This window comes from Diadema antillarum, unplaced genomic scaffold, assembly GCF_040938485.1.
Source record: "Diadema antillarum isolate AM-2024a unplaced genomic scaffold, OU_Dant_1.0 seq00000484_RagTag, whole genome shotgun sequence".
In the NCBI taxonomy this organism is placed as follows: domain Eukaryota; kingdom Metazoa; phylum Echinodermata; class Echinoidea; order Diadematoida; family Diadematidae; genus Diadema; species Diadema antillarum.
In genome coordinates this window covers 1,011,741-1,142,262 of record NW_027271447.1, presented here as the reverse complement: position 1 = coordinate 1,142,262, position 130,522 = coordinate 1,011,741, and the positions used below count along the sequence as shown (strand labels likewise).

At 39.2% G+C, this 130,522-nt stretch overlaps 2 protein-coding genes and 1 long non-coding RNA gene across 3 annotated transcripts; 2 read left to right on the top strand and 1 right to left on the bottom strand.

Moving 5' to 3' along the window:
- Nucleotides 1-15,172: 15,172 nt before the first annotated feature.
- Nucleotides 15,173-17,353, top strand: LOC139733593 (uncharacterized). Its single transcript, XR_011711109.1, has 3 exons — nt 15,173-15,274; nt 16,646-16,693; nt 17,243-17,353. It is a non-coding gene; the product is annotated as an uncharacterized lncRNA (long non-coding RNA).
- Nucleotides 17,354-25,993: 8,640 nt separating this feature from the next.
- LOC139733592 (DNA excision repair protein ERCC-6-like) lies at nt 25,994-50,320 on the bottom strand. The gene is made up of 21 exons (XM_071644405.1): nt 50,245-50,320; nt 48,098-48,220; nt 46,546-46,856; nt 45,752-45,881; nt 45,342-45,441; nt 44,196-44,876; nt 43,306-43,478; nt 42,260-42,456; nt 39,571-39,723; nt 38,349-38,487; nt 37,812-37,982; nt 37,026-37,202; nt 35,668-35,880; nt 34,917-35,141; nt 33,978-34,085; nt 32,865-33,079; nt 31,853-32,499; nt 30,524-30,658; nt 28,920-29,112; nt 28,042-28,129; nt 25,994-26,644 (listed from the first exon to the last, which is right to left on the bottom strand). The coding sequence occupies exons 2-21, from the start codon at nt 48,182-48,184 to the stop codon at nt 26,210-26,212; spliced, it is 4,578 nt and encodes a 1,525-aa protein (XP_071500506.1). The 5' UTR covers nt 48,185-48,220; nt 50,245-50,320; the 3' UTR covers nt 25,994-26,209.
- A 6,018-nt stretch (nt 50,321-56,338) lies between these two features.
- On the top strand, nt 56,339-117,400 carry LOC139733621 (sorting nexin-29-like). The gene is made up of 18 exons (XM_071644432.1): nt 56,339-56,550; nt 57,016-57,225; nt 63,014-63,072; nt 78,582-78,756; nt 81,038-81,170; nt 88,336-88,450; nt 89,006-90,010; nt 104,829-104,928; nt 105,620-105,690; nt 107,650-107,713; nt 110,040-110,168; nt 110,626-110,714; nt 111,794-111,866; nt 112,311-112,514; nt 113,069-113,165; nt 113,846-113,986; nt 114,762-114,901; nt 116,309-117,400. The coding sequence occupies exons 2-18, from the start codon at nt 57,023-57,025 to the stop codon at nt 116,406-116,408; spliced, it is 2,898 nt and encodes a 965-aa protein (XP_071500533.1). The 5' UTR covers nt 56,339-56,550; nt 57,016-57,022; the 3' UTR covers nt 116,409-117,400.
- The last annotated feature ends 13,122 nt before the right edge of the window (nt 117,401-130,522 follow it).

Genomic DNA, 130,522 nt, shown 5'->3' with positions numbered 1-130,522 from the left:
TTTATATGTAGCGACCAAAATAATCTAAAATGTCCTTATTATTCTCTGTACTTTCTGACCAGAGACCGCTAATTCTACATTTGCAAATAATGGACTTATCGGTTTTTGCGAACAAACTCTTCATTTATAAAACCAGTGCTTACCAGTGGGTAGAATAGTGTAGATAAGATGTGCCATTCAAAAAGAAACACTTGTAAAATTTATTAGAACAGTAATAATGTTGTACGTTTTCAAACCATTTATTGACGATTTTTTTTATTATAATAATAATATTAACAGAGTGAATGTAGGTCTCACTATTGGAAGTAGCAGGGAGGTGAAATGTGCTAAACACACAATTAGTTTATAGTATTTTTAAAATGAATTCGCAATGCAAACATTTTTACTAAATATTGTAAATACAACAAATATTCTTTTCATTCATTGTTATTCATTATTGTAGATATGGTTCATTTTTATATACACATTTACAGTAGGTTTCATTATTGTTATGATTTTGTTGAGACTTACCACCGAACTGTTTCTAGTTCAGTGAGACTTACTCCCTATCGGGGGGTTGATAGAGTTTAATCCGGGAGTTTAATAAAATCTAACAATCTTACCGCTCTGCATTTAGCTATCAAATCCTGCGCTTTTTCCGATGGTTTGGCCTTTGTTTGCATTAGCACACGTGTTGTATAGTTGTGCCGTTGTGCTGTGCTGCCTTCAATAGACAATGATTGTAAATGCATTAAAATGATGTAAAATTGTAGAAATGGTGTTTTTTTTTTAACATCTGAATAGATGGTCGATCAAGAGACTATTTCAAATCGATTATCATCAACAGCACGGTCATGATAATCGATTACGACGTAAACAACTTGACCGGCCTGACCCGGCATTGACATGCTACTAAAATTCTGTGAAACCCAGCCATACTATGTCAAATTTTGACTGATAGCTAAGTGTGATTCCCTTTAGAACTGCTGAATCAAGTAAAGGTGTCCATTTCTGCGTGATAACCCGTCACTCCTCTTCAGTCAGCCAAGGAGATCGGAGCTAGAGATCAGCCACATGGGTATTCGAGTGCGGCTGCTATTCGACGATTGCTCCCCGAGTCGCCCGGGCTTCTCTGGGAGGAGAAAATGTTGGTTTCTGTTGAATCCAGATGTGTGCGCAGAATAACAGACGTGGAACATTGCATCCGAGAACTTTCAGTCTGGGAAAATCGACACACATAGAGCTTTATGTCGATGATTTTGTTATGCCGCCCTTTGAGAAATCAGAAATTATCGGGAGAATGGACCTATAAGGTAGGACCAAGTCAAAAAGTGCAATAGGTCTAGAGGTCTAGATAACGACAGATTAGACAGATACTGAGATAGACTCGACTAGTCTAGTCGACTGTCCATCATTCTATCCCACGTACTCCATAGATCCAATTCCAATCCCAGTTGTAATTTTGTTGTGCAGCGAGCGAACTCCGTTCACATACTATCCAGTTGTTGCTGTTTTTTCCAGTGTTACATCTAGATGCTATGTGCAGAGTCTAGTACAGTCCGGGAAACCCGCTCATGAGACCCGCTCCCGCGTTACGAGGGACCGCCCCCACGCCTCATGAGGCCCGGGGGGGGGGGGGGGGGGGGGGGGGGGGGGGGAACGCCTCATGAAGCCCCCTATTCACTTCTATTCATCTCACATCTGACGTCTAAATTGTCGCAACTTTGCATGGTGATTTTTTGTTACACACACATGTCCACTATCATGATGAAATTGAAGAAAAAAAAATCCTAGACCTATCTGGGTTTTTTTTTCAAAAATCGAGCTCTTAATCAACCGATGCAGAGCGCCCATCAAAACACCCGTGTTTTGATGGGCTCCTTGCATCGGTTGATTAAAACTTGATTTTTGAAAAAAAAAAATCAGGATTTTTTTCTTCTTTTCATCATGGATAGTGGACATGTGTGTGTAACAAAAAATCACCGTGCAAAGTTGCGACAATTTATACGTCAGATGTGAGATGAATAGAAGTGAATAGGGGGGCCTCATGAGGCGTTGGGGGCGGGTCCTCATGAGGCGTGGGGGGCGGTCCTCATGAGGTGGGGCAGTCCTCGTACGCGGGGAGCGGTCCTCATGAGCGGGTTTCCCGGACTGAGTATGATTCCATTAATGAATTAAGAGTAAGAGTTTTATTTGAATATTGGTTTTATCTTGAATTCTAAAAGTTTGCCATATTCCATAAATTTACTCATGCCGTGTGAGGGACCATTTAACGTTAGATCTGTTGTATCATTTTCAAAATTTGTCCGCACACACCTAATCCCGGCCCTGGGGTGCTCCTTCACACAGTTGGGTGTCAGTTTATTCATAGCTTGACTGTCTGTAGTGAATGCTGTAGATACTAATTAGTTAGATTTTTTTTCTGACCTCTGTTTGAGATCTAGGGTAGGGGCAGATACTCAAAATGGCAAGTGGGGCTTTCATGCTCATAGTCGTAGGAGAAGAAGATTTACAGTACAATGCTTTGTGTTTTCATTTTGTAATACCTAACAATCAACTAGATGAAATAAGAATGTATGTCAAGGATTAAGTTCATGTGTTGTTGTTTGTTTGTTTGTTTTTTCCTTTATCCCCGTATTTTTTTTCTTCTCATTACAGGGTGAAACTTGTCAGTGAAGTTCCTTATCATGAAAGAACTGTGGAACACAATTTAAATGAGCAAAGATGTGATGCTCTCAGTAACAGGGGTAAGAAGAAGAAAAAAGCTAAAAGGCAAACTGAGGAATTGTGTCATGCAGGAACGGAGTTGAACAACTCAGATATTGGGCATGAAGTTTCCAGAGCAAAGAGCAAGGATCTGATAAAAGCAAACTCCAAGAAAACCAAAAGGAAAACGGAAAGTACATCGGAAGAGACTGAAAAGGCAGGAACATCACCTCTGTGTAAAGGAATGCTTCGCAACACTGCTGAGACTTCACATTCTCCCACAAAGCCTGTTACTGATCATCCCTTGTTGGAACAAAAATCAGAGACATTTTCTGCTGAAAAAAGGAAGAATAAAAAGAAAGAACAGAATGAATCTACGTTCAGCGAGGGAAAAATTGGAAAGCCTGGAAGAGCATCTCAAACTGAAACCAACAGTAAAAAACTATCAAAGCAGGGCTCTTCGAAGAGAAATAAGCTGCCACAGCCTGTCGGCTGTGATTCTACAAGAGAAGGACCAGCCGCCAAACAGACGGAAGTTAACGGTAAGAGCAGCACTAGCAGATCAGACTTCAGTGATTCCGACTCCAGTTCGGAATCGAGCTCATCCGAGGAGGAAGAAGTTGCTAAAAAGAGACAACTCAAGAGGAAACGGGCTACTCCTGGGTCTGACCTGAGAACATCTTCTAAACCTCTGAGAGGACCCCACAATCCTCGAGGAAAGAATGCTACAGTCTCGTCCAGCTTGAAAGACAAATCTCCATCATCGTGTTCACCAGTAAGTACTTCAAAGGAGGGAGATAGAGAACCCTCAAAGAATAAGAGCCGAAATGTCCGCAAGCCAAAAAGTGTCCCAAACTCAGAAACATTGTGTAGTGAGTCTGAACTTGGTGGTCCAAAAGTCATTCCATCCCCTATGATAGCTGCAGCAAAGGTTAAAACATCTGCCAGCAAGTCGTCCAAGGGGCACCTGCGCTTTTCTTCAGACTCAGAAGCAGAGAGTGATCCTGAGGCCCAAGTTTCCTCAGCCATGGCTCGGGATGAGCAAACACCTATGGCTGGTGAAATTCCAGTCAATGGTGAAATTCAGAACGGATCAGCATCTAGTGTGAATGAATCGCACAGGAGTGACGTGACACAGGCAAGGCCACAGAACTGTACTTTCGAGGAGGCTACTACCACTCTACCCACTACAGAAACACAACTGACTCAGGTGGGCATAATCACTTTTCAATGTCAACATGTAGTGATTTAGATATTTTGGGAATGATACAATTGTATAGTTGTACCTTTCATGAAAGTTCGAATGGTGTTGTTGTTAGTGAATATTGTGTAAAACAAGCAGTGAAGTGAACATGTTGTAGACATGGAATGTAGAGTTACATCAGATAATCTTAATATGTACTGATCGTAGCAATCATACATGATATAAACACAGAAACTACCCATTGCCCAGAGTGGAGATGTACCTAGATGCATGTTTTGTTTCTTCTGGGAAAGCCAAATGCATGTTCTCAGTGATCTGTGTGCTTTCATGAATATACACACTTGGTGTATATACACATTGTATTGGAATATATCCCAGGACGTTTTGTGGACCTGCATGCTACTAGGCTCCACTGGCGTAGCCAGGGGGGGGCGATGGGGGCGGTCGCCCCCCCTAAGATTTGGACCGGGGATTTGGGAGGCGGAAAAAAAAAATGCGTGTATAGTGTATGCATGCACATGAAGCGGGTCTCCTTTGCAACCTTTCATCAAATAAGATATATTTTTTTAATATTTCACTCAAAGTGAGCACCAGATCGTTGAATTTCAATTCAAAATATGCAAAATCTCTCGTGCTTGGGAGGGGGTATCCCCCTCCCAAACCCTCCCCCTCTGTGCCTCTTTCCCTAGCTAAGTACACTTTTTAGATTTACAAAAATATTCTGAATAATTCTGAGTGCACAAGACTTATATTCCGAAAACTGAAGGTTCCCTCATGTATAAGGGGAATTTTCCCCTTTTAATCGACCCTTTCCTCCCTCAGCCCCCCCCCCCCCACCCTCATCAGTTTTTTTTTTTTTTTTTTTGTAATTTCCCAAATGTTGCTTCCATCAAATATGCGTATACGAGATATCTCAATTTCAACCTTAAAAAGATAAAAGCTCCATCGGAAGGGAAGGGTGGAGATAACACTCGCCCACGCCTTCTCCCTGCTCGCCCCCCCCCCCCCCCCCCCCCCCCCCCCGCCATGCAAAGAAGTAGACTGTGGCTATACCCAGATCGCTTTATTTCAATTCTAAAAACGCAAAAGCTCCGCGAGCGGGAGGGGGAATCCCCCTTCCCCTAAGCTCTTACCTCACTAGACTTTATACATACATATGGTGCACATTCGGAATAAGAACTAAATTCTGTGATTTTAACACTTTGATGAAAAAGTATTGCACCAAAAAGTTGCACCAGATCGCTGAATTTCAGGTCTGAAAACGCAAAATCACCTTCGTGTGGGAGGGGATATGCCCCTATCTACACCCTTGTGTGCATGCTTTTTCTGTTTGATTGCTGAACAGACAGCGTTCATGATATTCAGTGTCAGAATTAATACAAGAAGACCAGTGTATTTGAATTATACCATTTTATAGGCAAATTGTTCAATAATAACAATAATTCTACACTAAAATATACTGCAACCTTAAACAAGTGGGACTGTTTCACGTCGATAAAACGCGCAAAAACATGCTTCAAATTGCACCATTTGCAAAATCAAAATGCAAAAAGTTCTTACCGTGGGAGGGGGGACACCCCCCTCCCACACCCTCCCCTCCCCCCTCGCTCGCTCCGCTCGCTCGGGTTCAGTCGCGTTCATGATATTCAGTGAAAAGAATTAATACAAGAAGTGTATTTAAATTATACCATTTTATAGGCAAATTGTTCAATAATAATCTACACTAAAATATACTGCTACCTTAAACAAATGGGACTGTTTCACGTCGATAAAACGAGCAAAACATGCATCAAATTGCACCATTTGCAAAATCAAAATGCAAAAAGTTCTTACCGTGGGAGGGGGTACACCCCCTCCCACACCCTCCCCTCCCCCCTCGCTCGCTCCGCTCGCTCGGGTTCAGTCGCGTTCATGATATTCAGTGAAAAGAATTAATACAAGAAGTGTACTTAAATTATACCATTTTATAGGCAAATTGTTCAATAATAATCTACACTAAAATATACTGCTACCTTAAACAAGTGGGACTGTTTCACGTCGATAAAACGCGCAAAAACATGCATCAAATTGCACCATTTGCAACATCAAAATGCAAAAAGTTCTTACTGTGGGAGGGGGAACACCCCCCTCCCACACCCTCCCCTACCCCCTCGCTCGCTCCGCCTGCTCAGGTTCAGTCGCGTTCATAATATTCAGTGAAAAGAATTAATACAAGAAGTGTATTTAAATTATACCATTTTATAGGCAAATTGTTCAATAATAATCTACACTAAAATATACTGCTACCTTAAACAAATGGGACTGTTTCACGTCGATAAAACGAGCAAAACATGCATCAAATTGCACCATTTGCAACATCAAAATGCAAAAAGTTCTTACTGTGGGAGGGGGACACCCCCTCGCTCGCTCCGCTCGCTCGGGTTCAGTCGCGTTCATGATATTCAGTGAAAAGAATTAATACAAGAAGTGTACTAAATTATACCATTTTATAGGCAAATTGTTCAATAATAATCTACACTAAAATATACTGCTACCTTAAACAAGTGGGACTGTTTCACGTTGATAAAACGCGCAAAAACATGCATCAAATTGCACCATTTGCAACATCAAAATGCAAAAAGTTCTTACTGTGGGAGGGGGACACCCCCTCCCACGCCCTCCCCTACCCCCACGCTCGCTCCGCTCGCTCGGGTTCAGTCGCGTTCATAATATTCAGTGAAAAGAATTAATACAAGAAGTGTATCTAAATTATACCATTTTATAGGCAAATTATTAAATAATAATCTACATCAAAATAAACTGCTACCATAAACAAGTGGGACTATTTCACGTCGATAAAACGCGCAAAAACATGCATCAAATTGCACCATTTGCAACATCAAAATGCAAAAAGTTCTTACTGTGGGAGGGGGACACCCCCTCCCACACCCTCCCCTACCCCCTCGCTCGCTCTGCTCGCTCGGGTTCAGTCGCGTTCATGATATTCAGTGAAAAGAATTACTACAAGAAGTGTATTTAAATTATACCATTTTATAGGCAAATTGTTCAATAATAATCTACACTAAAATATACTGCTACCTTAAACAAGTGGGACTGTTTCACGTCGATAAAACACGCAAAAACATGCATCAAATTGCACCATTTGCAACATCAAAATGCAAAAAGTTCTTACCGTGGGAGGGGGGACACCCCCCTCCCACACCCTCCCCTCCCCCCTCGCTCGCTCCGCTCGCTCGGGTTCAGTCGCGTTCATGATATTCAGTGAAAAGAATTAATACAAGAAGTGTATTTAAATTATACCATTTTATAGGCAAATTGTTCAATAATAATCTACACTAAAATATACTGCTACCTTAAACAAATGGGACTGTTTCACGTCGATAAAACGAGCAAAAACATGCATCAAATTGCACCATTTGCAAAATCAAAATGCAAAAAGTTCTTACCGTGGGAGGGGGACACCCCCTCCCACACCCTCCCCTACCCCCTCGCTCGCTCCGCTCGCTCGGGTTCAGTCGCGTTCATGATATTCAGTGAACAGAATTAATACAAGAAGTGTACTTAAATTATACCATTTTATAGGCAAATTGTTCAATAATAATCTACACTAAAATATACTGCTACCTTAAACAAGTGGGACTGTTTCACGTCGATAAAACGCGCAAAAACATGCATCAAATTGCACCATTTGCAACATCAAAATGCAAAAAGTTCTTACTGTGGGAGGGGGACACCCCCTCCCACACCCTCCCCTACCCCCTCGCTCGCTCGGGTTCAGTCGCATTCATGATATTCAGTGAAAAGAATTAATACAAGAAGTGTATTTAAATTATACCATTTTATAGGCAAATTGTTCAATAATAATCTACACTAAAATATACTGCTACCTTAAACAAGTGGGACTGTTTCACGTCGATAAAACACGCAAAAACATGCATCAAATTGCACCATTTGCAACATCAAAATGCAAAAAGTTCTTACTGTGGGAGGGGGGACACCCCCTCCCACGCCCTCCCCTACCCCCACGCTCGCTCCGCTCGCTCAGGTTCAGTCGTGTTCATAATATTCAGTAAAAAGAATTAATTCAAGAAGTGTATCTAAATTATACCATTTTATAGGCAAATTGTTAAATAATAATCTACATCAAAATAAACTGCTACCATAAACAAGTGGGACTGTTTCACGTCGATAAAACGCGCAAAAACATGTATCATATTGCACCCTTTTGCAACATCAAAATGACACCCCCCTCCCACACCCCCTCGCTCGCTCCTCTCGCTTGGGTTCAGTCGTGTTCAGGATATTCAGTGACAAGAATTGATACAAGAAGTGTATCTAAATTATGCCATTTTATAGTCAAATTGTTCAATGATAATGTACATCAAAATAAACTGCTACCATAAACAAGTGGGACTGTTTCACGTCGATAAAACGCGCAAAAACATGCATCAAATTGCACCATTTACAACATCCAAATGCAAAAAGTTCTTACCGTGGGAGGGGGGACACCACCTTCCCACACCCTCCCCCCCTCGCTCGCTCCGCTCGCTCGGGCTCGGTCGCTTCGCTCCCTCGCAGACTAACCGCCCCCCCTAAGATGAAATCCTGGCTACGCCGTTGCTAGGCTCTAAATAGAGCAACATGAATAAGGAAAATTGTAGAAATCAATTTGTAGTGGAAATCTTTACATTTACTTGCCCCTCTGAAAGTTGGTCCCATGTGGTACCACATACAACCATGCAGACATGCACGCGTGTGTCACAAAATATGATAGGACATGCCAATATTTTAATACTTCTATCTTGGTATTAGACATTACATGTGCTTCTTCTAGTGCAGTCGGAAAGGGGGGTTCCCATGCACCCCAAACATATATTTTTTTAATCTACTTCATCTAGACCAATTTTGTGCATAGATTTCAAAAATGCAATGTTAACAGGTCAAAGCGTGTCCCATAGTGGTCAAAAATCCGTTTCCATGGTAACGCATGGTGAAAATGTCAGTATCTCATAAAAATACATGTAACCTTTGATAAAATTGTTCAATTATCATGGCTTTGGTATCAAATTAAAGAAAATTAAATTATCTATATGATGATACCAATTATGTAGGGGGTTATACCAATCTTCATATTAATTTTGAGGCTAGAATTCAATTTTTTCTTATTTTTTAGCAAAAATGCATTTTTACCATAATACTAATCTATCTCTAAATCATACCAAAACAAACTCAATTTGTTTGAATATTCTTCAAAATTATACCAAATATGCATGTAATAAAATGTGAAAAATTCGTAGATATTGCTCAAATGACAAGAAAGTTACGGCCATCCAAAGTTGACATTGACACCTGTCAAGAATTGGTCAAGAATTTCCAGATGGATGATGATGCGCGCCCTCTATTGTGGAGAAATAAGCAAGCTTGCTTGTGATAGGACGAAAGTTTTGGTGAGAATCTTTATTGTACGGATCAGACCGGGATCAGTCAAAGAAATCTGCCATAAATCAATTGGGGCACATCCAACAGGATTGGCATTTACTGTCCCTAAACAGATATTTTGAAGCAATGCTTCTCCTATCATTTCCACGACATCTATTGATATAAAAGTGTGTAGCTGTATTGCTGGAACTACTTCTAAAATCATGCACGAAAGAACGTCGGTATTTGCGTTCATAGTATCCGTGTGATGTAATTACGGGGCTTGAGCGGCGGTGTTTATTTTGGACACTTTCCGGGGGATTGCTTTTGAATGTTGACCCTTTTAACAACATAGTTAATGAAGAGCATTTTTACTCTTTGTAATTATATTGCATTTCATACAAACAAAAGGGCAATCGCTGTACAACCGTAACGACAATATGAAGGCATGGTAAAATGAAACATATTTGTGCTATATGCTGGTGCATGTTTCCTATATTGCCCTGGGGTTTGGATGGTTTTGAACAAATCCCACTCTGTTGCCTTTGAATGTGCACCTCTTTGACTATGGTGATTGTAAAGCAGTGTCTCTATACCATTTAAAAATCATGAAAAGTAAAGTGTCTTTATTTACCACTCGGCAACGACTTTACATGCATGTACAAGTGAGTTTACTGTGGCATATACTGTATGTTTTGTTAATCTGTTTTGGGACCACGACGGTCAGGGCAGGGGTGATCTGGGCACTTCCCAAGGGCTTGACAAAATAGATATTGTAAAGCAACGTCTCCTATATCACATTAATTGCATTTTACGAAAGCAATTATGTGCTACACAGGCGGAAGAGCTTTTCAGAGGCATGTAACCATGGAACATTTTTCGCGGTTGTACAGTGTATACTGCATGTTTTTCATTGCCTTTAGGATTAGTTTGAGCACCTCCCACAAGGTGGTCTCTGCAAGTGAACCCTTTAGACTGCATAGATATTATGGATCAATGCTGTTATTTTATCTCTACCCCGGCAGTTTTTATAGAAAAAAAGTGTCCTGATATGGCAGGAATCCAATTCAATAGGATTCAATTCAATTTCTATTTCATTTTTCGACAAGAACAAATAGACATCACTTTCTTGGTAACAGAAAATGAGGTGCGTAAAATTATGTCGAATGAGAAGAATGTACAATGATTATAGCACCATACGATGATTATACATAATCACAAAACTCAAGTGATAGTCCTAAAACTCAAGGAACTACCTTTTTTTTTTAGACATGCACTTTTGGAACGACTGTAGGCCTATATACTATAATTGCATTGATATTTGCGTTACAAAGGTCATGTATAGAGGCAATTAATGTGTGCACTTCCCATATAGTAGGCTCCCTTCGAATGATAACCACTTTAACTATGTCAGAGTAAGTAAAAATTACAGAGCAATACATCGTCTGTTGACTCCATTGAATTTCATTAAATAAAAGTTTCTGGGCTAGAGGACCAGCAGGACTGTTTAAAGGCATGTATCCATAGAACATATTCATGTATTTGCGCTGGTACATGATTATTGCATGTCTTCGACTGTCTTTGGGTGGGGTAATTTTGGGCACCCTCCACGTGGTTGTCTTCGTATGTGAACCATTTTCACCTTATACCAAGATATTGTAGAACAACAATTCTTCGAGAACTTCCACTGAATTTTAATGGAAATGAAATGAATAGGACGTTATGCACAGAGGTTCTTTTTTTTCGCTTCAAACAGCTGTGTTCACGTGTGTATATGTTTTGTCCCGGGCGGTGAGGGTATAGGGATATATTCGGGTACCTCCCTGCATGCGAGCCACTTTGACTGTGCACCACTTTTTAAAGATGTACACACTGTAGAAAAATGTCTCCGCTGTCAATGCCAATTGTATTTCATGGAAATAACAAAGTCTTTGCTAGACGGCGAAACGACTTTAGAATAAAATCTTGTACGCTTAGAACAACGGAAATCGTGTTGGTTGATGCATGTGTTGTAAATTAATGGTCATGGGATAATTATGCTCGACTAGGGTAACTTTGGGCACTACCCACAGGGTTTCCTTTGTTCAATATCTCAAAACCCTCAAGGATGCAAGAGCTTAATCATCAAGATTCAAACAAACCACCCTCCAAATAGAGTTCATTCATTAAAAAATTACCGTAGACAAATTATAGATGTTGACACTTGTTTAATTTCGTACTTTGATTCCACGTAACATTAATGGATAAGCTATCATTATCTGTCTGATAACAAACTCTAATCTTATAATAATAATTCATGCTAGTTTACTAATGCTGTAAAGTTTGTTTTTGGTGAAGAGAAAATGAAATATCATATTTGAACACTCTTGATATGCTCATGTCGGGCACTTTGATGCATCAGAATATTCCGTTGGCTCGGAACCCTTTGCATATTATGCAAATGAGGCCCAGACTACAAATTGTATGTACATGGTGAAATGTTTGCATCGCACTAGTGACATTGTAAACATAAGTTTCAACACTTTTGGTGTTCCAATCTGAAAACTAGAAACCTATTTTTCATGGAAACACTGTATTTTTATCATAATAGGAGCTAATCTGCATATTATGGAAATTTAGCCACTTAGCCCTAGTTTGCAGGCACAAACCCTTGTTGGTCGTATTAGGAGTCTGCATGTGCCAAGACTAATACACGCAAAACTGCACTGCAGCCTCTCCCAACAACTTGTTGGGAGAAGCTACAACACAGGGCCTATGGGACAGTGCCGAGGTGGTGCATATAGTAGTCTTGGCGCAGACTCCTCTACGACCAACAAGGGTTTGTGCCTGCAAACTAACTTAGCCCCACTGGATTTCTTGGGACTTTTAGTATGGTGTTTAGGAGCCCATAATAACAAGTATAGCACTGCAGTGGAATTCCTACTGTTGCAATTAGTCTTGGGTTAAACCCTATTTTGACTGGACTAATGTGATCTATGACAAAATGTGCATCAGGTGTCTGTTAACAGTGCTTCATTTCTTTCAGAAGTACAGTATTTGTTGTAGTAGTCCATCGAGTATAATGAGCTTGCTCTGGTATCGTACAGAAGTTCATGCAGGACCCGTTTCACCAACATTGATTTCAGTGAGATCAGTGCAACTTAGTGTTTCCAGTTTCACTTACCAAGTCCTCGTGACTGAAACATACCAATCAGAAAAGTGAGATAGCGAGACTGAAACCAGTGAAGTGAAACTGAAACCAATGAAAAGTTTGTTGAAACACCCTACAGGACTGCAAGAAAGGAAAAGGCATGAACTATAACCATTTTTATTGGGATTGGGGGCGAAGGTAGAGGATTGTCTCATTTTATGAGAAATTGACTTAATCTATGTTCTGTGCATAATTGACTTGAACAAAATGTCAGCTTGTGCCAAATGCAAAACAAAACAAAAACAAAAAATCCATCTACTGGGATGGAATATATAATATAATACACCACTAACAATGAAAATTGTGATTTCTGGACAGCTGTGTTATAATGGCTACAGGCAAGTTTGAGTGTAACAATGGTAGCTATGGTCTCTAACAGGTTAGGTCTCAAGTCCAGTCTATTAAATAGCTATGAATTTGCATACTTATGTAAATTTAAAATGGTGTTTAACGTTGAGAAGGTGTTGCATTGTTTTTTGTTTGAGAAAAACATTTTTAGCATAAAGTTTCCATAGAAATGACCTAATTTGGGCACAGATTTCATTTTCAAAATGAAAATCCAGCTACTGAGATGGAATATATAATATAATACACCACTGATAATGAAAATTGTGATTTCTGGACAGCTGTGTTGTAATGGCAATGACCTAATTTGGGCTCAAATTTTTTGAAAAAGGGGTCACAATAATGTGCCCAATTTTGTTTGAAGAAAGGCAGGAAATAAGAAATACATACACTAGAAACTTATCTCATGATTAAAGGGACTGTACAGTACAGGTTGAGGTAGGGATTCATGTTTTGAACATTCCTAAGTGAGGTAATGAAAAGCCTCTTATGAAATATAAAAGAGCATGGAATTTTAAGGATTCAACGTTTATTTGATGAAAATTGGTTTTCAAATGGCTGAGATATCAAAAAAAGTGCTAATAATAAAATGTGACATGCCACAACTTTATTAGGATCTCTTTGTTTCACTTTGTCTTTGGATATCTCAGCCATTTCAAAACCGATTTTCATCTAATAAACTTTTGATACCCCTTAGAACTGCATGCTCTTTGACATCTTATAGAATGTTTTCTGAATATCTCGCAAAACGTTAAAAGCTAGATCTTCACCTCGACCAGAACTGTACACACCCTTTAATGTCAGTTGTATAATGAACACTTGAGGTATCCTAAAATTCCCATTCATTTATCTGGTTTGTGGGGTGGCCATGTTGATGATGTCATTTCGGCATGTTCCGAAGCAGAACTTCTGGGTAAATTTTACTGGTAAGTTTGTTAAGACATACATGTATACTTTCAAATACAAAATTTGTTTGTTATACGATAGTTGCCAGTTGACCCCAAAATTCAGCCTCAATTCCCTGCTCTATAGACTTACAGTTGAAATCAACTACTAGTATATAATCAATTTTAAACAGGGCCCCAGTATTACGAAATCATATTCTTCGATTCAAGCTATTCGCATGCCCTCGATCGAAAACGTGCACCGTATACCCGAATAGTATACTAGTACTGTACTGTACTCCTATGTGAACCAATGATTTTTTTCTCGGCCCCCCCCCCCCCCCCCCCCCCCCAGCAGCGCGCTGCAAAAACTACTACCCTGACCTCAAAATTGATATGAAGATTAGTATAAATTTCGTGTGATGATTGGTATATCATTCAAAGAATTTAATACTCTTCATTTAAATTTGACATTTAAATCATGATAAGTGAACAATTGTATCAAATATTACATTTTAAGGAGATTCTGACATTTCCACCATGCGTTGCCTTGGTAACATATTTTTTTTTTTTTGCCACCATGGGACACTCTTTGACCTGTTAATGCATTTTTTTTTTAAATTCTACCCACAAAACTGGTCTAGATGACCCACTTTATCATATCCAACTTCATTCTCATGCTTTTGGAACCAAACTATGATGACTGAAATGGTTAAATGAGATTATTCAACAATAGAGGGCGTACATCACACTCCCACCTGCACATTCTTGACATGCTTGAATGTCAACTTTGGATGGCCGTAACTTTCTTATTATTTGAGCAATATCTATGAAATTTTCACATTGTATTTCATACATATTCAGTATAATTTTGAAGAATATTAAAAAAAATGAATATGTTTTAGTATGATATAGAGATAGATAAGTTTTATAGTAAAATTGCATTTTTGCTAAAAAATGTGAAAAAATTGTATTCTGGCCTCAAAATTAAGATGAAGGTTGGTATAACCCCCTACACAATTGGTATCATCATATAGATAATTTAATTTTCTTTAATTTGATACCAAAGCCATGATAATTGAACAATTCTATCAAAGGTTACATGTATTTTTATGAGATACTGACATTTTCACCATGCGTTACCATGGAAACGGATTTTTGACCACTATGGGACACGCTTTGACCTGTTAACATTGCATTTTTGAAATCTATGCACAAAACTGGTCTAGATGAAGTAGATTAAAAAAATATATGTTTGGGGTGCATGGGAACCCCTTTCTCCTACTAGACTATTCTGCATTCAGTTTACCAAGAATGTTTGTCAATGTTACTAGCTCAAATACACTGAAAAGGACTGAAGCATTATTCACAAAGTCTTAACATCTAAAAACCCTAAAAGCTTTCTCTACCACTTACTTACGAATTGAACATCTGATATTTTACTTCCAGACATCAGCCAGAGCTGAAGGTGCTCCTGAAGCCAGAGATTATTCGAGCTTTCCTCCACTCCTTGGTGCTCCTCGACCAGGCGACACTATTGCATACAAGGTGACTATGTGATACTGTATACGCTATATATTTCGCAGGGGTTTTATTTTCACGAATTTCGCGAGTTGGTAGTTATTCGCGAAATTAACAACACACGAAAATATTACCTTCCAAAATGAATCCCTTGCCTTGATGATACGAACATTTCAGTACTAGTACCATGTCACGGCTTACCGAACAGACCATACTGGCTAAGCTTGTTTACGCACGTCCACGTCTACTTACGAATACTGTAGAGAGCCAATCCATTATTGCAAGGGGACCACTCGTCAGAAATCTAGGGGACCACTCGTCAGAAATCTAGCGCGATGGACTTAACCACTTCAAAAATGTTGAATTCTAACTTACTAGTTCGCAGAGTTTGGCAAGTCTTTTTCATACAGTGTATAACTAGTATCATTCTTATTTGCTAGTAAGTTGAAAATTAACACTTTCTTTGCCTCTTCATATTTTCTCTGGTCCCCCAATCGCGAATTTAACCACTCGTGAAAATGTGTGACAGCGGCATTTCGCGAAAATTTATGTACGCGAAAATCATAACGTACACAGTACTGTGCAGTGTACCTGAGTAGTAGATCTAGAGTTTCTTAGCTGTATACTACCCAATTAAGTCCCACAAAGCACATTTCTGTTTTGTCAGTCTTCATTTGTTGTCTGCTGTAGACGTAGTGATCCATTGAGTTTGAATGATTAGTCTGCTGCATTTTTCACTGCATCTTAACATCAGTGCTGATGTTTTAATCAAAACTGATCAAATCTAATGACTGCTAATAGCTAGCTATCTTCACCACCATTACCATGAAATCCTCTTTATGATGCACGACAGATGATGCATCATTAAAAGGCTTTTTGGACTTGAGAAGTTAATGCTAAACTATTGATGCTTGGCAACGTAGACAGACTTTCATAGTGATGGGTCGCACTCTATTTTCACTTTATGCAGCAAAGTAGTTGCCTGTTATGAATACATGTTTATGGAGTTGATTACGTTAAACAGATGTCAGATGTCATGAGTTTCTTCAGATCTTTCTTTTTTTGAATACCCACATGACCAACAAACTATTTATGAGCTGTTTTGATATCATGACATTCAGTGGACGTTTTCAAGTCACTGGGGAAAAAGCATGGGATCTACACATTATAGGCATGTTACTGCAGTTGCCGGTTTCTCATCATTTTAAATAGACTTATAAATGCATATTTTTTTATTCAGCATATCTATTTTTGTGTATCAATTCAAAATGCAAGTGTGCTGTAAAGTGGGGGAATCTTGGGATGAATATAAAGACCATGTGTTCAAGCAAGTGTGTGTGTGTGTGTGTATTTGTGTAATAACAGTTTTTTTATTCTATAACTTCTCCCTTTCATTAGATCCTGGAATTATCCTCTATCTACACACCTGAGGTATCTGCATTCAAAGTAAGTTGAACAAGCAAATGTCACTTAACTGCAGTATGTATGATAACAATTCATCTAGCAATTTTTGTTTCTTCTTTCCTGAAAAGGTGATCTGGTGTAACTTTTCATCTAAGGAGAAATCCAAACATGGAGGAAGTGTTATTCTACCCAACATTATACTTGTATGTCATGCTTTAGATTACAACAGCAATTCCACTATGGATATCAGTCAACCAGAATACTAAGACATTCATGCCGCCATCATTACATGACATATCCATGTCATTTAGTTTTGTTTTGTTTTTTCCTGCAGACTTTGTTACCTTTTTAAAAGTTACAACATTTAGTATTTACCATACCATTCTGGTGCAGAATATTTTAAGTGAATGATGTCAAAAGATTCGCTTTGCTAATACCGGGTAAGTCTGATCTCAGGCCACGAGTAGGTTTTTTCTCCTGTAGGACTGCTCTGTTTTTGTGCACTGCATTCCAAAGGCCCACTCCTATACTTCCAAAGTGCTACCATGCATCCCAATGTGCTGGTCACTTATTGGTCTTTTCTTTTGGCAGGAGGGAGAAGTGATTACCTTCGACCATGCCACCTCCACAATACAGCTGAGGCTGTGCCCACAGTCCGCCGTACTGGAGCCACGAAGGGACGGGGGGAAGTTTGAGATGGAGCTGGTGAACGGCACCGATGAGGCGCCCTCTGTTGTTGCACCATGTCGAGAAGTAAGGGCAGTATGTGCTAGAGATTTCATATGCATTCAGGTGCTGTGCAGGTGTTGTGTCATTAAAAGTCTTATTGTTGTTCAATGACATTTATTTCCAGCAGTGTACATAAAAGTACAGATAACATTGTATTATTACATGACTTATGTCTTGATTTTGTGGATATATTTGTGCAGTCAAGTTGTCAAACCAGACTAGCCATAGTCTCCTGGGTATGAGGGTTTGCTATATTTTCACCAGCTCTTCTAAATGTCCTCTCCAAGGCACAGCTGTACATCATATGTAAATGCAGCTGAGTACGGCCACTGGACGTTATTTATCATCATTTTCTCATATTTCTTATACTCACTTATCTACATTGGGGAAAAAATAGTTTAAAAAAACAAGCACAAATAGTTCTGATAGATTGTTAAGGGGGAAAAAAAAGATGATTGCTACCTCTGCACGTTGTGATCCTAGTGAGACTATGCTAGCTGATATATAACAGCGTAAAATCAAAATGTAAGAGACAAGTGATCACTCTACCGCCATCTAGCTGGCCGTTTTGCTGTTTGATCTACAGTTATGGTTGAGACCTAATTTCAGGTTTTTAACATTTTTTGGTGATATAATGAGAAACTTCTTATAAAATGTGAAAGAGCATGTAATTCTATGAGGAATTCAATGTTTATTTGATGAAAATTGGTTTTGAAATGGCTGAGATATAAAAAAAGAACGATTCTAATAAAGTGTGGGACCCACACTTTATTACGATCGCTTTGTTTTACTTTGTTTTTTTGATATTTCAGTCATTCCAAACCCGATTTTCATCAAATAAACTTTGAATTCCTCTTAAAATGGTATGTTCTGTACTATATCATAAGTGTTTTCTTGGTATCTCGCAAAAAGTTAAAAACCCAATTCTCATCTCCACCAAAACTGTACTATCCCTTTAATGCCCACATCTGGAAACATGTTTTGTGCATGTACAGTTTGAAATTTAATTGATGGGAAATTGAAAATTGTTTAATATTTCAAGGTACGGACCAGTTTTGGGATCAGCCCAGGTGTGACATCTGGGATATATGCAATTTTGTGTTTAATTGATCACAACTTTCAAAATCATAACTGTCTTCAGTTTTACTTTCACTCTCCTGTTTCAGTAAATGTACGTTTTCTTCTTCTATTCACACAAACTGATCTTCAAGGTAGACATCCTCTTCAATACATATTTTTTTTTTGTTTCTTCTCCAGGTTTCTGTGACGCTCTCCTCGCTCATCGACCCAAAGCTGATCACATGACAGTGACACAGTCATCATCATACCCAGCTATGAAGGAAAATAGTTTGTTTGCATCTTGGCATAACATGGAGCCATATCACTATGTCACCTATAAATAGTCAGAGACCCAGACACAGAGGTGGAAGAAGATACAGCATTTCTGCATATATCACATATCATCGCTAGGGCGACAAGACCTTGTATCTCAAATTTTGGTGAAAATTATTAATTTTTTTTTTTATTAATGGTCAGAAAATCAGTTAGGTGATGTCCTGTCCAAATCCTAGCTGTTACGGTATGTCAAAGGAAAAACTATCCCATTTGATATAGTGCTTGGGCTGCCATGTTTTTGTTTTGTTTTGTTTTGTTTTTTCTTTTTCTTTTTTTAATGTTTCCAGGTTAGCATGCCTGTACAGTGACGGGTCGATCGTTAACGGGCCTGGAAACTAACCTGGAAACATTAAACTGCACATTACTTGAATATGAGACCATTCTGAAGCAAATAATTTTCACACAACAATAGATATATAATGTACTCTTTAATGAATCCCACAAGGATTGCAACAATCATTCCCCAGCATTCCCACTGATTCCCACTGAGCAGTTACTAGCCATCCCCTTCAAGGTCTATTAAAACGGGGCTTAGTTTATATGTTTACAGTTGTATATACAGTACATGCAGAAATGTCAAATGTGAATTTGATGTATGGGGGTACCTTGTTGTGAGGACCTAAAAACCATGACACTTTCATTGTTATAGAGTACAGAAACAATGAAGAACAAAGATTTGGGACCTGCAAGTCACCTTGCATTGTTAAAAAAGGGTTTTGTTATATTTGACTACTTTTATAATAAGGTTCAGTTTTACCGATCATCAAACAGAGACAATGTATTACACTACAGTCATGTGTGTGTGTGTTATTTATGTATACTCTAGGAATATGCTGGTCTCATGGATGAGAATAGCAGTTGTCTTTCCTAAAAGCAGTGTAATCTAGATTTTGGATGAACATGTCCACCAGTGTCCAACACTGATTTCTAGGTAAGGGTCTAGCTGTAATTTCGATTTGTCATTTCCATTGTACAATGTACACAGTCTCTCTCCAGAGAAAGCTGGCATGTACCACAATGGCACATGCATGAACTAGATATATCGCTACGGCGACTGATATGCCTCCGCCATAATGCATGCTTCTCCTAATAGGTCTATAGTACAATGTCTTGACAATGTGTGATGACAGTTTCACACAATTGGCAAAATATTAAAATGACAGGTTTGCCACAATTATGTGCTGAATGTTCACTTTCCTAGAACTAGGTTCAATTGGATGAATGATTAAAATGTCAGAGTGCAGGTATTTGGGGAACTGATGATTTTTACTTGACTTTTGACCGTTTTATAAGTTTATGCATTGAGTAATTTTCAAGGTATTGAGAAAAAGTATTATTTCAGTATCAAATGGGGAAATAGCATTATCTAAACCTGGCCTTTGACCTTTGACCTCACAGTTCCAAAGAGAATCACTGTTAGGTTGAACATGCATATGTAAGTTTCATGATGATACCTTGAGTTACTTTTGAGATATGGAGGAAAAAGTGCAATTCAGCACTTTCACTTGACCTTTGACCTTTTGGCAAGAAACTTCCTACAGAATATATATTGGGTAATACATGCATACATCAAGTTAAAACAAAAACAAAAACCTTCAGGCATATTGCATTTTAAGGAAAGTAGTGATATTTTGAGGAGTTGACCTTGACCTTTGACCCCCCCCCTTGACCTTTGACCCATGACCCCAACTTCCCTAGATAATCACTGCCCATCGGTACAAGCATATATACTAAGTTCCATGAAGATACCTTGAACCATTTGCGAGATATGGAGAAAAACTTGAAATTTCAATTTTTTTTTTTCACAAAATAACCTGTGACCTTTGACCTTTGACCCTGTGACCCTAAAATCCACACAAAGTATTATCCCCCAAGGATATACCCTCATACCAAGTTTGATGTAAAACCACCACACGGTTCTTGAGATATCGACAAAAACAAAACGGGACGGACGGACGTACGGACGGACGTATGGACGGACGTACGGACGGACGGACGGACGACCCGAAAACATAATGCCTCCGGCCACTTCGTTGCGGAGGCATAAAAACATTAAACACACAATGTCTTTATAGCAATGGAATCACTGCTCGTCTGTGTTTTGAGCAGTAGCATCTGTGGGAAGTTGTGAGAATACTGCCAGGAAGGTTATTATACTTGTTACTGTAACGAAAGATATTTTCACGGCATGAATTTTTTGCAAATTGCTACAGTCCACTCCCGTTACAACGAAGTCCTCGGCACTGGCAGTTTTCTTCCATTGTACAACTGTATCGAAATTTCACTATAACTGAACAGATAAACAATAAAAAAATACAGAGCGGATAATGTTGGGGCCTGAAGTTTTACTTAGTTTTAACCAGAATTTTGTTATGGGTGTGTTCGTTATAATGGGAGTGCACTGTGCTGGCATTCAATGCACAGTGTGTACGTACAAGAACTTTCACATGCTTTTTAATTTTGTGAATCTTTGCTCTCATAAAAATTTGTGAAAATAAAATGCATGCAAACATTCTTGGTTTTTCAGTGCAACATATTTTTCTTTGTAATACCATTCCAATTCAAACACAAGATTAGGGCCACATTCCATAAAACTATGGTAACTTTACAAGTACTGGTAACTCTACAATCAATGGTAGCTTCCATCATAAAACTATTCCATAGCCAATCATCAAGGTAGAGAAATCACTGATGTTACCATTAATTGCAGAGTTACGACTGTAAAGTTACCATAGTTGTATGCAACGGTGCCAAGTACTCACAACACCATGACACTGTGAATGACACACAACCACTGTCTACATTTACCGTCTTGACGGGTCTGTTTTATTGCATCCAATGCTTAGGAAACACTGTCATATGGTGGTAATTAAAGTTACTGTGAAATCACGTCCGGTAATTGCACTTTTCTACACATGGACAAGATCTGATCATAATATGGCATCATGATTCTTCCTTGACAAAGAAAGTTGAAGAGGTTTATATCAAGATTGCTTCAGTTTCTTTCAATACCCTCAAAGGACATCACTCATAAGAATTTTAAAATTAGAATATCAAAGCCCAACGTGCTAATAACTCTCTCTTTAAAAAAAAAAGAAATAACAACAACAACTACCAGTATGGAATTTTGGTCAACACGCATAATGAAAAGTACCAGTATATGTTGCAGTACCTACGTTGCGCACTACGCAGAAAGCTGCATATGATTGTCAGTTTTGCTTCTGTTATTTTCACATCAGGTCTATCAGGGTTCCTATGACTAGACATGCATTCCTTGGCAAAAACTTGTGACAACTGCTGGGAAAGGATACAAAGAATAAAAGATGTTTCATTTTATACAAAGTTTGACAATATTGAGTACAGTTACAAGTCCCTGATCAATTCACTTTGTACTGGGACTAATAGAAAGCTTTTTAAAATGGCACCTCAAAGCCTATGGTTAGAACATTCTGGACATCCCCTCTAGACCCTACATGTATAAAATTCATCATCTGGGCCCTGTTGCATAAAACCCTTACCGCTGGACTTACCGCTCCTTTCTAGCGGTAAGTCTTCAAATTAGCGGTAAATTTTATAATCCTTGATGCTGATTGGCTGGGACGCCTAATTTTGACGGTAGTTACCATTGAAATTCAATGGTACACTTGTAAGTTTTATGCAACGGGCCCCAGGTAGTGGTACATGGATTGTACTGGTTTGCCAAAGTACCCTTAGAACATGTGACTTCAATCTGTCAGGAAAACTCTGCTGATCCTAAAAGTCTCATCTCTTCAGGCACTCCAAAGACTCCAATAATGTATATTACACACCATCTCATCACTTGGGCTTTCGTACTATATATTTTTGGGAATCAAATGAATACTCACATTTACACACTGTACTTCATCATCAATGCCATTTAAGAATAACATTATTCTATTGTTTGACATCATTAGCCATTTGCTGACAAAAAGCAAATGCTCCCCAAAGGGAGAATATAGAATGTTTGACAAAGCCTGGACATGTTTTCTGAGTTGCTTATTGGCATTGACAAACCTATGTAATATGACATTTTGTCACACAACATTAATGCGTACAGGCGAACACCACTATAATGAGATACTTGAGACCGCAAAAAAAATGCCCATTATGACTTACAGTAATCTCGTTCAAGCAGATATCCATAGGTTGCTACATGCATACACACACAAAGGACTACAGAATGTCATTACACATTAGGCACCACTTGTGGGTGAGAAAGTTGTCTTGTTGGTATACGTTTTTGTCAAATGCAGAGCATGTGAATTGTTAAGTTAGCAAAACATATTTTCACACTTGCATGAAAACCACCTATTTAGTAGGGGCATACATACATTGTACGCATATATTAATATTATTCTTAAGCCTGTGAGTGTACCGTAAACATCGGGTACAGAAAGGGCAGGGGAGAATGTTCCACTCATTTTGACAAACTTTGCATGGATTCCTACCATCCATACAGGAGTGTCTGCTTATCATAGCCAAAGAATCTGTCACACCCCTTCATATTGGCAAGAGTACACTGTGTTATGTGTACTACAATGTACATAACGTGCTACATATGCGACACTTCAGTACACTGCACAGGTGGTGTTACTTTACTGCTCCATGTGCGACAATGTGTTGTCTGTTTGTGTGCATAATTTGTACTGAATGTGTACCTGATTGTACATCTTTCAAGCATGTACATGTACATAATGGAAAGGCCATCCCCCCCCCCCCCCACCCCAAATTCATTTAATCTTGTAACGAGAAAAAGCAAGTAAGGGAAGTAATGACTTAATCTCTGCTGTTCAATTTAATGGGGTTCACCTCTACTTGTCTACTGTTAAGTACTGATAATAGTACTAGGTAACACATTGGCATCAAGGTCATTGTAGGAATGATGGGAACTAGGCTAAGTATGCACTGCATCTGTTGTGTTGTACATTTATGTACGAGGTAATGTTTGATGATACTACACAAGAGTGTAGACTGTAACGCACGAATGATTTTTAAGGCGGTGCTTATATATCATGGAATTCCATCCACGCAAATGACTGAATCAAATTGTTTTTATTGTTCAGAAATGAATGGCTTAGTGTTTACATGGTTTGCTTGATGACCACTTGGTATGACATGTCCAAATATTCCACACATGCTGGTGCATGTACAATGCAAACAGTGGGTAGATACATTGTATGTATGCACAGATATCCATCACTGGGCATGAATGTATTCTCATTACTGTAAAGTTACATTTAGGTGGGGGTTTTTTTCTTTAATTTTTGGGATATGCCACTCTTTAATCAAGTTACCAACAGCTGGTGTTCTGGTTTCAGCTCCTAACTGAAACTTACTCTAGAATTTGTTTTATAATTTCTATGTTTTCATTCCCATTAAAAAAAAAAAGAGCAGCATTAAAACCTGATCCACTTCCATGAATGCATACGTATAAGATGTGACTTCACAAGACTTCCATAGCCATGAAAAGGTCAAGTGGGGAAAAAAGATACCTAGAAACTGATAGAAAAAGAAGCAAAAAGGGCACATTTCAAGAGACATGCACATGTACAGTACAAGGTACTAAATGGTTATAAAATGACTTTTACCACAGCATAAGGTGTGTTTGGCAGTGCCTTCCACAGAAAGCATTTCTTCTGGGAACCAGGCCAGCTGCATGTTTTCTTCAAGGGAAACAGTATCTCACAGAAAATTGATTTTGGGAGGGATGGTGCAGACAGGTGCACCACTTGTGCACACAAAACCAAAGTGTGACAAATGCTTTTCTCCTGATTGGTCCAATGGGATCATACAATATTTTTGCAGAAAATTTTGATATCCTCTACAGCTAGTAAAAGAAATTATTGAACAGAGTGTTACTGTAATGCAGAGTTCCAAGTACATGTTGTATGAAATCTCACTAAAATAAAATGTTGGGCTATAGATTGCTACATAAAAAAAAAAACTACTCAGACATACTAAGTCCCACTTTCAGGTTAGAGAGTCTCATGTTTGTGTCAAATTTGGAGTATTTTTGAAAGCTACAATCTTTTAAAAAAAAAAGTTCAAATTTGCACCATTACATGTGACACAACTGTGCACCTTTAGGGGGTAATTTTGCACCTTTCAGACCAGTGAGCACCAGTTAAGGTGCAATTTTGTATATGTACCTCTAAAGGTGCTCACTGAATCTGGAGGAATCAAAATCCATCGAATGATCATGAACCATGCATTGTTACCATAAAATTTTACACACCACATACCAAAATTTTTTGAGGCAACAATTTCAGAAATCTGTGTACAGGTTTTGTGTGCTTGACACAGATGTGGAAGATACAAATAGAAAGAAAAAACATAATAGCATGGCTAGCAGAGGAGAATCACTTTAAGTGACTATGAATACATAAACATATGACCAGTAATTCTACTTGCAACGAGCTGACAAAACAAACTTTAAATTGATGAAAAAGCTGAAAAAATATTTTGTATGAGCAAAATATAGTATAATGCTAAATGGCCACACTTCATAGAAATACTTTGCATTAAATCTTGTCTTTTACTTCATCCCATCCAACAAGCACAAAAAAGTTGCTTGTGACTTGCATATGCCCCTGTCCACATGTCTTCGCTAATGCATGTCTGCCGGTGTATGTGAAGTGTTGGAGGCATTTCCACACTCAAACTTTTCATGGTCCATGGACTAGATATCAAATGCCTTAGCGAATTTTATAAGCCACTGAATGTGACAGTAGAAATAAAGGAATTAATTACCAGCACAATCAAATGCTGGATAGAACAAGCATGAGTTTCAAATTATGCATGCTTTGGTGGTTTTTCCCGGCCTTGCTCACACAAGCTCATCCATACAAAATCCAGATGCCCATGAACTCGATTTCAGGTGCCTTAGCAAATTTTATAAGCCACTGAATGTGTCGGCAGAAATAAAAGGATTTATTACCAGCAAAATCAAGTGCTGGATATAACATGCAAAAGTTTCATATATTATGCATGCTCTGGTGATGTTTCGCGCCCCTGCTTACACAAGCTCATCGACACAAAACCCAGAGCTACAAAAGGCAGTCAGTAGCAACCTGGCATAGAGTTCATCAACAACTTAGAGACTTGTAGACCATGTGATTGCAATGCTACGGATTCACTGATTGATGAGCATTCTGTCCATGATCATGACAGTAAGCTGTAATGCCCTTATTCCTAACAAACTGTACTTAGGCCCTTTTGCATCTCAGTATTATCTCCACATATTCAATGCAGCATGCATAGGGGCAAATTCACACGAAACCACCATCCTTACGAAAAAGGGAAACACAAGGACTGACCATCACTTCTTTTCTGTTTTTTTTACCAGTTGGTAAATACTCAAAGGTTTGAAGTACCGTAGGTCTTTGGAGTAGAGGTAAGGTAAATTCAAGGTGTCTACAGGAAGTCTGCTTTGAGTCTCCACACACCCTCCTTGGATGCACTCCGGTGGAATGTGCAAACCTGTCGCAGCATGGAGCGGAAGAGCGCCGAGTTGGACTTCTCGATTTTACCGACAAAGGCCTCCAGCAGCTCGTCGGTGGACGCCTGGCCCGGAATGCGCGACTGATTGCTGACAAAATCTACCATCTGCATCATGAGATCGTCGTGTTCGGTCCCCACGGGCATGCCCCTACTTCTGACTCTAAAGTCGTCATCATCATTGTCGCTGTCGTTGTCGCCATCATCCCGATTGTCCTGGAGGTGATTGCGAGCTCGCATCCTGGCCAGGAGACTTGAGGAGGATGGCATGTCGGCAGGCTCATCGGTATCGGCGTTCAGGTCCGAGGCAGTTGCCATGTCCCCACCGAACATCTTCTTACTCCCAAACAGCTTCTGGAATGAATAAGTGACAAGCCTCAACATTTTCAGACACTGTCCTGCTATTTTCTATTTAACCCCTGATGAAAACTTGGCTATATTTCTTTTGAAACCAATGTTCTGCACACATTAAGTTTACTCTCGATGTTTATCATTTCAAAGCTCCTTTGTGGAGGATACCTATATACTTGAAGCCTGTTGTCATTTTTCCTCTACAAAGATAAAGTATTCAACTTTGGCCTGCAATATTCTTTATTTTACACCCCCATGCTTAACTGATGCTTGGTAGATCTGCAATGAAAGTTGCATGTACCACTAAATGACCTGCTTTACCTGGAAAACCAACCATGTGGCAAAGTATGTATCTGATAAATTTACAAACTGAGTCCAGTCAAGTCCAGAGACTTGAGGAACAAACATACATGTGTCTTGCCTTCTCCTCATGCTTACTGTGTAAGCCATTACCGTAAAACAAGGAATCTTCGTGTGCATTTTCATTTCGCAAATTTCGAGAGCGCTGACACTCGCGAAATTAAAATACATGCGAAAGTTCTTGTCCACACAATATGAATTGGATGCCAGTTGCAATTGATGAAAATTTCACGCTGCAAGAATTTAGAAAGGCCATTGGCTCCAATTTGCGAAATTTTCATACCACGAATATATCGTGTTAAAGGGATGGTACAGTATTGGTAGAGATGAGAATTGGGCTTTTAACTTTTTGCAAGATACCAAGAAAATACTTACGATATAGTACAGAACATACCATTTCAAAAGGAATTCAAAGTTTATTTGATGAAAATCCGGTTTAGAATGACTGAAACATCCAAAAACAAAGTAAAACAAAGCGATCGTAATAAAGTGTGGGTCCCACACTTTATTAGAATCGCTCTTTTTTGGATATCTCAGCCATTTCAAAAACAATTTTCATCAAATAAACATTGAATTCCTCAAAGAATTACATGCTCTTTCATATTTCATAAGAGGTTTCTCATTATCTCACCAAAAAATGTTAGAAACCTGAAATTAGGTCTCAACCAAAACTGTACGATCCCTTTAAACAACAAAATTTAACAACAGAAGAAAATGTCACAATGTGCTAAGTTAATAGTGCAATTACGTCTGTGACTGCATCTGTGTCAATTCCGTAAAACAACATTTTGCTAAATTTTCTGTAAGCTCCTCATTTGCGAAAATATCTGTATGTGAAAATCACAGCTTATACAGTAATTTTGTTATATATCTACTTTAGGGAGGACCCTACTGCTTCTGAAAGATGGAATGTCTTATGTTTTAAAAGCATTGAGATTATTTCAAGCTAAGCACTTTTTGAATGTTTGTTGTTTTTGCTACTGGCAGCTATGGAAAAGATTTAAACTACCACAATGAATGAAAAAGAGTTGACTTACCTTCTTTTTGGCAGGGGTTGCCTCGGTTGAGTTCTGCTTGACAGTATTGTCAACAAGCTTGCTGTTCTTCTTCACCCCAAATCGAGGCCTTTATGATCAAAACAAGATTGTTAATCCATGTAGAGTATCCATGAATATTGTCGAATACCTGGTTTACAAAAACCACCGATGTTCTTCAAAAACATGCCTTGATAAGCAAAAGTAATGGATATCGAGTTCAGATCAAAAAGGTTTCATAACATTCAATTACAAAATACATGTATGGAACAACTATTCACTCCCAGAAGAACATAACATGAATGGAAAGAGCAACACGGTATTCACTAAACTAAACTAACCTGACACTTTTAACTTTGGGTGTGTCAAGCACTCTCCTAAAGCATGCCATACTGTACAATACCTACAAGGGGAAGAGTTTGGTCATATTGACTTCCAAGGCCAGAACTCGTCAAGATAGATTGGAGGCATAATTTACCATTTGCAGATGAAACAAAAACAAAGCATCAGTGCTTTAAAATAGTTCTAAAATGTGAGTTAGGGATAGAAGCAACCACTGTAAAAATGTGAATCTGTATAATTGATGTTAAGTGTTGTTAAATACACAAAATGTGAACAGTAGTTCTAATGAAAATGTTTCCAGACTAAAACTGTCTACAGTTATGGTTTGTTGAGAAAAAAACACTGATATCTCCTTATATTTCAGGCTTTATTGCAAAAAAAAATCTATATGGTAGGATTTTTTTGTGATACAACAGACATACACATATGCATCAAATGTGATATCTTGAACGTTTTTGAAATCACTGCTCCCAAAGGTAAACTGGACCTTTAAACTTTGATAGTCCAAGATAAATGCAAATTTCTTCTCTTCTACTTACGTGGCCCCCTGTGATCCTCCAGCCGCTCCGGTCCATGTCGGGATCCCAGAGGTGGCCCGGTGGCAGTGCCTCCTGGAGAGGCGAACCGCATTGGCTGCCTCCTTGGCAACGCGATCCGCCTCGTTCTCCACCAGGACGAAGTCGGGGTTGGCCGACTGCATGATGTTGTCGTGTTGCAAGGCACTGTGCACCCCTATCGTACACAATACACAGAACACGAATTATAGCATGGAGAAACAGAAAAAGTGGCAATCAATTTACTTATCCTGTCTCAGTACTCACTCTAAATAAGTTGTTTTGCAAATCAACCCAAACTTTGCTTCTTCTCTCTCATTTTTTCAATTCAATTTTAATAAATTTGTGTGTTTAATAAAGGAACCAGCCCCCCAAAACAACTCAGAACTCACGAAAGAAAATGTTTTATACAAACTTCGATGTAGAAAATAAGCATTCATATTCACAGGAATGCATTGTCGTCCCATGGTTTGCTTATTTGCAAATCTGAAAACGGCGAGTTTCCACTACACTGCGGGTGTGTTGCATGCTATAAGTCGCAGCCACTTACTGAAAAAGTACAACACACAGAGTAGGTGTGGGCTCTGAAGCAATTTGACTCTATGATTTCAAGGAAGTGGAAGACAACAACAAGAACAAAACAAATGGCCACAAAGTCATGCTTCAATATGATAATTTTGATACTCTCAGAGGCGGAACAAGGAACATGTGGTATCTCTATGGCACACACACTGATTTTAAGCTCAAACAGCCACATAGAACACTTAAGATACAGAAAATGTCAACCAATGTGCTCAGCTGATTAGGCCCAAAAAAAGAATTGTTGCATTGGCGTAACCCGCCCGACCCTAAAAATTCCGCCGACCCCATGTTTTTTTATAATTTTTTTTTGCTATCGATATCAAATATCTTGTTGATTGCGATCGCGATCGCACAAACCCGGAAGTGGAAACGGCTCTGGGGATATCGGATGTACGAGGGAGAGATCTAGCGCCTCGCATAAGCCTTCCTTGATCAGTACGTCATTTGTTTCCAACACGGACACGTACTCTAACAAGATTTATTCAGTGTATACGTAGCATTCAGACTGCGATGTATTGTGCACAGTTTTGCCATCTAGGTTTCTTGTGTGGAGAACTTACACGAATCTGTATATGTGGGACTGTAATAGAGATCGCCGTGTGCGATGAAAAGATCGTACATATGGGTCAATTTGCATCTATCTTATCTAAGTCAAAATAGTAAAATATGAAGTGAAAACATTCAGGATAGGGATTTCAACATCTTTAAATTCTGAGAAGGGGTATAATTCCAGTAATAGCGGCCTCATAAATGATTTGTAGAATAGATGAACACAGCACATTCGGTGCAGCAGTTGTAACTGTTTACTGAGCTGAGCACGAGTTTTACACGTAAAATGCAGGTAGCAAAAAAAAAAAAAAAAAAAAAAAAAAAAAATCCGCCCGACCGACCCTATTTGAAAATCTCATGTTACGCCAATGCAACAATTTTTTTTTGGGGGGGCCTTATACAACTAATGTTAGAGATGTAAGTTTACTATGAGCCACTGCCACTGTTTGAGTTCGTACCACTCTTCTTGAAAAGTTTCTGCAAGACATAGTTGTCCTGGTCTGCATTTTTGGCTGTCTCCTCCTCCTCTTCCTCCTTCTTTGGGATGAACGTTCTGTGCTTGGCAAGATGGGGAATCCTATGGCCATCAATTTCTGCAGGGGAGTGGAAGTCGATTGCTTTGAGGCATGACATTGCTTTAATACAAATTGTACCGCTTGAATGAAATGAAAGAAAAACTTGAATGAACACAAGGATCCTGCAGAGTCCTGAACAGCAATGACTGCGTTGAAGAGTTTTTAATCCGTCGAAGATTGGTCCCGAGTATACTGGGCCTGGAGTCTATGGGAAATGTGTGTTTTTGCAAAATTGGCCCGTCCTAATCAGGTCAATGACAACCATACCTCAAATGACATGTAATGGCATATGGTTTATTTCCGTATTTATTCTATGCAGCTCACATCACAATGCAGACACCAACAAAAATGAAGAAACTGGAGCAATCCATAAAGCAGTTTAAGCTTTACCCATTACATCTGGGGCGATTAAACTTGACGATGGCAATTGCTACCAAAAGACATCTCTTTAAGATATCTGGAAAGCTAGTAAAAGAGGGTTATAAAAAGGAAGGAAATATGTTTTTCCTGTTTTTTGCGGTTACTCTCCCTGAATAAGATGACAGGCTCAATCTCTATCATTATGAACACCAATTGAAAACAAAAGGAATTAGCCTGCGATTTGAACCTGCATTACCTACTTTTTACCCAACAGCAGCACTGCAAAACTGCGGCCGATTCATGGCAGTGAAATAAACCTAATGCCTCACCTCTCTTTCATTCTCTCTTGGTCTCATTTATGATTCATTAGCCTTCACTAAGGCGATATATAAAAATGAAGGGAATTTGTTGTGAGTTGTTGTTGCTGTTGGGTTATTTTTTTCGGGGGGGGGGGGGGGGGGGGGGGGTGTCGTTGCTGTAGTTGTTCTTTTCTCTCTTTATGGGAGGGGAGTATTTTCACACATCATGTCACTGCCCTGAGCTGAAAAAAGAAAATGCCTGTAAAGCTGGCTTACTATCTCCAACACAAACTTACTTGAAGTCATCATTCTTTGTTCTTAAAAGGAATTGCACACTTTTTTTTTTTGGAAAAAAAAAGTGACAGTTACAACTATCAAGTGTGAGTGGGTCCTTATTTGGATTCCAGAAAAGAATTTCGGACAATAACAATGTAAAAATGATGTTCATGAATGCCCTAGAATGAAGTTGCTGATATCACACAGTTTTAATTCATACAGACATCTGCAATAAATATCACCACACCACTGCATGGTCGACTCAGAGCATACTCACTGGCATCTTTTTTTCTCCTTCGTTTCTCTGCGCTCGACTTCAACTTCTTCTTTTTCACCTCTGACAGTGAGTTTGAGGAATGAGGATCCTCTAGATGGGAATGTTCACGATCTGTAGAGTTTAGTCTCTGTCTCTTTGGGGGCGACATTGTGTCCCTCTCCTCAGAAGCTTGATTCAGTGAGTGTGTCTCTGAGACTGCGGTCCTGTCTCCCTGAATGGCAAGAAAGGATGTTGAGTTGCTATGGAAACTGTGAGACGCAGACACCGATGATGAGACTGCACCATTCGCATATCCACTTCCTCCGTCCGCTTCAACCTTGATACCTAGTCTCTCATTGCGCGCCTGCTTCCTCTGTAGCATCTCTCGCTGTATGACTTCCGCCCTCTTCCGTCGCCTCTCCGCCGCCTCCTCTGCCGCTCCTTTGCTCCGGCCCAGCTTCGTCAGGGGGCCGATGCTGGCCTTGGACCGGGGCGCGTCCGGTCGCACCTCGGAGCCAGTGCCCGCGAAGATGGCACTGGTCTCCGTACTCTTGCCCTTGTCGGCGGTGCCGAGGGTAAAGAGCTCAAAGAGATCATTGGACTTGAAGAAGCGACGCTGCCGTGGATCCTTCAGGACTCTATTAGTCAGGAACTGTTTGAAGATTTGCCTGAAAGACAAATGATGAGAACAGTGGTGCTGTCAGATCCTGTTTAGATTTCAAATGTTACACACCTAGCACATCTATAGATAAATGAAGCCATTTTTTTTTTTCAAATTCAAGAAAACTGCTTCCTTCAATTACCAGATTTCAGATGCATGAATAAATATATATAGGCCCTGTTATTAGTGTAGGGAGTGTCAACTAAAGTAAATGTGGAGTAAATAGGTCAGACTAGCAGCAGTCTGTGTGGTAATGCCATTCCACTGGAATCAAATGTATCTAAAGAACAGAATTCCTTCAAAACTCAAATCTCCTTTAGACAATGAAGGTGTTCTTGGCACATCCAAGACCCGATGCCCTCTGCTCCGTACCTGTGGTAGATTTTCTCTTCAATGGTGCCAGCCGTCAGGAGCCTGTAGATTGTGACCTGTCTCTTCTGGCCGATCCTCCATGACCGCTCCCGCGCCTGGGTGTCTGTGCTGGGATTCCAGTCTGGATCAAATATGACCACCCTGTTGGCTCCGGTCAGGTTGACTCCGAGTCCACCGACTCGAGTCGTCAGCAGGAACAGGAAGATGTTGGGGTCCTAGGAGACAGGGTGAAAGTCCTTTGATTCACTTATTGTCTTTAGTTTGTTGCCATAAACCACACTACACTTTTTATGGGGGACGTTGAATTCAAATTTTCACTCCATATACTGATTGGTAAAGCACATCTGATTTGGTTGCAGCGAGTCTACAGGACCCTTTTTAAAGCAATGATCCTTTTAAAAGTAGTTTCTAACACACCCAAAACTCACACTATTCTGAGGTACAGTATGTCCATATTAATGGCTACATTTACGAAGCCCTACAAGGAATTCATAAGGATATCTTACAATATCAGCACACAAGAGCACACAGTCCCCATTGAAATGCTGTCATTTTAGTGTTCGATCAAAATCTTCTTACCTTTCATGTGACTCTGCAATTTTGCACCAAAACTTCTGTTTTCATTCCAGTACGGCATAACATTTATTCAGTAAACAATAGAAACAGTTCACAAGTTTTCACAAGAAGTTAAAAAAAAAAAGCAACACAATTTACAAAGCCACCTAACAGAAGAAGAAAGCAGACAAAATGGGTTACAAGACTACATAATTTGTGTGCAATACTGTATAAGCTCTTATTCTCACACAGGTTTAATTTACACAAATTTGGCAGGAATCACAGTTGGATCACAAATTTAAGAACACGCGAAAATGTCACCATACACTAGGGTAATAGTGCATTTATAATAGCCTCGGTGTCTAATCACAAAAACAACATCTTGCGAAAATGTCCATAACCTCCGCATTGGCGAAAATATCTGTATGCAAAAATAACAGCTTATACAGTAAGTACAGCAAAAGTTGTGAATTGCATGCACCTTCATGAAAAATTATGCAATAATTACATTTGTTCTCTGGGATTAGCAGAAAAGTATTGGCAGGAAACCACACTTACTGAGTTGAACTTGTTGATCAACGGCTGTCTGGACCCTATTGATGTGGTTCCATCCATTCTCATGTATGTATAGTAGTCCTTGACATAGTCTTCCATAATGTCCAGCATCTATTGCAAAAGAAACAAAAATGCAAAACACATGACAATAGGGATTTTGTCAACTCATAGATCTGCGTGTAATCCTATACAACCACACACACACACATACACTTTGTCGTCATGGCACTCTCAGAGGTCAAACATGTGACAAGGTCATTCTTATAAACACAATTTCTGACACCGACAAATATGAAAACAGGTCTGCATAGAGTAAATGTGGACCAGATCCTTCAAAAGCAATTGACAAATAGATAACTGCAATATTTTTTTACAGACTAAGGACAAATCACATGGGCAAAAAATGGACCCAATGACAGCAACATACAGGGGATTGTAATTTTCCCTTTTGAACACGCACCTATAGATTTGAAATCTGCAATTTGAACAGTACATGGGAAGCTGGATGTAACAAGGATATGTACAGTGTACAGCCGTATATATAATATTCAAAGCTATACACCTCAACAATATGAGATATAATATTTATGTAACAATATGTATTAAATCCTTACTGTGCCTTATTCGATGTTGGCATACCCACTGGAGTTCTTCCATTGGCAAGGATGTCTGAGAATAGAGCTTACCTAATCCACTTTATCTGCATTGTTTCACCCTGTCCTTGTTGTTTGACTGATTAGCACATTGTTACACCCGAATGGGCTGGCTAACTGGCGCTTACAATGTATGTGAAGTTTGCCGATAAGCAAGCATAGCATGTTAACAGCCAATTGCTTAGACATTTACAAGGGAAAAAGAAAGCATCTATTGTGATATCTCTTGCACTGTCCATGCAGGATTTCAAGTGTATCTTGAGGTCTGAAATGAGACTAGCAAATGTACCTGCTTGCTCTGAGAGAAGAGGAGCACTCTATGGTTCTGTTTCTTCCAGAGTTTGAGGAGCGACTCCACCACAATCATCTTGCCTGATCGCTTCCAGTAACCAAACCGCTGGTCTTCCGTCAGATCATCGTCAGCAAGGTTCTGGTGGGAATAAATCTTGGGTCCACCCGAGACGAGGTCGGGGTGGTTGCAGATCTTACGCAAAGTGATGAGGCCAGCAAAGACCTGCAAGTACACAACAACAAAAGTACATAGTATCATTCATTCGCATCAAAAATTATCATCAGGAGGATACTCTGACACATGTATCTGAAACCTAGAGACACATACATTAAATCTATCCACAATAACAATCAGATTCCTACCAGGTAGGCTGTAAAAGTGGAAATTTTGGCAGTGTTAAAATTTTTGCGCATTTCACGCGACTAGAAACTGGTGCGAAAATAAAAACACACGAATACTTTTGCTTGCCATTTGTTCCAGAAGTTGATGTCTTGATTCCGCGGAATTAAAAACATGCAAAACTCTTCTTACCAGGCTAAGCGGGAAAAATTATTCACGCGAATATATCCACTTTTCAGTACCGATTTCGCTGGGTACAGAGAAACACTATGGACCAGATGTCTTGCTTGCTTGGAGGATAACATTGCTCTGTGTTGGGGCTTCAACCTTGTATATTGGTACTGAGAGCACAAAACACAATCCACTGGTTCCATCACCACCTCTTGGATCTCTCTCGAGGGATCCTCACCTGGTACTCGCCCCTCAGGATGAGGTTGCACTCCTTGGAGGCCAGGTAGTCCTCGTAGACCTGGGTCTGGTCCTCTGTCAGGTGGCAGAACAGCACCTGCTCGTTCTTGGAGGGCAGCTGAAGGGAATGGCGCACGTCAGCCTTCAGCCGGCGCAGCAGGTAGGGGCTGATGGTGTCACGCAGGATGCAGGCACACTTGTACGCTGTTTGTACCTGGACATTATGTCATGACAACACAGTACACACAATTAAGATAATAATTAATGATAATAATATAAATTAGAATTAATACAGCAAACTTGTTTCCATCACTGACCTTGGATTTGTGAGCTTCATCAAACTCACATAGCATCAGCTGATAATTAGACGGTAGAACTCCAAAACTATGTTTGGCATAATCATTTTTTTTTTTTCTTTAATGCCAGTATATTATACGAATTGCAATAACTGTTGTAAGACGACTGCGGACATAAGTGTTTGAATTTACAATCACGAAGCACTGGGAATAAGTGAAAATATGTATTATCCCTTTTCACGAGCAAAGTTAGTGAATTCCCAACAGGTCTTGAAAGCAATATATGACATATATGGGAAACAATACAGTCAAACCTGCCTTAGCAGCCATCTGTCTCTAGCAGCCACCTACCATCTACCGCTATTTAAAAAAAAAAAAAATCCTCAGAGAAAAGCCATATCAGAGACCCTGTCTACAGCGATCACCTATCTATAATGACCACTTTTTCATCTCCCTTGAGTTGCCGCTATTGACAGGCTTCACTGTGTCTTGTTTCTACAGATATCTAATATTCAGATACATCAGTCACCTCATGAAATTTGCAAAAATGAAAACATCCTGAAATATACCTATGCACTACAAAAATCTTAAAATGCCTCCCTGGTTCTAAGCTGAAGACAATTTCTGAGCATTAAAATAAAGTAAGGAAACACAACAAAATAATACAACCATATCAATCAAGATGTCACAGAATGGCACAATTCTGCACAAAGTCTGTGGCACTGACGCATAAATATATACTGTATACGCCGAATATTTCGCGAGGTTTTCATTTTCGCGAATTTCGCAAGTCAGGTGCTATTCGCGAAATTAAAGATGCGCGAAAATATTGACTCGGATCCTGATGTGAATGTGACGTACGCGTGTACACTTCTTTGTTCAGTACAGGACTCCATGATCGCAAATTTAACCACTAGCGAAATCGTCGGGAATTCCCGATTCGCGAAAATTTAGACTCACAAAATATATGGCGTATACAGTATGTCCCTCATCTTACAGTGATCTGCCATTAACTCTCAGCAGATGATGTTGTTACTATTGGTCCACGCATCGATTATCTCACCTGAACCTTGGAAGCATTGGCGTAGCCCCCCTGGATGATGGGAACTGAGAACTGCTGCATGAACACGGGCAACGTGCCCAACTTGCCCGGGAAGACAAAGTCGATCAGGGACCACAGCTCCCGCAGGTTGTTCTGCATTGGGGATCCAGTCAGGATGAGGCGGTGCGGGGTGCGGAACTGCATGAGCACAAAAGATTAACAAAGAGACTAAATCCATTAGTTTATACAGTTTTAAATACAAGAACAGATCGATTGTCATTATTGTTTTTGAATGAGCTAAAATGTTTGCAAGATCAGAGCTTCCAGCATTTTTCAAGTGATTCTGACCATGAAAAGACTCTGCATACCTAGGTATACATACTTCTGATAGATAAGACAAAATATAAAATGGTTTCAGTATCACTGGGCAAAGCAGAACTGTGTATTTCCTCTGAGAAGCCTTCAACACCCATCACACTCACTACAAATTTTCACTCTGTAAAGATTAGCCTTTCTGTGATTTCGAAGGCAGTCTGTGGCAAATGATTTGCAGGTGGTCCCACATGAACCTATTAGTGTGGGTATTGTGCTAGATAGAGGCACACTGAAGACAAATGATCACACAGGCAAAGTCTTATGCATATAACCCCATATGTGTGGATGCCAATGTTTCAGTCACTCCATTCAATGCATCTTCACTGCTGAGAATCATCTTGGACATCCAACAGTATCAGTCCAAATGAAAGTCATTTTCAAACGATCCACATAATTTTCAGAAGAGGTTTTTGTTTCTTACGAAAAACAGACCTGCTTGCAAGCCAGGGTGATCTCAGCATCAGGGTTACGGATCTTGTGGCCCTCATCCAGGATGACGTAGTGCCAGTTGAACTGGAGCAGGAGCTCCTGGCGGAGGCGCACGTTGGAGAAGGAGGTGATCAGGACACCGTGACCTTTGACCATGTCACGAACAAGGTATTCCTGAAAATAAGATAGAGGAAGCTGATGTTGAGAAATCCTCTGAACATTCTGGTGATTTTCTTCCCGCTCAATTTTCTTCAAGCACCATCTTATAAAAACAAGCCACACTAAATATAGTATTAGAGTGTCATCCAATAAAACAGAATCTGCATCCTTTTTAAGAAACACCACAACTCTTATTTTTATTAGCTAAAATATACCACAGACTATTGTATTTGAATAGCTATTCAGTCCTGTCCTACTGCATGACAATGATAAGGATTAAGATATTCCTTGTAAAGTGTACTTGAGAGGTTTGCACACTTATGGCTACATTAAAGTAGCCCAAATGTTGATGGGGCAGACCTGCCACTGGTTCAAACTCACCTTCTTCTTGCCGGAGAAGGACCCTGACTCATGTAGCACTGCCACCCTCATCTCAGGGTACCAAGTTTGAAACTCCTTCACCCACTGGTGGAGGACAGTAGCTGGACAGACTATTAGGACTGGACCAAGTCCTCGATAGCTGCAAGCACAGCAAATGGACACTAATTTAAACCCTGCCCTTTTCTCAGTCTCTGACAACGTCTGTCTATCTCTAGTAGTTGGACAGACTATCAGGACTGGACCAAGACCTCGATAGCTGCAAGCACAGCAAATGGACACTAATTTAAACCCTGCCCTTTTCTCAGTCTCTGACAATGTCTGTCTATCTCTCTATCTATATCTTTCTGTCTGTCTGCCTATCAATTATCTATACATTTATCTATCTAAAATTATCTCCCTACATGTCTCTCACTATTCGGTTGTCTTTCCCCTTGCATTAAAGACTACTCTTTGTCTTTCACAAATAAACACTTCATCAATGTTTCTCCCCTTACGGTATCTCCCTCATACAGCATCAATACACCATGCGTAAATATACATGTACATTTGTCGGCTGGTGGACATATCATTTGTGTAAAATCCTGCAGTCATACAGCTCACACAACTTTGTTCATTTAACATTTACATCACTGGGTCCATGCCACTAAAACAGGTATACACTGTACAAAGAATCACACAAAGTCATACACATCTCATCCAAGCCCAGGGGATACTCTGGCCTGGCTAATGGACTTCTAGCCCTCTGTTCGTAAACTGCAACACAGTTATAATATCACCAATGAAATCACAGTATGAAGGCATGGAACATTAATTGCCAGAGCATTTCTATACCCTATCAAGAAGATGAAGTAGGAATGATAAAATCAAGAGAGATACGAGAAATTAAGCTGCACCTTGCATGATTATTACTGCATAAGCTGTTATTTTTGTATGCAGATATTTTTGCGAATTAGGAGGCCACAGACATTTTTGCAAGATGTTGTTATTGCGATTTTGACACCAATGCTATCATAAGCGCACTAATGCTTGTCAGTTCAAGATATTTTCGTGTAATGATAAACTGGTGGTACAACAGTGATTCGCTAAATTTGCAAAAATTAAACCCTCTCGAAAATAAGTTTGTATAGTATATATTACATAACTCCTGGAGGACGGGAGCACTAAAGAAGAATATGACACAATTTAATGGACCATACACACTTAGGAGAAGGGGAGAGCCTACCTGAAGCCCTTGTTGAGAAGACGGCTCGTCCTCAGCCCTGCCAAGAAGGCGATGATCTGGATGGTCTTTCCCAGCCCCATCTCGTCTCCGATGATGCCTCCCGCCTTCTGGCGATGCAGCTCCCATAGCCACTTCACTCCAATCTTCTGGTACCTGTCATCACACAATAACATACGTCTACATTTGACCTACAACCTTGACCTTATAAATGCTTCACATAAAAAGTAGCACAGTCCCTTTTACAGTGGAAACCTTTTCTGTGTAACCATAATTAGAAAAATAATCTAATGAATAATAATAATAATAATAGAATAATGATACTACTACTACTACTACTACTACTACTAATAATAATAATGATAATAATAATGATAATAATAACAATAAATTAATAGTAATAATAATAATAGAGAGAATAAGAATAAAATTAATCTCGTTAAGTTTGTTTTTGAACTTTAGAACAAGAAACTACATCATGAATGACTCCCATAATACTTTGACGACATACAGCTTGATTATACCACATGCACTATGCATTCATATTTCAATGCAGCGTGGGCATGCAATATGTTGTTCCATAACACAATTACCATTTATTTGTCATTGCCTTGCCACTCAGACCTACTCAAGCTGTCAAGCAGCAACAGTTTACATAGGAAAGAAATACAGTCAACTTCGGATACCTCGACGTCGGATAAGCCGAATATCACTTACCTCGGGGGCAGAATGAAAGTCCCGATTGTTGCTATGGAGTTTACGTGTATTAAAATTCGCGTAGCTCGAAGAAAATAACTCGAAGTTCGGGTACCTCGAAGTGAAATCTACTGTCCCGATCTTATTTAACTTATTGTTTTTCCCAGCATGTAGCTCGAATCGAAATTGCAAACATCACTCAGCAGCATCTCCGATTAAGCGCGCATGGACAGCGAAGAAGACATGTCAAAAATCTTTTCACACTCGACTGTAAATATTCCCGACCAGAACAATCGCGCGCCCAAAGAAATACCCGGTACACAGCTGACAAGAAAAATCCCCAACACCTACAGGTCTACATACGTACACGGTATGCACATAGCACCCTTGCCAATGGAGTGCTTACGATAGCACTACGCTCTGCCCCATCATCTTCTTTTCTTTAACCACTGTGTTTTAATTCTTGATCATGATTGTCATACCGTGCGCGTAGATTACTTTACCGTCATGGTGCGCCTGCGTAGGTATTGACAGTTATATCTTTGGCATTAATCACGGTCCACTGTCCAAACATCAATCTCCTGCGTAGTGCCTTTTTTAACTTTTTTTTTTTGCCTTTCACGAGGTATGTTTCATGTATTCTTCCCAGAGAACGCAAGCACTGTTTTTTTTTTTTTTTTTCAGCAATGCGATTATGAAAATATTGTGGAATATGATGTGGAAGTATAGGCCGAGCATAATAAAGAATAGAATAGACAGGGCTCCACACTAACTTTTATCGGGCCACCAGTATCACTGATTTTTATTTTTTGGTGGTCGAATTTTCTCGAAATTAGAATCTGGTGACACACCAAAAAAAAAAAAAAAAAAAATGGAGAAAACATTAGAAAAACTAAATCGGTCCTACTAAACAAAGAAAAATGAATATTAAGCATTATTAAAGTGATACAGATGCCCATGTCTAAAACAAATGAATAGAAAATCCATCATCCTATTCTGAGTTTTAAGATTTAGCAAATAGGCGCATAAATTATTATAAAAGTTGATGCCTATATATTTAGGAGGTCAAAACTTACGTTTGAAATGAAAAAAGTGGGAGTTGAATGTTATTGTTACTCATTTCCGAACGTCAAAGCAAACATCAAACATTAATTTTACCATTGAACGCAGCTGAATGTTACTGTTATTCATTTCGAAATTTAAAAGCAAACATCATACAGTTATTTCAGCATCGTATGGAGCAGAATATTACTGCAACTTCCGAACACAAAAGCGATCATCTGACATTTATTTTAGCATCTTCCGGAGCCGAATGTTATTGCTATTTCCTTTCGAAAGTATAAGGAAACATCCGACACTTATCTACCCATCGTACGGAGTTGAATATTGTTTTTCATTTCCGAACGTCAAAGCAAATATTCGACATTTATTTCAGCGTCTTCCGGAGCCGAATGTTATCCTTATTCATTTCTGAACGCAAAATCAAATATCTGACATTAGTTTTAGCACCATACGGACCTGTCGAGTCTTATCGTTTTTCATTTCCAAAAGTATGAGCAAACATCCGACATTTATCTTAGTATCTTACGGAGCCGATTGTTACCGCTGTTCATCTTCAAAAGTAAAGGCAAACATCCGACTTTTCTTGGTGGCGCGATAGGGCCACAAAAATCTTCATTTCTGAAATTTTGATTTCAATTCCGATTTTCATTCAATTCATTCATATAAGAGTCGATTGAATTCCAATTGACAAGCATGCAAACAATCGGTAGGCACTATAACAGATACCATGTTGAACATCGATAAACGTCGGATAAGTCGAAGAAAATTTGACGCACGTAAGCGTACCTCGAATTTCGCGTACCTCGAATTTCACGTACCTCGAACCATTTTCTTCAGTCCCGACGAATTCGAGGTATCCGAAGTTGACTGTATTACAAACTAGCTGAATTTTGACTTGGGGAATGGGAAGAAATATGAGTGACAAATGTCAAACCTGTACAACCGCTTCCAGATTCTGGCAGGGATCTTGAAGCCTCCGTCAAGGTCAACATCCTCCTCCTCAGAATCTGATATGCTGCTAGAGTCTCCATCCCCTTCACCATCTCCCAGTCTCTCTCTCTTCGCCATCTTGGCTTCCTTCTCTCTCAGCTCTCTCCTCTTGTGTTCCTTCAGCCGTCTGGCATACTGCTCCTGTGTACAGAGGCAAACCAAAGGTTCATCGGAATCAAAATTCAGGTCCAAGCAACCATTGTGTGCTGCTCCGTGTGATGCAATGTGAAGTATGTGTCATTACTTTCCCCTGAAGTTAAACTGCAAGGGGCAATGGTTTTGGCATAATTTCAAAAAACAGGTATCCAGATGTCCATGGCATATTGATACATATATATAGATATACATCCACGAATTAATACTCACACACACACAGACATAATAGTACACGTCAAGCACACTCAGAGAAACGAACACTTACACCCGCATAAATGATAAGACGTTTCATATCATAGCAATTGGTGTCAAAATCATACATACAGCAACTGCAAGATGCCATCCTGTTTGTAACTGAGACATATTTATAAGCATGACTTTTAAGGGATAGCATAGTATTGGTAGAGACAAGGATTTGGCTTTTAACTTTTTGCGCAATACCAAGACACCACTTATGAACTAGTACAGAGCATGGCATCCTAGGAGGAACTCAAAGTTTATATGATGAAAATTGGTTTTGGAATGGCTGAGACAGCCGGAAACAAAGTAAAACAAAGCAATCGCAATAAAAGGTGGGTCCCACCTTTTATTCGGATCACCTTGTTTTGGATATCTCAGCCATTTCAAAACCAATTTTTCTCTCATAAACGGCAAATTCTTTTTGGAATCACATGCTCTTTCATGTTTCATACAAGCTTTCTGATTATCTCACCAGAAAATGCCAGAAAACTTAAGTTAGGTCTCAACAAACACTATACAATCCCTTTAATCTTTCCCGGAGAAGTCCACAACTTCACTTTTCACTCGCCATCACACCTTTACTGTGATTCTTACTTGAGAGGAATCATCTTGGACCTTGCCCTGTCTAGACTCCCAGGCTTTTTTGGACCGTATCCGAGCCCGCCGCTTCAGATCGCTGAGACTGGTGATGGTTCCATCCTGGACTGCTTCTACCAGCTTCCTCTTCTTGGGTCGGGCAAATCGTCTGCCCGGTACTTGCTCCTCCTCTGCATCACAGAGAATAAAGAAACTCAGACAACGGTTTTCCAGAGTCAAGATAAGTTTATACAGCCATCCCATGATAAAAGGAAGCAACTCTGTGGAATGAGTTTCTTAGTAAATGAAGAAAAACATAATTGTTTTATGATGAAATGTGTAGCATTGCTACCTTTTGACGTCTCTATTTCGGAAATTATGTGTCATATGACCTCAATTTCTTCACCATCATGTAGAGCATACAAAAATACCCTATATCAAGGGGGGGAAAATGGTTTTGATAAAAATTCAGAGTTACTTCCTTTTGCCTTGGGGTGGCAATATATAGTATGCCATTGACAATGTCAAAGCATGGCTCATGATTTGATATCATTATTGAGGTCATATAAACGCATCCTTTTCTTGCACCTTCATTCTCACAAAACTTTGCACACATCATACACTTACAGTGTAGTTACTGTGCAACTTTCCAGCAAACACTGTACCATCCTTTGATTCCCATCTCTCAAAACTTAACGACTTCATCTTAGCACAAATATCTGATGCCAGACTGCAATATCTATGGATGATTACTTTCAATTACCTCCAAGGTGAAACTTTGCAAACCAGAGCATTGCAGACTTTTAATTCCTGCTTTTTTTTTCAACACTTAATGAAACAACAACTTGATTTACTTTCACAGAAGAAAAATGTGGGAGAAAAAAGAAAGCAACACTGAAATGTCTTACCTGAGTTGGCATCGTCATCAAAGTAAGCCTCATCCTCAGAGTCTCTGTCAGGGATATACTCCTCATCTCCGTCGTCAAACATTTCCCCATCGCTGTCCCAGTTCTCCGTCAGGTCCCTGGCCATTGCTGCTTTCCTCTGTGAGGCCGACGCCCCTCTGTCCCACTTCTTCTTCACCTTCTTGTAATGCTTGGGTTCAAACTCCAACCGCTTCCTCTCGGTCTTCTTCCCATCCTTGGTCGCTCGGGCCCCGGGGCGATCCGCATCCCTCTTTTGGCTCTCACTCGAGCCTTGCGCCACTTCTCCACTTGGCGGTTCCACCTTGGGTGTCAGTAGACTGTGAAGCAGGCTCCCGTCGTTACTACCCGAGGATGAACCCTTCAACTTGGCCTTGGACGACCCTTTCCACTTGGACGCCATCTTGTGCTTCTTGTAAAGCTCCACATTCTTTTCACCAAGAAACTTCTCGAAGTCAGTGATTATTGTCGGCTTTATTGTCTTGGACTTTGGTTTCTCGGATGATTCACTGAGGGTGAGGGAGGTCCCAAATGGGGTCATTTCTCCAAGTCGGACGAGGCGTTCGTGCTCCGTCTCCTTGGCGCGGCTTGGGCCAGGAGTGGTATCACTTGACGCGCCTCCACTGAGAAGTTTCTCATACACTGAAGCTGAGCCTCCTTCAGCTCCTCCTAGAAAGAGCAGATTATATATGATTATGGTCATGATGATTACTCATAAAGGCTACATCTATACAAACATTTTTACAGCTGTCTCTCATAACAAAAAGACAAGCACACAAACACAATTGGACATGTACAATACACAAATTAATTGCAAATAATACATAATGCACACACATCGTCATAAAAACACATTTCAGAAGATAACTGAAAAAACACTGACCACAAATTTTCAAACAGTGACACATTGCAGTCATTGGGAATCAACATATTTTGTCCGTAACTACATTTGTATGTCAATACAACACACTGAATCGTTGCCATTAACACAATAAGCCTGCAGTTGTAAACTTGTATTGTGTGTCTTAGAGGTTCTACTCGGACAGATTTACATCTTGCAAGACAAGTAGGAAATAACTATGCAACTCATCAGAGAAAATTCCCCTTCCACAGACAGATGTAATCTATTACCTTCATCAGATAGGTCTCCAAAGTCAGCATCTTCAATGTCACCAAGCAGAGGTTTTGCCAGATATTTACGTTTGGCCTTCAAACGTTTTAACTGTTTGGTCTGCAAATTGGAGAGAAACAAAGATTACACACATTAAAGAGCGAAAACAATTGCACTTCAGTGAATAATAAAAAGCACCAAATTCAAACCATTCATCAATATCAAAGTACCGTCTTATTAAGTAGCAAACAACATGAAGGAACACTATGAAAGACACTACAACACATAAATATTGATAGACGAGTATTTCTGACATGGATACTCTTCAAATATACTATCTTGCATTCACTTATCTTAATGTCATCACATTGGAAACCCATTATGCAGCATGGCTCAAATGCACATCATGGAAAATCTATGCAACAGTTACCTTGTTTTCTGTCTGTTTCTTGATGGTCTGCAGCTTGCGTTGCACCTCCCGACTGCTGGCAGATGAACCTGCCGGGATGCGGATGTTGGCTTGAGCCTTCTGCAGGTGTTTCAATTCTTGCTGGCAAGTTCTGTCAAATGAAATCGTACTCACTTTTGAACATGATATGCATGACAACACGACACTGAAACATGGAAAATCACTATGATCAATCCATAAGCAGCCTCCAGACCCTTCCAACTTCCCCCACACTAAAAGGAAGAAAACATGAACAAGGAATGATTTACTGATTTAGCTACCTATATTTCCATTGATTAACAGATTCTATTGCAGGTAGAATATTTATCAAAAAAGGGCTGCGCCTCTCAACATGGAAGGTGACCTGTGCAGCTGTGGTACATGTAACTTTAGTATAAAACTACAGGCTTGGCACTAATCCTTATAAACTTGTTACACACTCACATTTCAAACAGTGATATAACAGAATATAACTCTAATTCACATGCATCGATCTGCTTTGCTTCTTGAAAAATTAAGAATCACTTACTGTAAAAGTGTTTTTCATGGTGTTGAAGTTTTCGCGCATTTCGCGAAACCAGAAACTAGCGCGAAAATAAAAGCACACGAATATTTTTTTTTTTTTTTTTGACCAAGCGCGAAAAATTAGTAGTGCGAAAATATCCACTTTTACAGTATCTCATTCCACAACAAGAACACAGCAGAATGCTATTTGCAGTAGTTGTTTTATAGATTCATCATCAAAGACCATGGTACAGGGCTGACTTTTCCTTTACCTGATGCTATCCTGTACTGTTTGGAGCTCCTTCTCATCCCTCCGCCTGGCGAGCTGTGCCTCCTCTGCGCAAATGGCCTGGTCCACTTGGGCCAGGACGCCCTGCTCAAACTCATCCTGGTTGAAGACGCTCACTCCCAAGTCCTGCAGCTCGCTGGCCTGCTCCGAGACCGGCACCGCGTGGATCCTACTGGTGTCAACGTGGAAGATACTGGCACCTTTTGCCTTTTTGTTGACGGTCTCTGTGGCACCTTGTGTCTCGGTGTCATTCGCACCGCCATTTGTGGAAGAGTCGGTAGCCATAGACTCATTCTGAAATTCAAGATCACAATGTAGAATGTAACAAGACAACTATGCATGCCACTAATATTGGCCCTTACTCAACTCTTTCTGCACCAGGGACTTTGAACACTGTGTACAAGGCTATGGGGTTTTCAGTGCCTATCAACACTCGAAGCAAATTAAGGGTTCGTAAGTTTCTTGGCTCAGATATCACAGTGTCATTTGCACCAGGATGATATTGCAGCATGTTATTTATAGACCAAACCAGAAATAACAATGAGTGTAGCACTTCTACACATATCACACGTGAAGTTAGCTTCCTATGAAACAAGAAATAAATTATTTCATGTTGTACACCAATTTCAGTTAATTCCCCTCGTCTGTATTTTATGGATGGACATATTTCTATTCAACCCTTCAGATTACCAGAAAATTTTGCCAGTTATTTTCTTGCTAGTTAAATGGACATGGACTGAACAAGATTCCCAACTAATGGTACAGCTTGTGTACTTTCTACAGGTGTGCTTACAGAATGGAATGATGCCTAGAAGTAGAAATAGGCCATTTTCAGTTCTGCCAACGCTGCACACTGGCACTGGTCCGATGGTACCTGCCCAATAAATATCACTATCGGACCAGTAACTTTTTCAGGAATGGACCAGTAGCAAATAGAAAAACTGGGTACCTACTGGTCCAACAGACAGGTCGGACCAGTAGAAAAAATGGGTTATTGTGCAGCCCTGGTTCTGCTATCAATTATTTCTTTTTTAAATCAAACTAAAAGCTCCTGATGTACGCCTACTTCCACGCTAGGCACTCATCAAATCCATGCAGGTTTGTCAGAATTCCAAATAATGGGCTGTAGCCTGTTTGGCTGAGGAAAATTTTTCATCAGTTTCTTGACACAACTTCATATACAGAGCATTTTTTCCCATTTCAAAGCCAATACATCTCAATGGATATGTAGATCAAAGCCAGAACAGAAATATTTCACATTGCTCCTTCATTAATAAAATTTAACAAAATAAATGGAGAGAGGTGCAGCAAAACATATCCACAGAATAAAAACAGAGAAGCATCATGACTGATTGTTTGGTCGGTGATAACCTGGAGAAACTGCTGAACTTCTGCTTGGTTTCTTTGTACATAAATACTCAGAATATTATATAAACCAAAGACCTAGTACAAGGTGTTTAATTAGTTAGAACAAAATAAAATTGTTTTTTTTTTCTCTCTCTCTTTTGATCAAATTTCTTATCGATCACTCTCACCTTTAGTATGCCGGAGGTACTTGGCACTAGTTCAGACTGCTTGATAGACACTCCTTGAGAGTCATCCCCGTCGTGATCTGTATCCATGGTGATACAAACTTGTAGATCTCCTACAATGCCAGTCTCCAGGGGGAAATTCAACAAGATTCCTGTAAGTGCATTTGGTTAACTCCAATACTAAAAAAATCTGAGATACATTGTAGGATGTGACAGTTGGACTGTACCCACTAGAATCATTTAGGCACTAATATGCCAAGAAGTGGGACTGCTAGTGTGGGAATTCCTCTGCGGTATCAGTTTTATTCTCAGAGGAAAATTTCACTGGAGATACAAACTTATTATGAAAGTTATAATGAAATGGACAGGTGACGAAAAACAAAATCCACAGTTCAGCAAACAGCCCAATCAGTTCATTTTGGACAAAATGACCATCTGATGGCCAGCAATGACCAGCAAATTGACAACCTGTAAAATATTCAATGCAGCTTTGTTGCACGGCTCAACAAACAAATCATTACATTACCTTTTACCATTTCCAATATGAACATTATTGGTTGATATACTGTATCATGTGGAACATGCTAATTCACTTTTTTTACATACAACCGGATGTATCCAGTGGGCAGTACATTTACCAGTCTGAAACTGGGAGAAAATTGTACAAAATATTCTCCACAGTATAAACAGCACTTCAGCACAAGATTGGATGAGTCAAAAGCTTTGGCAGTTTGAAATCTTGCCTTGTTGCTGAGCCGAGTACAGTAACAAATAGACAGAAAGATCCGTCTGTCCGGAGGACTCTTTTGTATTTTGCCATTAACGCCGTCCTCCGTAGACAGACGGAAGGTTGTAGTACCCATTGCTGTGTGGATGTTCTTAACCACTGTCTCTATGGAAAATTGGGTGAGGTACCTCACCCTTCTCGATTGCGTCTAATTCACGGCTCTAGGTCGGTAAATTTAAGCTTGAATAGTTAAATCAACTATTCAAGAATAGACTACACTCACCAGATTAATGAATAATCCAATATTTCGGTCGAATTTTCAACGCAAAACACACATCAACCAGCCCGTCGCGTCGTCACGTTCAAACTGCAGAAACATACAGTATGAATCTATTAGCCAATCACATGCGAGGTAGTTTCTACATGTTTTTTTTACTTAATAAAGTACCTCGCATGTGATTGGTTTACAGATTCAAAATGGCGACTTACAGCTAGCGAACGGCGATGTTGCGATATGGATAAAATTTCTGCATTATAACCGCGTTACTGTGAGTATTTCGATTGCAAAATGTGAGAAATTAACCCCAAATATTGCTGCATAATGTGTCATATCATGTCAAACTTGTTTGAATGTAAAAAAGCTGCCTGTAATTTGGTTTATCGTAACGTTTTATCTGTGCGCTACTGCCACACAGTAGCTGGCATCATTGACTTCGGTCTGTATACGGAGGGGATCCGTGAAGCCAGACGCAGTCTCCGCGGAACATTCCCCGACGGACAGATACAGACCGATCTTTCGGTCAAAGTAACAAAGTGCTGTGCATTACAAAAGATACTAACTTTTGGCCTACTTACCCAAATTTTATTTTAATTTTCAAGGGTCCTGCTTTTAACCTGCTATCAAAGCATATCAACATTAATTTTCAAGGGTCCTGCTTTTAACGTTACCAAAGTATTGGTAACGTTAGTCGTTACATGTAAAATCCTACGCAAATGCTCATTTACTGCTCACTCATCAATAAATTTCAGTGGTAAAAAAAGAGATTGTATTCTGTACAGGTCTATCATTTCCCCATTATAAGCCGATCTGCTGAATCTACACATGATAACATTTTCATTCATTGTGACCGGATATTCGGGGTAATCAAATGTTATGTAAATTTACTAAAGGCAAAGAACCCACCAACCACTACCACCACACAGTGCAGTACGTCCGCCGTGTGGCACGGGGCTAGCCTCGGGATACATAACTTAAGTGTAAGTCGAGCTAACCGTGCTAACCGTACGCTGCTGTTTACCTTTTTTCACTCCACTACCGATACCGCCATACCGTTCTGTTAAACTGGGTAATTTTATGCCGACTCTTACCCCAAACACTGACAAGTTTAAGTGATTTTGGAGACATACAGCAGTGATTTCTTACCTGATTACGACAAGCTTTCTCCTCCCGTGTTTCGTGTTATCGTGCGAATACACTGGTACGCTTTTCCAAGCTGCTAAGTATGCTGTCTGTGTGGTCACGGGCCGGCCTGCGCCGCCGGTACATCACTCATCCGGTGTACGTATTACTGTATTACGAAACGCCTTCGTAATGCGGAGTGTACTACATTTGTACTAGTATTATTATATCAATAGGCTCTTTTCAGGCAATGCAGATTTCATTTTAGCTTGTAAAAAAGGTCATTCATTTTGTTCTGCTGTCTGGATTGGAGTAGCCCATATACACAACATACATTGTACCAAATGTAGTTTGTTTTCTGTTAATTTGTATAGATAATGCATGTCTAAGTGCTAAATGACGAAAAACTTAATCCAGCAGCAGGAAAAATTGGCCGCCCCCGAAGCCTACGCTAAAGGTCGACCAAGTACAGTAAACTCCATGCACAATGTTCAAGTGGGCACTTTATCAGATCGAAGAACAAACCTCAGCACACTGTACTTCAACTGCTTTCTCCATTTTCAGCCTCTTCATCCTTCTTCTCCTTTCGCTCTTTCTCCTCAAATTCCTATGAAAAATCCACATTTTTCCTTCGTCCTCCTCCTCCTCTTCTGATTTTTGATTCAGAATAATTCTCTCATTTTTCCTCCTCATCCACGATGTTTTCACCCTCAATAGTTCTCTTTCTCCTCTCCCTCCATCTCGTCCGCCGCTGTCTCGGCCTCAGCTTACCCACGGCAAATAATTTGTGTTCTTTCATCATTATTATCTTGCATTCAGGGGCGGATCCAGTACTAGTAATTCCGTAAAGGGATAGGGGGCCTTTACAAAAGAAAGAGGCGCACGCCCCACCCCCTCCATTTTTTTTTTCTTTTTCTTTTGTTTTAACAAAAAATAGAGGAGGCGCGCGCCCGGTGCCCCCTCTGGATTCGCCACTGCTGCTTCCTCATCTCATTTTGTTCTCTCTCTCTCTCCCTCTCTCTCTCTCTCTCTCTCTCTCTCTCTCTCTTTTGCTTTTTTTTTTGGGGGGGGGGGGTGGTGGAAGTCGTTTATTTTGTGCCGACAAGAACAACGACTAATCAACTGCTTTCATCTTCTTCTTTTTTCGACTCTATTGTATATGCCATGTCAGGGGTGTCACCAGCTTTTTTCAAAGGGGGTGCGTGTATTTTTCTGGTTCCACTTCCGGGTTTCATCAGCTATAACAAGCAAAACGAAAAAAAAAGGAAAAAATGCTAGGACCTAGCGCGCATGAGCAAGCGGAGGAGGGTCTGGGAAGGGGTGCCCCACCTCCCTCCGAGACCATGGAGATTTAAATTGTGCGTGCATACTTGATCTAAAACTCTTTTTTAAGGGTCTGAAGGGGGTGCATTCGCACTAACGCACCCCATCCCACCCCCACCCCATCCCACCCCCACCCCCGTGACGCCATGCATTTACTGTTTTCGACGTGGTACAATAAAAACAAAATTCCAGTGCTGCATGAAATCATACAATCAAATTACACATCAACTCATATGGAAGAACATTATAGCAATAGTGCACACCACGACTTAGGACTTCATATACTGCTAGTTAAAGTGAGGAAAACTTTGTATGATTATCTACGGGGGGGGGGGAATCGTTGCTTTAAAGTGTTATGATGAAAATCATTTAGTTTCTGTATCAATTGATTCTCATGAGAACCCCCACTCTGTTTCGCATCGTAAAGTCCGAAAGCACAAGCAATCATCAATATTGATACACACAAGTTCACACATGCACACGCATGCATGCAAATGCATACCACACACATTTAGTCTTGTCGATAGGCTATCCTATAGAGCTCTGTGTGAAAACAAAACTTGATATGAATGTTCAGACTTTTAATACAAAAAGAGCTAGGCTCGACTCCATTCATGAAGCTGAGATACTTGCGATTGTAAAGCTGCTGAAAAAAACAAAGAGAATTAGATATTAAAGAAAATGCAGGATATTTCTATAACAACCAAAAGAATAGTCTATGTTGTATGATTGTTATAACTGAGTCTGGAAAGGTTTTTTTTTTTTCTTTCTTCGTTTCGCTTTACCTGAAAATGGCTTAATATAGGGCCTATACAATTGCGATAAAACTTTTCATGATTATATTACTTGAATCGTTTGCTCTTGAATAATTTCTCTTTTTTACTTATACCTTCTAAAACAGCAAAAAAAAATTTAAACGCGGCTGCACAAAATTGAAAGAAATGGGGAAAAATAAGTACCTCTATACCAGCAAAATTTAATGAACATTAGACTGAAACTCTACACCATAGGACCCTTGCTCATAATGGATTTATTGTGGATTATAAAGAGAGATTCAACTTTTATCATGGACAGCAGAATGGAATAGCTCCCATTTATTAAGAAGTTAAGGGAATCTTAGTATCCCTTTTCATGAAACAGTTACGTTAGTCCCATCACATACTCAATAATCATAATTATTATGAAGTCATCAACTCTGAGTCTCCCAATGACTAAAAATAAGACTCGAACTTGAACTTGAAATAGGACCTAGATACAATGTTCAATAAAAATGTTGTCTATCACACGGAGCCATGTGCGGGAATGAATTAATTAGTTAGTGTCAAATTAATATACAAGCAATTAGTGACTTTGCGAATTTATTGTATTTTGTATAGTTACTGCATTGACCCACGCACAATTTGATTAGATCTCAAACATTCCTTTAAAAAAGACATGCACACTGACAACAATGGATGAAGCGATTAAATCATTGCCTTTTCTATATCGAGTTGTGATAGATATATCCCTCTTCCGCCAAAAAAAAACAAACAAACAAACAAAAGCAAACACAAAAACAAAAACAAAATATGGGGCGCTCACCACTTCTACTTTGTGTGTGTGTGTGTGTGTTTGTGTGTGTGTGTGTGTGTGTGTGTGTGTGTGTGTAATATTATTACTGTGTCACGGTCATGGAAAGAAAAATGTATTATCAATGTAAAAGAAAAATGAACGTATACACAAAAAGTATAGGGGAATGGAGCTATTGAAAACAACGAGAGATAATCAAGGGAAAGAGAGAGTGACAAAAAAGATAGATGGACCTTGGAGACAAACTGTGATGGCGAAGAAAGAGAAGGCGAGTGACCTTAACGTGTGTATTTTAACTCACAAATGTAGTTATTTCTTCTCCAGCCAATTGTGTATCATTTCAATAACGCCAAATTTGTATACTGTCCTCTGAATATCTAATATCCTAATTCACATCTCTCTCTCTCTCTCTCTCTGTTTTTCTTCCCTCCCCACTTTCCTCTGGTTTCTCATCTAATCAAAGCCCTTCCTTCCTTCCTTCCTTCCTTCTAAAAAAATATGAACACTATACCTATACGTATAACATCCTGTATTTTTCTGGGACATTGTTGAACAAGCTTTCGTGTTGGTAAGGCCCACATAACATTATATATATTATATATATGTACCAAGGTATATACATTTTTTGTAAATCTGTTTCAATTTTGTGATTGATACACATTACGAGTAATCTACAATATTGCAAATAACACGTGAGTGTGTGAAATAATGCTGATTATGTGAATGTTATTAAATTGAACTGAATTGAATTGAATTGAATTGAATTGAATTGAATTGAATTGAATTGAATTGAATTGAATTGAATTGAATTGAATTGAATTGAATTGAACTGAACCGAATTGAATTGAATTAAATTGTTCTAATTGAACTGAACTGCAATGAACATGATGTGTGGAAAATCGACCGCAATGTCTGAACAGCTGTCTATCTAGTCGCCGTAGGTGGTGCTCGTTGCGGACAAATTGTTGAATGGGGGTGTATCAACTCTGTTGTGTATGTGATCGTTGAGCCATGCATAGCCATTGCATTTCGTGTGTGTACGTGTGTTGGATCGATGGATGGATCCGGAGAGCTGCACACGTTTATCACCAGAGTGCATATAGCGGAGAAAGGAGTAACAAAATTTTGCGAATTAAGTGAATCTGGTAAGTGTGGAGCTATTTCCGTTGATTTTGCATAAAATAGTTGGGCTTAGGAGGCACTAAGCCTCGAAATTTGAAACTCGTTCCATCTCATTGCAAGTGAATTTTAGAGTCTGTGTCGGACTGATTCAAATGAATAGACGCAGACAATACTTATTCGTGACTTGTAACGTGTAAACTTAATATAGACAGGATTGATCTTGTGCACACCGCCCCTCTCTGGCCTGGCATGGCTGGCCCGGCGTACGACAACATTACAACAGTCAGTTGCGGGCCGGGATGTTTACATCCGCATCTCACACGTTTTGTATTTGCTAGATCGGGTACCAAACCTGCTTGTGCTAACTGCAGACTACAGACAGGTAGGACACATCATCGATAAACCCATTGAGATTGAGGACAGACTGATTTTGCTACAACACGCATTTCCCATAGACACCTGCCCGAGTTAAAAGTAATAAAACTTTATTTAATTTATAACATTGCACGGTAGAGTCGAGTCTCATCCTCAACGGGTCAACACCCAGGCCAGGGGCCAGCATAACACTGCACGGTGTGATTTTGCATGATCCCAGGACATCCCAGCCGGGCATGCTTTAATACCAAACAAAACTAAACATTTGGATCTGCTCTACAGAGACTTTGAATATTTAATATTAGATTCTGAGTATTAATTTAGTATTAATAGTAATAAGCACTGCCACTACTAGCACTCGCAGCACTGTAGCATGAGTCTGGTTTGACGGAGAGATTGGTCTGTATCTTGTTCAAGTTGTTGGGGATATGTTCCGCGGAGACCTGTACGTCTGGCTTCACGGATTCCCCTTGGAGGAGAGCCATAAAAAAAAAAAATGTGAAAAAAATGATTAAAGACTCTTCCGCTCCTGACAGACAATTTTTTTGTAACGCTACACTTTGTGGTTAGCCTAGGCCTAGAGCCTGGTGTACAAATATGGTAATTTGGCATTACAGGAAAGCATAGTATTTGGTAATTCCAGACGCACACACCTCTGTCTAGATTAAATAGATCTATCCACACACATGGCCATGGCCCTGTAGCTGTAGCTGTCACTGTCTGTCGAAGTCGATGTCGATTTATCACAAGATTTTATCGCATAATTGTTCAAAATGTTCATGTTAGACCTTTACCGTGCACTAGTAAAAAATTTGTGCCTAATTTGCCGACTTTCTCTTTGTCTTCCGCTTGGTAGGAATGTGTATGATGAATCATGGGCATGAATTGTGATTCTGGTGCATGGACAGGATGTGAAAAGACGTTGATTATTTCATTATAAAAAAATAAAAAATTGTGTCTGGAATTATAATGCGATACACACCGTAGTAAAAGAAAAAATGTTCGTTGAGGGGTTAACTGGAAGTCTGTTTTCCGAAAATTGGAGTGAATAATTTCACATAATTGTGCAAAATTTGTTATTTTTCTAGAGTTCTTTTTACCTAAAATTTCATCCTGTGAGTACAGAATTCAAAGCCACAAAAATAAGCATCTGGTGATATGATCCACTCTCCTACTACTAGTACCAGGCCTAGTAATAGTGGAGGCCTAGCTGGGGCTAGGTGGTCTAACTTTTTAGTTACAGTGTATCTGTTCCACTAATTACCTTATTGGAAGGATTGCTTTTGCACAGTTGTGAGTTGTGACATCACAATTTTAAATACAGGTGGGTGTGCACTGTAGCAGCAAGGGACGTATCTATCAGAGCCGTGTCTACACATGATACAGATACAGACAACACTGACTTGTAATTGGGACTCTGTTCCTTTATTAGAAACTGTCTATAATTGTTTTAAATCCTAAATAGACTGTTTCTGTAATTGTTATGTAATACAATTTATGATGGATGTTTCTAGGCAGGAATTCACTACGTTGTTGCTAGGTAGGGCAAGCCTCCAGCAAGTGTTGTGGTTAATTTAAGAGTAACTTAGTGTTGTGAACAAAGCATGGATAGAATTTAAATTTATACATAATTACTGAAATGGTGTATGGTCCACATTGAAACAAACATTTGATCAGTGATATATAGCTACTGCCTGCTATCTTTTTGCTAGCATGAGACATACAAATTTGAACTATTGCAATTTTACATTTATCATCAGACATTACAGGGCTATGCTATGCTAATCATACAGATGTCTACGGGTCTACCTGGGTAGGCTATGTTAAGGGCCTATATCAATGGAGGAGACGTCGCAATGACTGCTGGGACTAATCTATCAGTCCCTGTGACTCTTGCGACTCAAAGGACACATGGCTTGCACTCTAGATCTCACCAAGAAGGTGACTATTTTAAAAGGGTGACTTTGGGGATGTTTCCAAACAAAATAACTTATTCATCCAAAAAGTCACGGAAATACCACTGCTACATCTCCGAGATGTCTTCAAGACGCTTACTATGTTGTGGAGGTGTCATGGTCTCTGAGTTGTCTACGAGATATCTCCTCAGTCATGAAGATGTCTCCACTATGTTTCTGGTAGGCCACCAGTGGGTCTCCGAAAATCTGCTAACCTGACTGGGCAAGTGGTAAAGAATTATTTAGCACCCTGCTGTGTGATGTGAAATTATAAAAATCATCTGGACTTCACCTTTAATCTCACATAATACACATGTAATTGCATACCATACCCTTCATAATTACATGCGAGTTGGCAAAATTGTTTGCGTAGTGAGTGGTCAGGCTTTTTTAACGTTGTTGTCATTGAAGTCATATATCTGATATCACTTCAAATTCATTTTGAAACTAGGAAAGAAATGGCTCAACCCGTGTCAGCAGAGCGGCAAAACTTGCTTGACCGCCTGTTGGATGCGGTCAAGCAATGCCAGGTGCGATTCGGAGGGAAGTCGGAGCTCGCCACCGATGCGGACAGCAGAGTGTCGTGCCTTTGCGCCCAGTTTGAGGCAGTGCTGCAGCACGGACTCAAGAAGCCTATGTCCAACCCACTCAGTGCTCTACAGTAAGTGCAAAATGTTGTGCCATTGAAAGCTTGAATTCATCTAAGTATATGCGCCGAATATTTCGTGAGGTTCTTATTTTCGCGAATTTCGCGAGGTTCTTATTTTCACGAATTTTGCGAGTCAGTTGCTATTCGCGAAATCAAAGACACACGAAAATATTGACTCAGATCCCAATGTGGATGTAACGTACGCAAGTAAATTTCTCTGTTCAGTACAGGACTCCATAATCGCGAATTTAACCACTCGCGAAATCATCGGGAATTCCCGATTCACAAAAATTTAGACTTGCAAAATATATGGCGTATAGAGTAACTAGTCATGATCTTTTCTGTAAAGTATGACCACTATGAATGCTCTTGTAAAGCATGTAATTCGAGATGTAAGGAAGAGAGGTTTTGTGGTAACACCATTAAGATATAACCCTCATGAAAACTCTCTTTTATTGTGGTATAGATTACATTTTAAAAGAACACCAACTAAAGCTGCAAGGAATACAGACAAGCAGGTGCTTGTAGATTTGAAATACCAGTAGAATGATTTACCAGGTACCGTACTGGAAACAATCATTCCCAAATATGTTGAATATCATGTGTTAAAAGGATTTTACGTCTTACATGTTAGAATTCTTATTGACAGTGGACATAAAAGTTATGAATGTTAGCAGTAACATCAGTTCCGAAACTCCCGAAGTGGACTTAGGGAAAAAAAATCATTTTCTCTTTTTTTATATACAAAAATTAATCAATTGACTCGAATGCACTTGAAGGATCTAGAGGCTTCCTAGTGGTAAAAATGTTTGTGTAAACTATGCAGAAATCCAAGGTTATTCTTTCTAGTTGTTTTTATGAAGGTTTTATTGATAAAATCATCACATTTTGGGAATGGTGAAAAGGTACAAACTTTTACCACTTATCACTGCCCAGTTAATGGATACACGTGTATATGTATCACGTTATAGAACTACAGCTGTAAAGCACTTTATCATAGGACTTTTCAGTATTATACATGTAAGTCTGTTAGAGATGTTGTACAATGTTACCCTCTATTGTTAAAGCTCATGAATTTCATGAGTTTTATGTGACAAGAGAGACAATGCCAATTTTAAAGTCAAAACTCACTCTCAATAAACAAAACTGAACGAGAGTCCTTTCATTTCCTAACTAGAGAAGCACTCTGAGAGCGCAGACCTCCGCCAAGCAGCTCATTTCCACCACTGATCTTGTTCTTCAATAGAGATCAGTGATTTCCACCCATACGTGCTGAAAATCACCTGATTTCCCAATATATAGTTCAAAGCCTTTTGTGTATGTCATCAATTCCAGTTGCACGGCGCACCTCGCCCTGGCAGAAACTAAAGCGCATATACTTTAGTGTGTGTATGCAAACCTAAAAAAAATGCGCAGCTTGAACTCCCAAGTTCATTGACCCTACCTGCCAAAATATAGAAAATCCTTCATAAAGTCCACAAAAATTCCTGGATCACTACCAAAATTTAATCATCTGTTACCTGTGTCGTTCTCAACCTTTCCCGTAAGTTTCATCTAAATCTGTTGACAACTTTTTGAGTTATTTTGCACACAGACAAACCAACAAACAAACCATCGCCGTTGAAAACCGTAATCTCCTCCCTTGGCGGAAGTAATAAACAAAACTGTATATATGAGAGTCCTTTCATTTCGTAATAATGGTTGTGGGGTTTCCCCCTGGCTTAGCACAGGATGGGGAATCTTGATCTGTGATGGCAATATCTCCTTTTGACTGTGAAATGCTTGTGATACAACAAAGCTATTAACATTATCTTGTGTTGTCAAGTTTTTAAATGCATTTCCACATGAGGAAATGTCGGTTGAATTTTGAAAAAAAATAAAAATTCTGTTGTGCCCATGACAACCTGTACCAGTCATATTGAAGTAATGTGTTTATAATTGTCAGCAAAATCAAACTTACATACTATTATTCACTTTCTATTGACCTAGAGTAATGTATACATGGAAGTCATGTTCATAAAAAGTACTAATAAAACCCAACTCAAAAGCAATAACACTATTAACAGGCAATAATAAAAAATTATATATCAAATGCATCATCTCGTAAGTGAGGGCTTTAGCCTTTATGATTTGAATGAATGACAATGCATAGAAATAATGTTACTGTACATGTACATATAAAGAGGGCACATTCAATAAAACTTTCTTTTTCTTATTTACTAATAACATACACACATGAATATGAAATGCCTTTACAGCATCAATGGAAAGACAGGTATGAACATGGTTCATTGAGAAGGGGTCATGCATTGCCAATCTGAGGAAATCTTGTGCTCATAAGACTCTCAGGTGCCCTTGGCAAGATTTCAAGTTTGTAAAAATCTAATCAGCTAGACTTCCTGAACCTTGTTTGACTCACATCACCAGATTAAATGATCATCACCATCTCATTGTTTCTTAGTGAAAATATCAAAATCTTTGAAGGTGAAGCATTATTTATTGAAAGTTTTTTTTTTTTAAATAACATACTTTGATTCTGCCACTACTGTACAGATAAGGTGTAAGAGTAGAGAGATATAGGAGGCATAAAGTTCTCCTGTACATCAAGGTCCTTTCTCATGATAAGGTTTGTCACAATGTTTAGTCACAATAACTGTAGTTACCATGGTAACAAAACCTGTTGTGCATACAAACATGTACAAATGTACTTGGAGGTTGTCATAGCTGAGTAGTTGCAGTGAAGTGCTTTCAAGGTAAATTATGTTATTATCTCTTGTGGTTTTGTTGTGAGTGTGCTTTGTGAAGGGGGGGGGGGGAGGCTGCTGTCCATCTTCAAATCTACTATAGGTTACAAAAATGTGAAGCACAATTCATGCAAAATATCCATGGAGATAGACAGAGCTTTGTCAACCATGACTTCAGTGTTCTATTCTAGACTGGAAATGAAATCATAAAAATGCATGAAATTGGTAAAACTCATGTATCATAATGTTACAATGTGTACTGGAAAAGAATGAGTTTTAGTGTACACTACAGACTACATGTACATGTGTAGATAACTGGAAACTACATACAAGGTACAGTTGTACATGAATATTCTAGACCTCGAGTATACACTGAAAGTACGATGGGATTTTCTGCCAGGTAAACCTATCTCAATGCCAAAACTCTGATACCCTGTTTGAGAGTTCCCCAAAACATTTCACGACCTCCTGAGGTGGTGCCGAGTTTACCTCAGATGATGGGTCACCTCTTTACATGGTCATGGCACAAAGCACAAGTCTGAGGTAAAGATCGTGCTAGATATCCTCGCCTGCACGGGTTGCACTTCTGGTGACCTGTGCTGTTTGTGAGGGAGCGCGCATACGTGTGCATGAGAAACTACCCGCCTCTCTCGAGGACAAACGCGTGACCACGGGTTTCCATAAAAATGTACGCCGATCTTGTGCTAGATGACCAGAGAATAGTAATGTAAATGGGGGTCTCTCTCCTCAAAGCAGCAGCATCATCCTTTCAAAAATGATTAGAGTTGAAAGTGAAGAGTGTGTATAAAGGATTTTTAAGGAATGAAAAGGGGCCTCTAAGACATGGTACCTAATCACACTATGGTATGCGACACAAAAGTGTTCTAGAAAAACTGCTCAAAACACAATTTCTCTTTTTTTTTATGATCCCAAACTGAAGAATAGTGTAGGAGAAGAATTTCTCTTTTAGAAAATATGAAAAACTCAAGATTGACTACGTGTAGGTTAACCCATTTCATCTGTTTTGAATTCTCCCTTAAAATCAGGGTAATACAACTTTTTGTTGGTTTTGAGATGCATGGTCACATACATTGTGTATTAAACCAATTATAGTGGCATGGGGTGATAGAGACAGATTGTTAAAAAAGAAAAAGAAAAAGACTGTGTGGATGGGATCATAATGTCATCATGTACGACTAATGTGACTCTGGGTCTTCCATGACAAGCTGAAAGAGAATTCTCGTGATCTGTGGTTGCAATTAAGCCATATGCTCATCAAGTTCCAGTCCCTCGGATCTTGTTCCCAGGATACTGTTATGGAAAAGACAGCAGTCTCTTGAGTCGCTGGCAAGAAGCATCAAAGCCTTCTGCAACTTACTGTGAATTTTTCTCATCACAAACACATTAATGACATGTTATCTCATTGAATGCTTCTTTAGCTTAAATGTAAATGCTACCATATTCCCATATTGAGAACATGTTCAGTTATTGTGTAAAATGAGAAAAATGGATTACCTAGTTTGTTTTTTTATACAAGCAATACACTTGCAAAACACTTGCAATACAAGAACAGACTATTTTTAAGATTACACATCGTGTACATGTACGTATATGCGCGCACCCACACACACACATGTATGCTCACTGTTAAAGAGAAAAGGTGGAATCTCTTACTGCAAATTTTTGCAAATTTACGTATGTGTGTAAGCGTCCATGTTCTATAACATGACAATGATAATGTACATGTAGCATTTCTGTGGCTTTGATGTTCCATGCTCCAAGCCACTCTTCCACAGAGTTTTGATATGGATACCAAGGAAGAGGTTCTTGTCTTTAACAATTTTAAGCTGTACAAATATTTCAGAAAAAATGGCCAAATTCCATATCATAGAAGTTGGTAGTAATGTGATATGGAACAAATCCTTCCAGTTTTTCTTCAAATCTTCTTGTTAATACCTCAGGACTGGAAAAAAGGGAATGTTAGAGTCTCATAAAAAGTTTATGCTTTTAACTATCTTGCACACATTTGGGCATTATTTTGTTCACCAGGTTTGAACTTGATTGTTAAATGTCCCCAAATCCCTGATAATCAGAACTTTCAATATGCCCAAGCCCAAACTTTCGAGATTTTCCCACAGGCACACTTTCCGTATGCATTTTAAATGTAAAATCGTCAAAGGAAGACACCCCCCTCCCCACCACCACCACCATCGCTTTGATCGATCAGATTTGGTCACTCACTCCCTCAGTGTCTCACTCTTACTCAAGGTTTGCAGCCTTGAGTATTATAAGCCATGTTCAGACATATTTCTAGTCGGAGTAAAAATTTATGGCACGGCAATAAAAATTCAAATTAATGCATATCTTACCACGACCCTTGTGTCCACACGATGGTCGTGGGAAGAAACTCCAACCAATTTATGTGCGAGAGGGTCGGTGTAACTTCCGGAAGTGGTAGCGCCGCGCTCGTCGACCATGCGATTGCTTTTTACCAGTGGCATTTGTCTTCTCCATTCTTGTTGATGGAAATTTCTGCATGAGCGCTAGCTTCTTCGTCGCGATCGACTAGGTTAGAATTGCTCTACACGCCCACGTGTAGTCGCAAAATGTCAACATTGCGACTTGACCCAGGAAGTTTTACCTAGGTCGTAAGGCACGTAAGTTCATAGATACTCCGAGGGCTTGTCCGCACGGGCAATTTACTCCGACCGGCTAGTCGTGGTAGCGAGATACTCCTGAGTTTTCGTTCGGAGGAAGAGGTCGTGGTAAGTTCCTCTGATCGGAGGAAGTTACCACGACCTTGTTCAGATGGGGACTACTCCGACCTATCCTCCGAAGTTACTCCGACCAAGCTTCCTCCAACCCTTCCTCCGAAGTTACTCCGACCAAAACTGCCTCTGTCTGAACACAGCTAAAGTCATATTTTCATTTACCAGACCTGCACATGGGCTGTACAATAAGATAATTATATTCATGTTTGATTTGAAACATGTGTTGCACCTGTGCCCTTCTTCAGCTGATACATTGTATGCCCTTATCCTTGTCTTTTATTGCAGACAGATGACTGGACTTAACTTACCTAGTCTACCTCTCATGAAGTCAGACCCAGAACCAGGTAAATTTAGCCATATTTTCTCATTTTGTAATTCCACATTGTAATTTGTTCTTAAGTTGGCCAAATCGTGATATCAGTCCCCTCTCGTTCTGCCTGTGCGTCTCCACTATATGTGCAAAGTCTATGGAGGTTGAAAGAAGTCCCCGCCAATGACGAAATGAATGGCGGTTAATGGAGTGGTGGACTATTTCGCGGTAATGCCCTTTCATAAGTTGTGTAATTTAGTTGTATAGCATTTGGCATGCATAATGATACAAGACAACAATGATACACTGTATATCATCATAGAAAGGAGGCACAGTGTAGCTCAGTGTGCACTTTTATACCAACTGTTGCCAATATGCAAAGGTTTATTAAACTGTAGTAGTCAGATACACTGTATAGAGATTGTAGGTCTCTTCTCAGGGCCTGATCACAAGCTATTGCATACACCTGGGCCTGTATACTCAATACAGTCCAGTGCATGAAATTCAGGTTTCATGCATCATTTGTTGCAGTGTCAAGAAAACATATTGGCAAAATTTCTGGTTGTTCAGAACAACCTTTGGGCCTACATGAAATTGAATAAGTTTTGCACTTTAGTCTCTTTCCATGATTTGCATATATACATTGTATCTATGGTTGTATAGGCCTGTTAAGTTTTACAAAACTGTAACTTATGTTGGCCATAACTTGGGGGCTTCCAAAAAGAAAATTGTAAGACAAATCAATGGTTTAGGCCCTATGCAATGATTCTGGTACACTAGTTGCTATGTCAGTGCATGACTACTGTAGATTGTTAGACATCAACAGACCATCCCCCAAAAAATGTGCAAACATAATGTGTAGAATACTGTAAAGTAAGATATTTTGGCGGCATGAAATTTTTGCAAATTGCCACTGGCATGTCATAGTGTAGACAAGAACTTTTACGTTCATTTTAATTTTGCAAATCTTCCCTCTTGCAAAATTCGCGAGATTAAAATGCACACAAACATTTTGTGTTTTAAAGTAAACTAGACAGCTTGTGGAAGGCTTGCCTGACATAGGAACAACTTATTCATGGAAATTGGATTCCAAGTATGGAAGTGCAACAATTAGAAACAGGAGTATGTATTCAATAGCTTGTTATTACAACATCTGCCCTCAAGGGAGGGGAGGTATTCTTAAATTTAGATACTGCAGCAAGCTATCCTACTTAAGGCCAAAAAAAAAAAAATTGTTGCATTGGCGTAACATGAGATTTTCAAATAGGGTCGGTCGGGCGGATTTTTTTTTTTTTTTTTGCTACCTGCATTTTACGTGTAAAACTCGTGCTCAGCTCAGTAAACAGTTACAACTGCTGCACCGAATGTGCTGTGTTCATCTATTCTACAAATCATTTATGAGGCCGATATTACTGGAATTATACCCCTTCACAGAATTTAAAGATGTTGAAATCCCTATCCTGAATGTTTTCACTTCATATTTTACTATTTTGACTTAGATAAGATAGATGCAAATTGACCCATATGTACGATCTTTTCATCGCACACGGCGATCTCTATTACAGTCCCACATATACAGATTCGTGTAAGTTCTCCACACAAGAAACCTGTGGCAAAACTGTGCACAATACATCGCAGTCTGAATGCTACGTATACACTGAATAAATCTTGTTAGAGTACGTGTCCGTGTTGGAAACAGATGACGTACTGATCAAGGAAGGCTTATGCGAGGCGCTAGATCTCTCCCTCGTACATCCGATATCCCCAGAGCCGTTTCCACTTCCGGGTTTGTGCGATCGCGATCGCAATCAACAAGATATTTGATATCGATAGCAAAAAAATAATAATAAAAAAACATGGGGTCGGCGGAATTTTTAGGGTCGGGCGGGTTACGCCAATGCAACAATTTTTTTTTTTTTGGCCTAAGCTAGAAATACAAACAGTGGAGATACGTACACACCGGCTAGGGAACATGATTTGTTACTGACTGCGGCTAGAACCTGTATAGTGTAGAATCTAGGATGATTGATTTTGCCCGCAAACTGGTAGACTAGAGCACCTTTGTTGTACTTGGTTCCAACCATTTGTGAGGTTAGTGCAGCCATCAGATCAAATTTCTTTAACCCAGTATGTGTTTTGAGTGCCAGTTGACATAGGAAACCCCATAGCATTGTACACACTGTCAAATGTCCATGGCATTGAAAGGGTTAATGTCGTATAGGTGAACAGAGGATGGAGGAGACATCACAATGCAGAGAATGATGTCTTGAAGATAAAAAGAAAAAAAAAACACAGAGAAATCATATTTTTTCCCCATTCAGCTTTCATTTTAACGGTTAATCACAGATCATTTTTAGTCATGTTATATTCATACTTTTTCTGTATTCTGGCTGCGTAAACAATGAACAATCAGTGCTCATGTATGTCGATGAAGGGCATGTCAATCTGTTGCTGTATAAACAACTCGATACAAGTATTCAGTAATTTGAATAGATATGCAGTTCCCGCTGCTGTAAGGATAAGAACCACACAAGCTGTCAGCCAAAAGCATGGTAGTCTAATGGATACAACTCCTGTGTAGCACTCAGGAGATTGTTGGTTCAAATCCAACCTGCGGACTGTGGTATGTACACTACTGTATGCCCATGCTAATCATTTTTATGTCGATGAAGAGCAATAGATCAGTTCAGTGATGTACTCAAATTTTAGGCGTGCTATGTTCACAAAAGTTGCCCTTAACAACCGTAAAGCTTGTGGGAGGCTTGCCCGACCTGGCAACAACTACAGTGTAAGTGAATTCCTGCCTATTGTGGAACTGAATGGGAGGGAGCATGAGAATTAAATATGTCATTACTATGCTGTAGGAAAAAAAATTTATCCATAAAGTTGGAATACATTACAGAAACTGTCCGTGTGAATGTCAGTCTGTTGCAATATTCAAATTGGATGCTCACCTAAACAAAGATTTTTCCTATTTATATGAAATGACAAAGGAGCTTGCTCTGTGGTATGTGTGGAGCTCTTCTGGTATCTATCATACTGTAAATTTCATACAAAGTGCATTCAAAATATTAAAATGTCTCATCACACTCTTGATCAGTTCCTGCTTCCTCTATAAACAGTGACACCAATCAAATTGGCAGTTTTATTGTCTGTTGCATACATTGTAATGTTATTGTATGAAGCACAAAAAAAAACTATAACAAAACCTGCAAATTAAAGTGATACTTGAGGTCTGAGTCGATAGGTTTTGGTTTTGACAAGACCTTAGCTTTCCCTATTATATTTCACCCATTATGAGTAAGGTAAACAATCTGATATTCACTACAGACATAAAATGTCTGGTAATGCATATTAGAAATCATAATAAACACGTTTAGAGACATCACAAACCCATGGGTCTCTGTTGTTATTGTTATGTTACGGTGCTCAAGTAGGTTAAAACAAAGCAAATTAAAAAGCCTAAATATATCATATTTTGTTCAAGAATGTTAGATTTTTTGGTCATAAAATGATATTTGAGCTTCAATGGAGATTACTTTATAGAGTTAAGCCCCTAGGGCAAGACATGAATAACCCAAAATTAGGATGATATTGCCCCAGGGGCCTGCAGCGATCCCAGTATCTCAAGATTTTGGAAATGGTTTGCCTCATCAGATGAAGTGCCATGAAGGCAAAGTGTGCTGCTAATGTGCATGCTTCACCAAAGAGTCATCTCATGAACTGTGCAAGTCTTCAGACATTCTTAAAATTAACAACTCGTGGTTATTGACCTTCTACCAGCAACTGGAGTGTATTGTGCTTGTGCTATTCAGATATCATCCACTGGGCAGGAAATTTTCCCTGGATATTTCACCCTTCCCCCTTTTCATTCTATCCCTGCGGTTCTGAATTGCAAAATCAACCAAGTTGCTTGCAGAATTGACTGGAACAATTCCCACTTTACAAAGTGTAAAACAGAGACTCCAACCCAAAGTACCTTCTGATCTGGAGATTCTCATAACTGAAACCCCGAGCAAACGGGAGACTCAAAGTTGATGTGTGCGAAGCGCGAAATTCCTAGGGTTCTAGATGCTCTCTGGTGCTATCTAAGGCTTATTTTTTCAACATACGATAGAAATATGCAAGAAATCCTTTCCAACGGGAGACAAAGAGCCAGGGCGGGAGAAATTAAATCTCAAATGGGAGAACGGGAGATTTTGCAAAAATGGGTTTTCGGCGGGAGATCTCCCGACGAAAACGGGAGAGTTGGAGTCTCTGGTAAAACCGTTGTGCTTCTACGAATTATGTAGATGCCATATGCAGTAGCTCATCCACAGTTTCTATACAGCTATGTGAAGACACCAACCCCCCCCCAAAAAAAAAAAAAAAAAAAAAACTGCCGTCTAAGGCGGCAGACCCACGCCCAAGTACAAAGTCGGGGTAAACATAATGTGCATTCGGTCATCTACCAGAATTCGGCCACTTAATTGCCAGTGTGCTTTATCACCAGCCAGTGAGTTCTACCAAAGATCGTACACTGAAGTGTACGATCTTTGGTTCTACAGTCACATCACACGCAAATCACATCATTACACATACGGTATTAACACTCATTCACGTACAGGAAAGTCCTTAAGTCTCCTCCAAAAATCCATCGAAAATCCCAAATTCCACCGTCAAAAGTGCAGAATTGGAACTTTTCCAAGCGCGCGCGAATTAAGTCCAGTTTTAAGAGTATTGTCTACGCGACGGGTCGCTGAAAAAGCGCTAAAAATCGAGAAATACGCCGTTTTCTTGCGGGATATTTTGATTATAGCAAGCCGAGAGTGTGATGATATCAAAGGTCGTATGAGTGTACGATCTTTGATGGTATCCACAAAAGCGCAAAAGAAAAACAAAATTTACGTACCCCCTAGGCAATTACCCCTATGATTAGTGTCTACGGGAATTATTCAATGCAAGGGTTAAATGCAAATGTCTACTGCACCAGTATTCGGTCACCAACGAGCGCCGCAACGTCCCCGATGCTATTTTGCACCAACAGGGTAGAGCGCGATGCATTTTCAGCGGCCTTGCACACGCATTGACATTGAGCGCGCATATCGTGCAGTGTGACTGCGACCGAGCAAATGCTCCTCCAACGAAAAAAACAATCAATTTTAATTTGAAAAATCATCAAAATACGGGCCAGTTTGTGACGACGGAGAACGAACTGTCATAAATCCAGAAGGACATAGTCCTTCAAATAGGCCTAAACGTAAATTTCGGAATTCTTACGAACATTTGAGCAGCGAAGTCCGATCGTTTGGGAGTTTATGTTTTCGTATGGTAGCGGAAAATCGCAAAGTGAGAAACAGGAAATTTTCGGAGTGGTCACTATACCATGGGGTCAAAACTTCAAGGTCACACAGAATTTGCAAGGGTCAACCGATTATCACCAAAATCTAATCGATTCTTTCCTGCCATTATCCAAACATCCCCATGACATTTCGTGCAAATCCGTTTACCCGTTCTCTTGTTATCTTGTACACAAACAAACAAACAAACAAACAAACAAACAAACAAACAAACTAGAGAGGGGCCGTCAAAGGCGGCAGACCCACGCCTTGTACAAAGTCGGGGTAAACATACTGTGCATTCGGGCATCTACCAGAATTCGGTCACTTAATTGCCAGTGTCCTTTATCACCAGCCAGTGCGTTCTACCAAAGATCGTACACTGAAGTGTACGATCTTTGGTTCTACAGTCACATCACACGCAAATCACATCATTTCACATACGATAACACTCATTCACCACAGGAAAGTCCTTTAGTCTCCTCCAAAAATCCATCGAAAATCCCAAATTCCACCGTCAAAAGTGCAGATTCGGAACTTTTCCAAGCGCGCGCGAATTAAGTCCAGTTTTAAGAGTATTGTCTACGCGACGGGTCGCTGAAAAAGCGCTAAAAATCGAGAAATACGCCGTTTTCTTGCGGAATATTTTGCTTATAGCAAGCCGAGAGTGTGTTGATATCAAAGGTCGTATGAGTGTACGATCTTTGATGGTATCCACAAAAGCGCAAAAGAAAAACAAAATTTACGTACCCCCTAGGCAATTACCCCTATGATTAGTGTCTACGGGAATTATTCAATGCAAGGGTTAAATGCAAATGTCTACTGCACCAGTATTCGGTCACCAACGAGCGCCGCAACGTCCCCGATGCTATTTTGCACCAACAGGGTAGAGCGCGATGCATTTTCAGCGGCCTTGCACACGCATTGACATTGAGCGCGCATATCGTGCAGTGTGACTGCGACCGAGCAAATGCTCCTCCAACGAAAAAAACAATCAATTTTAATTTGAAAAATCATCAAAATACGGGCCAGTTTGTGACGACGGAGAACGAACTTTCATAAATCCAGAAGGACATAGTCCTTCAAATAGGCCTAAACGTAAATTTCGGAATTCTTACGAACATTTGAGCAGCGAAGTCCGATCGTTTGGGAGTTTATGTTTTCGTATGGTAGCGGAAAATCGCAAAGTGAGAAACGGGAAATTTTCGGAGTGGTCACTATACCATGGGGTCAAAACTTCAAGGTCACACAGAATTTGCAAGGGTCAACCGATTATCACCAAAATCTAATCGATTCTTTCCTGCCATTATCCAAACATCCCCATGACATTTCGTGCAAATCCGTTTACCCGTTCTCTTGTTATCTTGTACACAAACAAACAAACAAACAAACAAACAAACAAACAAACAAACTAGAGAGGGGCCGTCAAAGGCGGCAGACCCACGCCTTGTACAAAGTCGGGGTAAACATACTGTGCATTCGGGCATCTACCAGAATTCGGTCACTTAATTGCCAGTGTCCTTTATCACCAGCCAGTGCGTTCTACCAAAGATCGTACACTGAAGTGTACGATCTTTGGTTCTACAGTCACATCACACGCAAATCACATCATTTCACATACGATAACACTCATTCACCACAGGAAAGTCCTTTAGTCTCCTCCAAAAATCCATCGAAAATCCCAAATTCCACCGTCAAAAGTGCAGATTCGGAACTTTTCCAAGCGCGCGCGAATTAAGTCCAGTTTTAAGAGTATTGTCTACGCGACGGGTCGCTGAAAAAGCGCTAAAAATCGAGAAATACGCCGTTTTCTTGCGGAATATTTTGCTTATAGCAAGCCGAGAGTGTGTTGATATCAAAGGTCGTATGAGTGTACGATCTTTGATGGTATCCACAAAAGCGCAAAAGAAAAACAAAATTTACGTACCCCCTAGGCAATTACCCCTATGATTAGTGTCTACGGGAATTATTCAATGCAAGGGTTAAATGCAAATGTCTACTGCACCAGTATTCGGTCACCAACGAGCGCCGCAACGTCCCCGATGCTATTTTGCACCAACAGGGTAGAGCGCGATGCATTTTCAGCGGCCTTGCACACGCATTGACATTGAGCGCGCATATCGTGCAGTGTGACTGCGACCGAGCAAATGCTCCTCCAACGAAAAAAACAATCAATTTTAATTTGAAAAATCATCAAAATACGGGCCAGTTTGTGACGACGGAGAACGAACTTTCATAAATCCAGAAGGACATAGTCCTTCAAATAGGCCTAAACGTAAATTTCGGAATTCTTACGAACATTTGAGCAGCGAAGTCCGATCGTTTGGGAGTTTATGTTTTCGTATGGTAGCGGAAAATCGCAAAGTGAGAAACGGGAAATTTTCGGAGTGGTCACTATACCATGGGGTCAAAACTTCAAGGTCACACAGAATTTGCAAGGGTCAACCGATTATCACCAAAATCTAATCGATTCTTTCCTGCCATTATCCAAACATCCCCATGACATTTCGTGCAAATCCGTTTACCCGTTCTCTTGTTATCTTGTACACAAACAAACAAACAAACAAACAAACAAACAAACAAACTAGAGAGGGGCCGTCAAAGGCGGCAGACCCACGCCTTGTACAAAGTCGGGGTAAACATACTGTGCATTCGGGCATCTACCAGAATTCGGTCACTTAATTGCCAGTGTCCTTTATCACCAGCCAGTGCGTTCTACCAAAGATCGTACACTGAAGTGTACGATCTTTGGTTCTACAGTCACATCACACGCAAATCACATCATTTCACATACGATAACACTCATTCACCACAGGAAAGTCCTTTAGTCTCCTCCAAAAATCCATCGAAAATCCCAAATTCCACCGTCAAAAGTGCAGATTCGGAACTTTTCCAAGCGCGCGCGAATTAAGTCCAGTTTTAAGAGTATTGTCTACGCGACGGGTCGCTGAAAAAGCGCTAAAAATCGAGAAATACGCCGTTTTCTTGCGGAATATTTTGCTTATAGCAAGCCGAGAGTGTGTTGATATCAAAGGTCGTATGAGTGTACGATCTTTGATGGTATCCACAAAAGCGCAAAAGAAAAACAAAATTTACGTACCCCCTAGGCAATTACCCCTATGATTAGTGTCTACGGGAATTATTCAATGCAAGGGTTAAATGCAAATGTCTACTGCACCAGTATTCGGTCACCAACGAGCGCAGCAACGTCCCCGATGCTATTTTGCACCAACAGGGTAGAGCGCGATGCATTTTCAGCGGCCTTGCACACGCATTGACATTGAGCGCGCATATCGTGCAGTGTGACTGCGACCGAGCAAATGCTCCTCCAACGAAAAAAACAATCAATTTTAATTTGAAAAATCATCAAAATACGGGCCAGTTTGTGACGACGGAGAACGAACTTTCATAAATCCAGAAGGACATAGTCCTTCAAATAGGCCTAAACGTAAATTTCGGAATTCTTACGAACATTTGAGCAGCGAAGTCCGATCGTTTGGGAGTTTATGTTTTCGTATGGTAGCGGAAAATCGCAAAGTGAGAAACGGGAAATTTTCGGAGTGGTCACTATACCATGGGGTCAAAACTTAAAGGTCGCACAGAATTTGCAAGGGTCAACCGATTATCACCAAAATCTAATCGATTCTTTCCTGTCATTATCCAGACATCCCCTGAACATTTCGTGCAAATCCGTTTACCCGTTCTCTTGTTATCTTGTACACAAACAAACAAACAAACAAACAAACAAACAAGCACACAAACAAACAAACAAACAAACAAACAAACAAACAAACATACGGAACCCTTTACATAACCCCCTGCCGATTTTCATCGGCGTGGGTAATTACATAACCCCCTGCCGATTTTCATCGGCGTGGGTAAAAACACTGAATAACGTAGTGCATAAAGGACGCATACAGTGTACAGCCTCCCTGTTCTTAAGAAATGCGAAACAATGATCAGTGCTGTTTAACATTCAAGAAGCACTGCACATCATCTATAATACTTGAGTTTGCTCATTAGAAAAGCTGATTTGATATTGAGATTATAAATGCCTCAGTCCAAGTTGTGGAGGAAAAGGATGCATGGCTGTGCCATCAGCGATGCATCCCCCGAGACACATGAATGTCTTGTGTACAGGGTTGTATGAGTGATGACATTGCATTCATGATTTTAAAGGTGTATTTCACATCTTGAGTGTGGATATTAGCAGTATATTTTGAATGCAGATCAAGCTACTCCCTGATACTGTATTTTGTTTGAAATGATGGATTACAATGTATGGGCAAGAATGCTGTATTTCCAACAGTAAATGCTGGGAAAGTGCTTCGAGGAATTTATTCTATACCATAGTTAGCCATGAAAATTCATTGATTTCTATTTGTCACAGAAAAGTTTTTCTGTTTCTTTTTGCTTTTGTTTTTGTTTTGTGTTTGTTTTTCCTTTTGTTTTTGTTTTTTTAATGTGGGGATTAAATTGTGTAGACACTTTTGATAGAAATTCATGTATTCAGATCTTTTGGGTTTGATTGTAAATCTTTGTTTGTTTGTTTGTTTGTTTGTTTGTTTGTTTGTTTGTTTGTTTGTTTGTTCCTTGTTCTAATTTGTGATTATTTAGAGAAAATGTATTAGAATGTGTGACATCACGTCTTGACTTTTTATCCTTTACGGTGTATCTCTGTTCCTCAGAGAAATGTGTAGGAAAAATGCTCAGTACATAGAGTGGCATGAGAAAGTACAGAGCTTAGTGCAAAAACCTACAATATGTAATGTTGGCGGGCTGTCATTTAAACCATGTAATCACTCAGTCTATTCAGCAGTTTGACTTTCGATGATATGTTCGTTAAAGTACACCTGCTTGTAGCAAATTTGTTTCAATTTGCTGTCATGGTGTCTATTTGCATTTGAAGAGGTACATGTATATGAGCATAGCACATATAAAGTGGTAAATGAGTTGAGTACACTATCGCTTTCCTTTGTTATCTTGTGATATCGCGCCCGGCCTAGTTTTCCTAGAGGTGGTGATTTGTAGTGGAATATGTGTCTGAAGGCATCAAATCATTGCCAAATCGGTCCTCTTTTATTACAGGTTACTGCCGAGCAAAGACTTTATTTTTTTGCTATGACAGTATAACAGATATAAGAAATGTGCACCAATCATAAAATTTTATATCCCATATATAATATCCCATATAATTTTACTTGCATAACTCTCATCTATTTGTTTGATATTATTGATATTCTGAAGCACATCATACTGTATTGAGCAGCTTTCACCCAAGTTTTGGACAAGAGCGAATGAATCTATTCTGACTGACATGACTTCGTAAGTGACACAATTATTAGAGACCTTTTTGAATTATTTATTTAGAGTACTGTATACGCTATATATTTCGCGTGGGTTTTATTTTCGCGAATTTCGCGAGTCGGGAGCTATTCGCGAAATTAACAACACGCGAAAATATTACCTTCCAAAATGAATCCCTTGCCTTGATGATATGAACATTTCAGTACTAGTATACCATGTCACGGCTTACCGAACAGACCATACTGGCTAAGCTTGTTTACGCACGTCCACGTCTAAATACTGTAGAGAGCCAATCCATTATCGCAAGGGGACCACTCGTCAGAAATCTAGCGCGATGGACTTAACCACTTCAAAAATGTTGAATTCTAACTTCCTAGTTCGCAGAGTTTGGCAAGTTTTTTTCATGCAGTGTATAACTAGTATCATTCTTATTTGCTAGTAAGTTGAAAATTCACACTTTCTTTACCACTTCATATTTTCTCTGGTCCCCCAATCGCGAATTTAACCACTCGCGAAAATGTGTGACAGCGGCAATTCGCGAAAATTTATGTCCGCGAAAATTATAGCGTATACAGTAATAAATAGCTGCTATTTGTAAGATACAGCAATTTGTAGGTACTCCAAGCAAACAAAAAGAGACTAAGAAACGAAGTTAAAGGGATCGTATAGTTTTGGTTGAGACCTAATTTCAGGTTTCTAACATTATTTGGTGAGATAATGAGAAACCAAGTATGAAATATGAAAGAGCATGTAATTCTATGAGGAATTCAACATTTATTTGATGAAAATTGGTTTTGAAATGGCTGAGATATCCAAAACAGAGTGATTCTAATAAAGTGTAGGACCCACATTTTGTTATGATCGCTTTGTTTTACTTTGTCTTTGGATGTTTCAGTCATTCCAAGCCAGATTTTCATCAAATACTGTAAACGTGGAAATTTTCCGCGGTACATTAATTTTCGTGGATTTCGCGCTACGCTCGGCTAGCGCGAATTCAAAAACGCGCGAATATATCTTCACAATTTTCTACGCACATTTTGGACGGGATGAATTGTGTGCGCTTCATCGATGATACTGCTACGTAGTACAGTGTACAATGTACAGGCATGTTTACGCTACTAGTACTGTGCGAAGAGACGATACCCTAGATTGCTGTGTACTGTAGCATGCATGTGTGCACCGCACGCATCGATGCTACAGTCCCCCGTGACTACGGTACTAGAGTCACAGCTGTACTACGTATTTGAGTGCTTGTACTCGCAGTCGAGCCGCTCGCTACGTCGCTTGTCGTACGCTGGCATAGCAAGCTATGTAGCAGAGGCTTTGGATGAAAGCAGTGAATGTGTACTACAGTAAAGTAACCTGCTGCAGAGCGCGAATTTAAGAACCCGCGAATACGTTTTCGAGCCGCTCAGCGCGAAAAATTAATCGCGCGAAAATATTGACGTTTACAGTACACTTTGAATTCCTCTTAAAATGGTACGCTCTGTACTATTTCATAAAAGTTGCAGCGGACGGGTGCAATTAACTCGCTGTTTTCATTTTGATGTGACCTCGCTTTCCTCTTGAATGAACACATTTCACACGAAAACCGCTAGGAAAGTGTCGCAGCAAAACTGCTGTAACTTTACTATTAATTCATATTTTGGGATAATCCAAACGGTTATGAAAAGTAAAAACCTCATTTTAACCTGCCATTATGTTACCTTGTTTAAATAACGACGATAGAATATTCAAAATTGGAGCAGAACTTCACTTTCAAAACAGAAAATAATTGTCAGAAATTGTTGCTGAAATTTCACATTTTGACTTCGTGAACTACAAAAACTTTCTTTTTTTATACTAAGTACATGTATTTCTTTACGGAACTCTAAAATATCACATTCGAGAAGTCATGCGTCCGGATATGTCTGGAAATAATCGAAAGAGGTGCACTTTCTACCTTCATTCTGAGCATGAAATTTCATAGTCTTTCCCACACGGGAATACACGGTACAGTCCCACGTACCCACATCTTTGTGGCGCTCACATCACCTGTACTCTGATCGTAACTCGTACCAGGAACTCGTAGTTGTATTGTTAGTGCAGTAAAATCCGTATAAAGTCCGAATGATCCAATGTCACAAATTTGCAAGTGGTATCATAACTGGTAGATTTTCACATTTTTGCTAACTTTCTTTAGGCCAGTTCTGATAGAGTAAGTGCTTGTTTATGAGGTGGCGAAGTCCTCAGCAGTACTCTGCTACTTATCGACACCCCGCGGCCCACTCTCATGCACGTACAGTGTACTAGTACTAGGCATCCGCAGCAGCCACTCGCATCACTATATCGCACAGTAACAGTACGCATCGACCAGTCAGCTCGCTGGATCGGTGCAGCATGGGAAAGTCCATTCATTGCGCAAGTGCAAATCAGTTTTCTTAGAATATGACGTCATATTCTCGTTTGCTGCTCCCGCACAATTTGAGATTTCTGACAAAACACCTCATTTATTTTCACTTGTAGCTTCAAACATACAAGTAGGTCTTCGGCAAAGCGAACAGCACTCTGCTAACGTCCGCACATGTCTTATGAATATGTATGTTAAGTTTCATGAATATTCAGTGGTGCGACCAGATGTGTCTGGAAATAATCGGAGGGTAGTTTTCCGAGACAGCGAAACATGAAATGTTGAATAACTTGAAAAATTCTTGATCGTTTCTCATGATTTTTCGTATGTGGATGGAAAACATCGTTTTACATTGATACTGAAAGTTTGAGCGATTTTGGTTTGTGTATAGCAGAGATATGAGAAGGTTTTTTTGGTGAAAATGAGAATGCCGGATTCGCACTGCCTCGATGATGGTTGAAAATTCAAAACGTTTCATGGGTTTCGGGGGAGTTAATTATAGTCGTCCGCTGCGACTGATAAGTGTTTTCTTGGTGTCTCGCAAAAAGTTAAAAGCCCAATTCTCATCTCCACCAATACTGTACCATCCCTTTAACCTTACTCAGAACCCCATTGTTTTAGCAGGCTTCCCCCTTTCAAACCGATGTTCAGTATTGATCTATGTTTTATTTTGTCTTTTTTTTCCTGGGAGGTGTGAGAAAATGATTGCTGGTTACGCCATATATACTAGGTGAGATGGGTCGCTAGGGAGCGAGACTCATGCTGTAGGCATGAGACTTGGTAGGTCTGATGTTGTAAATTGTGCACTAAAGATCCAAATACAAGCATGCACATACAAATGTATTGGTATCTATGGAATTTACGCTATTTACAGGTACATCAACTATCTATGGAGCTAAGACCCCGTTTACAGTGCGGGGCTGGGCCGAGCCGCGGCCGAGCCCAGCCTCAATTGCGAGGCCGAGCCCCGCAATTTTGTCTGTTTACACGGCAGGGCTCAGCCGCGCTTTTGATTCAAACCTTTCAATATTTTGTCGTAGTGGCGCTCTTCTTGTAAACAAACGCAATTTGGTATTGTCTGTTTTTCAGACCCTTTGCCAACTGAATTTCATGGCGACGAAGTCGCCGTTCGGGCAAAGGCCTTTTCCGAATGAAGAAATCCATTGCAGGTCAAAACCACCTTACATTTATAATGGTATTGCAGTGTAAAATTAGATGGCAGCATTAAAATTCACCGCATTCACTTCCAAAGTGTGCATTAGTGTATTACCAGGATGGTCCACAAGGGGTTGATTGGAGCATGTCCCTGCAACATGCTCAAATTCTTAGTGCAACATCCTCAGAAGCCAGCAACATGCTATGCAACATCCTCGAGAATTTTTGACGTGCTAAAAAATAATAGTACTGTATACGCTATAATTTTCGCGTACATAAATTTTTGCGAATTGCCGCTGTCACACATTTTCGCGAGTGGTTAAATTCGCGATTGGGGGACCAGAGAAAATATAGTATGAAGTGGCAAAGAAAGTGTGAATGTTCAACTTACTAGCAAATAAGAATGATACTAGTTAAACACTGCATGAAAAAAACTTACCAAACTCTGCGAACTAGTAAGTTAGAATTCAACATTTTTGAAGTGGTTAAGTCCATCGCGCTAGATTTCTGACGAGTGGTCCCCTTGCGATAATGGATTGGCTCTCTACAGTATTCGTAAGTAGACGTGGACATGCGTAAACAAGCTTAGCCAGTATGGTCTGTTCGGTAAGCCGTGACATGGTATACTAGTACTGAAATGTTCGTATCATCAAGGCAAGGGATTCATTTTGGAAGGTAATATTTTCGCGTGTTGTTAATTTCGCGAATAGCTCCCAACTCGCGAAATTCGCGAAAATAAAACCCACGCGAAATATATAGCGTATACAGTATTCAGACGTGTGAAAAACATGTCTAAATGTTGAGAAACATCAAACTACCTAAGAAAAAATTGGACAGAAAACATGATACAGAACATCAAATTTGAGCAGCACAGTGAAAAATGAGTCGTGAAATATTGCAAGCCCTTGTGATGTTCACTCCATGCACATACAATTTCCACAATATTCTCACATGCAGAGCTTGCAACATGCTCAAATTGTGGACCACCTTGGTATTTCTGTGATCAATAGCACTTTTGTGATCATACCAATGCCATCCATGTGGATCAGCCTCTCAAGTGAAATGGCAAGCGAGTGGCCATTGTTTGCCAGTTGTCCATAAAAACAGATTGGCAACCCACTTGTCATACAATACTGGTAGTATTCATAAAAGCATATTTCTATCAAGACAGTACAGCATGTATCCACGAGGATATTGACTGGTGACTACTATGACAGGTGATGACTAGATCCCCTTTTAGATAATCACAAATATACGAGATGATATATAAAATGTCAAGTTGTCAAAATCTGATTACTAATCAAATATCTAATGTCAATCTTCTCGTAAAATCTCTTCTCCCTCCCTCTCCTCCACCCCACCACCACCCAATAGTTTTCTGGCCAATTGTGAAGGACAAGCTGACAGCTCATGAAAACCAGCGCTACACGGCTCTCAAGCACATTACCACGGATGCCGGGCGGAGCCGGGCGTGGCTTCGAAGCACCCTCAACGAACACTCCCTGGAAAGATACATGCACATGATCCTGGGTGGATCAGAAATCTTAAAGTAGGTGATAAGTCACTAAATTGGCAGTCCATATTATCATACTCAAATGTAGAATGTGATGAAATGCTCTAATTAATAACTTTTTCCCTTTTTATGGTGATATGATTATATGTAGGTATATTGAGATGGATCTTATAGATAAAAGATCAATGAAGATTATTTTAATAGTTTTGCTGGGAAATAAATGTGTTGAGTCTTTGCAGAGTGAGTTGGCAGAAGACATGCAAAATAAAGAAACAGACAGCAATACAAAATGCAAAATGCAAAGCTGATCAAATTGTGATATACTCATTCCTGTATTGGTTAATCAACAGCACTTATAGTATGTCTCACAATTACCCCCTTTCCGGTTTTAAAGCTCTTATTGAATGCACACATGTACTACCAGGATAAACAAATCAATTTTCTGCTTCATGAAATTGAAGCACTATCTTTCTGTCGTTACTTTTATCATAAATATGGTGCATGTAATATGGAGCTCGCTAAGAAACAGATCATGGAATTGAACAAAATTACATTCTACAGTTTGTAACATTACACATCTGTGTCATGTACACCAATGCGGTCCCACCTCTGCACCTTTGGGTGTGTACGCATTGAGTGGCTGTGAGATATTGGGGATGTTGTTGTGTCACAATACATTTGAAGAGATATGGCCTAGAAAGGCAGAATTATTGAGTTTATTGTCAACTGGGATTATGGACTTGCCACAAGTATTCAATTCATTTGTGAGCCTAAAATAAGAACACAGCATTGTACGATGTATAATGCTGACAGTTGTGTCGCTCGTACTGCTTGATTTGTATTTTGATTAACTTATTCCGGAGACCCACCGCATGTGTTGTTCAGTTTGTAGCTTGCTACTGGCATTTTCTGAGTACTCAAGTTAGTCTCATCATTGATATTTCCTCTGACCTGCTTTCAACGGCACCTGATGAATGCAACGTGTGATGAATATCAAATGAATTGGAAGGGGAAAATAAAGTCAATGAATGCGTACTGGCAGAGCTCGAGTGCCTGTAGTCCCCACAGATCATTCTGTTTTTGTTTAAGTATGGCGCATGCTTAAATACTCAGATGTCCCAGAACAAGATTGCAAAGACTGAGTGGAAACTTGGCAGGGGATGCCATTTCCTTCGCAAAGTATGAATAAACATTATTTGGTGCAATTTGTGTTTACTCGAAGTTTGGCCACAGTAAGTCATAAATGCAAACATTGCAACTATATTCAAGAAGGAAGGAAGCTCTTAATTTGATAAAGGGGAATTGTAGCTATTACTGTAAAACACGATATATTCGCGGCATGAAAATCTCACGAATTGGAGCCGATGGCCTTCCTCGGAGCATGAAATTTTCGCGAATTGCCACTGGCATCCAATGCATATTGTAGGCAAGAACTTTCGCGTGCATTTTAATTTTACAAATTTTGGCGCTTGCAAAATTCGCGAAATTAAAAAGCATGCGAACATTCCTCGTTTTACAGTAACTGCACACTGGTATGCTAACAATGATGTCAATCATGATGGATTTACATACATCATTGCAAGCCAAATCTTCCTTTACTTACCAACAAGTATAAAATGTGGTTCAACAAAGGCGGTGATTATGATGATGACAACAATGATAACAGTAATAAGGGTGATAGGTTTGTTAGTATTTCAAGTTCAATTTTCCTTTATTTGTAATGTATAGAGTGTTTTTGTATCTAGATCTGATGTTATTGTTTACGCAAGCAAGTTAGTCATAGAACCTATAATCATTTAGATAATTCATGTACACTTGTATACATGTGCAAACTAAAGTGGTTTTTTGTTTGTTTGTTTGTTTGTTTGTTTGTTTTTAAGGATACAAATTTCCAGTGAAAGACAGTGTCAACCACCTCTACAAATTTTATTTTCAAGATGAGTTTTCACGAGACAATAGGCATTGAAGACCATTACTTGATGACTTTAATAATCGGGCACATTAGTGATCCCCGCTGTTTGTAAAATATGTACGTGGCACTTCACGACATTGTGGAAGGATACATGAGCCTGGCACACTGAGATAAAAATGAAAGTTTTATCCAGAAAGCTTTAATTTGCTGGGAGAAGATGTACAAGAGTTTAACGCTTTGTGTACTTTGATTGCTGATTGGCACTGAAAACCTCAAAGCATTAAACACGCTGTCCAAAGTCCCTTGCATGGAGAGAGTTAATGTGCATTGAGGATCCCCTACCATGCCACTGAGTGATTGAATGTTATTTGGAGGGAGGATAATTCGACATGTTTTCTCCTACAGGCAGTACTACGAGCCATGGGCCTTTCTATTGGACGAGGAGCGCTCGACAATGCTACCGACGATGGCACGAGGCCTTGGCTCCATTCTCTTCGCCATCAACATTGACAACCCAGAACTCAATGGTGCTAAACAGGTAAATATGAGTACTAGAAATCAATGGACGATGTGGATGTTGGTGCAATGCAGGGAAGGAATTTGTGTTTCCTTTTAACGGTGTTGCTACATAAAACTTGTCATGTCATTTGTGATGCTGCTGTATGTTGGTGGCATTTTATTCCTACATTGTAGATTTTTCATTTTATCTGTGTGTCCATGGAGAAATGATTTCTTGAAACATGATTAGAAAGGAATGTGGCATAATGACTATCATTGGGAGTGCAGTGGTGTGAACATAAATCAAACACTGGATGTAGTCTGGGGTTATGAGGTGGAAGGTCATAGGATAAGGCCCTGGTTTCTTCATGAGACCCGAAACCACGTAATAATTGGATCCCTAGGGGTAGATACACAGTGGGTCTAGCAGTTCTTATGCTGACTTAAATTTAACAGTATGCCAGATGGTTTTTCCTGCTTTTTGGCTGTGTCTGCAGCACCTGCTGCGTGGGAATTCACTGAATAGTAATAAAGTTCGAACTGTGTACAATCTTTTTTTTTTTAAAGAAACATGTGTTAAAAAGTTCTCTCATATGTATCCAGTGTCTTCCTCCGGGCTATACACCCTGTATATCGTGGTACATAACAAGTTCCTATAAATGTTGTATACATTGTGTACATTTATAGATATACACAAACACACTCAAATACAAATTTACACAATATTGATTTGATTAATTACAGGACTATTCTAATGTACGCATACTTCATGAATTTCATTTTTGAATATATCAAGTAACTTTACACAAGACAGAATCGTGCATACCAGGTACCCGCATGTTAATAAGTTCATGTGTTACATATTTCACACCTGTCTCCAGTCGACAGAAGTGATGACAGGTGGGACGAAAGGACCTAACTTCATATATGACTTTGGAGACACTTTGAGGTCATTTACCAAAATTTTCATATTTACATAGAGAAACTATCCACTGTTCAGATAGACGTCACACTTTGTGCGTCATGCAGGTATGTCAGGGAGGCGAATAGTCCGATTGATTTACTCTGACCTACATTGTAGTCATCTTTTGTGAGCCCTGTCATACACAAACTTGCCCAGGTTTGTGATGTCATAAACTGTTTCAAAGTTAATATGTGAGTCATGAGCCTGAGCACATTTTATATGTGGGTATTGAGAGATTTCTGTCCTGTAGATTTAGAAAGTTGGCTGTCTTTGCAACTGAAGTAATTTGTCAAAGAAAATTGTCAAAGAAAGTTTCATGCTGCACAAAGCATATGAGCTTGGAAACAGATTTATTTCATCTACATGTACATTGTACTTGTATGTCCAAGAAATGTGTTTGATATCAAAGATTTATGAAATTGATGTGCTGACTGCCAGGCTTGCCTTGAATGGAATATGCATAGGCCCTACACATACTACCGGTAGTCATCTTCCTACTCAAAATTTTAATGTCTTTGTGAATTTCTTTGAGTTCTCTTCATAGTGATGATACTCATTTTTATTTAGTGTCACTGTTACTTCTCTAGTGTACAAAGTTCTTGGTTTTTTGTTCGTAGTACAGGTGACAAGAAGTTATAAAGCATTAACATCCCCCCCCCCCCTTGTACTATCTCGTGTCATTCATCACGAGAGAATGTAGATAAACATTGTGAACAATTACATATTGTACATGGCCAACCGCCCACTGTATTTTATGCCCATTGTGATCCCTTGGTTTATGGAGCCATAAATTGAATTTGTCATGAAGGCACTCGTGACATCAAATACCATCAGACTTTGATTTCATGCTGCAGTGCTGCCAGTCAGTCTTGTGTCTTCCCATATTTTTGCGTACATCAAGACAAATCTGAAGGGACCCAAACTATCCCTACCTGTCTGGCGGTGAAATCTTTGCAATCAAGACAATGTAAAATAATATTTTTGTTTGTTGTCTGTTTGATTTTCCTCTTAGGCTCTATTATCTGACAAGACAGCTGAAAAACCCATATTCAGCTACACTGTAGCTGTACAGTAGCTGGTCTTCTAAGAGGTCTAGTTATACACTGTGTGTATTTGGGGCAGACTTACACAATGTATTCACCGTGGTATGCATCCAGCTTGTTGCGATGAATGAATGAAGAGGAATCTTTTACATGCACTGTTGTAACTCTCACACACAAGACTTCCATTCCCTAACCCCCCCCCCCCTTAGTCCTATCCAAGGGACAGAGTGTTTTGCCTCTACTAGAGGGGACAATATTATAACACACAGTATTGTTCAGTAATGGCGCTTTCAGACACACCGAGTCATCGTATATTCATACGACATATAACATATGACGTTTTGATATGAGAGCATTCAGACACAGCACCCCGTAAAACAATAATCGTATCTGAGCATTCAGACTTAGCGCACGAGCGATAGCTCTTGAGTAGATGTGAATCTCTTCCATGCGCAGTACGTAATTTACGCAGGCTTTGCGCGTAGTGTTTATACTCAGCCTTGGATTCATCCAGTCGTTCACTATTGAAGTTCGCGCCAGATCATTATTACATCACAATCAATCTGTCAGCTGCCCGTTATAAGTCCGCACCGCAGATTCGTGAGCTCGACGCGCGCTGTGAATAAGTCCCGCCTACTCATACGATGTATGGATATGAGAGCATTCAGACACAAATATATGTCGTATGGATATAGGATAATGATTTGAAACGATGCTCAAACCATCATTTCGATATACAACGTATATTGTAAACAAGAACTTTGCATGCATTTTAATTTCGCATGCATTCTGATTTTAATTCATGAAAATAAAGTGCACATGAACATATTCTTGGTTGAACAGACAAGAACAGACATTGACATTTTTAATTTCTGAAATAAGGCAGCCCTACAAAGTATTCCCTTACCAAGTTTGAAAATTATAGCTTCATCCTGACACTGGGTATCTTATGCTGGCCTCAGATTTCTAGGTACCAGTAGCACTAGATCCTATCCAGTCAGCTAACCGCCGTACACACAATGTACAACAAGAATAAAATTGCAGACAGTCGAGTCGAACGTTGCACTCTTGTCTTTATTGAATTATCCTTCTTGCTGTGCATGCGCAAGCCCAAGTGCGTGTGCGCATGTATGTGATGAACGAACGGTAAAACTGCAAATGAAACAATGAATGATACACTGTATGAACATATCAAACATACATTTCTTTGAATCACAATAAATTGAATGCATATGGATATAATGCTCCATTAACACACACACAAAAAAGGTTTGCTTCTTCTGAACAAACAATAGTACACTGTCTTGTACTGCGTCATTATATGTACACATTTTGTATCCATGCATGTATTCACTACACATTATGAAATGGCAGCTGTATAATGTCATTATCCATCCATTGTTACACTGTATCAATGTTATTACACTTTGTAGGTGACACTGTGGCAATATTCATGTTCTATTGCAATGTCTACAAAAAAAAAATAATACATGTATTTAGAGGCCGTGATATGCATGTAAAGACCCTATACCAGACTTACAGACTTGTGATCTTCCAAGCCTAGAAGCTTAGCCCTTCTGGATGCATTCTGATTGCGATCCTGTCCCAAGCTGTGAGATAATACAGTAAGTTGCAAAGAATTGTATGGAAAATGCAAAATAACTTACATCACACATTATATGCCTACATATGTGGCACTACGCTTGCCTTCGTACATTTGAGCAAGGCAAATTATACTTTCCCTTAAGCCAGAGCTGCTTAAGATGCCTTAATAACGTACACTTCATATCACATGAAAATGAAATATTTCAGCCTGTACGCTACCATATACATCAAACCACATAGACATGCATGTACTTATGAATGTAATACGTAAAGCACGTACCTCGAAACACAAAAGACAGTCTTTTATTCATACACTTGTATTAATGTCTAAATGCATTATTTAGACTGGAACTGCCTAAACAACAAAATTATCACTAGTCTTTATCATTACTAGTATCAAATCCAACCTCATATTTACTTTTGAATCTTCACCTGGCAATGTTACTCAACAAACTGAGTTGCTTAACTGTCATATTCTGTCTTACAGGAGTTGTGAATTAATTCTGAATGTATTACCACCATATAAACCAAGTTCTGAATACTGCTCTACACATCATATCAGCTCACGGCCAAGTGATAACACAAAGAGCCAATGCGAATCTACGACGCTACAACTACAGTAACTCTACACGCAACGTACAACGCACAATGCGAAGCTGTCAATCCTACGCTATATCAATATGCACCGTACATAACCTACACTAGCGTCACTTACGCTAGACCGTTCATGATATCCGGACACACAAAAGGCATTAAGATTCTCTTTTATCAAGAACTGTGAACAACGTAATAATTGTAAACTTACGCAGAACCATCAGATGCAAGACTTCCATCCGGGATTCTGTGATTATCGTGTGATAATCTTGCACATTTTCTGCATTTTTGCTAGACTCACGAACCAGCAAACCGTCGGTTCGTGCGCCATCTTTCTAGCCCATTATGGAAGGCCGAAAATCACACTACTATATATTGCGCGCGCGCATACATTTAACACACAATCATCGCTATGTTTGATGCGCTAACACTAGCCTACGTATGAAAAGCCGAAATTGCAAAAACAAATTCAGCGCGAACAGCACATGTCTTTCTTTGGCTTGAGATATTATCAGTTGTAACAAGTAGACTTTGTACCCCAACCAAGCCCTTTGCTGTTTGTCTTATTTGTCAAATGATAGCCATTCTCAGTTTAGTTATGACTTACTGCACCCTCCCAGGGAACCCGTATGCAAACACACACATGCAGGCACACAGACAGACAGACACACACACAGACACACACGTGCACACATGTGCATTACTTGTCTACCATACAAGAGTAGGTTAGCCTGGCCTGGCCATGTCAGGCACATAAACAATACAGGATTGTTACCACTGGACATTCCTGTTGCAATCTTACCCCTTGTACAATTTAAAGGACAAGTTCACCTTCATAAACATAAGGATTGAGAAAATGCAACAATATTAGTAGAACACATCAGTGAAAGTTTGAGGAAAATTGGACAATCGATGCAAAAGTTATGAATTGTTTTAATTTTTGTGTTGGAACCGCTGGATGAGGAGACTACTACAGCTTGTGAGTCATATGCGTACAACAATATAAAGAAAATGTAAAAGAAATTCAACATATTTTCACTTTTTTCGCATAATAAAAGAGCACTTGACTTGCCTCTTTCTAAAGGCAGGGGGAATAATATTACCCATAACATTTGTCGGTAACGAGTCAGGGGAATGTGTACTTTTTTCAAAAGATGGAATTTTGTGAAATTCCCTTTATATTTTCCTTATATTGTTGTACGCATGTGACATCTAAGTTATTCACACACTGCAGTAGTCTTCTCATCCAGCGGGTACTGCACAAAAACTTCAAAAATTCATAACTTTTGAACGGATTGTCTGATTTTCCTCAAACTTTCAATGATGTGTTCTACTAATATTGCTACATTCTCTCAATCCTTATGTTTATGAAGGTGAACTTGTCCTTTAAGTGTAAAGGTGTTTTCCAGTTGTGCAATACCGGTACACAGGTTTTGTACAAAGATTCTTTTGATGCACTATTATATCATTTTAAAGTGGTGTGTACATCAAGATACTCCACCCCATATGAAAACAATGATAATGATATTGATACTAATTTTTCAAGTGTTATTTTTCTCATTGCACTTAGACATGTATGATGCCTGTATTCCAATTAATTGAAATAACTATTTAGTGTTAAATGTAGACCCCTTTTTACCCTTTTCTGCCATGCAATTCTCACAACAGTTCAAAAAGGGAAGGTTTTGAAGGCATCTGAATCATGCGCTAGTTGCTTTATATGTTTTTTGCAAACAGCAACTGCATCTGTCCAGTCAGTCATGTCCGTGGGCCATTGAGGTATTCAGTGGCTGAATTGTGTGATGTAGATAAAAATACAGCATTGGTTGAATGTTCCTCCTGCTGTAGATTGTTTGATTTGATAGTGGCCATCCGTACTCTTCACAGTGAGAAAAATTTGGAGTGATTGCAAACATATCTAGCTAATATTTGAACTGCTCTCTATGCGAAACACCGCTCGGAATGTGAACACTGAGAGGTTGCAGTGAGACTTAGATTTCTAGAGAAGTACTGGTATTTGTGTTTGTATCTCTTTATTCCTAATTTTGCTTGATTGACCAAAAAAAGAAAGGTAATGAGAGTATTATTAACTGCTTTGCTTAACTGGAATAGATATTTTCTTCTCTTTTCTTCCTTTTTTTTTTCTTTTTTGTGAACACATTATGATAGATTCTTTACACATTAATAATAATGTCCATCTTCACATGATGTTGCCCGTGTGCCATTATCTGCATTTCAACATGAGGTTTGCAATGATTTTAAGTCACATTGATTTTCAGAACAAAGTGTGGACTTTGTTGTAGGTACATTGTATACTATTCTACACAGAGTATGCATGACGGAAATGATATCCAACTTCAGTGGTAACAAAAAGACAAACAGCTATTTTTTTTTTTTTGGGGGGGGGTGAATTCAGTTAGAATGAAAGAAATTGAGAAACATAATATTGCTGCTGATGATTTTTCTGTGCACTTATTTGTGACTTTATGAAAAGTAGCGGTAGTCAAACATCCTAAAGCCCTTTGCATTCATGTATGAATATAAGAGATGGATGTTGTGTATGTATTACAGAATTGCAAGGTTCTGGGGGGCATTTCCTGAAGCATTATGTCCGACAAAGTTGTCGGACATATTTGCTCTCAGCCAATCAGATGCAAGGATTTCAGTAGCGTGTAACAGTTAGTCAGAAAAATATCCGACCAAAACGCTTCATGAAATGCCCCCCAGAGAAGTCCAATAAGCTAGAAGCAATAGTTTCCTTTGGGTTGCAGACACATGCAGTTTTTACTATTCAGTGTTATTTTGATATTTATTGCCATTAAGGTTGGGCATGTTATTGTAGAGTCTATGAGGTTTTTGTTGTTGTTGTTGTTGCTGTTTGTTTGTTTGTTTGTTTGTTTGTTTGTTTGTTTGTTTGTTTGTTTGTTTTTCTTTTTCTTTTCTTTTTTTAACATTATAATGTTTACTTTATTTTATGTATTATCCTTTGACTCTTGCAGCCATCTGCCCTGACATCACTCTCATCATTCATCCAAGCCCCAGAGACAGTGCAGGCTGAACATCTCCAAGACCAGGACCCTGAACCTGTCATTCTTGCCTCAACAGCTTCACATGGTAGTCCTCTCTCATTTCCTTCTTCTGATCTCTTCTTCTTGTTCTTCATCATCTTTTTTCCTTCTTTTTCTTCTTTGTCGTTGTTATTGTCGTCATCTTCTTCTTTCTCTTCTTTTCTTTCTTCCTTTACATATACTTCTAATTCTTCCTCCTTTTCATCTTTTGCCTCTTTCTTTCCTTCAGTTGTTGCTTCCTTTGCTTTGATTTGCCTTTGATTGTTCATTTCTTTTCTATCCTGTTTTTGTCTTTGTTCTTTGTGATAAAATTCTTCTCAGTTTTTTTTTCTATTACTTCTCAATAGTGTTATGGTATAGTTGGAACCTTTACTTTTCACAATGGTGAATAAGTGACAATGAGCCCATCAGACTGAGTGATGTGCTTACATGTAGGTCCAAAATGTTTTTTCAGTATCATAATTGAAGTTAGAAGTTGCTTGAGTTGTCGGTCTTATATTTGCCCATTTTAATATTCAAATGACATCTGCACTTGAAGTAAATGTGTGTATGCGCATAACTCTATCATGGATTCCATCCTGGATGCTCTACTTTCTTGCAGGGCACAAAGAAAAGAAGAAGAAGAAAGGCAAGAAGAAGGCAGCTGTATCCATTGTCTCCTTCAATGATGCCGAGGGATCCTCCACCACTTCAGTACTCTCCAGCTCGCCGGCTCTCAAGATCAATCTTGGCGAGACCGGCCGCAATGAGTCCGTAGACTCCTACGACAGTTTGCAGGAGTTTGCTCCGAGTAGTGAGATTGGGAGGCTAAGCGAGGCGGCTGGAGGCTTTAGCAATGGACAATTACCAGTGGCAGGAGATGAAATGACTAGTCAAGAGCCAACAGACTCTGTGCAGGCTGGGGTTGAAAGGCACGAAGCCCTTAGTGCATCAAACTCGTGGGCATCACATTCAGAGGAACTGTCTCCAGATGCCAGGAGCGGGGCGCTAGGAGCAAATGGTGTCCATATAGGTAGAGATTCCTCCTCGGCCTCGGAGGATCTACCGGTGTCCTTCCCAGCAACCACACCCCCTTCCACGCCCCAGGAAGTGTCCCTTCTGGACCAATACGAGCGAATACGTAACTCAATGAAGAACCACGAGATGGAGATTACTCGCCAGCAGATGGCTCTCGTCAACGGCGTGGACACGCCCAATGCAGCCAACTCGGACCCGCCCATCCACTCACGGGAACTCTACTCCGCCTTCCCCGCCAAGACTCCTCCATCGACTCCCCTGGAGACCTCCACTCTGGCCCAGTACGAGCGGCTGAGGAACTCGGTGGACGCCACCGAAGTCAGCGACCAGCTCCGGCAGGACATCACCATCTCCACGCCAGAGGGGACGACGACGAGGAGCATCTACGACACCTACGGCGCCGCCGCCGCCGCCAGGGAGTCGCTGTCGAACGGAGACGATGCAGAGATCAACGTGGAGGAGGCAGCGATGTCGACGACCAAGAGGGAGAGTTTGGAGTCTGGTGATAGGATGAGTCCAGCCCTGAGCAGGGGGAGCTTTCATCTCCTGGGAGAGGAATCAGACGAAGCTATGTTTCCTGTTGCCCAAGGTTAGTGTCACAACGACTTCCTGGAAAAGGAATGACCCTCGGATGTTGATCTCATTAGTTTGTGCCTCAGCCAGCTCCATAATGCCTTTTGCATTTCAGCACTAAAAACACACACAAGCAGAAATCAACTTTAGGCCTTCCATGTCAAATATCTTATGTTTATATTGCCTTGAAGATACAAAATCAAAATTGAATCAAGTTAGGTCTAATCAAATCGGATGAGATCAAATAAGGGTTTTGCTGTTCTTTTTTTTTTATACAGATGACATAACTGATCTTGCAGGTTTTTATGTGTGAATGTGTTTCATCTTGCATTTCATCTCAAACATATTTCACACACGGTATGATAGACTGTTCGTATCAAATATCATATCTTTGTTGTTGAAAAGAGCAAAAATGAACTCAAAGTAAAATGAAATAAGATAAAGTTCTAACCAGAAATTTAAACAAAAAAGGCCTTTCTTTTGCGTCCTGTTTTGTTTAGAAGGGATTATTGATCTAGCAGCTTTTCAAAGGTGAATGTTAAACACTTGAGTTTGAGTCTTGCTGGGCAGCAGGACAGTCAGTAGGTTGTCATTACAATTAGGAGAAAAAAGAAACCCCCTGAATTTCTGTCTCTCTTGAAAATATTCCAGAGTTTAAATTGAATTAAGTACTAGGATGATGGTGAAAAAATTTGCGTGGTAAATAGAGAGACATTTTAAACAAGGCATATTTTTGTTTGTTTGATTGAGTAATGACTTATCTTTCTTTTTTTTACAAAGAGCTTGGCAATGTCTGATGTGATGTTGATTTTATCTCAGACTTTCAGACCATGTCTGAAAGAGTTGAAGTACATGTACGTTCTTGTAAAAAACAACAATAAACCGATTTCCTTGTCTGTCTGGCAAGCTGTATGTAGCTCTCAGGAATGTGCCTGCCTGACTTTTTGTGCAGGAATGCTACAGGATATCACTTGTTTTTTACCTAAAGTATTAAGATTTGGCATACCTCAAGTTTCCAATAAAATGTTTGAGCCATTTATTCTAAATCAGTCATCTGTGTCCTTTATCCCAAATTAGCAAATTATATATTTCTTAAATAAAAAAAAATGTGTCTGTGTCTTTTCTGAAAAGTCATTTATTATGCTCAGTACAACTGTATGTGCAGTTGCCCAATATTTGGCCGAACAGTATTCGTTTTAGTTTGGGGTTTGTTTTTCCTTCACAATGTGTTATTTTTGCTGTGCATCCATGTTTTGCTTTTTTTCAGCATGTGTGAAAAAAAAATTGGCAGCTCTGTTTGTGTCAGCACTCATCACTAAATAGGTGCTATTGAGTGTCAGTGAATTTTGGCTGCTTGTCAAGAGTCACTAAGATTTTACGTCATACTGACGAGACTTCATCATGGTGACTCAGAAGAAGTAGAAAAACAAACAAGAGCATAACTGTTTTCATGATTGCACAAATTGTCACCATGACATTGATACAAGCATGAGTATCTTGCTTTATGTGTTAGTTAAATGGTTTAATCACATGTTTTTTTTTTACTCTTTCTTTCTTTGCCATTTGTGTTTATTAATCTATTCCATGTAAGAGACAGAAAAAAAGAAAAAAGCCAATGGGTGAGTTAAAGGCATTGTTTACCATTTGCAGATGAAACAGAAACCCAGCTTTAGTGCTTCAAAATAGTTCTAAAATGTGAGTAAGGGATAGAAACAACCAATGTTAAAATTTTAGTTAGTATATACAATCAATGTTAAGTATTGTTAGATAAACAAAATGCGAACAATAGTTATAATGAAATTGTTTTGAGACTAAACCATCTACAGAATGGTTTAGTAAGAAAAAAAGTGATATCTCCTTATGTTTTTGGCTTTATTGTGTGCCTTACTGTGAAATTCTTATATTGTAGGATGTTTTGTGACACTTGTGTAACTGACCTATACTGTACATATGCATCAAATGTGATAACTTGAAAACATTTTTAATCACTGCTCCAAATGGTAAACAATACCTTTAAAGTATACAAACCACAAAGGGCAGACAAGAGGTGTAATCACTTCCCCCTTCAAGAGTGAAGAGATTGACATGTTATACAGCTGCACAAGTCTAGTAGGCTTGGTGAACTGCAGAAAGAGAGGAAATGGAGTAACAAGTCTAATTGACTTTTGGGACTGTTCCAAGGATATTACATGTCACTTTACAGTCGCCGTTCACTGTCTTGTAATCAATGATGAGTGTGATACACACCACAAGAACTCGTGCCAAGATTTAAGTCGTAGGCCAATGTGTGAACCCCCTTTGATATCTTGGCTTTAAAAGTTGTTTGTTTATTTGTATTTCCATGTCAGTAGCTGTTGTTGTTTTTTTTCTCAGCTTTATTTTGTTACTATTCTGCTCACAGTATATACTGCTGTCCGGTGTAAGTAGTGAAGGCTGTGGATATTGAGTGTGTGGGTTATTCATTTGATAGTGAAGATTATATGTGTGGCGCTCCGACAAAATGAGTCATAAGTCGCACGGGGAGTTTTCCCGTAATGAGCCGAAAATGAAGGGGAAGCACTGCTCGGGTCGAAATTTTTTTATGACGGATTTTGATTCCTTGAGGTTTTATCTGTTTGTACAGAAAATTTCAGCGTGTAAAAATGAGTACAAGTGTCCCAAATCACAGTTTTTCTGAGACAATTTTTTCGGTTACATTTTTTTCGAACGCTCGCCTTTGCGTTGCGTTTCGCACCTATTGTTCTTGCCCGATCGAGACTCCGCCTCCGTTGCCAGGGTGTATGCTAATGAGACATTGCTCTTGACCCCATTAAAGACAAAACAAAGCATGGTGCGCGCGGCGGCGTCGGCGGCCAAGCGGCGAGGGCTTTAGAATTACGCAATAATAGTGAGCTGACCAAGGCTATCGATTGCATGACCAGCGAGTTTCCTTTGATACATGCACTCCATTTCATGAAGTGGTGATTTATGTGACGCACAAATCGCGCTGAAAACTTAATTTCAACGAACGATCACGCAAAATTTATGATACTTTATCTATGAGCTAATACAATTATCACATATCGAACTTGAAACCTCTTTATGCGTGTGTGTACTTTTACAACGGTTATTAATTGGCTTCATTAATGAATTCTTTCAAATAATCATAACTTTCGTTCCCTGGTATGTGACTTGCTGTTTTAAGTTCATCTCTGGAGATATAGAGTTGTCAATTATTCTCGTTTTTATAAAGTCGACAATGCGTGTGATAATTCGCCAAATGTATGTAATGCGTACTATTATTTCCCTGGTTAATAAAACTTATTGCCCTATTTCTTATAATGGTTTGGGCCGTGACGGCATGGAGAGAAATTGGAAGACAAACATTATTAATGCCCAAATAGCTCGTGTTCCCTCTGGAGGATATTCTCACCCTTGTCATCTGTGTATTTATTAGAAGTAGGACCTATTTGAGAAAGGGACAGAAAGCTGTGTCGCTACTCAAAAGTGTGCTTCTTCATTTTGTTTTGTTGTTTAATCAGAATGTTTGTAATGATAGCTGTTTGTCGTGTATTGCGTGTAGCTGACATGTGAGAGGTCAAGTCTGCAAAGAATTTGGCTAACAGCTTTGCGAAGTAGCAGCGCTAATTGCCCATTGAATTTCGTATTCTGCGGAATTTCAAATGAAAGAACTCGGACGACACTGTTCACGCTTTGTATCCGAGTAAACCCCGCATCAACGAAGCCTTAAACAATGAAAGGTAAACTTCCTGCTATCAAGGCGTGGATAGATTATGCAACCAGTATTCTTTCTTCACCATTGATAGCAGAATCAGTGACGGAATGGAGCAACAGTGTTGGAGGATCGGCATTATGTCTGCTAATTTGTAAAAGAATTTTTCAGTCCCCTTTTGTGTTCAGAACCACAGTCAGGGACGCTAACTTCCCTATCTCCTACAAGCTATCGTTGCTATCTTAAAACGTGAATTTTATGAAAGGTTAAAAGTGATCGCGGAATCAGTTCTTCTGCGTGACACATGCTGGCTTTTATAATAGGATACCAAGCTTACCTGTATAGAAAGGGCGGGGATACACACTTATCGCAATCATCTGGATTTGAGAGTGATACACTCTACTACTTTTCTTCATCTTTCCCCCGACAAAGACCATGGTAGTTCAAAACAAACAAACAAACAAGCACTTGCATTATATCAGAACGTACAGAATTTTTGTTTCATGTATGTATAGGTCATCTCTTGATGTATAGTAGGCATTTGTTGTCGTTTTTACAGCGTTTCCTAATAAATGCCTATAGCGAAAACCCAACACAATTTTTATCAAGGAGGGAAGGGAACTTAAATTTAAATATAACATAGTTTACAGAAATCAGACATGTAAATAAGGCAATCATATACATCCGCACGGCCGAGTGTAATCTCTTACTTTGATTATCAAACATGATCGCCTGCATTTACGTGCTTTTTTCTAATTTCTTGAACTTTGCCTCATTTTCTCTTTTTTTAAAACAATTGCTCGAAACATTTAAAAAACGTAACACAGTCTGCTGTCCCACAACATAACATTCCATTTGATTTGCCACTTATTGTTGGTCCGGTGACGCCAAATGGTGGAATCTCGAGCGATGATACACGGTATTTTGTTTGTTGGTTTTCGTCTCATCGCTCAAAAGAATTTTGACTACGATTACAGAGGTATCATCTACAAGACATAACTGATGGTTTACAGAAGAGATCATCAATTCAGTAAAAATTAGTCAAGTCATGAATTTACTTTACCCATCATGTCTAATCGACCTACGACATTGTTTGGGTAACCGCGCCTTTTTATTCTCATAGTTCAAACTAATTCTTGACATAATCAAAACAAATAATTCTTTATAAAATTTCTCAAAATACTCAAAAGATGGCCTAAGTCAAAACTTTCTACAAAGATTGCATACGGCAATCTTTACTAGCCTAAACAAGTTTTCTAGAGCTATCAGTTCCCCCTATGACGATGACTTCGATTGCGTTTTGAACTTGTATCGAACTACTTTCAAAACAGCTGTTACCTTTATAGTTCGATTAATAAACCAGTCTTTTGAATTCATAACCAACATTCGTAATCATAACCATACAGTAACATAATACTGCATGTCAATAAAAGTTGAAAATGTAAATGCTATAATAGTAGCGAAAAAATAAATGAGTAACGATTATCTTCATACATTCTAATTCCTAAGTGATGTTGCTACGAAAATGACACATGGTTTGACGACTGCTTCAAGCAAATTAAAAAAAAAAGGAATGGGATATACTTCTAATGATAGTTCCACGCCGTACAATGCATTTCACTGTATTTGGTAACGTTTGGTTAAGTTTCTGTGCGCTTTACATACGGAAAATAAAAGGCAGATTGATGCTATTAACATGCTAACACACAACGCATTCAAAATGTTTTTTTTGAAATACACCGTGTACTAATGTTTTAGTATACGGTTTGAAACTTTTAATTTGCGAGTCCTTTATAAAGTTATAGCAGGGTTATTACATTATCAAGCAGAAATTAAAGTATTTAGGGATTCGGATTAGCGCAGAAGACTAACAGTGCTATATACAACTGTATGGCGATCGTTCGCAACAGAGACAATCCTCTTCAATAGATATACAATGTAATTCTGTTTTCATGAATTGAAAGAGAAACGAAAAGAAGTCAACTTTTTAACTTCATTTAGCTTTCTCACCAATTGAACTTGATTTGATCTGCCACGCAGGATCGCTGTGTGTTCTATTAATTCTATTAAAATATCATTTAATCGGCGTGCTTGTTTTTTATGCAGAATGTCACAGGTAAGTTTAATTCATTGAAGTTCATAATGTTTGTACATATGGCGTATTCGTTGTTTTGTATTTTTATCTTTATAATATATCATGTGTCCATTATCTGATTCTGACCACGAAAATATGGCGACTGTTTAAATGCGGAACATGTACTGGAAAACTGTAATGTCTCCTGCCAGTATAGACAAACCAATTTCTAGTCTATCCCCGCTTGAAATGGAAATGAAATAAAAAAAACGAAGTTCGACTTTCAGTAGATTTCAACCGTTTTGTATAGTGCCTGATTCATGTAATGAACACAATATTCTTTAGCACATAAGCAATCACACAACTTTCGGGAATAGATGTGTGTCTTAATGATTGTATCTCATGGAAGAAAACTCGTCATCTTGCCTGACTTTTAGCTTTTTCCTGTTCAAGCTTGCGTGAAAGAATTAGTTGAACATCAATCGCAATCATTGAGAGAGGCACACCCTTAAAAGTAAGCACAGGAGTACTGAGACACACTACGAAATAAAATCTGGCCTTTTATCACTATTGACAACGCATGACATTGAACTGTTTTTTTTTTCTTGGGGGGGGGGGGTAATACAATTGATTATTCTGAAGGTTCGTTAATCACACAATGAAATATGGTTCACTATTAGCTTAGGTTCGTTAACAAGAAAATTAAATGCGGTTCCTTTCCGGTCATTGCCGGTGGTTCCTTTACCCGAAGTAATCAAGCAATCATTTTTTCGAATAAGGTTTGTGAATACAAAACGAAATGAAGAAGGCCTAAGGCCATTTTCAAACAAAAGTGGACATGAGGGTGAAAATTAAAACTTGGAAGAAATCAGTGGGCTTCAATATTTTTTGAAACTAGATATCTTAGACCATATTCTTCCATAAAGATTACGTAAAATAATTTATTATATCTCGTAATACAGCAAATTTAGAACTTGGGTAATTTGATGTCATAAAATGTGTATTTTTGCATCAAAATTCACATACTGCAAATCATGATAGAATATTTGTATTTAAAGAGTATTTGTTGATAAGATAAAACCTTAGTATTGTATTTATCCCCTAAATAGCATTACATATTCTCAGAAATCATTTTCAGAACAAATGAGGGCTTCAAAGTTTTCAAAAATGGTTGTCGTGTCACTCACGTTTTAAACATAAAAAGTTTTCTAGAGCTGTGCATTTTGAAAATCAAATTACCCCAATACAGGAGCAAATACAGTTTCATAATACCTTATTTCATGTGTAGTTACTTTGTCCAATTTGTAATATGTAAAGCCAGAATCTACAGTCAAAGTTCTGTCGTGTCACTCACAATGTTGTGTCACTCACGATATGTCGTGTCACTCACGATATCATATTGTACACATATCAGGACAGAGACTAATCATTAAAACATTATACTAAATGGAAACAATGAATATAACCAAATGTCATCCTTGGTAAGAGTAGGCCTCCTGTAGCTTTCCCTATTTATTTTCAGATTTGCCCATTGCAACAGGAATAGTCTGGTTATGATGAGTTCATCTGCATGTTACAGCGTGTTTGTGTTTGAAATCGGCACCATATCTTTTACATGTGGGCATTCCACTAAAAAAAAAACCCCAAGAATAAAAAACAAAAATAATAAGCAAATATCCAGAAACAACTTTGTTTCACAGTGGATAGTATTTACAATTTGTAGGAAGGGTCATAGCAAACCGATATAACACTTTTTGGTCCAATTTGGAAAAAACCCCAGTATTTTTCAGCTATTGAAATAGTGTGTCTTTTGCTGAAAATATTCATATTTGGCAAAATTTGCATACTATCTTCTGAAGTAGAAATTTTCACTATAAAATGACTTTCAGCTGATAAATCCTCCTTGGTATCTGATAAAATATAATATTATATATGGGTCATTCCATGGGGTTGGGCCTGCTCTAGATTTTCATGTTGTGCAGGGAATAAAAGTCATATTCTGAAAATTTTATCAAATAATTGCTTGTGGTTTGTGGTTATTCTTGGAGAGAGATGTGTGAAGAATTATTTGATGAATAAAAAACAAGCCTGTGTACAAATTTATTTTGTCTGTGACTGTTTCATTGTTGATGTCTCATGGTTTTTTTGTGGTACCAGTTGTGACAAAAATATATGCCATTTTCATGGCAATGTAATACAGAAATACACAACCTTTCAGCATTATGCCTATCATAATTAAGAGAGGCAAGGTGACTTCTACAAAGACTATAAGGCACATAAACATGTGTCACAAAATAAGAACACCAGAGCATCTTGAAGCAACCTCATACCGATGTTACAAACGAAGTCCGCGGCGATTTTTGTTGTAACATCGGTATTGCATGGTTTTACATACACTTATAATCATAATATGATCAGAAACTTGATTTCTATAATTAGACTCATATTTTAGGAGTATTATTGTCCAAAAATTAGCATCAAAAAGCTCCAAATAAAAGAGAAAACACAGAACATATTACCGTACTTCCGTCCGAAGTCCGGCCTCTTCATGTAACATCGGATAAGAAAGTCGCGCTCGCGACAAAAAGAAGAGCTACTAACTTCAGCAATCGTATTTACGTCACTGGCAGTACTTCCCCAACGGCGGGAAGACCACTTACAGCCCGTTCACACCTACCTGGACGGCGCAAGACCCGTTTTTCTGCTGTAGTCCGTGTTACATCGGTACGTGAATTTCGATGTTTCCGATCGGGAATTTCAATGTTTCCGATGTCAATCAGTAAGCTTGTACGCTATTTTACGAAGTAAATAACTTTTGTCACATTTTGTAAACTGTATTGGAGGAAAAAAACGATATTAAAACCACTAAACTGGCCAAATATGCGGTGGACGATGACGCTGTTAACACGCTGTAGTCCCACATACTGAGATATTTGTTACTTGTTCATGTTCGTAATTGTGATCGCCAAATTTCCCCTTTTATGCCCGTCTCTGCAAAAGGAGCATGTGTCCCTCTCTTAGAAAACCGTACAAAAGTATGTCCAGTGTATCTTCACGGCAATGTAACATTATTTTACCTCCCGATTCTTGTGAATTTTGGACCTTACTTATGTCATTCGTATCTACCAAGTAGATGTGCTGAACGTTAGTACGGTACTATGAAGTGGGAATACGTAGACGTCCAGACTGCGTCTGAGCTAAAGAAAGAGTTTGCCCAATTTTGTTGTTGATATTTTGGGAATTAAGAGCTGTTAGATTCTTTCTCTTGAACAGATTTACAATGTCAGCGTTTTCCTTTCAAGATTTCACTGACCTGTTAATAGTGTTAGATGGCTTTACGGTGCTCTGATGAAGCATTACATGGGTTCACTGTTTCCATTCCACGTTCACCCACTGTAAAGTCTCAAAGCTAAAATGCCAGTTTCGTATTCATTTTGAGTAGGTAATTGGTAGGAAATAGTTCCATATGTACCGCAATCAAAATTGGCATTTTATAATATTGGTCTATCCTATCCTAAAAAGAGGGCAAAAATTTTGAATTTGATGGGGATTGAGTACCGTAAAAAAAAAGAAGGGGGCCTAGTATTTTGTTTGAGGTCTATTTGGAATAGGACCGTAACCGTAAACCTAACCCTATCCCTAACCCTAGCCATGACACTGGGGGCAGCGCCCTGCCCTTGGCCTTGCTAACTTACATAGATAGTGAAAAAAAAAAATTAGCGTAGAATATTAAAATGATTTTTTACATGCTATATTATTATTAATATTATTAACATTACTGCTGTACATCATTTTAAGCATAACCCATATTCTTTTTTTTTTTTGGTGGATGGTACACATGGAACTGTAGCCAACTGGTATGACAAGAGGTAGAAAGGTAAGCAAAATTGTCCACATTATTTAATTCCATTCATATACACAGATACATCAACAGGAATATAAAGAGTACACAGACACATATTTTCTGTTAATTCTTTCATTTTATTTCTCTTCACACCTTTTGTCCAGTTTGTTGATGAATCTGCCATGGATCCTCCTCTGCCGCCGCTACGTGATTAAACTACGTGAAAGAGTGAAAAGGGCACAGCCACAGCACTCCACAAACAGAGAGAGGAAGCTGACAAAGCAACACCAAAGAAGAGCGAACATAACAAACTAGACAAAAAGAAAACTGCACGGAGGGAAAATGGACATTGTAGAAAAGAGCAGAAATTAACTTCAAACAAAGAACATGGAGAAAGACAAGAAAACTTGTATGATTTCTCTTTATTAGTTTTCATAGTTGAGTTGACAGTTGATGAAGTTGTTAGTCAGAGTATATAAGGTCAAATTGTGTAAGGCTCGACATCATTCTTCTTCTTATTATTAAGTCTACCTTCTTTCATACCAGAGTTACAAAGAATTGAAGTCTGTGTAACATAGGTATTGTTCCAAAGGTATACAGCAGGTATAATTCCAAAGAACTGTTACATTAGTGTTATTCATGGGAACATACATAAAGTCTATGTGTGTAGGTTTTAACATCTGACACCACAACAAAGGAAATCAGTTGATATGTCGTAATGTACCTATGTTACGAAGACATACTGTCCGTGTAACATAGGTAGTATACTGTCAACAAGGTTGTAGTACGAAAACCCCTGATGATAACAATAAAATCATGTTTTCACTTGAATGTCCATACAACTCACTTGCCTCGACTGTAGTTTTTTAAAGATTGTTGTTATTGTGTCACTCTTGAGGAAAAAGTTAAACCTTTGGTTAAAATTGTAAATGGTTTGTAGGAAAAATATGTTAATAAAAGTGTCTTGCAGTTGATATCAGAATGGACAATCTTACTAATAATGATCTCATGTGCCTGTCAGATAACATGTTGATGTGTTATGGTGGAAAAAAACTGGGATATGTTCATTGTTATCATTTCAGAACACAAAATTGTTGAGGATGTCACAAAGTGAAGTCCATGTAACGTAGGTATTTGTCATACCTGTTTACCCATGCTGACTGAAAGTGTGCGAAGTAATAAACAGATTTCTAGTGGAATAAGTTGAAGAATGGGAGTAACAAATCAGGGGGAAAAAGAAAATTTCAATTTACCCAACTTGAATTTTCAACTTGTATGTCACAATTTCAGTCCCAACCCCATGGAATTACCCATATTCAAATTTCAACCTCTTTCAAAGCGCCATGTCCATACTATTTTTGACATACAAGTTTTGGTAGAAAACAGTGTTTTGGTCAAATTTTGTTCTAAATTCAAATGCAAAGCTAAAGTGTGATATCACACAACACATCCACACAGTTCTTTAAATACCTGCATAATTCAATAAAAAAAAGTGCTATGGACATTACATCGCCATGCTGCAGACATTACACATTCGTAGGAAAAGTATTTAAAGGTTCAGTTATGATTGAGAGTAATAGTTTGGATTCTACACTGCAATAGTGATATCTGTCATAATGAATGCCCAAGCCCTTGCATAATCTATTAAACATTGTCATATGTGAGACTTTCATCAGCAATAAGTGCACTGTTTAACAAGGTTTTGACCAATCTTCTGCATCCATTATGATCTTCTATAGATCTATATATTTTTACCATGAAACTCTCAGGCAATTGATGTAACCTACAACTCTGTATGTAACAGCAGCAACAGCATATCATGCTGAGCGATTACACTGTGTTGGCAAGATTGTGAGTTGAAACATTGTTTGAGAAGAGAAACAGAAACATCCCTGTTAATAGTGTTATGATCAGTTGCTGTCTGACTTGTCTGTGAAACACATTCCGACTTACATTGTGAATATCTGACCATGTCATGACTGGTAGCCATCTCGACACATTTTGTCAGAAAAGAGAGATGTGCTCAAACATGACACTCTATGCAAGTTGTGTTAGGGGCATACAAAAGACATTACCAATTTACTATTCAATCCAGTTATTTACATGATGATTTTATGTTTCATCATTCAAATAATGTGGAAATGAAAAGGAATGTGACTGGAAATACCCCTTCCTCAGAGTCTACAGTTTGTTCCTTCTAGCAACTGTATTTTGGTTTGTAGAAATATAATGTTGTATCATAGCAACATTTACGTCCTGAATTACTATTACTTTGCATAAGAATCAAGTGTTTTGTACTTTTAGATATCATTTTGTACTGAACAAGCAAAGACATTCATGTGCCATGCAGTCTATTGCCTTGATTTTTGAGCAATCCAGAAAAGTGATAACTGTGGTCAGACTGTACTAAGTGATCTGTAAAGAGGCTAGTGCTTGGAGTATGACATTTCTGAAAAGACAAGAATCCATCAAAATTGCTTTGAGTGCAGCAAAGGAGAGCCATTCTTAGAACAGAATGAAGTCACAGCAGTAGTCCTTCTCCAACAATGAACTAACAACAAGAAAAAACAACTAATCACTTTTAGTAGCTTCAAGCCGATGTGGAAGCAAACAAACCATTTTTTCTAAACAGACTTTTCTCATCCTAGAAAGAATTGTGTAGAAGAAATAGAGTAAAACAAATCCTTCATAGTGCAAAATTACGTACTGAACATTTGTTGAAGTCTTACAATGTGTACATTAGTTTTCATTAGAATAGAAATTGGTTATTAGTGCAGAGTTACCATGAACATAATACCAAAAAAGTTACATTGTTGAGATAATTATGGAATTTTTGCACTTGTCGTGTCACTCACGTTTTGGATGTCGTGTCACTCACGGCACGTAAGGGTGAACCATTTACAACAGAGATGGAGGGATTGATTGTGACTATATATGTTAGATAGGTACACTATTGATGTACATGCACTATTACTCATGGTTCTCTTGGAGTACTACTTTGGCACGAATCCAGCTGTAACCGTTAATGGTCAGAAACCCATGTCCGAAATTTGTCGTGTCACTCACGCATCGTTTTTTAATCATAATTTACTTGTTAATTGGAGAATTCAAATCCAACTGGTAATGGTACATGCCAGTCCTACATTGAACCTAAAATGGTAGTCATGATCCATTCATAACCTCCAGGTGGGAAGATATGTGCCCTTCTCACTCTCAGATTGTCGTGTCACTCACGTTTGAAAATGACCCTAAGTATTAATTCCGAATATTTGTCAGTATTATTATCTATACTCCACTTCTCAAATTCAGCAGAAAGATTGTAACTGCAAATGTGATGTTAAAAAAAACATTCAGCTTAAGCTACAAGTTAATGGTTTTTTATATGCTATGGTATCACAAAAGTGACCGAGAATAAGAAGTATATTTATGATACAATCATTGGAAACCCAACGTGAAGCTGTCAAGCCTACATCAACCTTTGCTTCTGAGATATGTGCAGCATTGGCAAGCGTGATAAGCGATAATTACTGTGCACGCAACGCCTATAAATGAAATGTGCCTAATATGGCGGGAATTCAGAATGTTACGGCTGTATACAGCTGCGGCAGAACAGACGCGAAAGCAGTCTTTGATGCTCTGCAACATTACGACCATGTGCGTAATTTGAGGGTTTTTAGTACAGGCAAAGAACACGATCTCAAAAGACGACTATCGTTAATTAACTTCATTGACTTTTTCTACCGATGCTGTCTTTTAAACCCCCGCCTACAATAGGTTCTCAGGTTCTATTTAGGTATTGGTACTTGCATACTAAACGCATCCTCTTTAGTTTCCATTGACAACAACATCGGAGGAGAATGGAAGCGATGAACGCCCTCGCTACAAGTCGCTCTCGTAAGACGCATTGCGTGCCCGCCTACAATAGGTTCTCAGGTTTAGGTATTGGTACTTGCTAAACGCATCCTCTTTAGTTTCCATTGACAACAACATGGGAGGAGAATGGAAGCGATCAACGCCCTCGCTAAAAGACGCTTCTCGTAAGACGCATTGCGTGCCTTTTTTTCTTTTTACTGTTTCCTATTGTTTGTGAGTTAAAAACTTGCGGCAAACTACAACGCAGCCGACACACAACGTGTACCGACTCATTCATGCGGCAGCAGCGGCACGGACACAAACGCACCGAAGTTTACATTCGGGCTGCCGTATTGGTCAGAATCGTTATTGACAGACCTGTCCTGCGATTGGTTGATTATCTTACATACCCAAGCTATCGCCTTATACGGTAGTGCGTGCGATGGAGCCTAAACGCCGTCGCTAAGCAGGACTGCTGTATTGTTTCGTCCCGTGAAAGAAACAGGTTGTGAGCTTGAACGTAGCCTGAACTTTGAGAGCGATTTTCTCCGTTATTTAGAAAATGGACTGACATCATAAACGTAGTTTATATTCGTTTTTATGATCTATAGGGATATCGAAATGAGTTGTATTACATATCAGTGTAAAGCTTAGAGTCTGTAGAATTCACATATAGGCATAACTACAATTTCATTTTTTGCAACTTTTGACTCATTCCGACGGAGCGCATCACATATGGAGCTCTGTCCCAAGCCAGGTTTTGCAAAGATTGGATATATCAGAGTATTATCAGTTTCATTCCTGAATGGTATTCACATATCAATTGACGGATCGTATTTACAGATGTTTAACCCATTGAAGATGAGTCCTGAGAATACTCGGGCATGTGTGTGTGTGTGGGAAACTCGTGTTATACCAAAATCAGTCCGTCCTCAATGGGTTAATGATACACTGCACCCTTAATACAATTTTGAGATAATTTTTAGAAGGGTAAGTCAGGCGCTACTCGCTATTCTTGGACGTAACATCTGGAGAAATCACTTTTGCATGATACACGTATCACAGTGCCCATGTTGAAATCTTGATACAAAGTCATGTGGAAAAATTCTTTAAAGTCATTTTCCACTGCTAGGTCAGTTTGGAGACACATTCCCTGCTTTATGTCATATTTCATAGTCATATTTCCATGTGTTTTGATATCTTAAATGGACTCTCTTCAGTTTTATATTCTCATTTTCTTTTTATTCTCTTATTTAGTGTGCACAAAATGGCAGTAAAATGATCTTTGCTGCCACCTGAAATTATTTGTGGTTCCATTTTCTTGCAATTCTTTTGATTCTATTTCACACTAGATGAGATCCAGTCCAATGACTCCAGTGTGCTAGCATTTGGTGCGGAAACTGAGAACGCTACCATGGGGCTGGTCCTGGCCCAAAAGGGACTCACCGAAAGGTTGGTAACTTTATGTTAGTGTTGGTGGAAAAAGCAAAGCTGTTCAAAACTGCTTTAATCCAATATAGTAACAAGCCAGGAGAGTAAAATGGAGTCAAAAGGGGGTTGAGTTTTTAATCCAAGGAGAATCTTTCAAGAGGCAAAAAAAGAAAAATTAAAAAACCAATTCATAACGACTGGTCAAGAAGTATTTTCTGAAAAATTGTGAAATTTCAAAATGTCATAACTTCTTATTTCATATGCAATTTTGATAATTTTGCACTGCACTGTGGGGATTTTTGTTTTTCTTTCTTTACAAAATTCTGGAGTGAATTTCTTCTTTAAGGGAAAAAAAAAAAAACAGGTGTAAGTGAGAGATACAATGCCATAGGAGAGATTGTTTGGCTGGCCTGTAATTAGAGCTACAAAACATGACTGCAGTTGTAAACTGTGACCCTTTATTATCTGAACAGAAAGTGAAACGAAGCTTGGTGAAGACATAATTGGGTACAACTTCAAGAGGTTCTTTCAGACCCACTGCAATTAATATAAACCTATCGGCCTATGTACATTATCTTGTGATACTGCTAATAACCTCATTTGCAGTTCTAAACTACATGCAATGGTATCAAAATGTAGAGGGCACACACACACACACATATATATATATATATATATGTATGAAGCAGTTATTCTCCCTAATCTTTGGCAGCTCTCTGGGGGAGCTGAGCAGGACGGAAGAAACTGAGAGTCTGACAGCACAATACCAGTCGATGTCATCAGGTAAAACTTTGACACCATGATTTATTACAACTCTTTGTGTGCCCATGTACCCCGCTATAAATTTTCGAGCTATTTGGTTGAACCCCTTAACCCGTTGAGGACGGGTTGATTTTGCTTCAACACGCATTTCACATAGACACATGCCAGAGTACATTCGGGACTCGTCCTGAATGGGTTAAGGTAAGTTAGATATGCCGCTCAGACATATCAGTGTCATGGCCCTACACCGATATCATGGTGATACAAAGTAGATCGCATGAATTGTGTAATCCCTGTTCTCTCTGCATTCAGTTTTAGAACATCCATGCTGATTACTGGAGAAAGCATGTAAGTCAGCAGATGTACAGTATGGGAAGAAAGCATAGTAACAGAGTAACTCATGGTGTTCTTGCGTGCCCATGGGACAATAGTAATTTTATGATATGAATTTTTTACCTCCACTCAGCACAGATGTCCCAAAACTAGAATGCCAGTTACCTTCAGCCCGTGTAGTCCCTGTTGTATCATAATGGCCTGTATTGAAGGACTGTTAGATCATCTCCTCCTCCTCCTCTTTCTTCTCCATCTCCTTGTCCTCCTCCTCTTCCTCCTTCTCTTCTTCTCCTCCTCCTGTTTTCTCCTCTTTCTCCTCCTTCTTCTCCTTTTCCTCTTTCTCCTCCTTTGCCCCTTTTCTCCTCCTCCTTTCCTCCCCCTCTTTCCCCTTTCCTTTCACCTCCTCTTCCTTCTCCCTCCCCTTTCCTCCTCTTTCCCCCTTCCTTCTCCTCCTTCTCCTTTTCCTTCCTTCCTCTTCCTACTCCTCTTCCTTTTCCTCCCTCTCTGCCTTTCCTCCTCCTTTCTTTCTTTTCTTTCACTTTTTCTCCTTTCCACTTCCTCCTCCTCCTCCTCCTTTCTTTCTTTTCTTTCCCCTCTTTCTCCTTTCCACTTCCTCCTCCTCCTCCTCCTCCTTTTTCTTCTTCTCCTTTGTCTTCCCTTGGGGTTATAAAACAAATAACACTATTGTATAGCAAGTTACAGCAGATTGCATTGACTCATACTGGGTTAGAGGATAAACTTGAATAAGGATACCATACTTTTGTGAAATAACAACTTTATCACAAACAATTTACATGGTGTATGATACATTGTATTTTCATCTGAATCAACTGGCATACAGGTGTATTTTCCTGTAGCAGATCATTTGAGCATGGGCAGATAATTAGCTACTGAATATAAGTACTGTAAGAGTGGAAATTTTCGCGGTGTGGAAATTTTTCGCGCATTTCGCGCAACCAGACACTAGCGCGAAAATAAAAGCACACAAATATTTTTGCTTGCCGTATGTTCCAACAGTTGATGTCTTGATCGCGTGAAATTAAGAACACGCGAAACTCTCTTTCTCCGCCGAGCATGAAAAATTAGTCGTGCAAAAATATCCACTTTTACAGTATGGTACAATATGGGTTAGTTAAGGATGTACATGCTATGATAGAAATGAAATGCACAAAGAGTTCCACTGTCTAAATGGTACGTTCTACTGCTCTCTATGTTTTCTGATAGCTTAGCAGACATACATGTATAGAGTGTCATCTGTGTAGTGTGTAGTTTATAATGATCCCAGCTGGAATCATATGATTGCTATATCAAGTTACAGCCTGAGACGAGGAAATGCTGCCAAAATGTCTTTACGTAAAGTAATACTGTAAAAGTGGAAATTTTCGCGGTGTTAAAATTTTCGCGCATTTCGCGCAACCAGAAACAAGCGCGAAAATAAAAGCACGCGAATGTTTTTGCTTGCCATATGTGCCTGTGCGTGATGTCTTGATTCCGCAGAATTAAAAACACGCGAAACTCTTCCGACCAGGCCAAGCGCGAAAAATTAGTCACGCGAAAATATCCACTTTTACAGTATACAAGTAAGGGATGATATCCTTTATAGACTTGATTTGGGATGTATCCCTACTCATTCACTGTCTGCTACAGATGATCTCAGACAAGCCCTCCTGGCTGCCATGAATCGTAGCGATGATCTCCTGGAGAAAAACAGGTGAGTTGCAATGCTGTCTTCCAGCCATAAAATCATGGAATCTGTCCATGGCATACTGCAAACAGCATATCATTTCTTAAGCACAACATCAACAAGTATCAGGACTTGTTAGAAATTTTTTCTAGAGCGGTTAACTTTCCTTCTGGAACCAAAGCAACATGATGAGACATAAAGCATAAACACGGTTATCAAGAAGTTATATATATATATATATTTTTTTTTTTTTTTTCCAGGAGTGGAGACAATGTACATTTTTAGCTCACCTGAGCCAAAGGCTCAAGTGAGCTATTGCGATCGCCCTTCGTCCGGCGTCCGTCGTGCGTCGTGCGTCGTGCGTCGTCCGTCGTCCGTCGTCCGTCGTCCGTCGTCCGTCGTCCGTCGTCCGTCGTGCGTCGTGCGTAAACTTTTTACATTTTCATCTTCTTCTTGAAAACCCCAAGACCGATTTTCATCAAACTTGGCAGGTAGCATCCCTAGGGGGTTAGGAACTCAATTTGTTAAAATGGGCACCATGCCCCACCCAGGGGGCCCCCAGGGGGGCCCAAACCCCCCAAAATTAAGGAATCTGTAAAAATCTTCTTCTCTAGAACCAGAAGTGATAGAGCTAAGTTAATACTATGAGTTAGTACATTGATGACTGTAGTTTCAAGTTTGTTCATGGCAGAATCAGGGGTGCCCCCCTTGGGACCCAGGGGAGGGGGGTGGGGAAGGGTTCTAATGGGGCCTAAATTGTACATTTTCATCGTCTTCTTGAGAACCCCATGACCCATTTTCACCAAACTTGGCAGGTAGCATCCCTAGGGGGTTAGGAAATCAATTTGTGAAAATGGGCACCATGCCCCACCCAGGGGGCCCCCAGGGGGCCCAAACCCCCCAAAATTAAGGAATATCCGCAAAAATCTTCTTCTCTAGAACCAGAAGTGATAGAGCTAAGTTAATACTATGAGTTAGTACATTGATGACTGTAGTTTCAAGTTTGTTCATGGCAGAATCAGGGGTGCCCCCCTTGGGACCCAGGGGAGGGAGGGGGTGAGGAGGGGTCCTAATGGGGCCTAAATTGTACATTTTTATCTTCTTCTTGAGAACCCCATGACCTATTTTCACCAAACTTGGCAGGTAGCATCCCTAGGGGGTTAGGATCTCAATTTGTTAAAATGGGCACCATGCCCCACCCAGGGGGCCCCCAGGGGTCCCAAATCCCCCAAATGAAGGAATCTTTATAAATCTTCTCTAGAATCAGAAGTTATATATAGAGCTGAGATAATACTATGAGTGAGTACATTAATGACTGTAGTTTCAAGTTTGTTCATAGGAGATCCAGGGGTGCCCCTCTTGGGTAGGGGGGGGGGGTGGTGGTTGGAAGGGTCCAAATGGGGGCCTGAATTGTACATTTTCATCTTCTTCCTGAAAACCTCATGATGGATTTTTGTCAAACTTGGCAGGTAGCATCCCTAGGGGGTCAGGATCTCAATTTATCAAAATGGGCACCATGCCCCACCCAGAGGGCCCCAGGGGGCCCCCAATCCCCCCAAATTAAGGAATCTTAAAAAAATTGGGCCCTTATTGTACATTTTCATCTTCTACTTGAGAATGCCTGGTCAAATTTTGGTAGAGCTGTGAATAATTTAGATTAGTGACTGCGTGAAAGGTGAACTTGCGATACTCAGGTGAGCGCTAGACCCGCGGGTCTCTTGTATTCACTTCAAGAGGGGCAATATTTTGAAGTGCTGTTCATACATCTGTATTTCACATCATGTCAGTCAACTTGCAAAGTTTGCATAGCTTGCGAGATCAATATGCCATATGCAGTATCATTAATCACTCAGTATATTATATTCTACTTCTGTGAGGCCTGGCCCACGTGTAACTCCTTCACATTTTGATTATTATGTGCATGTATTGATACATTGTCTGTACAACTATGATATGCTGCAATTTTGTATGTATGGCTGAATATTAAAGTAATATAATAATGATGACATTTCTCTGTCTGACCAGGCAGGTTTCTACATATGTACATATGAATATAATTGTTTGTCTGGTTTATATTCTCATTGACAGTTCAAATGATGATGATACAATAGTCATCATTGTCATCATACGTTGACTTTGCAGTAGTATTAGCATTATTGTCTTTAGCTTTCTTTTATCATTATATCATCTTTGTAATTGCCAACATTTTCTCCTCTTTTGTATAAAGTAAGATCAATGTCTGGATCATGTTGATAGTCATACAGCAGTGTAAGTTCAGACCCAATAATGCATTCAGACATTGCATGATAGCACACGAGTTCTCTCGCTCGTATCCCTGTGTATGTATCCTCAGATCTCTGCGAGCCCTACTGGACAGTGAGATGGAACACTCAGCCTCTCTGAGGGGCCAGCTAGAAGAACTCCGCTCCAAGACACAGGAGAGTGAGGAGAAGCTAGACTCCCAGGTCCAGGCTCTTACTAGGTATTCATCTGATGTGACATTTTGGTGTAGTATTCCTTGCATGCTTCAAACCAGAAACCAGCCAAAAGCTGTCAAAAGCCAGTGTTCCATAGTATATCCTCTTTCTCAACTCCCTGAGTTGTGGTGGCATTACCACACATATCCAGCTGTTATCTTGAAAAAATCATGTTACATATTTGAATCCATATTTGGTACCATAGTATTCTTTAAAAAAAAAAAAATCATCTATTTTCGTATTCTGATGACCGTTTAACAAGCTTTATGCATGACATTTTATGATTTTTTTTTTTCATTGCCATTGAGGAAATCAGCCTAAACATATTCACACTAAACATTTCAAAACATACAGGGCCCTGCTAGAATATTCTAACTTAATTGCAACTCTCATACCACAATACCTTTTTCAAAGACAATTCTATTTATTGTGATATTCTGTAATTGTTGTTATTTCTGTCAGAGAGAATGAGCTCCTGAAAAATCAGCTGAAGAAATACGTAGCTGCTGTCCAGATGCTGAGGAGGGAAGGGTCAACAGGAGCCATAGAAGGTCAGAGTTCATGGTTGACATTGACAGGTTGTAATTTTAAGTGCAGAATGTGAGCATGCAGAAGTTAGTTCCCATATACGCCAGTTATACTTTGAGTGCGTTCGAGCGCTCTCCTAAAGCGAACTGTACCGTACCGTACATGCGCCAGAGGAGCGCTCGAACGCTCCTGAAGTGTACCGTACCGTACTGTTCTGTACCGAGCCAAAAGTGGACCACTTCCCGATGTGCTCCAAAAGCGTACCAAAAGTTTGCTGTAAAGCATGCACGTATCATGCGCATACGTCACAATGCAAAGACATTCTCTTTGTTCGAAACAGGTGTAAGTGGTTCAAGCGCCAGGTGGATGACATTCTTGCTACAAAATGCGTGACCTTTTCTAAAAATAACTCATGAGGTACGCTTTCTCAACAGAGCGCTCGAACACTTCAAATCTGGCACAGTTCGGTGCGGTACGCTTTGGTCCAGTTCGCTTTGGTTCACTTTAGAGTGCTCGAACGCACCCTTTGAGTGCTTCAATGGCATATACTGCAGTGGTGTTTTGAGGTAGCAACGTGCTTCCTTCAGGATAATGATATCTAGTGCAGACTGTGTAGCTCTTGCTTCAATGCACAATGCAGGAGCACAGTGGCATACAGTGTAGATCTGTGGACTCTGAAACAAGAGGTCCAGTGTTTGTTTCTAGCCTATTTTACTTATTCATTGACATGGTCTTACGCCCTCAAAGTTCCGCCTTGTGTTCTGGGTGATTGTCAATGCTGGGCTTATTATAATGACATGGCTCACTTGAAGATTGATGATGTCACTGAAGAAAATAGACCATGATACTACTGTTATCATTATGCATTGTTAATGTTTAACAAAGGAAACATAAGCTTAAGATATGGTTACAATTTTGGTGTCCACATTTACATGCCCTACCAAAATATATTATGTGAGCGGATATATAGATATGTTTAATTGTGCAGCTCACTCTGCTGTAAGATTGTTTCATTACTTTAAAAGAAAACACAAATGATAAAAAAATGATGGATACTGATGTAGCATGTGTCTGAATTAATCTATTTTCCTCATTGTTTCAGGTTTACCAGGCCCAAGGCCCGAGGACCTAGAACCTGCTATCCCAGAACCAAGTTCCAAACAAATTGACTACAGGTAGGAGCCTCAAGAACAGCATATAAACACAAGATTTTTAGCATGCATCAGTCTTTGTGTGTCTAAATGCCCTCTAACATTGGCTGTAGCAGAATTACGCACCAACACCCACAAACACATATACACTCACGCACTGATTCGTTTGTGATACCCACCAAGTTAGGACAACGTACTGTAAGTTCCAGAAGATATGGAATCAGGATTGCTTTTAAAGGGAAATTAATCCCACAGACAGAAATTATTGGTGAAAACCAGCTGTCAGAGGCAACAGGTCAATGCAGATATCAACAATCTGCAAATAATCATGTTTTATGAAATTCTCATTCTCTTTCTTCTCTGTCTCTCCCTGATTGTATATCATTCTCTTCCTGTCTCTGTCCCTCACTCTTACTCCCTCCATGTCAATCAATCTCTCTCTCTTTCTATCCCGTTTGACGTATGCAGTGAGCAGGCCTCCCAGTACGAACACAAGCTGATCCAGGTGGCGGAGATGCATGGCGAGCTGATGGAGTTCAATGACTACCTCAGCCGTCAGCTCAAGGCGAAGGACGCCCTCATCAAGCTGATGCGGGAGGAGCTCATTGACCTGCGAGGGCCGCTGCCCGAGGACCGGTCCGACTCCGAGGTCAATTCACCAGATTCGGAGACGTGAGTCATTTGCCCACAGTGATTCTGTAATTTAATTCTTTTGTTTCTGTGGCATAGGTGCTTTACTTTGTCTCAATTCATGACATTTACGCCAAATGGGCACAACAGCCAGTTTTTTACGCACATAGATGAAGGACACTGTTGTTCCATCTGCATGCCCTTTTTGTGAAGCTGAATTCTTGCATTTTGCTGATCTATAACTTGATTTGATGCTTTTTGAAAGAGGTTCCAAAAATTTGATTTTGTGTCGTCCAGAGGTCTATCTGTGAATATTTTGTTTTCGTGTACGTTTAACACCATGTGTGATAGCATTTGACAAAATAAATTAAATCAAACCCCATTACATTGTAAAATGCTATAAGAGTAGTGTTCAAGTTCATAGAATGTTTTGATACCCTTTTCTTCTTGACAAAAGATAGCAATTCATCCATCAACTAAGGGGCATGAGTTATGCTTTGTCACTAGTGTTGAAGTAAGAATTTAGGTTCACCTATTACATTTGTTGTGAAAGAGTTTCTTTCTCTGTCCCAACACCATTATTTTCTGGCATACAGAGCGTCATTAGCCCCTGCCACAAGGGCCCTCATTAACCTGTGGATCCCGTCGGCCTTCCTGAGGGGGAAAGGAAAAGATGCCTTCCACGTTTACCAGGTAAGGGAGCAACATCCCATCTCCGTTGGTGTGTGATAGAAGCACATGCCGTGAGAGACATCTCAAGAAAAATTTATGTGTGATATGTTTTTTTTTTACGTCTTTTCCTGTTTGTGGACAGATAGATATATTTTCACTTTCAATCAGGATATAACAGATGGCAGAGTATTGAAAGCACCACCTAAGTCTCGGAAAGTTATTGATAGAATAGGCCATTCTCTGATCAGAGTAATCTCCAGCTTTGGAAATGTCAAGAGCATGGCTTCCTTAGTTCCTTGATTACATGGTCTGTATGTTATCACCACACTATGAGATAAAAGAGGAACAAAGATCTATCTAATGTGGATGTTTTATTGTGGAAGTGAATCCAATTCTGAATACCATTGCTGTACAAAAAAAAAAAAAAAAAAAAATTACAGAAAAATATGTTTGTACAACAGCCTTCATGTGACAGTGCTAGAAATAGAGCAACCAGCTGGCATCTTTATCAGAAGTGTGTTCCAAACAGGTACAAGCTGCATGTCTCTTTGCAAATACCCTTGTTTATATACACCTATACATGCCAAAACAAGGGGGAGAACTGTAAATTCTAGGAAAAGTACTATGAAACACCAAATGTCAACTCATAGAACATATTCAAAAGAAAAAACTCATTTGTATGGGAATAATTTGATTTTTAGATTTACGTGAGGATTCGTGATGAGGAGTGGAACGTCTACCGCCGCTACTCCCAGTTCCGTGAGCTGCACCAGAAGATGAAGAAAGCCCACGCTGTCATCAACACGTTTGAATTCCCCCCAAAGAAGGCAGTCGGCAACAAGGTAAGGTACTCCAGCTGGCTGCCAGCCATTATCATCCCTTGGGTGACAAGACCTCATATCTCAATTGTCATATATTAGAAATCCTCCTAACTCCATTTTGAGTTTTCAAAAATACTGATTTGAGTTTTAAAACAGAACAATTTTGAATGTAATCCAAAACAATGTTTCTACATTTGATGTCAACATCAATGTTATTTTGCAAAAATGTAAAAGTTGTTTACTCATCTGAAAATTTATGATTCTGAGATACGAGATCTTGTCACCCCAGAGACAATATGTCTATTCAAATGTGTTCTATTCAAAGATGCATGGATCTGTGTTTTTTAGGACAGAAAGATGTACATCATTTTCTGAAAGGGGTTGAAAATTCTAATGCAAAATTCATAGAGAAACCTCACACTTTATTCAATATGTTTTAAGTTCTTTCATGGAAGACTGCTGATAATGTGGTAGTGAATATGGTAAAAAGGCAAGGTAAAGAGGCAGCAGTGTCTTAATTTGAAACACAAATATAGTGACATGAAAAGCAAGAAAATGTGTTAGTCTTCATGATGCTTTAATGAATTGTGCTAATATTTTCATAAATTCATTTTTCTCAACCTCACTCATGTTAACAGCAGATTTACTCTAAAGCAGAGTTACCTGTTAGAGACTAAAAATCAATACCATGAAATTGTATGTACATCATCATCAGTTTTTCTCATCCAGTACTCTTTCATGGGTAATGGAGTCCACACCCTTACTCAAGTGTTATATTTGTCTTCTTGTTTTGTAGGATGTAAAATTCGTGGAGGAGAGGCGGAAAAAGCTGCAGCACTATCTGAGGCTGGTGATCAATTTTTGTGTGCAGAATTCACTTGAGCTGACAGAAACACCCAGCAAAGAGACTCTCATTTCGCTGATTCCGTTCTTCGGGTGAGTGACGACTCAGACATGTTGCAGTGACACATTTTATCAAGTATTTCTACACTGGACAGCAAAAGAAAGTACCCACTTCTGTCAAAGGCTGCACACAAAAATTCACCCCCTAGAAATAAACAGTTTTTGTACACAGGTGTGCTACAATGCCCCTTACTAATCACATGCACATAAGCAAGTGAATGTCTTCATAACAAAGAAGAACTTGACATGCACAGCATCTTGGTCACTGAATCAAAAGTCCCACACAAAAGCACTTTCCACCATGCAAAAATGGCCACTGAATGGACATTTTAAACAACCAACATTGATCCAAGCTCTGCAGGAGGAATGGACAGAACTTCCCCAGGACTACGCCAGACAGCTTGTCCAGAGCATGCATTAGAGATGCCTGGAATGTATCCAGGCACGAGGAGGACATACACATTATTGAAAATTGATTTTTGTGACTGCTTTTTTTTTCGTCCTGTGACACTCATTTTTGCCTAAAACTTGTAAGGCTCATTCTGTTACATTTTGTGACTTTTGATTCAGTGACCAAGATGCTGTGCATGTCATTTTTTTCTTTGTAATAGAGATAATCACTTGCTATTGGGTATGTGATTACTAATGGATATTGCAGCATACCTGTGTACAAAAATTTTTTATTTCTAGGGGGTGAATTTTTGTGTGCGGTCTATGACAGAAGTGGGTACTTTCTTTTGCTGTCCAGTTTAGTATTTCTAGTATGTACAAGCAGCTGGAATTCACAGAAACCCTCAGCAAAGAAGCCCTCGATTCCATCCATGGAGTACTGTAAAAATGGATATTTATACGTGAGTCATTTTTCGCGCTCGGCTGGGTAAGATGAGTATCGCGTGTTTATAATTCCACGGAATCAAAACATCAACTACACAAACATATGGCATGCAAAAAAATATTAGCGTGGTTTTATTTTCGTGGTAGTTTTTGGTTGCACAAAATGTGCAAAAATTTCAACACCACAAAAATTTTCACTTTTACGGTATGAGAAGTGTGACATATTCAGGATGTGGGAAGGATGTGTGGTTAACCATTTCTAGCATCTGATTCATTCTGACATTGAGACCATATTGTGTGTTCACTTAACGTTTCCATAGTGACCAGCTTATATGCCTGTTGTTTGCGGTCCATCATGTTTCATATTGTTCATGGAATGAGTGGGTCCTTTTTAAGACCAATACTCTGGCTCTAGTCTTCTTTCAGTTCTGTGTGCTTCAAAGTCTCTTTTAGATCAGAGCTCATAATTACAAGAAATTTGGGTACATTAGGATCCAGGAATCACCAAAATCAAACTCCGTCTGGTCTTTGACACTGATTCGTTTGATTGCACACTTGTTTAATGTAAGTTTATTTCATCATGGCATGTTCTCCCTTCATCTGCAGAGACAGCATGGGAAGGAAATCGAGTAAAGGCAGCGGGAGCAAGCCACGTTTGATGGCTGGGAGGAGAGGCAATGAGACGCCCACTTACGAAGGTCTCTGACTTGACGAGAGACTACACATAACCACTCGAGTGGCCGCCTGATGCCAGAGCCTTCACTGCTGATGCAATGGATGTAGGAAGCCGAGCCGCCGTGGGCACTGGGACAATTCGTTACGAGATGACGACAACTTGCACAAAGAGACTCTTAAAGGTGCTTTTTGCTCCTCTACACAGTCTTAGAGACTGAAGTGCTTAAACAAGTATTTGTATTCTCTGTTAAATGGACTGTGTAAGACTTTACTGTTCACTGCATACACAAGCTCACAAGTAAGTGTACATATGGGACTGTGACTCCTGACTGGACCAAGCAATGAATGTTTTCACAATGCATGAATGTTTGGTTTTTGCATACAGACCAACGATATCAAGCTTTAATGATTTACGCTTCGTCGATTTACAATTTTTTTGTGCACCACCAGCGACTAGATGGGAGAAATTCATTGGCTGCTTCGTGTCAAAATGACTACTGCACAGTTCCGCTGTGATCTGTGCAGTATGGATTTTTTTTACAAGTTGTGCAGTGTGATGTGAAGTCATTGTGAAATCATTCTTGGATACAGATTTCTGGAAGGGGAAAAAAGGAAAAAAGTTTGCCACCACCATGAAAAAGAGAAAAGAAAGAAAAAGAAAATAGACGCAGACCATGGTGTATGGCTGGACTGGGTACCAGTTCTAATGTTGTCTCATGCGTACCGCACAAAGCCACATATACAAGTAGGCTTTAAACCTTTTCTCACAGGCAGAATTTGCTGTAGCCCACCAATCTTGCTGGGGCTGAGGTTGCCTCCAGCCCTGGACAAGATTTTGTTGGTTATATTTATACCTGTTTGTATCCTCACTGACTTTCTGGAAAGTTTCTGGAAAGTCGTCTTACTCCACTGGTGGTTCAAGACTGTGTAGCACTATGATTTGGTATTGTCAGCACTGCAGTTTCAATTTACAATAAAAGGTATGGCTTAACACGTCATTGCAAACAGGAAACAAGACACACGGTCATAAGGCACAATATTTAGTTGTCTTCGTGAATGTACATTTCCCCACACTCGTGACCAGATTGGAGAATGCAGTGACTGTTAGACAAACCCCTTGCTATGTCTTGAATGGCTCACAAATATTTATTGCAGTCTACATAATTAATGCACGTCAGGAATTTGCAAGTTATATCAGCAATTTTTGTCTCGCCCACCGGAGGTGAAGGCGAGACTAAGGGATCCAAATGGCGTCCGTCCGTCGTCCGTCCGTCATCCGTCCGTCGTCCGTCACAAATGTTAAAGTTTACCTGCAAGACTCTCTTATGATGCATAACTTGGCATCTGTAACAGCAATGGCAGCCACACTTGGGTGATAGAAGCACTAGGGGTATCTTCATGTTCTGGTGTTGTCGGAGGTCATGTGATGATGTCAAAGGTCATTTGAGATCATATATTAAAGAGTATGTGCAAGACTCTCTTTTCTATGTTAAAGTTTACCTGCAAGACTCTCTTTTGACAAATAACTTCACATAAGTTGCTTGGATTACAACCTAACTTGGGTCATAGATGCACTGGGGGTACCTTCATGTTATGGTGCTGTTGGAGGTCACAGGATAAGGTGAAAGGTCATTTGAGGTCAAACGTTAAAGTTTACTTGCAAGACTCTCTTATCACATGTAACTCGACACATGTTGCTACAATGGCAATCAAACTTGGGTGATGGATGCACTGGGGGTACCTTCATGTTATGGTACCATAAGAGGTCACATGATAAGGTCAAAGGTCATTTGAGGTCATACGTTAAAGTTTACTTGCAAGACTCTCTTATCACACGTAACTCAGCACATGTTGCTACAATGGCAATCAAACTTGGGTGATGGTAGATGTCTCTTGGGAAGTTGAAGGTAACCACAAGGTCAAAGGTTACAGACAGGGGTCAACGAACTTTTAGGGCCCAATGTTAAGTTTTTAGGGCGCATTTCGTTTATGGCTCATAACTTTTGATCTCTTTGTCCGTTTGTGACCAAACTTGGATGGAAGATGTCCCTTGGGGAGGTGAAGGTCGTCACAAGGTCAAAGGTCACAGACAGGGGTCAACAAACTTTTAGGGCCCAATGATATGTTTTTAGGGCGCGTTTTGATTGTGGCTCATAACTTTTGATCCCTATGTCCGTTTGTGACCAAACTTGGACGGTAGATGTCCCTTGGGGAGTTAAAGGTCATCACAAGGTCAAAGGTCACAGAAAGGGGTCAACAAATTTTTACAGCCCAATGTTAAGTTTTTATGGCGCGTTTTGATTATGGCTCATTACTTTTGATCCCTTTGTCCGTTTGTGACCAAACTTGGATGGTGAATGTCCCTTAGGGTGTTGAAGGTCACCACAAGGTCAAAGGTCATAAGCAGGTCAATTAACTTGTGGGAGTTATAAAAATATTAATTCCTTGTACGCGAATGGGCGAGACACAATTCGGCGATTGCCTTGTTTTATTCTTTGACCTGTTTGCAATGTACTAGAGGACCAAGAGCTCATGTGAAATGGCTAAGAAAAGTATTGGATTGAAAATCATTGTAATATGCGATGCGATGAAAAACCAGTGAGAAGTTGGTTTTGGTGGCAGGAAGGAACAAAATAAAAGGGACCATTACAAACATTTTACAGGAATGAACGATACATCCAGCAGACTGGATAATTATACTTAAAATGTGGACTTTCTAATCTTTTTTACAGGTTGAAGTTTCCATTATGTTGTGTTATATGATAATTTCAGATAGGGACCAATGTGTGGGATGTACAAGTACCACCAGACTGTGGTATGTGGTTCTTCTTTTTTTTTAACCCAAGAAATGCACTTTATTGTATTCATGTACTTACCAGTAGCATTGCTACTATCATAGTCTACTGCAGCGTTCCTTGTCACTATTGCAAGTAAAGAACTCCTACTTGCAGTGCACTTACTACTGCATGCCTTGCAATTTCATTAGGTTTCAATTGGGAAATTAAGTTAGACTTGTCATGCTTTATTAGAGTCTGGATGATTGTATAGTATTCAAAGCAGAAATTGCTCTTTTGCAACCCTTTCAAGCTTTCAAAGTGAGGGATCAAATTTCCACAACAGCTGTTACTTTTGCATCTAAGTTTTAGTTCGCAGAAAAAGAAATATCATCTTTGTTTTGCAAAGTCGTGAGCATTCTAAATCTTTCAGTGAGCTTGTTGCAAAGCTGTCTACACTGATAACAAAGCCACTTGGGATAAGCCATGTCCCAATTATGCAAGTGTGGACACATAAGTGGGGAGAAATGTGAGTGACTTCATTACAAATACTGATGGGTATGCCATATTGTTTTTCAACTCCCTTTCATCTTCCTATGCTAAGAAAGTTGCAAATTTGTTATTCCTTATCACTTGAATCAAGCTATGGTGTAAACTGTGGTGATGGCATTGTTCTCCAATGCTACATGGATTTTATCATGCAAACCTTCCATATTCTTATGTGTTTTGGAGCCAAAGGAGTGGATTGGAGTTACATCTGCATTATGAGATTATTATGACATCATGCTCTTGCAATTTTTCAGTATTAAATGTTTGACATAGAATCATGCCAACTTGTGTAGCATGTACACGTACCATTGTATAAGTTTTGTCAGGCATCTGTTGTATGTACCCATACATCTGTCTTTGACACATTGCTGACTGTGACCTGACAAATGACCAGTAAAGTCAAGGAACAGAAAAGGTTTCTTTATGAGTAGCTATACCTGACTATTTATATCTGTTCTGTAATCACAGCTTTTATCCCAATAGCCTGTTAAGTTTAATACTTGCATTGTCTATTCTGGCGTGACTTTTGCTTCAAGAGATTAGGCTTTGTTGTGAGATCAAAGTAAATGAGATTTGTGAATGACTGAAGGCTGGTCATCTTTTAGAAGTGACAATGTCCAAACACAACAACACTACAGGTACGATTGTAATTCAAACATTACTCAGTTTATATCCTGTATTGAGTTTGTATTGTGAGGTGACAATGTAAGGAGTATTGTTGCTATTAACAAAGATGACATAGAGCTTTTTCAGACAATAGAAAAATTTCTATTGTAACCATCTTTATGAATTGTGATTGTAATTGTGTTTTGAATTTTGGACCTTTCAGGCATTTGAATGTTCAAAATTGAGCTCTTTCAGATGATAAAAAAAATCCCTCTTGTAATCATGTTATGACTTGTGATTGTGATCTTGATTAGAGTTTTTGACCTGTCAAACCTGCAAAGCATGTGCTAGCTTATGAAGTGCAGGAACATCACATTACATTTTGCATGATCTATGGGCTGAAGTACATATACAGATGTAGGGTCGAGCTAAGATCCACCTCAATCATGTTTTGGAAGTCAAGCTTTTCAGATGGGAAGTGGACACCATGGATCGAGCAAATCAAGATTGGAAAACATCTCCAGACCGTGATTGCTTATCAAGATTCTAGAATTGTAATTACAGTCATTTACGTTCAGATGCAAGAAATATTTCGATTTCAATCACGGTCCTTTGAATAGAGATTGTAATCATGATTATAAGAGATATTTTGGTGGTGTGTGAAATGGGGGATAGTTTATGCCACCAGAACTCTCTGTTCCCCTGAGTTGTAAGTCTCATTGCTATCAGAGCTTTCTTGTTCATTTGTGGGTGATGTTATATTCCTAACTTTGATATGAAGTTCATATTTTACGAGAATGGTACGATGGTCAGGATGATAACTAGTTGCATACTCTGCACTTTCCTCAGACTGTACTGTCATTGTGAACTCTGTACTTTGAGTAGCCAGAATATGTTTACAAATCAAGCAGGACTCATCATTTGATCTTGGCTGAAAGCTGTGAATATTGCAGTAGTCTCCGTACGAAGGAAAAAGATGTTGAAAACGCACAAACGATAGTGTTTTGTAAACCGTATCTCCTCTTTAATACAAAGCTTCGACTATTAAAGTCAGCTGGGTTGTGGTGAAATTAACAAAAATTAGCGGCTTGCAAGAACAACTTGAGATCTCTCTATGCTGTGATGACATAGCATATTATTTTATTTGAATTTGCACATAGAGCCTACTTACAATTGTAAATTTGATGCTGTTTCATTTGACAAGAACAAATGTACTGCAAGCACACAAATATGCACAAGTAAAGGCACTTGCTCTATGATGTATATTGATACTTTTCAAGGTACAAGTACGTGTTATAAATGGAAGGGGGTACTAAATGCATTTTTAAAGTAAAGTTCTGAAAAATGAGCATATCCTTTAATTCAAGCTTCCATTGAGTTACTTGCCTTCCCACTCTCAAGAGTATTCTGTATGTCCAGCTTTAGCATTCTTTGATCATCTGTTTGGAATAGTGGAGAGATGCAGTGTATATGGAAACAAGACATAACAACCAAACATGCTGCTCTAGATCCTGTTATTTTCATTTTGGAAAATCAGTGTAAGTGTGTTTCTTCCAATTTTATTGCGTGCATGCAGCATCAAGTGATATACAGCTGTATAGATTTATTTTTCATTCATAGACAATCTTGCCTTACTTTATGTTCTGTTGCCGTGGTGTGGTATGCAAAGAATATTTTTTTCGTAGCAATGAATAGGAAGAATTTGTTTCAAATATTTTGGATAGATTTGTTGTGAATACAGCTGTATGTGCTGTGGAGACTACAGTAGATGTGATATCATTGTGTTGTTGGTCCAGAGTGCACGATTGCACATTATGCATGTCAAAATGTTTCATGTTCTGTTTGTACCTCATGAAACAGCATATTGCTGTAGGGGCAGTAAACCTTGTTTCTCAAAAATGCCACATGTTCTGGAGAGCAAAAAAAACCAACAACAACAACAACAACAACAACAACAACATGGCAGCCAAACACTGTAACAAATGCTATCGCCTTTCCTTTGGCATGCCATGGTGGCTTCATTTTTGGGGGATAGGCCACCTAGGATTTGGACGGGACATCACCTTGTAACTGATTACTGTAAAACTGGTTTCTTTCGTGGTTTCCATCGGTGCCAACTTTTTCACGTGTGTTTAAATTGGCGGTCGGCAAAATCTGTGAATTCACAGTCGGCAAAAACTGTTTCATTTTGCACATGAAAACCCAAACTATAATCCACTTATTCTTTTATTTATTAAATAGAAATTAAAATTAAATGCAGGCTTACCTGAAATCCCGTCTCTCGAGTACTTTATAACATGCTTGTACCTACATTGCACAGTATTGCTGTGTGTGTGTTGACCATCAATACACTCAATGCGCGGAATCATCGTATGTGCATGTGCGCAATAGCGTTGTAACATGCGGCGAGTTCAAAACATTTCCTTGCGTGGTTAATTTCGCGCGACTTTTCAAAACATTTTCGCGTGATGTTCAATTCGCGGTTCAACCTCAAAGCGCGAAAAGCGCGAAAAGAAAACCACCACGAAAGAAAGCACTTTTACAGTATCGAACAATTGCTCCAAAAAGTGATTTTCATAAGAACTTGAGGTACAAGGTCTTGTCACTCCAGCGACAAATATGTGAATTGCTGATTTTTTTTTTTTGGGGGGGGGGGTGAGATGGTAATAGAGGGGAGGGAAGTAATTTTCAGAATGTCCAGCAGCAATGACCATCACCATGGCAACAATCAAATCCTGTTGCTATGGTAGCGATTGCTCACTGCAGTCGCTAATGTCGAAAATAAAGAATATGCAACAGGGTATTAATGAGGACGTTGGCAAACCATTTCTGTTTAAAGAGAGCTTTCTCTCAAAAACCCCAAAGAAATTGTTCTTTCTTTCTTCCTTTAAAGTAATTGTCTGTTTTTTAACTTGTACAAATTTGTATCTTGTCATTATGCAACTCAATGTGTTTGTGTAGCATCATACTGGTCTCATTGAGTACAGGAAATCACAGATCACACCATACCCAATTAGTTTATTGTTTTGTTTTATTTTTTGTTTACTTTTATTTTGTTATTCATATGTGAAAAATTGAGCAAAGAAAATGGGATTCCAGGAATCCTATTTGTTACATATGAATAACATATATTTCTGGTCAGTTTCCCTTTGTTTGTGTTTATTACTTTTATTTTGGTTACCATGAATGTTTAGTTAGTAATTTCCCTCCTGATATATATGTGTCTCCATGTGCCAAAAGGCATTCTTAGCTTCAATTTCAAAAGCTGTAGAGTTCCACTTAAAAATGTATGTTTATTAACGTACGATACTGAGGGAAAAGTGCAATCGCAATCAGTTATATTTGGTGGCAGATGCAACATACAATCCGCAAATTGGTGGCTTTGATTTTTGGAAATGCCTTATCTGTGTATCTGTGTAGAAATGAAAGCAATTCACAGGTTAAAAATATGCAGTGTGGATTAGAAGAGGATGCAAATTGCCCGCTGATGTAATGTATGTATATTGTGGCTTGCTGCCATATTTCATTAGTTACTGAGGTTGTTTAGAATATTTTTGGCATTGAAACATTCAAACTCCACTGCATATGCTCTGTGTGCATGTTAATTGTGATTGATGTACATGGCACCATTAGATTACCTGGTAAAGACCATTGAAAAGGAACTGAGCAGGGCTCAACACTAAAATTTGTCTCTGGTGGCCTGTTCGTTCCACTAAAATCTTTGAATTCTGAATTTACGTGTCCCAAAATGAAAGGAAACATAACAATCCATTCTAAATCTTAGTTGCCCGATAGGGCCACCCAAAAAGATAATTTTTTTTTTTAATTTGGCAGCCCAACATAAATTTTTAGTGGCGCCGGGCCACCGGGCCACTGTACCACTGCTATAGAATGTTGAGCCCTGATTTAAGAATAATGTGAAACCATGTCAAGTTTACCTGAAAGGTTGTCAGAAAATGACAAGAGTAACAGGATAACAAGTTGAGCAGTCTTTTTAAGATGTCTGCTAAACATATCTACGCAAAATGATCGATGATGTTCGATTAAAGTTGGAACTACTGGCGAAACTTGTTTGCCATTGCCTGCAAGCAATATTAGTTGCAACTGTAGGATGTTTGTAATGTGAGGATGTTGATTAAGAGAGAGTTTTTAATCAAAGTGTCAAATCATCCATGTGAAAAGCACGAGGATGCAGTGCTATTTCTGTACATAAACCAGCTCTAATATTCTCAACGGATATTGTGAATGCGTTAGGGCAAACATGATCTCTTTTTTAACAATTTCTTTTAATGACTCTGAAGATATCTAAATACATATGATATGTTTTATTCCTTTTTTTCATACGAAGGTGAACTGGAGTGAAATATATGGACTTTGTAGATTGTTGATTCGACTCCGAACTGCATGGACAATTTTTCTCATGTACTTTTCCGCCAAATTAACAGTCTGCATGGGGAAATACCCCTTGATGATATCATGTGCCAACAATATAGATATATATACACTTAACAGTGCGTAAAGATGCCTTTGTGTAAAATATCTTTGTAATGACTACGGTAAGCATTGTTCACACACGGCTTGATATTCATGATGTGAATCTACCCATTGCTTATGGGAGCCAGGCGTGCCACGTTATTGACTGTATGGGGAATGACAATATCTTAGAAGGCAGTGGGTATCAGTATCGAGAATCTGACAGTGACTGATAACGTACAGCCAGGTATGCAGATTTGGGTCATACAACTAATACTACAATGTATCTGCAGATGTGCTAGAGCAGTGATGTTGGTGACACACTACACAGAGTCTGAACAAAATTGTGATGGTATTTTCTACTTTTATAAACAAATGATAGCATGGACTAATGAACAAATACCATGAATTATGGAAGTGAGGATGGGATTATAACTTTTAACTTTTTTTTTTCAAATCAAGAATCATGTTTTCAGAGTTGTTGTTTGCAGTTTTGACACTTTGTGCTGAGATTTGCTGTAATTGAGTGGGACCATCATGTGCAGTGTTCCTTGGTCACTCCTTTCGTGTGGTCTGTGATTGGTCACAATTTTGACTCGGTTGAATTCGTGCCCGCTTCCATGACCTGTGTCGTAACCAAATGAATTTCTGAAACTCGTGAGAAAGAGGCTTGCACAGCCTTGTAACTGTCAAAAAACAAGTTAGGTGCCATACAACGTAATAGAGAGGTGAGCATTAACCAACTACCTTCTTACTAGATAACTGTGTTGTAGAGATTTCATATCCATAGAAAACATTGCGTAATCTGTTCTGTCGGTATGTATTTTGTGTAAGATCTGCAAAACTACCATGGCTTCTAGATATTGTAACATACACCACTTGTGGGAGATAATATCTTGTTCTAACAAGAGATGTGAGTAGCAATTGATTATGTTATCACCCCCCCCCCCCTTCTCCTTGCTGTGGCAGCCAAGTGTCAGTGAATGATGTTATGTAGCACTAGTGCAGCAATGTCTGATTGACCTACGTTATAAAACTAACAAAGCAAACTTGCGTGGCTCTGTTGCAAGGCAAATACCTGATATGTGTGGTACATTGTACAAGTCTAAAAAAGTATATTGCACCAGCCGCTTGCTTTGTGAATGATATACAGCAGATTATGGCACATTATGCCTTGTGTGTGTTTGAAACATGCTCTTTGACAGTGCTTTTAAATGTGTGATGCATCAAACCTACATAGTGGTACATAATATCTGTTTATATCACACAGTCACTACTCTTTGTGTACTATATTTTAAGCATATATTAATATATGTGACATAATAAATATGCTTCAATGGAGCTATTATATAACCATGTGTTGCAGCTTATTTTTATTTATTGTGTGTGCTCACATACATATTACAGTCTATCAAATAGATTGGTACAAAGACATACACTGGGTATGTAGAAATTCTTATTAATATTATGTGTGTATGCTTCATACAAACATTGCTCCCAACTACCAGTAAACTTGCGGAAGGATTTCCCAAATTAGCAAGAACAATTAAACACTTATTATCTGGATTGCAGATGTTCATTTGTTTATCTTGTCAAAAACAACTCTATGAAAACTTTGACATTTCAGATAATGGTACACTGTATTGAAATGCAATGTCAAGATATTGCACATTTAATTCTCTCTCCTCTTTTCTTTAAAACACAACAACAATGTCAAGATATGTACATACTGTACATACATGCAGTGAAACAACTTCTAAGACACATGAGTTCCACCCGAGACAGAAAAAAAAGAATAATAAAATCTGGTAAATTTCTCAACGTGTCATGCAAACACAGCCTATCACATTTTCGTAAAATGGTCAAATGTATACTAGTAATTAAAGGTCCCGTTTACCTTTGTGCATGGGAGCAGTCGTGAATTTGAAAATGTTGAAGATATCACATTTGATGCATATGTGTAGGTCTGTTGTATCACAATTCAAAACACCCTACCATATAAAATTTTGACAATGAAGCCTAAAATATAAGGAGATATCAGTATTTTTCTCATTAAATCATAACTGTAGACGGTTTAGTCCGGAAACATTTCTATTATAATTATAGTGTTCACATTTTGTGTACATTTCAATATACTTAACATCGATTATATGGATTCAAATTTTTACAGTGGTTATTTCTATCCCTAACTCACATTTCAGGGCCCTGTTTTATCAAAAGATTAATCGATTTTAAATTTTCTTAACACACTGGCTGAAATAGACTTATGATAGAAATCAACTTTATAATAAATTCGAACTTTTCATAAAACAGGGCCCGGGGCCCTGTTTTATCAAAAGATGATAAAATCGATTTTAAATTTCCCTAACACACAGGGTGCCATAGACTTATTATAGAAATCAAGTTTATAATCAATTATTTCTCTTCATAAACAGGGCCCAGAACTATTTTAAAGCACTAACCTGTTTCATCTGCAAATAGTAAATTATGCCGTAATTCTATAAGTAGGGCCTACCACCACAAAAATGGACCAATGAGAAACAAGCTAGTCTACCACCTGTCACTATTCTCTTGGATTCAGTTGGATGCAGCAATACTAAGAACACATCAGCGAAGTTTGAGGAAAATTAGACAATCCATTCAAAAGTTACAGATTTTTATTTTTTCTTAAGTTTTGGTGCAACCATCACTGAATGAGAAGACTACAACAGTCTGTGACAGCTGTAGGATATCCAGCATAATCAAAGAGAAATTGGCTTACCTCTTTCAGAAAGCAGAGGGAATGCCCAGCAGCAAGTCAAAGAACAATATGTGTCCATTTCATAAACAAAGGAAATTTTGTTGAATTCTCTTGTTTGATTGTTTGATTTTCCTAAAACTTTGATGATGTTCTATCATATTGCTGTGTTCACTCAATCAACCTATACATAACAAGTATATTTTTTGGATAGACTTCACTTTTCTTTTCTTTTTTCTTTTTTTTTCTTTTTTGCTGCTACTACTGCAGTAACTACAGCAGTGTGCTCTCCCCGAAACTGCTGACAAAGCAAAAAAAAAAAAAAAAAAAAAAAAGGCCTACGGTACCTATTCTAGCGACAAATCGTTATGGCGTTTTTCAGTGCATATCACATTTCTGGACCTGGAAATTTTGTTGTATGTGTGTACATGCATAATTATATGAATACGTCTTTTATGTATGCTAAAGTATATACACACATATGGGTGTACTTTTTGTGTCAGGCATCCCTTTGCATCGTGTTTTCAATATGTACTTTATGATTATTATATTTGTTCATACACATATGTTAACATCATGTTTGTTGTATTTCACTGTTACAAAGACATTGTAAATTTCTCATACTCCGAAAGGGGTCGCATGGGCCCGTAGCCAGGATTTTTCAAGGGGGGTGCGGTCACTAAAAAAACGGACCTTCGGTACCAATACCAATGATGACACACACACACACACACACACACACACACATACACACACAATTATATATATATATTCTTTGGACAACCGAACTACAAAAGTTGTATAAGAATTTGCGCGCGAAGCGCGCCGCAAATTGTGAATTTTAACTGTTTTAATGACGTTTTAAAGTCTCGAGGAAATTTGTATTTTTGTCTGTTGCATGCAATCGCGTTACGGTATTTCATCTAGGAAATAGTAAAAACTCATTTTGCCAGGAAGTTGCAAAGTTTAATTGTGTTCGAGACTCTGCGCGCGTAGCGCGCCGCAAAATTGAGAATAGTGATTTTCCTGGTGTTGTTTTAACTTTTATTTTTTCTGTTGTATACCCGCGTTAGCAGGCCTGAAGCCAGGATTTTTAAAGGAAGGGGGGATTGCGTTAATTAACAAAACGGTCCTTTGATACTGTCCCGGGAGGGGTAGCGACAATTAAAAGGTGGACACCGTGCTCATACATGGACTTTCAAAATGGCCCCTAAACGAGTAATGATCATATGATTTTTTCGCGCCTTATAAATGTTTCCTGCACCCTAAAGAAGTACTTCATCATGATTGAACAATATACCATTGTCCCAAATTTCGGCCTTTTTGATACCCTTTGATTATATACGCTCGTACATCACACTTTCCATCTAATCCGTGAGAAAAAACGACCCCTATTACGCGTTTTCTTTAGCGAGTATGGTCACGGTGTCCACCTTTCAGTTGGAGTTTTCCATCCCATTGGATGCTGTTTGGAAGATGAAACATTCACTTTACTATACAGTATATCAGCCGTTGGTATGCGAGTTTGTCAAAAACGAAAATAAATAAGAAAATTTTAAAAACAAAATGAATTGTAAATGTGAACCATTTATATTTTGCCTCCTCGTGGTAGGATATTTCCAGCATTTCCGAACTTTCAAATAATCATTTTAGATTTAATGATATTAAAGGTAGTAGATCCGATTCGCAAACATCTCCAATATCAGTCAAATGTCATATTAACCATCATGCTAAGAAGGTTTTCTTTGTGAAATTTGGAGGTCAGTGAAATTCAAAAATTAAACATCCGTTAGCCATGGGAAGAAGTTGAGTGCAATTTCAGACCTCAGGCTTAGTGCTCAGATGTTTTCCTATTTGATTTGATCTGTCTTATACTGTGCACACTAAGATATATACTGGAATGGTTATTTCTTATTTATTAAATTATAGTAGCATATTTGGTTACTAGCTGTCTCTAGGCATTTTCGAATTTGGGCTGCAAAGAGATCCACTACCTTTAAGTTAGAAGAGAGATAAGTAAATAATGATAAAATAAACAAACAAAAAAGAATGAGTTTCTTTTGTAATACTATCTGACAAACTTTTTACTTTACTATTTTACTTCATAGCTCAGCACTTTCCATTCTCTCTCATACCCTCTTACCCATTACATTTAAATGAAATACAACTAAAATGAGTTTGCGTGCCTGCATATATACTCTTTGGAAATTATAAGTGAGAATGTTCTTAGGTTTTGGCTCACTTTAAAATGAGAACCAATAGAACTGTCACAACATGAGAAAATGTATAAGTAATAATCAACAGTACATTTCCGAATTTGGCCTGCAAAGAAATCCGCTACGTGAAGTTAGAAAAGAGATTAGTAAATAATGATAAAATAAACAACAAAAAAGAATGAGTTTCTACCGCCGTATCCAGAACAGAGCCTGAAACGGTGCAGGCTCAAGAAATCGTTTGTACTAATACGTCTTGTTTTTAAGACAGGCCTTTCATTTTGTTTTGTCTCTCCTGATCGTTCGTAAGAAATGCTAATTCATGACCACCTTTTCACAATTTGATTGGAGCATGCATTCATAATGGAAAATAGTTGACATAATAATCTATCCCCAGGCATTATCATGCCAACATGTACTTATATATACATGTACTATATCTTTGTGAGACGTAGATATAAAATGTCTCAGGTTTTCGATTATAGTAATTTAGAGGAAATTTCTTTAATTTTTATCATATATGTAAGCTTGAGGCTATTAGATTTTCATCCACTTACCTCTGTTCCTGTGAAAAAATGCAAGTGTCAACCTCAATGTCATCCACGAATCGCACGTACTCGGGCGGCCAGTGAAAAAAAAAAAACACCGGTCACACGCGCCAAGGGCCATGGCATGCAGTGCCAATATAATAATAGCTCGCACAAATTGATACATAACATTTGTGTTTGTGTGCATGGGGACGATCCGATGGTTCATACAACAAAAGGGTATCGTACAATCATTTTTAACATTG

Coding starts and splice junctions, on each gene's coding strand:
- LOC139733592 (XM_071644405.1), bottom strand. CDS start 48,184: ATGGATACAGATCACGACGGGGATGACTCTCAAGGAGTGTCTATCAAG. Junction 46,857..48,097: donor GTACCTCCGGCATACTAAAG/GTGAGAGTGATC, acceptor CTTGAATTTCAG/AATGAGTCTATGGCTACCGA. Junction 30,659..31,852: donor AAGGAGAAAAAAAGATGCCA/GTGAGTATGCTC, acceptor ACTCCCCTGCAG/AAATTGATGGCCATAGGATT.
- LOC139733621 (XM_071644432.1), top strand. CDS start 57,023: ATGGCTCAACCCGTGTCAGCAGAGCGGCAAAACTTGCTTGACCGCCTG. Junction 111,867..112,310: donor TCCAAACAAATTGACTACAG/GTAGGAGCCTCA, acceptor TGACGTATGCAG/TGAGCAGGCCTCCCAGTACG. Junction 112,515..113,068: donor AATTCACCAGATTCGGAGAC/GTGAGTCATTTG, acceptor TCTGGCATACAG/AGCGTCATTAGCCCCTGCCA.